Source organism: Pecten maximus, chromosome 1 (assembly GCF_902652985.1).
Source record: "Pecten maximus chromosome 1, xPecMax1.1, whole genome shotgun sequence".
Classification (NCBI taxonomy): domain Eukaryota; kingdom Metazoa; phylum Mollusca; class Bivalvia; order Pectinida; family Pectinidae; genus Pecten; species Pecten maximus.
This window is the reverse complement of record NC_047015.1, coordinates 20,805,865-20,950,043: the sequence shown is the minus strand read 5'-3', so window position 1 is coordinate 20,950,043 and position 144,179 is coordinate 20,805,865. Positions and strand designations below refer to the sequence as shown.

The following is a 144,179-nucleotide window of genomic DNA, read 5'->3' as shown; positions in this document are numbered from 1 at the left end:
CATGAACTGTCAAAAATCAATCAAAATATAAATCCTTCCGTAATTTCCATTAAAACAGAGATACTTTCTGCTGGCTATCTGATGAAGCGGGGTAGCTACCTGACAAAATGTTTCCAATGAAACCTGCGGACTATACGATACTTGTCAAATCTAAGAAAACTTTTTGTGTTTCCTTGGTGTACTATCAGGTGTCGACATTGCTGCCTTTATCCGAAATATAAATTAAACATCCAACAGTGCGTGGACATATCAAGTAAAAATAACTGAACTTATGCTATATCACGTAGCAGATACCCCGCGAGCAATGCACGGAGTGAGCTTTGAATTATAAAATGAAGCAGACAATACAAAGACATATACGGTATCGGATTAGTTTTTTTAGTTGACTGTCTATATAAAGATTTATTTCCAAGATCACGATTCCTGTGAAAGATATCGTCTATCTGAAGAAAAGTGTACAAGATTTTTCAACACTAAAAACACTACCCTATTTTCCATTTTATAGAGCATAACATTACACGGATTTGACACTGATTTACATTGCGGGTATCGTCGATGAAGATGAAAGCGCTTGACCTTCCGCATCACCTGGTCTTTTCTATGTATTTTTATATCTTGCCAAAGCGTAGAACCTGAAATCAAGGATACTACAGACTCGATATTCAAATAGTTGTTCTCATTATCACGTGACAAATGTCGACTGCGGACGGAGAGATTCTCAGGGTTTCGAGAGATGTATGTCGATGAAGCCTTTGAGCAATTTTACATTATAACCACGTTGGTAAATAATCTATTCCATTGTCCGACATGAAGACAGACGTGTTTGATTTCTGTTGTTATATCTAGATGTTCCGTTATCGCCTTTTATCTCGGTTCGGATGTGACCTCGATTTGTACTGTGGGTTTTATAAGTGACGCTTCCTCTCACGGAACACCTGGTCCATTCACTTTGTCTTATTGATATCGTATGAAACATACCAACATATATATTTACTTATATTACAGTTCTGTTACTTTATTACTGTAAATCACTTATATTCCCCGCGGGATATATTTTCGGGTAAATACGCGATGAAATGAGATTTTTCGCGATTATTTCTACAAAAATCAATCTATATACATCATTATACCACCAAACAATAAGACATTATGAAAAGCTTAATTGCATTGGAACCAAGTAATAAAAACTACTGTCGTTGACAGAGCTGTATAGGTTGTTTAGCAACTGTACAGACATAACAAGTTCAGAATGATATTTATAACAGCCTTTGTAGCCGTTAATGGATATCACGTGTACCATTCTCTACAAGTTTCAGCTTACTTTCGCATTGTAGTTAAACACTATTAATTATTGGAAGCATCTGACATGAAACGCCAAAATAAACAATATAAAATGATTGATTATCAAACAGAGTAAATGTAGAGTAAAATCCGAAGGGAATAATAAGGTTTTATTTGTTCAAACTAGAGTTCTTTTCAATGTTTTATTTTCTCGGATTTAACCAAAATTTTGAACCAAATATATTTTCCGTGCATACTACGAAACAAGTATTCAATGTATCTTATAAAAAATAAATAAATATGAATAAATGAAAACTAAGGATAAATTAATCAGAATAGATAAAGCAAGAGATTTCAACCGAAACCCAAATAAAACTTTAGAAAAAAAGTGAATGATATATTTCCCGGAAAAGTGAACGTCTTCTGCATTATCGTGACACCCACCATATCGATATTCTGCAACGCCGCATCTATGTTGCTTTTTTGTGTGTGTTTAACGTCCTATTAACAGCCATGGTCATTTAAGGATGTGCCAGGTTTTGGAGGTGGAGAAAAGCCGGAGTACCCAGAGAAAAACCACCGGCCTATATGTATACAGCCGCATCAATCCTGCCGAGGTGTGACGTATGAATCGGGTTAAGTGACACCGGAACAACTACAGTAAATTATCGGGAATCAATTAGTCTAGTTTCCATTGTATTAAGGAGTTATTCCATGTGTACACTTTTTGGAAGTCAATAATTATATAAAAATAACTATAAATTTGCATATTCTGAACCAATGCAACTCTTCATAAGAGGCATGGACGACAAGTATTCCACTGCTTATCCATAATTCGATTTTCATACCTCTGAGTCATAAAATCTACAGATGATCTTGTACAAATATTTTTATGTGGGAATGGCAACTAGTCAGCTACGGATGTGTTTTTGATGAACTCAACAAAGCGAGTTTTGATGTTTATTTAGATAGCAATTAGTGTGCATATTTGCTTAGGTCCATTAGTATTGGGGTTTTAATATAATGAGGAAACATGAATTACAGGAGACTGATTGTATGTGTCCAACATCAATAACCACGTATATAAGGTAACGCAGGGTAATGGTATAACACTGAGTACGGTGCATAGAGGTGGATAAAAACCGGGCAATCAGCTGAGGTGAGTCTTAAAATCATAAATTCTTAAATACTATAGAACTTAAAATGTTTGACGCGTACACATATTTAGGGTTTTTTGTGATTGATTACAGTCATAAAATATTTTTTTTAGCTTTTTTTTAGGCTAAATGTGCGCTGTGTACAAATATTCACACTTTCGTGACTGATGATAGACGTGAAATAATGAATTCTTAAATGCTATAAAGCTTTAAATGTTTGTCGTGTACAAATATTTAGCTTCGTAGTTGAAAACATTTTGAAATTATTCATTATTAATTATCATATAACTTAAAACGTTCGCTGTGTACAAATATTCAGTATTTGTTTTCTTTTTTGTTCTTGTTTCTTTGTGGTTAATAACAGTCGTGAAATAATGATGTTTTAAAAATGTTATGTCTTACAATATTCGCTGAGTTCAAATATCTATGGTTCGTGAGGAACCTTGAAAATAACCATCACGATGTTATTCAAACGTTTAAGTTTAAACATATTTTATTTGAAATAATTCAAATGGAATTGGACACAAGTTATATAACTTATAAACGTCCTCTTCCATACAATAGTATACAATGGTAAATAATATTAAATAAATATGTGGCAGCTAATTGTAAACAGATGGTATTAATGTACATATCTAATATTATATAAAATAAAACAAAACAAAACATTACTTTATACAGATAGTATACTATAAAGTATTCCCAATATCAACAATAATGCAGAAAATTTCATTTGTATGACAGTATACCTATAGGATATAAATATATTAACTATCAAGGGTTTGAACAAATAATTGTATATAAAAAGCAGTTACCTAAAGTATATAATAAGAAATTTATTTAAAATACTCAGTTGTGGCAGACTGAATACAACTAATAGATTGGATTATGCAAAACGGTTAGTGTTTTTAATATATTCTTGTACAAATAAACGTATACTATCATTATCAGTCTGGTTTAAATTAACAGAACCGTTCAATAGTACATCTAAATCGACGACTACATCATATCTGGATAGTTTTCTGAGAAATATATCACGGCAAAAGTTGTATGAAGTACACTGAAAAAAGTAATGAAATGGGTTTTCTAATGGGTAAGAACAGCTACATGCTGGTGATAAAACTAAATTACACCTGAAAAGGTCTGCATTCAAAGTGCTACAACCGTGACGAAGTCTAGTATGTATTATGTCAAATTTTCTGTTGCCTATAGACAGTTTAGTAACAGGTTTGTCTTTTCCAGTAATAGATTGTTTAAATTTTGGTAATGATTCTATATTTCTGGTAGAGATGTCTAACGAGTTCCACATTCTAATAGTACTAGGTAAAAATGATTTTTCATACAAGACTAATCGACACATGGGTATAATGTAATCTTGACCATTTCTCAAATTGTATCTACTGATTTCGTTTACTCTATTGGTTACGATATCATGTAGATATGAAGGAGCTAAATTTTGTTGTATTTTATAAAACAATAACAACTTTCTCTGTTTCCGTCTGTCTTCAAGTTTTTCCCAACCGGTTTCATTATATTCAAACGTTTGTGCCATGAAACTATCTTAACATGACCATGAAGTATTCACGGATATTTTATCTGATATATTACATGCTTTCATATTTCCTGCATCTCTTGTGGTAGCTAATTAATATTCATTCTATAATACTGTAAACTAGAATACTTATGCGGATATACTGTATTATTTTCACGTTTTCCTCACAGGAAGAATTGCGCCCTATTTACTTTTTTACCAGTACTATTTCTATACCGAAAATGTACCAAATCACCATCACATCAATCTGTTAAAATTTGATCAATCATCCAATTTTAAGTACACTGGAAGTTTTAAAGGCCAACTTAAAAAAATGGTTCATTTTCGTTTTTGAATTCTGATATAAAATACATATAGTAACCATGGTTACAATACTAAGATTAAAGCATCCTGTAAGATTCCAATACTTTCATACTTATAGCTATATACATCCACGCATACATGCATCAACTCATTTGAAAATATAATATCTCATTATGCAATATAAATTGTATATCCGGTTCCTTTGTTCCTGCATTGAGGACGTTATATTACCTCGATTTGGACTATATTTACTTGCTGGATGTCGTTTATTAAGTAGAAAACGCTTACCCTACGGAAACACATGGTCATATTCTCCTTGTACTTTTTCAATGACCTCGTTTGACTGACTTATGCAAGAATAATTATTACACAGGTCGATAGTCTGTTTGTGTTGTATTAGTGGATATGACGCTCACCTCAGTACTAATATAATGTGTAACACTCAACCTGTGTACAAGGATCATGTCTACATAGTTACATGGATACATCTGAAAAGTTCATAATTCCAAAATGCATTAGCGCATTTATGAATGTTTTCAGTTTTCCGTAGAGGACTCTCTTTTTCTACGAATACAACGCGCTATTCGCTAATTTCTAATAATACAAAAATCATTTATAATTCTTTTCATATTACCATTGGGGATTTTTAATTACTTTCTTCTTTCTACAAATCAACGTTTGGTGTGGTTATTGATTAATAGCTAATTTAATGCAATAAATCCTTTTTCAGGTTTCCGTTTCAATAGAAAATATCATTTTCTCCCTACGAATACGTTTCATTAATTGCATGCTTTATGATAATTCAATCGATTGATTGATTGATTTTTCTTTTCAGATTTCTGTTTAGGATTTTGTTTTCGACGAATACAACGCTTGTCGCGATATTCATACATACAACAATACCTGAATAACGGAATAGTTTAACTAGAAAAATATTGATAACAGAAAAGGTGAAAAATGAGAGGAAACGGAGTATTGGTATTGATTTGGATTGTTATCAATTGCAATAACAACATGTTTTGTGTATCAACTTCCGGTACAATGGTGGACTTCAAAAGATTAATGAATGACATGTTTACAAATTACAGCAAGGAAGCTAGACCCGTTGAGAATTTCAATGAAACAGTTGAAATCAAAACATTATTCTGTCCCCTTTCTCTTTTGGACGTGAACGAAGTTTCAGGGACAATTAGCTTGAGCATCATTTTGTGTATGTACTGGAAGGACCCTCAGTTGGTGTGGGTTCCCTCAGATTATGGGGGGATAACTGACACCATGGTAAATTCTTCCATGTTTTGGAAACCGTCGGTTTTTCTAATATCGTCTGCTTCAGATCTTGAGCCGATTGGTTCCGACCGTTTTGACGCAAGAATAACAAGTAGTGGCGATATATCCTGGTGCCCAGGAAGAATGATTACGTCTAGCTGTTCCATCGATATGACGGAGTTCCCAACCGATTCACAAAACTGTTCCGTACTCTTACTACCATGGGGGTACTATAGTGCTGAAATCAAACTCTTACCACTAATGTCAACATTCTATATGAAAATGTATAGCACCAACGGAGAGTGGAGTTTAGACAGGACATTGGCACAGGAATATTTGGAAATGGGCCCTGAATCTTCAATTATCGGTTTTAGTATGATTCTGACACGGAGATCTACATATTTTGTGATATCCATGATCATTCCTATCTATTTACTTTGTTTCCTAAACCCGTTCGTGTTTCTCTTGCCGGCGGCGTCGGGTGAGAGGATTTCCTACACAATCACCATGTTCCTGTCTCTGGCGGTTTATATGACCCTTATCGGTGACAACATGCCGAAAGTATCCGAGACAATAGCGGGTATTTCTTACTTTATCCTGGTATCTATGATTTTCAGTGGTGTAATAATAATTCTAACCATATTTACCCTTCGTTGTGATGCTGTTGTAGAGGTGAACAAATTTCCTACGTGGCTGATTATGCTGTTGAAGAAAAAGAAGGGGATTCGACAACTTAAGGTTGAATGTAAGAATGACAGCAAAAATATAACTACGCCAAACCCAGTGCCGTCACTCGCTCCTGAGAAAATCTGTTCTGTCTTCGAGGAGGACACAAAGGAAGGACAGCCGGGGTCCATAGAAATGCACTACCCCGAAAAGATTGACGTCATGAATTTTATCGATATTGTTCTATTTTGTGTCACCCAAACTATTGCCATTGCAATGATCTTTGGATTTTCGCTTGGGTACTATAAATAGAATACATATATTAACCCAATTTTACTCTTAGGCTTCATATTTTAAAGGGCTGCTGTTTTCGCGGAAATGAATTCAGATATAATGAATAGATTGAATCTAAATCAAAGAGAAAAATCTGGATCATATTGTGATTTGGTCTAAAAATACATTTTTGCATCAAACTGCATCAAACTGCGATTTTCACAGTTTACCTATATAATTATTATGTAGTGTGAAACCAATGCTATGGCATGCAAAAATATATTACTTATTACGAGACACGAAAACCTTTATGAAGGTCGGATAGATATGAGCATCAAACATAATAGTATGCGAGTTATTCTTGCGCCCAAAATAGGCGATCAAATAGGGGGTCTTAAAAATAATAAAGTCGACATTCCGCTGTCTTGAATTTTAATTGGAGATATTGCACTTATTTCGTCGACGAAGTAACTTGTACATGGGGATCTATACTGAACGCTTCACCCATGCGAATGTCACCCAGGTGGTCAAGAGGCACGTTACATACATGGCAACACTTCCCTGCCATGACGTGGGTTTTCCTCCCCTCGATCGCTTCTATCCGGTCCAACAAGGCCGATTATATTATTAATATAAGTGGATTTAACATTTTATATTGCAAATGCCGTATTTCAGGTAAATAAATTTCTTAACCAATGGCCGTAGCTCTGGTTAATATTTTTAATAGACTCCAGATCTAAACAATATAGCGTCCATCCTTCTGATGTCTGAATTTTTTCATTTTTTTTTATTTTTTTTTTCTGTGTTCATCTGTCGAATTTCATTCGTATTTTTAGTGTTGTATCGACTTTCAGGTTAGGAATGTGTGTGCCTGTTATAATTCACTCAAATCTTTATTTCCACAGAAGAATCCAGTTGAAAATTAAATCATGAAACTAAATAATAGATGAATTAAATCATTGTGAAGCACTCCTCATTGTGAATCAGCATAAGAGTTCAGGTCAGTGTGAAGGGGAGGGAATACCATTTATAGTTTATGAAGATAAGTGTCCCAGTATTCTGTCTTGTCTCCAACAAGAGGTCCAAAGGCATAAACGGCACAACTAAAACGACTCACAGTAGGGAGAATGATACTTTAAATACCCACACCACTTTCAGTAAAATATCAATAAGAATCTGCTTTCCATTACGTAGTTTTGGTTAGCAGAAGGTAACTACATGTATACTGCAATTTGCAATTTGAGACCTGTGTCCAAGATGCAAAACTAGCCCGATTTATATAAAGTATGATGACCATTCTCCAAGGATGTTACAGGCTAAATTATGTTTGCACTTCCCCCATTGCTTCAGACCATATTCAGTGGCAATTCAGTCGGACATTAACGAGTAAAGGTTTAATACATCAAAGGGCCAAATGCCCTGAGGAACGTCAGGGTCTGAGGTCATATAATAAGAAATTTAAAATTGGATTTTATAGTCAGACAGCTACATTTGTATCAGATGAAATGTATTAATCTGGTTATTCCTATTCTATATATATATTCAAGAAAATGTGTATAACATATTTATCTGCTGACAACTTTCCAATAGCTGAGTATAGTTCTTTCCCTATTTCTGTAATGCTTGTGGAAGATTATTGATATACTTCTGAATCAGTAAAGCTGCTTGTAAACTTTGGGAAAAAAATCAACTGAAGGACAAATCGGTCTATTAACAGTTACATGTACAACCAGAGATAAAATCCAAGATGTACACAGCCTAAGTTTTTTTTTATTATTTATACTATAATATGTTAATTAGACCTAGCAAACATCTATTTTATGAACCCTAGTAACATCGAAAATGCAAATAGTTTACCTCCGATAGAAAACTGCGGTCGCGCTGTCGGTCACGCTGTCCGACGAGACATATTTAGGCCTACAGTTTTGACAAACAAGACGCCAGTACATCAGTCACGGATCATAATCGTTAGATTCTTTTCAAATAAACAAATATAAATTTTATTTAGTAAAATCCTCATAAAAACGGCAATGTAGTTTGTTACAACTTGCCTTTAATTCCTGTTGATATTTCTTGCGTATTCTAGCGACATACAAATAAATATGAAAATAAGAACGGTCGCTGGTGTAGTTACATAAACATAACCGCCATTTTGGCCGAATAGTGATGATCACGTGATTAGTCACGTGACAGCTGAAGTTATCGTGTGGAATGTTTGGCTGCGGAGCTATTTATAGAATTGCAAACATTTGACTACGTAAACACGGTTGGTTTTAGGCTTGTATGGAATGTTCCTGGATATGAACTCAGGATAAACATATGAGTCTAAGACATGTGGATAGTTTCTCTGTGGACGCATGTAAATTTCCACGGCGATCAAACTGATTTTTTTTTACTTTTGTTTTGAAGGCAGGATTGAAACAGAACTACGTAATCCTACGCCAACAAAATTGCATATACTGGTGTGGAAAATGTTTATATTTATAATCTAAAATAGTCTAGAACATCAGACATTTATATTTTATTTTAAATAAATGCAGTAAACACGGGAACAATTAGTTAAATCGTGTCCGTTTACATTCGAGTGCGCAGGCCCACAAGCCAGGAAGTGAAGAAATTAGCCAATCAGACGGTGCAATCGGAACCCCTCGTCATTTTTCCGAAACTAGACTCGGACCAAAGTAGTAACCATTTTGGACTACTTTCGATCACAGGACACAAAAAATGGCGGCGCCCATGTTTCATTAAACGGCGAGATTCAGCGATCATCATAAATCGACATGATGTGAAAACGGTAGTTAATGGGATGTCAAAAGTTTTCCACATCACGATTGTAGTATTTCGTGATATTTCTCATATTTCGATCATTAGGAAGTCGCTGATTTACCTCCAAGTAAATACTTGTCTAACATTCTCAAATGGTAATGTTTGTTTTGTCAGCGAGTGTTCGAATGTCAAGTAGGGTATTTCTGTTACTCAATATATATAAGTTCTCTAATTTTCTTAAATGGTTTCGACAGATCTCACCCTTGATTCTTTTTATCTTTTAAGATGTATATATATATATTTGTCATGACAGGTCTGATATAATATATGTACATCAATAATGTACAATGTATACATTTGTATATGCCAAGATATCTATAAACATCATCATTCCTGCCATCTCATTATGACAGCCACATTTTTATCAACTGCAAGATTTGGAGAACATTGGATATATGGATATATGGACAGAAGCCCTGGATAAAGGACAGGTTGTAGATTGTATTTACATGGATTACCAGTAGACATTCGATACAGTTCCACACAATAGACTCCTCAATAAACTAAATTCATACAACTTCTCCAACCAAATACTAGTAATCTCTTGGATAGCAAAATTCTTAAAAGGTAGACAACAAAAAGTAACTGTGAATGGTGCAGACTCTGACTGGACCGAAGTCACATCAGGAATTCCTCAAGGCTCAGTGCTAGGATCATTAATGTTTGTCATCTTTGTAAATGACCTCCCTGAAACAGTTCAATCGGATATTTACCTTTTTGCAGACGACACCAAAGTATTCAAAATAATAAAAAGCGAGCACCACAGTGCAGAGCTTCAAAAGGATCTGGACACAATGTGTAAGTGGAGTGATACATGGCTACTTAAGATGCACCCAGACAAATGCAAACATGAGAATAGGCAAGGGAAAAGGAAGAGGACATGATGAACCCGAACCGGACTATCATCTCAACGGGAAATACCTGCAGAAAACCAAACAAGAGAAGAACATAGGAGTAATCATCGACTCCGAGCTTTCGTTTGACGAACATATATCTGAAAAAGTTAAGAAAGCGAACTCTATGTTTGCACTCATCAGAAGGACTTTCCAGTTTATGGACACCAGGTCTTTTATCCCATTATATAAATGTCTGGTAAGATCCCAACTGGACTACGCTAGTCCTGTGTGGGCCCCACTTACAAAAACACATTGACAAGATAGAAGGGGTTCAAAGAAGAACAACCAAGTGTCTCCCGGGAATGAAGGAATTGACCTACAGCGAGAGGCTGGAAAAACTCAAACTACCAACTTTGGCATTCAGAAGAATTAGAGGAGATATGATAGAACTGTACAAAATAATAAGCGAAATATATGATAAAGAATGTTTTAATGGTATCATTTTATGGAAGGATGCTGCTGAACGCAACAGTACCAGAGGACATACCAAAAAAATATTCCCTAGACTCTCCACAAATACGCTAAGAAAAAACTACTTTTCAAACAGAACAGTGTCAATCTGGAATGAATTGCAAGAACAGGTTATATCAGCATTAAATGTAAACTCCTTCAAAAACAAGCTAGACGATCACTGGAAAAACCAAGAACTTTTCTTTAATTACGAAGCATCAATTAAATCATAAACAATGTACAGTAGACCGGACAGAAGTACTATATCAATCTCATGTATTATTTTGAGTCTGGTATAGAGGACCTTTAAAGTCCTGAACCAGAAATAAACTTATCTTATCTTATCTTATCTTATCATATTGATGATTGATGACCACCTTCAAATATGATATTTTTGTAGATATATTTATATGTAAAAACACTGAAATTTAAGACTCATAATTTGGAGGAATTAGCATACCTGAATGTTATGATATTTCAAGTACAATTGTATTTCTTATTGATATACATCCAAATTATCACTAGCATATAAAGACTTCTACAATATCTGAATTACATGTATGCAGGAATGTTTATGTTATAAATGCATATAAATTATAATATGAAATCTAGACAAAAGTAAAATACAGAAAACTTGTAAACACGGCCGAGATAAGTTTTCACGAAAAGTGTGTTCTCCTTTCTCTAACTTGAAAATCATAAAAAAAAGAAGTGACAGCAGATATAGGTCTAGTGTGATTCATATTACACCAGACCCAGAATATCTGTACTGTTCTCCCACAGCTGGATTATGCACTCATACATTATATACAGGGTAATAATCATACCTGCAGTTTGATAAAGTCTATATTTTTTCCAATATTAACAAATCTTTGCCAATATTATATATATATGTATATACTATTATATTATTTTCATCAGCGTTATACAGAACACAACCATGTGTCATCCACAAAGGCAAATGAACCAGGATGTTTTCTTTAGGAAAGTGGTTAGCATGGAGTTTTTTTTTTCTAAAAAGCAAATAAAATTCCTATTGGAACATTATTTCAAATAATATAAAACCCTTTTAAGAATGATGAAATAAAATATGTTTATGTTTATTAGGTATTAAAATACATACCGTATAGCGGGAAATTTTAGCGGGGCTTTAATTTAGCGATTTGGCGGGTCCGTATATAGATCGCCAAAATTTAACCCGTCAAATTTTAACACCGCCAATTAAAAAGACGCGAGAATTTCAATTTTGCCATTAGTTTCCGTTCCAATCGCCATTTATCTTTGATAACTCCCGAGAGTAACGACTGGTGCGTAACGTTGGTTGTTGCCTTGCACCTGTCGGCCAAAATGCCGATAGGTATGAATAGCTATAGCTAGTGAACAACTACTCACGATACATGTATAGCAATACAAGTATGACATATATCAGTTAACCCTGAAGCATATCAATTTGGTATGCTTCTATTAATATATTTTGATAGAGGATAAAGTCTACTAATGGTAAAATCATTATCCGGTTCTCCAAATTTTGTTCTATCATGTATGTCTTCACATATATGTCTCCAGAAATGTGTTTTTTCTTATCTTCTTGTGTTTCTTTTTGTTTAAAGTTCAGGGATTTTATTTTTCTATATGATTACATCCATATACATTGTATATACCAGAAAAACATATTGATGTGATGGTAAATTGCCTCCTTGGCCGTTGAAGGAAAGCTTGGAATAGCCCTTTATGAAAACCTGAACACTGACAAGTCAACTTTTGTTGCTTCGTGCTACAGCTAAAACAAAATGTGTACCAGTGTAAAAAAAAACACCAGCTAAAAGTGACTTGACATTTTAACAGTGACATTGACTGTTGACCCAGTGATAATTATCTCTGGTCAGCTGAACCAAGACTGAATTTTGTTAAAAAAATAAACTTAAATCATTCATTAAAACCTGGAGTAGAAGGTCATTAACTGTTATTGACAGATATCATATGTAATTAAATCACTGATGATATCACATTTCAATCACCTATTTATTTCACTCCACAATCCAAGCGAAATAAATTCTGAAGAAGTTGAATTCTAGTCTTATTTACTTTTAATTAAAATTAAATTGAATTAGAAGATTGTTCCAAACTACTTAAAGATTTCCGTTAATTATTCACCTATAAATAGGATTGATAATGAAACTATCATTATTATTGAGCAGTATCTATACCGAATGAGGTGTTTTCACAACCATCATACTTGGCAATTCAAACCAAATACCCAACTTATGAATTAACTACTGTAACTTTTTTTTACCATTTACTCCATTGTACTTCAAACTTTTCCTTAGCAGTCACTCCTACCAGAAGCAATAGATTGTTGAACTTTATAATAAATGTCCTTTTTTGTGTTGATTACCGAATGAGGTGTTTTCACAACTCAATATATATAAACTCTTTAATCAACACAAAAAAGGACATTTATTATAAAGTTCAACAATCTATTGCTTCTGGTAGGAGTGACTGTTAAGGAAAAGTTTGAAGTACAATGGAGTAAATGGTAAAAAAAAGTTACAGTAGTTAATTCATAAGTTGGGTATTTGGTTTGAATTGCCAAGTATGATTAAACTATTACTATTACAACTATTATTGATATCATTTTTACACTTCACAAGAAGCACCCTTTTGTACTTACTCCCAGCCCTTGACAAAGCCAAACATACTAGTATTTATTTGTCTTTTTTTCCACTACCTTTCCTAACTTCTTCTCTTTTTTCACACTTTCCTGTCCATCTTGACAATTAAGTGAAATATTTATCATAATTAATAAATTAGGAATACCATTTTGATATACAATAGGCAATTCATTAGTTCATATGTGAATGATATCTTGCTATTAAAGGTTGTGGGTCATATTATGTGATGTGGAGGAATGAGGCTGTAAGATCTGCCCCCCCCCCCCCCCCCCCCCTCCATCTTTTTTTGTTTTGGATTGGAAGTTCAATATATGTATGCCATATATGCATGGTAAAAAAATGCTGATGTGTATTTTGATGAATATGCAATGACATGTTGTTTTTATGTCAATAAGTGTATTCAGTTTGTAATGAAAAACAGTGTTAATAAGGCTGAGGATGTTACAATAAGGTATCTTAACAGTATATGTCAGGATAGTACATTCACTTAAGGTATTATTGTATAATAAAAACTTAGCAATACCCATATAAATACGAATTTAAAGAGCAGTGTTGACAGTATAGTATGTGTGTGATTTGGTCACTCGAGACACAGGGACTCGGTTAAAAAAATGATGTGATGCAGTCTAATAGCCGGGATATTCAGAGCTCGAGAAAAAGTGTAACAATGTGGATTTTAGTCGCAGGTTAGCTGGTGATGTACATGGTGTTCTTGAAATATTGGATTTCATTGTCGCACTGGCGTTTTGGGATGTAAATTCTGATAATAGTAAGTAAAGAAACATTGATTTGAAAATCGCGGTATTCGACAGCTGGAAACTTGTGTCCTCCATATGTTTAGATTGAGTCAAATTACGACACTAATGTTCCCCTGTGCTCGATATAGCATACTGCTGCTACAGTCTGTTTTGTGTTGTTAAATAGTGTTAAAATTGAGGTTTATTTTCTGTGACCACTAAAATGGTATCAAGCATGGCATTCGAGATACAGCTAGCGTTAGACCTACTGCGCTACGTAGGTCATGAGCTCGGTGCTATCGGGAGTGTCAGTGTTCTGTCAGATCCTGTTTTCTAAACTGTCTGCATTATACTGGCCTTTTTATTAGCACATAAAGCGGCTATTCCACTTGCAGTGGCGTAGGAAGTCGTCAAAAAGTGGGTGGGGGGGGGGGGGGGGGGGGGGGGGGGGGCAAAATTTTTTTTTAACCTTAAATTTTACGCACTAAACAAATCGTATGCCATCTCCGCAAAATTAGCCAATAATTATCATTTCAACATCCCATGATAATTTTGATAATTTATGTAGTACAAAATAAGTTATTTACGCAAATCAGGATATATCATTTATGGCAAAACATGAATCACCAGGTCCGGCCAGGATTTTCGAAAGGGCGGGGGGTCCAGTAATTTAGTAATAATGCGAGCGCCGTAGGCGCGAGCCGATTTGTTTTTAACGAGGGGTCTGAGGGGCCGCCCAGCGGGTCCTGGGCAGCGCCCTGATAGGGGGTTCAAGGGGGTCTAAGCCCTCCGCGGAAAATGAAATATAGCACATTTCCAATAATTCGGGATCAGGCGCGGATCCAGGAGTTTTCGAAAGGGGGGTCCAGTAATTAAGTGATCATGCGAGCGCCTACGGCGCTAGCCGATTTTTTTCCCCTTTTTGCGAGAGGTCTGGGGGCCGCCAAGCGGGTACCAGGGTGGCAAAGCCCCCCTGCGGATCTGCAATCGAAAGGGGGGGCAGTAATTTAGTGATAAAGCGAGCGCCGTAGGCGCGATCCGATTTTTTTTTTTTTGTATTTCCTCGTACCTATTGGTAAATAGTATCACTCGATTCACGTTAAAACCGCGCATTCTTATTCATGTTGTGTTTCTGTCTTGTTCTCATTATAAACTCAATTAACTTCACAAATTATCATCAACTTATTGAATCTATGTGATGAAGTTAAGCAAAATTTCGTATTAAGATATAAATATTGACTTACCAGGCTAGTGCAGACGACCGACACACAGGTCTGAGGATTGATATACTAGTACAAGATAAAGTTTTTATCGTTGCCTTCAAGAAAACATTATCGGTTCGAAAATATAGTAATACAGATATTTATCGAAATGAATATATAAATTCGTGTTTTTTCCCCTTTTTTAGATTTTCGATGTCAAAAAGTGGGGGGGGCAAAAAGATATGTTTGCCCCCCCACTGTAAAAAGTGGGGGGGGGGGGGGGGGGGGGGGGGGGGCAATTGCCATTACATGATACAGAAGAAAAAGAACGGATATGATTCAAACATTCAGAATAATCAAGGGAATAGACAACCTGGAAAAAGAAGATTTCTTCGAAATAGAGACAAACAGGAGGACTAGAGGACACAAATACAAAAGTATGAAGCCCCAAACCAGACTGAACATCAGAACAAACTCCTTTAGTATAAGAGTAATCAATGACTGGAATAACTTGTCAGAGGAAGTGGTAGAAAGTGAGACAATTAACCAATTCAAAAATAAACTCAACAAGCATTGGAAAGACCTGCTAATAAAATTTCACCCAACTTGTGTTTAAATATCTACAAGCCAGTATATAAAAGGAAAAAGAGGACTGTGAGACAATTTTTACAAATTTAAAGTGATATTTTAGTCGAGGAACCGGTGGAAACTGTACATAAACTTTAAGAGGTGGAGAAATTGTATATAATCATAAAGAAATCCACGGAACCACAACAATGATATATTGATGAAAAACTTTTAATCAAGGACAAGGCGCAACAAAAAGTATTGATGAATTGAAATCTATCAAGGTGGTCAAGAGGTACAGTATTTTTTATAAAGTTATATATATAGGTTTCAGAATCAAGGTTGCTACCTGTGAATTAATGTAAAATTTAAAATCATATATAAAATGTATTTCAAATACGGTATTTGATGACTCAATGATGTAATGTCTAATGTTTAAGAGTGTATTTTATTCTTACGATCATCATACTCATGACACTTATTTTTTTTACTCAAGCATCTACCAGAATTAAATCAGTCTAGCTATTATTAATGTGTATTCTGGGTGAGTTAACTAACATTTCTGATATTTGGCAGACAATAGGACTTTTTAGGGATAATTTTGTTGATATAAGGAACGCATCGCTGTCGATAAAAAAAATAATGGATTTAATAAAAACAATAAGTGAATAACCTGGCTGTAGATGTTACATCAGAGACTTGTATATCACAAGTGATATACAAGTCTCTGGTTACATGTACCGGTACACACATAGTAGTTCTGTAATCTTTACAAATACGGTTGGATCATAAATATAACACAAAACTAAAATGAAAAACATGTCAATAACATTTATATAACGCTTACTCTTCACATATACAGTGAAATACTTAAAAACCGCATGGAATAGACTGTAGCGCAGCCATGTTATTTACCCTATCGACAGCTATAGTTCGCGGTAATTTGGTCATCGTCCGGCGAATCACCTGGACCCATCATTTTCATGTGTATTCATACACTTACCTCCGAGCCTACGTTCGCAGACGAGCTACGTGTGGTTCTTGCGTACTTTCCGGATGTAGGTTTATATCAGACAAAATTTACCCACCAGACTATAACATGCTAGACAACACAGATATCATGGGGATTACAGAAATATATCCAAAGAATTTTAGGTATTTGCCAAACAAAGCTGAATTAAGAATTGAAGGATACAACCTTTTCATAAATGAGAACTCGGGAGATCGACAGAGAGGAGTCGGGCTGTACATAAAGTCAGAACATCATGGAGTAGAAGTAGACATGGGAAGCACATTTAAGGAAAGTATTTGGGTTAAGATAAAACTCTCAAGAAATAATTGTCTATTGGTCGGATGCATATACAGGATTCCAAATTCAGACGAGGAAAACACAAAGGAATTACTGAAACTGTTAGATAAGGTATCGTCAAAGAAGGAATATAGCCACTTATTAATCATGGGAGATTTTAATTTGCCGAAAATAGACTGGAATTCATGGTCACCTGGTAATGACAAACAAAGCGAAAGTTTTGTAGAATGTTTAAGGGACAATTATCTTTGCCAACATACAACAGATTTTACAAGAATAAGAAAAGGAAGCGAGCCAAGTATTTTAGATTTAATATTAACAAATGAAGATGAAATGATCAGAGAAATTAAGTACGACAGCCCAGTAGGAAGTAGTGACCACTTGGTTTTGATCTTCAAATTTCATTGTAATAAAACTCCTTCTGCGAATAAAACCCATCGTCTGAATTACAACAAGGGCGACTTCGAAAGCATGAGAAATGATGTCCCTATAAACTGGAATAGAATACTCAATGGCAGCATAGATAAAATGTATAAATCTTTTACAGAGATTATTGAAGCAAGTGCAAACAAATATATACCAAAGAGAAAGTCTAAATGCCACCCAGTATCTGGAAAACTTAATCCACCCCTGAATAAAGACACTTTGAAATTAATAAACAAAAAGCATAGGACATGGCAAAGATACATGGAAACAAAAAGTGAGAGCAAGTACAAAGAATATGCTAAAGCCAGAAACCAAGTAAAGTGGGAACTTAGGAAATCTAGAAGAGAAACGGAAAAGAGTATAGCGAAGGATATAAAGCAACATCCAAAACGTTTCTGGAAATACGTTAACTCAAAAAGGAAAATTAAAATAGGAATTTCAGACTTAAAGGGACTTAATGGAGATGATCAGCAGATGGCAGTAACAGACAGGGAAAAAGCCGAAGTCCTAGCCATTTTTTTCAGTAGTGTTTTTACAAAGGAACCCCCCGGGGCCCTACCTGAGTTTGAAAACAGGAATCCAAGCTACCATTTTAAAGAAATTGTTTGTAATCAGAATGTCGTGGAAAAATTACTCGGGAACCTAAATGAAAACAAGTCACAGGGACCAGATAGAATGCATCCAAAAATTCTAAAAGAGATCAGATATTCTTAACAAATCATTATCAGAAGGAAAACTACCCCAAGCTTGGAAAGAGGCCAACATAACCGCAATCTACAAAAAAGGATCCAAATCTGACCCGGGTAACTACAGACCTGTAAGCCTGACAAGCGTAATAGTCAACGGAGAATCCTCTAAATCGTACCCGGTAATGAGTGGTATCCTCCAGGGAAGTGTATTTGGCCCAATATTATTTGTTGTATATATCAACGATCTACCAGAAATACCAGTGTCCCAATCGCCGCTCTTTGCTGATGATACCAAATTATACAGACAAATAAGCAATAGCGAGGATGTTAAAATACTCCAGAACGATTTGGATAATCTTCAAAAATGGTTCGACGAATGGCTACTGAAATTCCACCCTAATAAATGTAAAGTTCTTTCGCTTAAAGCAACTCAAAAACGAAAATACTATATGGAAGGATCGGGAGGAGAAAGAATCCAACTGGAACATGTCAAGAACGAAAAGGACATTGGTGTCACCATAGATGAGGATTTAAACTTCAAAACGCACATACAGTTAATTGTCAATAAAGTTAACAGTATAGTTGGACTGATAAGAAGATCTTTTGTGTATCTGGACGAACTCATGTTCAAAATGCTATTTAAAGCTCTAGTTAGACCCCACCTTGAGTATGCTGCAAGTGTTTGGAACCCATCAAAAGTAAAATATATAGAACTCACTGAAAATGTGCAGAGAAGGGCAACAAAACTGATCCCTGGATTTAAAAATATATCGTACCCGGAACGGCTACAACGGTTAAATCTCCCAACGCTACAGCACCGTAGGACCAGAGGAGGTATGATTAACGTTTTTAAGATAGTAAATAACATATACGATAGTAGAATAACAAAAAACTTTTTCCAAATGGACAAGATGAGTAGAACCAGAGGTCACTATAAGAAAATATTCAAAAAGCGATGTCGTCTTGATGGAAGGAAACATTTTTTCAGTTACCGAGTTATTGATTTATGGAATAGCTTGCCACAAATTGTTGTCAATGCTGATTCTGTCATAAAATTTGAAATAATGTTAGATGATCATTGGAAAAATAAACGTTTTTATTCATGAATGTACAGGAACTAATATTAAGCCATTAATTACATAGGAAATATTTATATTATACTATGTATTGATATTGATATGGATATAGAGGCTACAAGCCTGCGTCCATTATTTATGCTAATAAATGCTAATAAATGCTAATAAATAACGGCAGGTGCAAAAGGCATCCTGACGTTAAAAATGGTGTTGGCCAAAACACCGGAAGGTATTTTGAAATTCGGGAATTTGTATGCGCTTGGTTGTTATGCGATCTATATTTTTTGTAGTTAAACGGGTGTCCTCTGTAAGGTAACGTCAGCATATCGCAGTTATCTCCTTTCCAACAGTATTTTTTCGGCATAGTCGTATATTTTTCTTTTGGTCCCGGATATGACGCGACAGGTGGCGTTACTGGTCAAGATGAAGTATGTGATTGGTTAATGTAGCGGTAAATGCAAAATGCAGATATACAGTTAAAAACGAAACAAAATTAAGATTGAATGCAAGCTGAGTAAGTGGATGCATCTAATCAAATGACACATTAATAAAATTATATTCCTGATTCAAATGCAGTCTTATTGTCACCAAAAAATGATTCAAACTGATATAATTTTGTTATCCTTGCTGAAACGCATTTTTTGATTATTTCGTTACTTTATTTCACCATCAGTTTTACATTATAACCACCAGCATTAAAACTATGGCGTTTATCTTTTTTAAAGATATTTCTTGCTTCAATATATATTTGCAATCAAAGTACTGGAAGTACTGTAAACGAACATTATTGTTTAACCCAAAATCAGTAATCTTCTAAGTTTAAAGTTGATAAATTTACTGATATCGGTTTAGGAATTAATTGCAAATAATCTTAAATGTTTGCAGCTGTTCTGATATGATTGTACACATGCATGTTTCTGTAAGGTCCTAATTGAAATTGGAAGTTTGTTGATCTAAGATAGATCTAAGATAGATCTAAGATAGATCTAAGATGGATGAAAATAAAATATGTCTTCTTTCTTTCGGGAATTTAAGGCATCATCAGTTATAATACAGCCAGGACTCTGTGACCTTATTGATGCCGACTTCTAATATGCACTAAATTTAGGCTAGTTCCATCGTTAGTTTGGCATATTTCAACTTAATATGATGAAACACACATAAAGAAATACTGAAAACCAAACCCAGAGCTGCTAATCAAGGCCCGGATTAGGAATGTATCCTATTGAAACTGTACTAAAGCATGTATGGTACTTCAAAACAACAAGAGATCCCAGAGGGATCTTGGCGCCCACCATTGAATGATCTTCATAGGTTCCATGTCAGATTGATCTTTTCTCTACTTTTCCCTTCATTTTACTAATCTGTGCAAATTGAGACATCCCTCCAGTACTTTTCAAACAAGGGAATCCTAGCTATATAAGAAATTTGAGATTTAACAATAATGGCTGTTTGTTTGCAAGGTTGTTTTCAGGACAGACTGGTCCAAAAATGCAATACAAGGGACCAAGGGAAACCTACTTATGAAATTTGAGAAAGATCCATTCAGTACTTTCTCAGAAATAGCGATAACAAACTTCAATTGTCAAAATCCAAGATGGCTGCCTGTCGGCCATGTTGTTTTCTGATTGGTCTCAAAACGCAATATGCATAACTAGGCACCAAGGGAAACCTACATATGAATTTTCAGAAAGATCCATTCAGTACTTTCTCAGAAATATTGATAACAAACTTAAATTGTCAAAATCCAAGATGGCTGCCTGTCGGCCATGTTGTTTTCAGATTGGTCTCAAAACACAATATGCATAACTAGGCACCAATGGAAACTTACATATGCAATTTGAGAAAGATCCCTTAAACACTTTATCAGAAATAGTTATAACAAACTCCAATTGTCAAACTCCAAGATGGCTGCCTGTCGGCCATGTTGTTTTCCGATTGGTCTCAAATCGCAATATGCATAACTAGGCACCAAGGAGAACCTACATATGAAATTTGAGAAAGATCCCTTCAGTACTTTCTCAGAAATAGCGATAACAAACTTCAATTGTCAAAATCCAAGATGGCTGCCTGTCGGCCATGTAGTTTTTCGATTGGTCTCAAAATGCAATATGCATAACTAGGCACCAAGGGGAACCTACATATGAAATTTGAGAAAGATCCCTTCAGTACTTTCTGAGAAATAGCGATAACAAGAATTGTTTACGGACGGAGGGAGGGACGGACGGACCACGGACCACGGACGCAGGGCGATTTGAACAGCCGACCATCTGATGATGGTGGGCTAAAAAACTTGACTCCATTTGTTCTGAAATCATTTGATGTTAATAAATCTTTATATGAGAAGATATACTTCTGGTATAATTACAGTATTGCAAACAATGTGATAACAACCAGATAAAGACTATCTTCATCGAATAATTCAGCAAACAGGAAAAGAAAACTTCAAGCTTCATTTTCAACTTCAAACCTGATCACAAAGATTACAGTCCATTCCATGGGATGACACATTCCCTATTTATTGTCCTTTTTCAATGTTGATCATCCAATCATACTGAACCACACAGTTCAGCAATGTAATTGCACAAATCACACCTTTATGTGGAGAGAACATTTTTGGGGGTGTTATAAGATTCCATAACTGTATGCAAAGTGAAGCATTCCATATCTATAACTATATATATATATATATATACAGTACGTGTATATATTTACACATCAAAATTGGAATGACACAGGAGATTTGCAACTTTAAGTTCACCGTCAGTCATGGGAGGTTTATGTAAAATGTTATATTTACTGGGGTAATTAGTAATTTTGAGAATATATTTATGAAGCTCTATTCTGTACTTTCTACCAGTGCTTAGAAAATGGACACAATTATATGTTCTCCAATGTCAAAATTAATCATATGTAAAATATTAGGGGTTTATTTGACCGAGAAGTATTTAAATTTTTTGTAATCATTCGCCATTTGAGGCCTGATTGCCGTCATAGTTGAATTACCAAAATGGACCTGAAATCAATATTTTTAAAAGAGAATGATCAATGATTTGAATATTTCATAAACATAATTTAATACATCGTTTATTCACTTCATTCAGATCTTCAGACACCAAATAATTTGTGAAGTCATATATAGAAATATATGAACCATTTTGTTATTGATTTATAGTTCACACAAGTAAGCACTAGATGTAAGCAGTAAGTATGTGTACCGCTATCTACTGGCATGACTTTGAGTACAGTAGACTACACTCGCTTTGTGGATATTGACAGGCTAACATATATTTACATACTAATTTAATTTTAGAATTGAAACTGAAATCTTGTAACAGCATGGCACAAATAGTCATCTGAACATTTGTTGTATATTGAAAAAATATTTAAGGTAAATATTAACTCATTTGCTTGATTTCAATTTTCAGTTTATCAATTCATTGATTACTCCGTGTTTGAAGTATGGTGTAGTGAGAATTTCAAGTCTTGATCATGACTTGATGAAAATTCTAAATTAACAAATTATTAAAATGAATTGGAAAAATAACACAAGTTCCACAGCAATATTATATAGAGAATCAATCACAATATATCAGAAGTTATAAAACTACAAATAACAATTAACGGCTGAATATCAAATTAAGTGAATATCACACGTATTTTTGCATTTGTTTTTAGATAATCCGGATTTCCTTTTTCCGGCTTTAATTTTTTTTACGTAGACGTAGTGCATAGTAAACGTAACCATGTAACAGATGATTTTAATCAGATTGACTTAACATGAACTTAACACCGTCTCAGTAGTTCGTCACAATCGAAAATTTGGTCGTGAATTCGGTATTTTGCAAATTATTTCAAAATACTTCCAGGTAAATGAAAAACAAATTCATATGGTCTCTATACACACACCAAAGATTACTATATTGGGTCCATTTTCTCGTAAAAATATCGATTTTGGGTCCACTATCGGCCATTTCGGCAATTCAACTCTTAACGACAATCGGGCCGCGATTCGCAAATGAAAAATTAATTTAAAAATCGGTCAAATAAACCTCTAATATTTTACATATGATACAATTAGGCATTGAGGAACATATATTTGGGTCAAATCTCTGAAAATAATGCCAATTTATATTATAATTGAGCCCCATTTTTCTTCGCGTCGGTATTTCCAAGTCCGCTTCACCTGTGGTCCGTTTCAGTAAATATTCTCGTCTTTGCCGAAATAAAACCAAGCTATATAATTTTTCATTTTAAACATGACAACAACTGCCAACCACACGTATCCAAAAATGTTTTTGTTGATATCATCTGAATATTGCCGTAGTTATCTGTCACTTCGATTGTAAACCCCATGCCAAAGTCATGGAAGAATCGACCAATCAAATTGGTATAACTTTTGATTTCCGTAATCTTGCAGTTACCTCCCTTACAACAGTAAAGACGTTCCAAGTATCGCCTACAACAAGCAATCCCGTGCACATAACAACAAGATATTATCATTTGCATTTCATTTATTGGTCATTTTCGTCAAAGGAAAATGGTATATGGAAATCGATGACAACGTTAACGCTTAGACCAGTCACCCTGACCACAAATACCACTTTATTGTAGACTATACTGATGTTCACCAGTGCTCGAACAGGACCAGTGCTCGAACACTTTGTTTATTTTTGCTTCTCATTTCCTAAATCGTACTTTCCGTCCGTTCTTTCCACATGAGTATTATGGGGTGTAACAGCACTTTCTTACCTCCGGTAGCGATAGCTCTCTATCAAGGACGATAATCCAAATTTGAGCAGACGACAATGGTCATCATCTAGTGTAAAATCAAATATCATCAAACAAACATCGTTTCCAGAAAGGTTAGCATTCATGGAAAAATCTGTATTTTGAAAGAATTATAGCAAAATACATAATTTAAAAGAAAAGTAATGATTCAAATGTAGATCTGACACAGTTTTGAAAAAAATATCAAAATGACGGACGAAGACGGATTCTGAGTTGGGTGCGACAGGTGGTACCACTACGATTGTCTACCGTCACTTGTCCCAACAAAGGTTGACCTTAGCTTGATTGTCGACGAGTACCAATGTTTGTGTACCAGATGTAGACAAGAGGAATAAGTTTTGACATTTCTAGCAATATATAATAGGTATGGGACATCTTTACTCGTCAATGCTACTATGATCTGAATCGGAAGATATGCGCACTGGTCCAAAATGTCAGCTTCCGCTGTGTTCCGATCTATTTTTATCCCATGGGATTAATCTGAACAATATTTTTTTTAAGAAAGGATGTATGTATATTACAATATAACCGACTTTACCACAAAAAACTGAAAACAACCATTTTATAGGGGTGTTCGAGCACTGGTCTGTACTTACGTAAATACCCGCCATTGCACAGGTGTCATGTGACCTGCTGCCAAAAATAAACCAACGTGCAAAAGTTACGGTGATAGGCTTGAAATTACTAACGGTAAGTCTGTCCTGTATAATCAAAATTAAACTTTAACTTTTCATTAGGTATTGGAAATAAAACAACAAAAAACTATGTTTTGTGTTCGAGCACTGGTCGGATGAGTCTTAAGCCTATACAGTTCTTTCTCGCAAACACGTACAGTAACGTATCGTCTCGTATGCCGTTATTGATATATTTATTTCTCTAAATTATATAAATACACACCTAGATGAAAATGATGTAACATTCTAGAATATATATCTTACACATTTAAGTAAATCGCGGACATATTTGCAGACCTATGCTATAATATCAGCCGCTTTGGAATGAACACGGAAGAGCAAAACTTTCTAAACATCCGGAGACGAATGCGCCTGCGCAATAGTTGTTTACATAAATATATTGACCTGGAGTTGTTCGCAAAGTTCAGGTTCATTTAGTCTTCACATTTCGCTAGCGTTATGCATTTCCCAAATCGTATGCATCTTGAAAACATCTACTGAATACATTTCAACATTTTCGGTAAAACTATTATATAAAACGAAAATGTTTTTGCACATAAATTATTTGAAGCGTAAGGCCATGGGGGCAGCCATATTTCATTGAAACAGACAGTAGATGGCGTATTGGTGAATGTGGCTACCAAATATGGTCATATTTCTCAGTCCAGTTCTTGTTGGCAATAACCGAACATTAATGTTCGTTTAAAAATCGATGCAGTTGTAGATACATTGTATTTGCTAGACATTATTCTAATTATTCATTTAAAATATTCCCCGAACTATTTACTTTTCACTACATTATCAGCATAATTTCTTTGCACATCTACTTTGAATGACGTGTCTCTAAGCGAATCATTACCCCTAGTGACAAAAATTACCACCAGAGGTTTCAAATTCCGTGCTTCCGCGGGAGAGAAATTTATACTGAATTTACCTTTTTTCATGTAACTGTACTTTATTTGTAGTCTTGATATTTTTCACAATTGCACATATATTTCAACTACATCATATATGAACCGAACGAAACTGCAAAATAAACTGCAAGAGGAAATATAATGAAAAAGAAAGTGAGAGGTTGTGACGTCACAGCTCGTAGGCGATTGCAATATGACAGGCGTAAACGCCTCCATAAAAATGACTGACTAATGATTGTATCAGAGTATCAGATATTAATCAAACTTATTTGAATGTCACTTTGTATTCGAAATTTTACTGAAGCATTATATATTAGATTGAAATGAAATAGATGGTATCTGGATAAATATTTTGATCAGGACGAAAGTGAATGGCAAAAGAAATCAAAAGAACTTAAGCCTTGAAAAGCAATTTCAGTTAATCAGAAGTCTTTGAACAAATTTGACCTCTGTGAATATGGTTCAAGGTCATTTCTTTATGTAAACTTTGTTAGCTCCATCCTGAGAATCTACCAGCCAAATATCATGATTCTAGGTATTTGTGTTTGTGAGAAGAAATTGTTATAATGTTTGACCCCTGTGACATTGAATTTGGGCCAAGGTAGTTTCTTTTGGCAAATTTCAATTTTCTTTACACCTTTTCTGGTTTCATCGTAATAACCTATCAGGCATATATGCTTCTGGGCCTTTTATTTAACAAGGAGAATTTGTATTAAGACTAACAAATTTGACCATTTTAACCTTAGATATGGGTCAAAGTCATATCTTTTCACCAACTTTGTAGGGCTCCATTCCCAAGAACCTAACAGCCAAATATCCTAATTCTAGCCCTTTTGGTCTGTAAGAAAAATGTATTTCTATATGAAAAGTTGTCAACAGACAGACGGACAATGAATTCTGAACCACAGCATAAGCATGGCCACTTGGCCCTTTGAGCCAGGTGAGCTAAACACAAGGTGATACAACAAAAACACAAAGTGATATTAAGAAAAAACACAAGTCAATGTTTTAACAAAAAATATATTTATTTAGCACCAGTGCCCAATGATTTAAACAAGTAGCTGACCACTGGAATGAACGAACAGTTTTCTCTCAGCGTAGTGGTCTATATTGAAAACAAAATTTCTGAATCTTCATAAAATTTCATGTCTTTCTTTCTTAATTAGAAGTTGATCATTGAACAAAAATATAAACAAACATAATACTAAAATTGTTCTGTCTGAACGAAGTAAAAGAAAAAGGCACCAATTATGATAAAAACATACAAATGAATTTTTTTCTTTGAAGTAAAGCATGGAACACTTGATTTGAAACCAAATACATATCATCATGCACAATAGAGATCAAGAACAATAGAATTATATAAATGTACTTTGGCAGTATTTAGGGGTTAGTTTCCTATATGAACTTTAGCAAAGTGCACCCCCTCCCAAGGGGCAAATGTAAGACCCCAGGGTCATGAAATTCAAAATATTGGTAAAGCAACTTAGGACCCTTCCATGTATTTGATTCTACCTTATTTGGGACTCGAGAAGAAGCTTTTTGAATTTTAGTCAATTTCACTCTTTTTGCTCCGCCCCTAAGCCCCTGGGGGGTTGGGACCATATAATTCACAATTTCGGTTGACCTCTGTCCCTTGAAGCTATCTGCCAAATTTCACTGAATTTGGTTCAGTGGTTTCGGGGGAAGTCAACAATGTAAATTGTTTACAGACAGATAATGCACTATGACAGAGAAAAGGTGATTAGAATAGGTCACTTGTGACTTGAGGCGACCTCAAACTCATTATTTCCACTTTTGCGGGCAATCTAACAGAGCAGGAAATACACCAGAAATTACAGTACTGCAGAATGTTAACAAGGCGTGGTTGTACCTAATTTCATAAACGAGAGCTATGTCCAACTGGAACGACGGCACAATATTAGCCAAATGAAATAGAACAACTATAAAGAAACGTTTACGGAGATATTACTGTAGTGAGACGAAGAATGGACAGTATATAGGATTTTTAGAGAGTCTAAGGGGCAGTATATAAGAGATTTTACTGTAGAGAGACACCTGAAGACAGACAAAGGGATAGTGTATAGAGGTTATACTGTAGAGAGACAATGGGGCAGCATATAGAGGTTTTACTGTAGAGAGACAAAGGGGTAGTGTATAGAGGTTATACTGTAGAGAGACAAAGGGGCAGCATATAGAGGTTTTACTGTAGAGACATTCAAGGGGCAGTATATAAGAGTTTTACTGAAGAGAGACAAAGGGGCAGTGTATAGAGGTTTTACTGTAGAGAGACAAAGGTATTATATAGAGGTTTTACAGCAATATTTGATGTATATTGCCTTTATATTATTTTACATTTCATTTTGTTATCTATAGCTGGTGTTTTTACTATTTTTCAAAAGTACCTTACCCTGGTAGTATCTGTCTTTGTAGATAAAACTTATTTAATCATTCAAAAGTGACTTCATAATTGGGAATTTTTCAGATTTTTTTAGGGGAATGGGTCCTTTTAACGGAACCTGTTTCTATTGCAGGAAAATCCACGGTGTTATATAGAGGTTTTACAATAGTTTGGTTAAACAAGGGGTGTTATATAGAGGTTTTACAGCAATGTGGTAAACAAGGGGTGTTATATAGAGGTTTTACAGCAATGTGGTAAACAAGGGGTGTTATATAGAGGTTTTACAATAGTTTAGTAAACAAGGGGTGTTATTTAGAGGTTTTACAGTAATGTGGTAAACAAGGGGTGTTATATAGAGGTTTTACAGCAATGTGGTAAACAAGGGGTGCTATATAGAGGTTTTACAGCAATGTGGTAAACAAGGGGTGTTATATAGAGGTTTTACAGCAATGTGGTAAACAAGGGGTGTTATATAGAGGTTTTACAGTAGTGTGACATACAAGGGGTGTTATATAGAGGTTTTACAGTAGTGTTAAGTGGTGTTAATTATGAGTTATGCTGATACTTTAAAAATAGAATGGTGTATCTACACTACAGTAATATAACCATTGTTTGCTCAGCATATCACACTTAGTCATCTAACATTAAATGTGTGGCAGAGAATACTCCAAGCCACCAAAAACATAGTAAGCAAAAGTCAATATAATACATTTATAATAAAAGGTATAAAAATTACGATTGTGGTCCCAACTTTCAGCTGTGTCATAATGAACAAATCAAAATGAACTAGGTACAAAAGCTACAGAAATCATGCTAAATATAAAGTCATTCTAAATAAAAGGACAGTCTAGGGCCAACAATTACATTGGTCAAGGTCACTCATCATGGAGTATAAGGTCAATTATTGTCTGTATGATCCAAGGTCAAGTTATTATTGTCTGTATGATCCAAGGTCAATTATTGTCTGTATGATCCAAGGTCAGTCATTGTAAGTATGGTCCAAGGTCAGTTAACATTGTCTTGATGGTCCAAGGTCAGTAATCATTGTTTGGATGGTTCAAAGTTGTTATCATTGTATATGGTATAAACTTGGCCGTTACATGTTTCAAATTACTCACTACCATGATGGGGGACCATGACAACAATGTACAATTGTGGACTTTGACATAATGTTATAAAATGAAACATGTATCAAATGATATCATGAACTAGTAGTATGACAAGCGTTACCCCATATCTATTATATAGTACAGATAGGTCCCGTAATGCACATTAATATGTAAAACATAAAATATAAACATTAAACAAGTATCTTATGTACATTTATAATACACAGAATAACAAGGTTCAGTCTGATATCAAAGTAACAATTCACATGCTAAATCAAAAATGGAATTACAAGCATTCATAATAAAGTTATGGAAATAGTAGAAAGTCAACAAGAATTCTAAATGAAGCAATTTGTTCCAAACAGATAGATTACAGTAAATACAATACTGAATACAACCAAGAGTGTCATCCCATGGATTCAATGGATTATTGAAACCTCTCACAGTTTCAACATTTGGAACATACGTATTAACTTTTTAAACATATTAATGCAGCAACATAGGAAAACTTGAATTTTATTTTCAATAAAGTTCATTAACAAAAGGTCGGAATAGAAAAACAAGAAGCCCATGGGTCTTAGCTGTCACCTGAGTTCTGTACACTAACAGATGATGTTTTGCTTTTCAACTAACATTTAACACATTCGAACCCTGTGACCTTGAAAATAGATCAAGGTAATTCATTTTAACAAACTAAGTAGTCCCTCATCCAAACATGCTGCTGGCCCAATATCATAACCCTGGGCCTCTTGGTTATTGAGAAAAAGTCAAAAATGTAATTTGTTTATAGATGAACGACCCTTGACAACAGCTAGACTTACGATGAGAATAACAGGTTAATTGAGATCTCAGATGACCTAATAAAACCCAAATGTATCCTGTCAAATGGTAGCTATACATATAAAGCTTCAATGAAATCAATCCAAGTTTAGGAGAATTTGCCTGGACAAATATTCTTCAATAAAAGAACAGAGATCAGTTAAAAAGGAGTTCAAATGAATAAAGCTTTGACTGCAGGGTTAGTTATGATATCTATAATGTTTCATCGAAATTGGCCCACATATTAAAAAGTTGTCAAAACTAGATATTCTCGACACAAAAAGACTCACAGTAAAAAGATCAGTGACCTCAGTTGATGCAAGATAATCAGTCCAACATGAAAGCAGATTTTCACATTACCTATGTTCACAGATTAAATAGTGAATCGCCACATGTGAGAGCCCAAAGAATCACCACATATCAGAGTCCAGTGAATCACCACATAGAGCCAAGTGAATCACCACATATCAGAACACAGTGAATCACCACACATCAGAACACAGTGAATCACCACATATCAGAACATAGTGAATCACCACATATCAGAACACAGTGAATCACCGCATATCAGAACCCAGTGAATCACCACATATCAGAACACAGTGAATCACCACGCCTCAGAACATAGTGAATCACCACATATCAGAACATAGTAAATCACCACATATCAGAACACAGCGAATCACCACATATCAGAACCCAGCGAATCACCACATATCAGAACACAGTGAATCACCACATATCAGAACATAGTGAATCACCACATATCAGAACACAGTGAATCACCACATATCAGAACATAGTGAATCACCACATATTAGAACATAGTAAATCACCACATATCAGAACACAGCGAATCACCACATCTCTGAAAACAGCGAATCACCACATATCAGAACATAGTGAATCACCACATATCAGAACACAGTGAATCACCACATATCAGAACACAGTGAATCACCACATATCAGAACACAGTGAATCACCACATATCAGAACACAGTGAATCACCACATATCAGAACACAGCGAATCACCACATCTCTGAAAACAGCGAATCACCACATATCAGAACATAGTGAATCACCACATATCAGAACACAGTGAATCACCACATATCAGAACACAGTGAATCACCACATATCAGAACACAGTGAATCACAACATATCAGAACCCAGTGAATCACCACATATCAGAACATAGTGAATCACCATATCTTAGAACACCGCAAATCACCACATATCAGAATAAAGTGAAACACCACATATCAGAACACAGTGAATCACCACATGTGAGAACCCAGTGAATCACCACATATCAGAACCCAGTAAATCACCACATATCAGAACAAAGTGAATTCATTTTATGAGAATAGCTCCATTCCGTCAATTAAATTTTGTTTATCAAGTAATCAATAACTCTTAACCTTACTTGAGCAAAATAGAAAATGGATACGTGGATTTCTTAATGAACGAACACAAGAGAAATCACTAAAATTTGAAAGTGTATGCTGAGTAAAAGATATAATTTCAGTACACACTCTAAATTGTGGTAGTTTACTACCATGATAGCATTAGAAGAGATCAAAGGTTCAGTGATATGCACAATAAAATATTCTTGGAAAAAATATCTAAATACAAAATATAGACACAGCAATACCATTTCTGGTTTTGTGGTAGGTTTTTTTTTCATTGGTTGAAGACATTGAAGAATTTATGGACCAACATCCAGCTGGTATTTTGTCTTTATAAAAACCTTACACCTATTAAATGTTTAACCTAAATATGGACCCATTCAGGATTTAACAAGAATTATATGTTATCATATATGTCTCGCCTGTCTCGCTTTGTCGGTATAGTAAGTTTTAACCAAACTCAATAATCCACTAACATTTCATTATTTCTCCAAAATCATTCAAAAACTTTCACTTGATAGTATGGAAGTACCCTGTACACATTATAGACATATGTAAATATTGATGAACTGCAAAACAAATACCAAATTCTGCAAAATCACTTATCTCAAAATAACCTAAATATGTCATTTACCCCCAAATTCACTTCAATTTTGCTATAAACTAATTTGTAAACCAAAAGGAGATGCTATCAGGATTTTAAATTAATTTTCTCAAATCTAAGAATTTTAACCCCAAAATACAACAACAAAAATTTAAAATTCACGTCAATCTGAGCGTGTGTTGTGTTGTCCATACTACAATGCATCTATTCCAGGTTGTGTTAAAATAATATTGATACTTTTTGAGAAGCTGACCTAAACAATAAAGTCCTGATTCCAAGCATCCCTAAATTCCATAAATCTAACTCTACCAGGTATACCAAGTTTGGTTAAAGTTGGAATTATCTTTTGAGCAATAGATCTTAATGCAAAAGTGAAAAGTTGATGATGACGCTATCGTAACTGGAAAAAGAGTAACAACCTAGACTCACTTCATGACTTCATCACAGGGGAGACAATAACTTCAAAACACTTCAGGTTTTAGTCTAAATATGGTCCCAATAAGAATATAACAAACTTATTTGATGTTTTAGTCTAAATATGGTCCCAATAAGAATATAACAAACCTACTTGATGTTTGAGTCTAAATATATGGTCCCCATAAGAATATAACAAACCTACTTGATGTTTGAGTCTAAATATGGTCCCAATAAGAATATAACAAACCTACTTGATGTTTTAGTCTAAATATGGTCCCAATAACAATATTATAAAAAAGTTAAACGATAATGGAGCACTGATGACCATATTAATCCTCCCAAAAGTTGTGCGAGGCCATCAGGGCTAGTCATGGAAAACAATAAACTTCAACATGTAATTCATCAAAATAGTGGGAATGATTAACTCCTTCTGTTTTATACAAAATGGTCTAGAAATGTACATCTTCATATAAAAATATACAACACTGTTTGGTCATTTATAACACAGGGAGAGCATATAGCAATATATAGAACACAATTCTAAGAAAGTGTTGGTCCGTTAGGTTCACCATTGTACCCTGAACACTGGCCCAATAAGTGTTAGGTCATAAGGTTCACCATTGTACCCTGAACACTGGCCAAATAAGTGTGGGGTCATATGGTTCACCATTGTACCCTTAACACTGGCCCAATAAGTGAAAGGTCATATGGTTCACCATTGTACCCTGAACAATGGCCCGATAAATATGGGGTCATCAGGTTCACCATTGTACCCTGAACACTGACCCAATAAGTGTGGGGACATAAGGTTCACCATTGTACACTGAAAACTGGCCCAATAAGTGTAGAGGTCATAAGGTTCATCATTGTACCCTTAACACTGGCCCAATAAGTGTGGGGTCATAAGGTTCATCATTGTACCCTTAACACTGGCCCAATAAGTGTGGGGTCATAAGGTTCACCATTGTACCTTGAACACTGTCCCAATAAGTGTGGGGTCATAAGGTTCACCATTGTACCTTGAACACTGTCCCAATAAGTGTAAATGTCATAAGGTTCACCATTGTACCCTGAACACTGGCCCAATAAGTGTAAATGTCATAAGGTTCACCATTGTACCCTTAATACTGGTCCAATAAGTGTTGGGTCATAAGGTTCACCATTGTACACTGAACACAGTCCACCAAGTGTGAGGGGTCATCAGGTACACCATTGTACACTGAACACAGTCCACCAAGTGTGAGGGGTCATCAGGTACATCATTGTACACTGAACACAGTCCACCAAGTGTGAGGGGTCATAAGGTTCACCATTGTACACTGAACACAGTCCACCAAGTGTGAGGGGTCATCAGGTACATCATTGAAACATAACACTGAACAGAAATAAACCTGAGAGAGCATTATAAACTATCAACCATCATTAGCAGGCAATCGAACACATCCTTGTGTATTATAAAGAAAACCTAATTTACAACAACATTGCGATAAGGAGATATCTACATCTTCATTGTCACATTATATGACTGCAATTAGTTCATATTTGAAAAAAAGAACAAAAAGTAGAAAAAGGGAAAGACATAATATGGAGAACATAATGTCAATAACAACAGTAGTATATACATGAGTTAAATTGTTCGAGTATCACAAAAAGCTTATTTTCTGACTGACATTGACACCCTTTCCAACCATGATATTGCAATCCAGAATACAGAACCTGTGTTTTTCCAATTCTAGCTGTTTAGTTAGACTCATAAGGTACGTAACCCATGCATCTCCTGTTCCAGCTGTTTAGTAAGACTCGTAAGGTATATAACCCATGCGTCTCCTGTTCCAGCTGTGTAGTAAAATTTGTAAGGTATATAACCCAGATGTCTCCTGTTCCAGCTGTGTTAGGCGTCTCCTGTTCCAGCTGTGTAGTAAGATTCGTAAGGTATGTAACCCAGATGTCTCCTGTTCCAGCTGTGTAGTAAGACTTATAAGGTATGTAACCAAGGTGTCTCCTGTTCCAGCTGTGTTAGGCGTCTCCTGTTCCAGGTGTGTTAGGTGTCTCCTGATCCAGCTGTGTTAGGCGTCTCCTGTTCCAGGTGTGTTAGGTGTCTCCTGATCCAGCTGTGTTAGGCGTCTCCTGTTCCAGCTGTGTTAGGCGTCTCCTGTTCCAGCTGTGTTAGGTGTCTCCTGATCCAGCTGTGTTAGGTGTCTCCTGTTCCAGCTGTGTTAGGTGTCTCCTGATCCAGCTGTGTTAGGTGTCTCCTGAACCAGCTGTGTTAGGTGTCTCCTGTTCCAGCTGTGTTAGGGTATGTTCTAGACTACCATGGGTTTTCCTGTTCCAGGACGTAGGGTGTCTTCTAGGCTACTGTATGTCCTTTCCTGAGAGTATCACATATATCCGCTGTTGGAAACAGCATGCAGTGGAGGGAGTACAATCTATAACAGACAAACATAATATCTTTTTGTTAGGGTTACCTCCCTTCACTCATAATCTCATTAACAAGAGGCCAAGAGGGCCTGACCCCTCACATGACCAGTTGGCAATGGTCGTGTTGCAGAGAGTAACATGTTAGTGATGTTTCAGGAAATGGTACACAATATCTCTAACAGAGGAAATATGATTCTCTGATGCATTGCTGGAGTCTATCAATGGCACTGGAATACCAAAAATTATCTTTATATTATCTATATTTTTACATTTTTGTCAAATCAAATATAACAATTACATGCAGTGTGAAACATGATGTAACGCATCTTATTGATCCTGTGTAGTATACATAGTGTATATATGGTCACATATTTCATGATATTACCCACTGGCAAAATATTGGGCATATGGGTCTTATGGAAATTAAAAAGAAGACCAATGAAGGTTTTAACATATCTGGCCCCTGTGACTTTGGAAAAAGGTCAAGGTCATTGGTATGAGGAAAGTTTACAGCACTCCATAGCAGGTACCTAGCTACTGGCCAAAGATGAATACCCTGGGTTTAACTTAAGATGAATATTCACAAATAAATAATGAGAAAACTTTAATTTACTCCTGATATATCTCCTGGACAAATACCAGTTATCAGTTGCTTATGGTTGTTGAGAAGAAGTTACATGTTGATGGACTAATGGACAAAAGACAGTATATGTCAACCCATGTGCAATACTTGCCATGTGAGCTAAAAATGAAAACTGACATTTCTTTATTTCAATATGTCTACCATATTTAAATAAATATGCCACATGTTATCAGCAATTCTCTGGTCAGATAAGGAACTAATGCTGACTTCAAGTTATACATCAAAACTAGATAAACAGTCATCCTTAACCCGCTCCAGCTTACCTGGTGGGGTCCTGATTCTTCGAAAACCCATCAATGTGCACAATATTGTTATCCGAGTAGCTGAACGTCAACTGGAACACAAAGTAAAGATGTACTGTGTAAAACTACACTATTAACAGTAATGTATCATACACAAATTAAAGTCATCCATCATATATAGTGTTGTGTGAAATCTCAGTCTCCTCCCTCCCCCATCTGTGTCTGTACCCATCATACAGTGTTGTGTGTAATATCTCTGTCTGTGTCTGTACCCATCATACAGTGTTGTGTGTAATATCTCTGTCTCCTCCCTGTCTGTGTCTGTACCCATCAAACAGTGTTGTGTGTAATATCTCTGTCCTCCCTGTCTGTGTCTGTACCCATCATACAGTGTTGTGTGTAATATCTCTGTCTGTGTCTGTACCTATCATACAGTGTTGTGTGTAATATCTCTGTCCTCCCTGTCTGTGTCTGTACCCATCATACAGTGTTGTGTGTAATATCACTGTCTGTGTCTGTACCCATCATACAGTGTTGTGTATAATATCTCTGTCTGTGTCTGTACCTATTATACAGTGTTGTGTGTAATATCTCTGTCTCCTCCCTGTCTGTGTCTGTACCAATCATACAGTGTTGTGTGTAATATCTCTGTCTCCCCCTGTCTGTGTCTGTACCCATCATACAGTGTTGTGTGTAATATCTCTGTCCTCCCTGTCTGTGTCTGTACCCATCATACAGTGTTGTGTGTAAAATCTCTGTCTGTGTCTGTACCCATCATACAGTGTTGTGTGTAATATCTCCGTCCTCCCTGTCTGTGTCTGTACCCATCATACAGTGTTGTGTGTAATATCTCTGTCTCCCCTGTCTGTGTCTGTACCCATCATACAGTGTTGTGTGTAATATCTCTGTCCTCCCCATCTGTGTCTGTACCCATCATACAGTGTTGTGTGTAATATCTCTGTCTCCCCCCATTTGTGTCTGTACCCATCATACAGTGTTGTGTGTAATATCTCTGTCCTCCCTGTCTGTGTCTGTACCCATCATACAGTGTTGTGTGTAATATCTCTGTCCTCCCCATCTGTGTCTGTACCCATCATACAGTGTTGTGTGTAATATCTCTGTCTCCCCCCATCTGTGTCTGTACCCATCATACAGTGTTGTGTGTAATATCTCTGTCCTCCCTGTCTGTGTCTGTACCCATCATACAGTGTTGTGTGTAATATCTCTGTCTCCCCCCATCTGTGTCTGTACCCATCATACAGTGTTGTGTGTAATATCTCTGTCTGTGTCTGTACCCATCATACAGTGTTGTGTGTAATATCTCTGTCTGTGTCTGTACCCATCATACAGTGTTGTGTGTAATATCTCTGTCTCCTCTCTGCCTGTGTCTGTACCCATCATACAGTGTTGTGTGTAATATCTCTGTCCTCCCTGTCTGTGTCTGTACCCATCATACAGTGTTGTGTGTAATATCTCTGTCTCCCCCTGTCTGTGTCTGTACCCATCATACAGTGTTGTGTGTAATATCTCTGTCTCCTCCCTGTCTGTACCCATCATACAGTGTTGTGTGTAATATCTCTGTCTGTGTCTGTACCCATCATACAGTGTTGTGTGTAATATCTCTGTCCTCCCTGTCTGTGTCTGTACCCATCATACAGTGTTGTGTGTAATATCTCTGTCTCCTCCCTGTCTGTGTCTGTACCCATCATACAGTGTTGTGTGTAATATCTCCGTCTCCTCCCTGTCTGTGTCTGTACCCATCATACAGTGTTGTGTGTAATATCTCTGTCTCCTCCCTGTCTGTGTCTGTACCCATCATACAGTGTTGTTTGTAATATCTCTGTCCTCCTTGTCTGTACCCATCATACAGTGTTGTGTGTAATATCTCCGTCTCCTCCCTGTCTGTGTCTGTACCCATCATACAGTGTTGTGTGTAATATCTCTGTCTCCTCTCTGTCTGTGTCTGTACCCATCATACAGTGTTGTGTGTAATATCTCTGTCTCCCCCTGTCTGTGTCTGTACCCATCATACAGTGTTGTGTGTAATATCTCTGTCCTCCCTGTCTGTGTCTGTACCCATCATACAGTGTTGTGTGTAATATCTCTGTCCTCCCTGTCTGTGTCTGTACCCATCATACAGTGTTGTGTGTAATATCTCTGTCTCCTCTCTGTCTGTGTCTGTACCCATCATACAGTGTTGTGTGTAATATCTCTGTCCTCCCTGTCTGTTTCTGTATCCATCATACAGTGTTGTATGTAATATCTCTGTCTCCTCTCTGTCTGTGTCTGTACCCATCATGCAGTGTTCTGTGTTATATCTCTGTCCTCTCTGTCTATGAGTTAGCTGTATCCCCTGCACTGGTTCTATGTTAGCTGTATCCCCTGCACTGGTTCTGACTTGTTAGAACCTCTCTTTACATTGTAGTTATAATTTGTATTTGCACATAAAAGGAAATAGACATTTATATCAGGGATTACATACTCCTTACTACTATACACCCTTTAACATGATTATCAGTTGTCATTTCCTCAAAGTTCAGTCCAAATTATTCAAATGTTTTCATTGACATCTTATCTTATATTGGCTTTATTTTGATTAACATCAAATCTTTAATCCTTTAACACTAGAGGAAAATAAGGCAAGGTCTGGGTCTGCATTTAATTGAAGAAGTGAACATGTGTTCCCCGTTCAGAAAGTGGACATGTGTTCCCCGTTCAGAAAGTGGACATGTGTTCCCCGTTCAGAAAGTGGACATGTGTTCCCCGTTCAGAAAGTGGACATGTGTTCCTGTTCAGAAAGTGGATATGTGTTCCCTGTTCAGAAAGTGGACATGTGTTCCCCCTTCAGATGTGAAAAGGTATTGGGTCACATGTTCATCCACATAGGTTTCCTCCCATAAAAAGACCAGATATTGACAAAGTTATATTTGTATAACCTCTTGTTAACTACTCAGAATCCTACCTGTTCCTTCAAATTGTGTATCAAAAAGAGAGCCTCCAGGTGGGAGTGGAAACGGTCAATTACAGTCAACTCCTTCTGTAGCAGGTTGTCTGTGGAAATAACACAGTACAGTTAATGAGTATTATGTAATATGTTGACACAGCACACAGTACAGTTAATGAGAATTTTGTAGTATGTTGACACAGCACACAGTACATTTAATGAGAATTTTGTAGTATGTTGACACAGTACACAGTACATTTAATGAGAATTTTGTAGTATGTTGACACAGTACACAGTACATTTAATGAGTATTATGAAATATGTTGACACAGTAGACAGTACATTTAATGAGAATTAAGTTGTATGTTGACACAGCACACAGTACAGTTAATGAGAATTAAGTTGTATGTTGACACAGCACACAGTACAGTTAATGAGAATTTTGTAGTATGCTGAAAGTATAGAGAATATATGTATATACATGTATATAGTCGAGCTTGATAAATTGAAATCCTTCAGGAATGGAAAAATACTTCAAATTAACCAGTTTTCCATATAACTGTGGTTCAACCTGTGGCCAACATATTTCAGTACCGCGTTACATAAGCCAACACAACATTGTATAGTTAATCAACATTTTATTTAGTCAGTTATTACAATAGGTTCAAGATGATCCTATCTTAACAGTTTTTTTTAGAAATAAAGTTAAATTGGATGGTAGAATTCTTCGACTGTTGATTTTTTTTTTTTTTTTACATAAATACAGTTTAAGGTACAACTGGGCTAATTTCCAAGACACTTAATACTGTCTGTAACATAATCTGTCCATTGTGTCGGTGATAGTTGTGTTCTGCCCTGGATATGTCTGTCGAAATCCCCAAGAATGTCCTAGTCATTTGTGATTTTCTCGTGTGAAGTAATTAAATGAGAGTCAATTTCTATGTACAATTTCTATGTACAGTGGACCCTCGATAATCCGGACACCTTTGTTCCCAGCCCAAACTGTCTGGATTATGAGTTTTCCGGAATCCAAATTTTGCCAACTTCGTAAATAAATTTGTGGCCAAAGAGTTATTACCCTTGATTATATACACTTGGAAATGTTTAAATGACACTTCATTAATAATTTGGGATATTTGCATGAATATAAATATTTACATATTTTGTTATGTATTTATGTTTATATTATGATTCTTGTTTGTGTTTACGTTTTTTTCTTTCTAAAATTGCAAAATAAACGATTTTCTAAGAGTGAAAGTTGTTTTATTTTTAAGCTACCCGTTACGGAGCGGCTTCCATATAGCAACAACGATGAAGATAATTATATATGTTTAAACCGACGTTTCTGAATAATACTGTGCAGAATTGTGTTGTGTATTGTATAGTGTGATCAGTATAAAGACATTTTCTCACTGAACTGTTTTATCTTATGAATCAGTCAGTCATGGTGACCTACAAACAACACACATTTGCTACATACCACTACTATATGCACAAATGTACAATCTGATTTTTTAAAAAGTAATTTTACGTAAGATAAAGACCCTGCAGAATGTTAAAATAGCTCAAAGGCTGGTGATAAAAATCGTCCAGATAACTGTGAGAATTTTACTAATGAAGTTACATTCCATTCCCAAAATAGAGTTCCGGATTCGGAATCTGAATTTCCAGACTGGTTAGTACAAATAATGTTATGTAAATCCGTTCCCGAACATTTCCATCTGGATTGTGGGTTTTCCGGACTATCGACATCCAGATTATCACAGATCCACTGTACATATGAAGTAGAAGCCATTATAAATACAGCCGTTTCCCTCGAGGTATACTTGTAAACTAATACAGATTCATGCTCATAACAAACACATTTAAGGATTACAACTCAAAATTTATTTGTATTGTGTAAATGAGAACTCTATTTTTTCCTGTCTATTGATCTTATGCACGTACCATGACGGCCAGTCATTGAGACTAGTCGTGATGATATTCAAATTAAGGGATATATAAACACAAGGGTTTAGCATTGCCAGGGACAATATTTTCCTTTCAAGTAAAGCAATATTTCAAATTAACCGATTTCAAACTAACCGATGAAACAATAAAAAGACAAAGTAGGCATTTTGAGGGGATTTCATTTCACTTCAAATTAAATGATATTTCAATACATATATCCGATTTCAAATTAAGTGGGTTCGAATGTATATTGTTAATGTATGGTATGATGTCCATTTAAAAGCACATTTCTCCCACACAAATGCATCCACATTTAGAGTAAATTTAACATGGTCTATTATTTTAACTGTTACTATTTTTTGTATTGGTCACAATAATGTATGGAGGAATATTTAAGTGCTGCCTAGTAGTATTAACAATGTTATATAAACTTATTGTATAAATATAAAGAAGAACATAAATGATAATTTTGTGATACTAACTGATGATGAATCCTACGGTGCAGTCATCAGGCAAGCGAATCATGTCAGAAGTTGTCATAAATCGCCCTCCACTGAAAACCACAAATAAACTTTTGTCAGGCATGTGTACAAAATTGTGGACAAGCCAATTTTCTTCATATCATCATATATGAACTTACCTTGACCTTGACCATACAGCCTTGACCTTTACCTGCTTATAACTAAGATAGATGTTAGAAACATTTATGTAAAATTAATGAACAAGAGATCCCAGAGGGATCTTGGCGCCCACCATTGAATGATCTTCATAGGTTCCATGTCAGATTGATCTTTTCTCTACTTTTCCCTTCATTTTACTAATCTGTGCAAATTGAGACATCCCTCCAGTACTTTTCAAACAAGGGAATCCTAGCTATATAAGAAATTTGAGATTTCACGATAATGGCTGTTTGTTTGCCAGGTTGTTTTCAGGACAGACTGGTCCAAAAATGCAATACAAGGGACCAAGGGGAACCTACTTATGAAATTTGAGAAAGATCCATTCAGTAATTTGAGAAATAGAGATAACAAACTTCAATTGTCAAAATCCAAGATGGCTGCCTGTCGGCCATGTTGTTTTCCGATTGGTCTCAAATCGCAATATGCATAACTAGGCACCAAGGGGAACATACATATGAAATTTGAGAAAGATCCCTTCAGTACTTTCTCAGAAATAGCGATAACAAACTTCAATTGTCAAAATCCAAGATGGCTGCCTGTCGGCCATGTTATTTTCAGATTGGTCTCAAAATGCAATATGCATAACTAAGCGACAAGGGAAACTTACATATGAAATTTGAGAAAGATCCCTTAAATACTTTCTCAGAAACAGTGATAACAAACTTCAATTGTCAAAATCCAAGATGGCTGCCTGTCGGCAATGTTGTTTTCAGATTGGTCTCAAATTGCAATATGCATAACTAGGCACCAAGGGGAACCTACATATGAAATTTGAGAAAGATCCCTTCAGTACTTTCTCAGAAATAGCGATAACAAACTTCAATTGTCAAAATCCAAGATGGCTGCCTGTCGGCCATGTTGTTTTCGGATTGGTCTCAAAACGCAATATGCATAACTAGGCACCAAGGGGAACCTTCATATGAAATTTGAGAAAGATCCCTTCAGTACTTTCTCAGAAATAGCGATAACAATCTTCAATTGTCAAAATCCAAGATGGCTGCCTGTCGGCCATGTTGTTTTCCGATTGGTCTCAAAACGCAATATGAATAACTAGGCACCAAGAGGAACCTTCATATGAAATTTGAGAAAGATCCCTTCAGTACTTTCTCAGAAATAGCGATAACAAACTTCAATTGTCAAAATCCAAGATGGCTGCCTGTGGGCCATGTTGTTTTCCGATTGGTCTCAAAACGCAATATGCATAACTAGGCACCAAGGGGAACCTTCATATGAAATTTGAGAAAGATCCCTTCAGTACTTTCTCAGAAATAGCGATAACAATCTTCAATTGTCAAAATCCAAGATGGCTGCCTGTCGGCCATGTTGTTTTCCGATTGGTCTCAAAATGCAATATGCATAACTAGGCACCAAGGGGAACCTACATATGAAATTTGAGAAAGATCCCTTCAGTACTTTCTGAGAAATAGCGATAACAAGAATTGTTTACGGACGGAGGGACGGACGGACGACGGACCACGGACGCAGGGCGATTTGAATTATTTAAAAATGGATACATAGTCAGGTAAGCCAGGAACTCAAAATCCAGATGTTCACATTCTTCCTTAAACTATACAATGACAGGTTTGAAGGGATTGAGGTAATTTATACTTGGTAAAGTCTCAAGTCATTAGGCTGATAATATTTGTTAGGAACACCAGGAAAGTCAGGATGTGGCTAATATACATGTATTCTCCATCAAAGGATCCATCAAGATAAAAATCTCTTCAAACAAAGGGAAAGCGTATACCTTGCATGCGGCATCATTTTGAGGGCCAAGCTGCGGCTAATGCAGAACCCAGCTCCACCTGTGGCAAACCAGAAAGCTATTTTCTGCTGTAAACAAAAAATAACACACTGGTAAACTTATCTATTACGACTCATGGGACAAAAGGAGAATATTTGATGTGTTATAAGGCCCTTACACTGGACATACAAAAGGAGAATATTTGATGTGTTATAAGGCCCTTACACTGGACATACAAAAGGAGAATATTTGATGTGTTATAAGGCCCTTACACTGGACATACAAAAGGGTTGATCATGATGATGTATACACACATATATATATTGTGAGGAAAGCCAAGGCCTCTACCATGGACATACATAAGGGTTGATGAGATATATTGTGAGTAAATGAGGCCCCTACAATGGACATACATAAGGGTTGATGAGATATATTGTGAGTAAATGAGGCCCCTACAATGGACATACATAAGGGTTGATGAGATATATTGTGAGTAAATGAGGCCCCTACAATGGACATACATAAGGGTTGATGAGATATATTGTGAGTAAATGAGGCCCCTACAATGGACATACATAAGGGTTGATGAGATATATTGTGAGGGAATCTATGGCCCCTACAATGGACATACATAATGACTCATGACGTACATACATTATGAGGGAGTCTGAGGCCCCTACAATGTATACATAAGGACCGATCATATATATAGTGAGGGAAGCCAAGACCCCAACAATCAACATGTATAAGGACATATGGAGAAATAGACACGATCCTACACACAACGTTGTGAATGCCCTAGATTTGTTCAATACTATATTTTGAGTTTCACAAGAACATAATCAAAATCCAAGGGTTCCACTCAATGCTTATCTACATCTCTGGAATATGACAGAATCAACAGGCTCATGGTAAGCCATTTGATTGGCTCCAGCATAAGGAGATCCATGTCTTAATGGTTATCTGACTATAAAACGCCATGTACTATGGTAAAAAGTTGTGGAATTTGAGAAGAAGTTTAAAATATGCATTGTTTAACAAAAACATGATTGCACAAACATGTTACAAAATGGCCGCTGTGGCTGTTGGCTTTCTGTCCCTAGCATCCCCACCAATTTTCAGCTCTACAACTACAATGGAATTATTGAAGTTTGCAATGTGTTCCGAATTCCACTTGTGGAACTTGAGAAGAAGTTTGAAAGGTATTGTTCAGGAAAACCATGACTGCACAATCATGTTACAAAATGGCAGATGTGGCTGCCATGTCAAAGACTTTACAAGGCTGAAAAATAACAACACTTTGTTTACATTCCTCACAAATTTTCAGCTCAATGGCACAAGTGGAATTGGAGAAGAAGTTTAAAATGTGCTTTTCAAGATGGCTGTCATAGCATTCATCTTGGACCGACCCACAAAATAACAACACTTGGTCAGGACAATCTCAGGATCATTTCAGACAAGCACTTTGAGCTGAATCCCACTGGTTGAACTTGAAGAAGTGAAATATATATTGCTCAAGAACACCATGATTACATAATCAGGTTACAAAATGGCTGCCATGTGGAGCATTTGAGAAGGCTGAAAAATAAGAACACTTTGTCGGCTTCTTTTTCTCACATTTTTTAACACCCTCACCAATCTTAAGCTCAATGCAAAATTATGGTACAAAATGGCCGTGGTGGCTGTGATGTTGAACTTTAAAAGAGGCCGAAAAATAAGAACACTTTGCCAGCTTTCATTCCTTAACATTCTCATTACTTTTCAGCTCAATAGCACCATTGGAAGTTGAGAAGATGTTTAAAATATGTTTTTAAAGATAGCAGACATAGAGGCCATCTTGGATTTCAGACGTTCCCTATCACATTATCACAGGATTTTTCAAGTTTAAGATTAATCTCACTGATAAAGCTCTAGAAGAATGTTGAACTGTGAACATTTTATGTATGTCTGATAGTGGATTCTGCACAACAGACAAAACAAAATGGCTATAGGTCATCCGGTCCCTTTGGGTCAGATAACCTAAAAAGCCAACCAATCACTACACTGGCTTTTTTTCCTTTGAAAATCTACACCTAAATTGAAGCCAGTCAAGCCTAATGTTATGCTGTCGGACTATTTCTTAAATCTTATTCCAAATACATCACTGCTTAACATATTTCCATAGCAGTTTACAACGCTAATCAACCATAGAAATACCATATACAAAAACACTCTGCCCTTGGATTGCTTAGAAGTACTTCATGCAGACAAAACATTAGGCTGTACCTCTGGGTTAGATCTCTTCATAACTTCTATCGGGTGTCGTAGACTTGGGCGACCTAAATACCAGTCATCTGTGTGGTTGTAGGACTGTAGAAGTTTCAATAGGCCTGGCACATTCAGGTAAGTATCATCGTCAAGGTGACAAAACCATCTGTATAAAGAGAATTAATTACAACATTATTAGAGTGGTTTGTGACAAGGGAGATAATAAAAACATTACTGAAGAGTTTGTGACAAGGGAAATAGTCACAACATTACTGGAGTGTTTGTGGCAAGGGAGATAATAAAAACATGACTGGAGTGTGTGTGGCAAGGGAGATAATAACAACACTGGAGAGTTTGTGGCAAGGGAGATAATAAAAACATGACTGGAGTGTGTGTGGCAAGGGAGATAATAAAAACATTACTGGAGTGTATGTGACAAGGGAGATAATAACAACACTGGAGAGTTTGTGGCAAGGAAGATAATTACAACATTACTGGAGTGTATGTGACAAGGGTTTGTATTCGTTTGTTTTGTCCTATTAAAAGCTAACATCTTAGGATCAAAATCAATTTAGTCATGTAGCACTAGTTGTGATTTAAGGAATTACCTCTATTTCCCCTATCAGACCCAGGCGGGTACAGAGTCACCATTTATGCAAAATCTGTTCCTTTCCCTCAAGAATGTTTCTTACCAAATTGGGTTCAAATTCATCAACAACTTTATGACTAGTAGCAATTTAAAGGAATTACCTGTATTTCCCCTATCAAGCTCTGCCCCCTTTGGCCCTTTGGGGGTCGAGTCACAGAGTCACCATTTATGCAAATTCTATTCCCATTACCCCTAGGATGTTTCTGACCAAATTGGGTTCAAATCCATTCATAACTTCATGACAAGTAGCGTTTTAAAGAAATTATGTCTATTTCCCCTATTGGGCCCCGCCCCTTTGGGGTCTGATTCGTCATTAATGCAAAATCTGTTCCCCTTCCTCGAAGGACCTTCGCCCTTCCCCTAAGGAAGGTCCTTTCTGACCAAATTTGGTAAAAAAATCCATTCAGTATTTTAAGACAAGTAGGGATTTAAAGCAAATGTCGACAGACAATGGATGCCGCACCATGGCATAAGCTCACAGGCCCTTTGGGCCAGGTGAGCTTAAATCCTAATTATCTGAATATTTGTCACAAATTAAATTGTTTCCCCTTAAAAGCTTACCGTTTGCCTGTGAACATGAAGAAATCATATTCCACTGCCATCTTACAGCTAAGTGCTATCCTGAAAATTGATAACACAAATAAAAGTGATTATTTATAACACACAGCTTTATACATCGATACTGATCTGGCAAATAAAAGTAACATCAAATATAAAACTGCCCTTCACTAACAGACAATTACGCCTTACCCCTTTTGTGGCCGTTGATTTGGGTCTGAACCCTTCTGTGACCTCGTATTTGGGGATGGCTCCAGCATCCTTATATGAACCCACTTTCATTTATCACACATATAATATATCCCCTAAGCAGTGTTGTCAACAAAGTTTTAAGTCAATAGATACTAACATGTTAAAACAGTGTTAATGATACATTGACCTGACAAGTCTATAAAGTGCATATGGTTTAATTACTCCATGGTTATTTCAACATGTTTAGTCCATTATTCATCATGAGCTTATAACATGTTTGTTACATTGTATATGACCTTATAACATGTTTGTTACATTGTATATGACCTTATAACATGTCTGGTACATTGTACAGACCTTATAACATGTCTGGTACATTGTATATAACCTTATAACATGTCTGGTACATTGTATATAACCTTATAACATGTCTGGTACATTGTATATAACCTTATAACATATCTGGTACATTGTATATGACCTTATAACAGGTCTGGTACATTGTATATGACCTTATAACATGTCTGGTACATTGTATATGACCTTATAACAGGTCTGGTACATTGTATATGACCTTATAACATGTCTGGTACATTGTATATGACCTTATAACAGGTCTGGTACATTGTACAGACCTTATAACATGTCTGGTACATTGTATATAACCTTATAACATGTCTGGTACATTGTACAGACCTTATAACATGTTTGTTACATTGTATATGACCTTATAACATGTTTGGTACATTGTATATGACCTTATAACATGTCTGGTACATTATACAGACCTTATAACATGTCTGGTACATTGTATATGACCTTATAACATGTCTGGTACATTGTACAGACCTTATAACATGTCTGGTACATTGTACAGACCTTATAACAGGTCTGGTACATTGTATATGACCTTATAACAGGTCTGGTACATTGTATTTGACCTTATAACATGTCTGGTACATTGTACAGACCTTATAACATGTCTGGTACATTGTATATGACCTTATAACATGTCTGGTACATTGTATATGACCTTATAACATGTCTGGTACATTGTATATAACCTTATAACAGGTCTGGTACATTGTATATGACCTTATAACATGTCTGGTACATTGTATATAACCTTATAACATGTTTGGTACATTGTATATGACCTTATAACATGTCTGGTACATTGTATATAACCTTATAACATGTCTGGTACATTGTATATAACCTTATAACATGTCTGGTACATTGTATATGACCTTATAACATGTCTGGTACATTGTACAGACCTTATAACATGTCTGGTACATTGTATATGACCTTATAACATGTCTGGTACATTATACAGACCTTATAACATGTCTGGTACATTGTATATGACCTTATAACATGTTTGGTACATTGTATATGACCTTATAACATGTTTGTTACATTGTATATGACCTTATAACATGTCTGGTACATTGTATATAACCTTATAACATGTCTGGTACATTATATATAACCTTATAACATGTTTGTTACATTGTATATGACCTTATAACATGTCTGGTACATTGTATATGACCTTATAACATGTCTGGTACATTGTATTTGACCTTATAACAGGTCTGGTACATTGTATATGACCTTATAACATGTCTGGTACATTGTATATGACCTTATAACATGTCTGGTACATTGTATATAACCTTATAACATGTCTGGTACATTGTATATAACCTTATAACATGTCTGGTACATTGTATATGACCTTATAACATGTCTGGTACATTGTATATGACCTTATAACATGTCTGGTACATTGTATATAACCTTATAACATGTCTGGTACATTGTATATAACCTTATAACATGTTTGGTACATTGTATATAACCTTATAACATGTCTGGTACATTGTATATAACCTTATAACATGTTTGGTACATTGTATATAACCTTATAACATGTCTGGTACATTGTATATAACCTTATAACATGTTTGTTACATTGTATATGACATTACTGTGTTGGTGGGACTTTAAACAATATCTGATCTGGATTACTTACCTATTATGAGTGTTGGAGCAGTTAGTGTTGATAAGGTGGCCATCTGAAATTAAATAAAAAAAGACAGCTGTATAATTAGCATGTAGTTAATGAATCTCTCTTATGATCTGTATCAATGTAGTTATGTATCTCTCTTTTTAAAACATTTATGTACAGCGGTGATTGAATTACACAGGTAGAGTATAACATCATTACTGTGTAGGTAGAGTATAGTGGGGATAGGATTAGACAGGTAGAGTATAGCGGGGATAGGATTAGACAGGTAGAGTATAGCGGGGATAGGATTAGACAGGTAGAGTATAGCGGGGATAGGATTAGACAGGTAGAATATAGCGGGGATAGGATTAGACAGGTAGAGTATAGTGGGGATAGGATTAGACAGGTAGAGTATAGCGGGGATAGGATTAGACAGGTAGAGTATAGTGGGGATAGGATTAGACAGGTAGAATATAGCGGAGATAGGATTAGACAGGTAGAATATAGCGGAGATAGGATTAGACAGGTAGAGTATAGCGGGGATAGGATTAGACAGGTAGAGTATAGTGGGGATAGGATTAGACAGGTAGAGTATAGTGGGGATAGGATTAGACAGGTAGAGTATAGCGGGGATAGGATTAGACAGGTAGAGTATAGCGGGGATAGGATTAGACAGGTAGAGTATAACATCATTACTGTGTATGTACAGCAGTGATAGGATTAGACAGGTAGAGTATAACATCATTACTGTGTATGTACAGCAGTGATAGGATTAGACAGGTAGAGTATAGCGGGGATAGGATTAGACAGGTAGAGTATAGTGGGGATAGGATTAGACAGGTAGAGTATAACATCATTACTGTGTATGTACAGCAGTGATAGGATTAGACAGGTAGAGTATAGCGGGGATAGGATTAGACAGGTAGAGTATAGTGGGGATAGGATTAGACAGGTAGAGTATAGCGGGGATAGGATTAGACAGGTAGAGTATAGCGGGGATAGGATTAGACAGGTAAAGTATAACATCATTACTGTGTAGGTAGAGTATAGTGGGGATAGGATTAGACAGGTAAAGTATAGAGGGGGATAGGATTAGACAGGTAGAGTATAGTGGGGATAGGATTAGACAGGTAGAGTATAGTGGGGATAGGATTAGACAGGTAGAGTATAGTGGGGATAGGATTAGACAGGTAGAGTATAGTGGGGATAGGATTAGACAGGTAGAGTATAACCTCATCACCGTGTATGTACAGCAGGGATGGGATTAGACAGGTAGAGTATAACCTCATCACTGTGTATGTACAGCGGGGATGGGATTCGACATATAGAGTATTATATCATTCTTATGTAAGTTTAAGTACATAAACTATATGTATGCTGACATGTTCTGGTGTATGTGAACTTTACACTGATTTAGGGTGTCCCAGATTGTTGTGTAAACATACAAAAGTAGGACACTTTATCTGTGCATTCTTTCAGCAGTATTATCACTAAGGCAAATGGGCCTGGGAGGAAAATGGGTCTGCATCTCAATAACACAAAGCCTTGCTCTGTTTAAAATTTTATCTGATATATCAAATGACCATGACAGTTTCGCCATGACTTTTAAAAGTGTAATGATCAGGTTACAGCAAACATATTACAACATAATTTTCATAACATATCTAAGTAAATACTTTTATTTAGAGTGAACAGTGAGTTAAATCATTTCCAGAAATAATTAAAAATGATGTAATTTTGCAGTTTTTTTTTGTAAGTTGTTGCTTATATAATTATCTTTCCAAACTTGAATAAAAAAGATCATTGGCCAAGCTTGAAATAAGTTTTGTTCACCCTTTTTTTTCAGTGAGGGAAGGAAGCTTAAGTGTTCATGCAAGGAATTCATTTTCCAATAGCAAATTATCTCCCCTTAGTTTTTGTTTGCTAAATGTGTCGCGCGTGAAATGTGTTTTCCGGTCAAAAATGTCGCTCACGCACTTTCTCCCCCATGAGAATTTTAAAAAGTTGGCAAGTATGTATACAGATATAGAGGATATTTACTGGTACTCCCAGTGATACATCACCAGTGGGACAGAATATCAATATTTCTCTCCAGTATTATACACATAACTCATTTACTATACTGTCACTGTCAAAACCAAATGAGACTCACTGATAGCACATATACAGAGCCATCTTACAAATGTAAATAAACTACACAAAAAAATCCTGGTGGAGCTGATGGGCAGGACCACAGGCCTAAATGGTATTAGTAGTAACCCCTGAAGTCAGGTTTCCAGTGAACCAGTATACTAGTATTCTAATATAGGTCGCTGATATGTCTGTCATCGGGACACTTCTTTGTTTGCTGGGTGCAGGTGAACAGCCAGGGTCATTTCAGGGTGGAGGGCTCTTTTGTAGTAGTTGGTGACTACTTCACTGAACAACACATGGGAGGCCCGTCACATATCATTCATAGCAATTAGGGTATAGTGTCTTGCCCAAGGACACAACCAATGACAGCACAGACAGGTCCATTTTTAGTCTTCATGGGTTGGGAGCATTTGAACCACATACCTCAGATCTTATTTGAGGTTACGTAGCCAGTGCTCTAACCAACTAAGCTACCACGGCCCTGTCACCAGGGCAAGGCTTTGGAATCAAAATAATGAAATGCTTAAACATCATCAATACATTACCAGGGAAGTACTTTATTAGGGTACAAAATTTCTGCTTAACTGTAACTGGTATAAAACATATTCTACCATGTTTGCTATGTAACGCCGGTTTTGATTGGTTTAAAACCATGTATTATTTTCCAATAACCCACGGTCGTGAGTCACAGCTATCACAATTTTAAATATCTAATATTCACCTATTTCATAAAAGGTTACTATAGCCGAGTGGGCTAATGGGTTAGTCTTTCAATATATTTTTATCACGACGCGAGTTCGAATCCTACGGAGGCCCCCCCCCCCCCTTTTTTTTTTTCTTTTCTTTTTTTTCATCCTTTTTTTTTTTAATTTTCAAAATCAATGCCATATGATAGATGCTCTTGATCGTAGTACTGTATTGCCATTAATTTCATCAACAAATAATACAATACTCAAGAACTAAGGTTTTCCCGGGGTTTCTTTGCTGTTTTTCTATTAGAAAGAGGTCGATCTCAAAATGAACAGTACATGGTAGAATAGAAATAATCAACTTTGACTCGTGTATTGTTGCAGGATATACAACTTGGACTCAAGATATTTTGCAATTTTAATTAATAACTCAGGCCTGCGGCCTTCGTTATTAATTTAATTGCAAAATATCCTCGTCCTCGTTGTATATCCTGCAATAATACACGAATCATCGTTAATTATTTCTTAAATATATGAATGTAGTTGGGATAAATATGTAAGAACACTGTAATATAAGGAGTTGGGGAAAAAATAGGTCAATACATGTATATGAGAGGAAGCCAATAAGGATGTAGAGAACCAGTTCCCTGCTGTAGTTGTGCTTGAAATACTACCTACCAGGAACATCCAACTTGTCATCGCCATCTGTGAAGATGTATGTCTGCAACATAAAAAAAAAACACGGTTATCTGATAGCACTGGGTACATAAGGAGGTTATCTGATAGCACTGGGTACATAAGGAGGTTATTTGATAGTGTTGGGTACATAAGGAGGTTATCTGATAATCTTGGGTACATAAGGAGGTTATTTGATAATGTTGGGTACATAAGGAGGTTATCTGATAGTGTTGGGTACACAAGGAGGTTATCTGATAGTGTTGGGTACATAAGGAGGTTATCTGATAGTGTTGGGTACATAAGGAGGTTATATGATAATGTTGGGTACATAAGGAGGTTATCTGATAGTGTTGGGTACATAAGGAGGTTATCTGATAATGTTTGGTACATAAGGAGGTTATCTGATAGTGTTGGGTACATAAGGAGGTTATCTGATAGTGTTGGGTACATGAGGAGGTTATCTGATAATGTTGGGTACATAAGGAGGTTATCTGATAGTGTTGGGTACATAAGGAGGTTATCTGATAGTGTTGGGTACATATATACCACAAAAGCAGGCTATTCAATAGTCATGATATATATACATTGTACTACAAAAGCAGTATCTTTTCACCAATCAATGCTCTTGCACTTAGTGAATTACAGTTTAATAGATAGTAAGGTTGAGGCTGTCCTTTTTAATTGACATACAGATACAGACCTAGACTAGATTCACACTGTGTACAATTATCCTACAGCATCAGCAAATACTGGGGTTTGATACCTGATCTCAGGCTGTGAAACAGGCAGGCCATTCTTTTTCTAATGGTCTTTGGGATTTGAAATTAAGTTAAATATTTAAAAGTTTGTGCTTTAAAAGGTAGGACCTTCTGTATAAGCCTGCAGCATTAAGTAACAGTACATGTAGCTCCCTGTCACAGCCACATCAGTGCTTCTTCTAATGACACATTCTGCCTGATAATGTCTAGGGAACCACCTCTGCCTGAGGCTCAGCGAGGAGTACATGTGCACCTTTCCTCTGACCCCTATAATGAAGTACCAGTATACATTGGAGGCCTACATCTGACCCCTGAATGTCAATACCAGTATACAAAACTACATCTTGGAGTTTTACACCTCAAAATAACATGTACGCTATGTACTGGTAAAGTGTTCTATTGAAATTAACTGCTTGAATTGTATTGTGTATGATGACAATCTATCTTGGTTAGAGAAACACAATGTAACATAATGTGTTTCTCTACAGAGCAGTAATTATACCATAAATCTGAATTGGCGACGAGTGAATGTATGGAATAAAGTACCATTTGGGAATCTAGCTGATATATGAGTAAGGCTGGTAAAGTTAAGGAGAAGAAAATGCAACAGTCAAAGCAAAATGGAAACTAAATTGTCAAACCCAAGGGAGTCACTCTCCAAATAAAGTTATTAGCTTGTCATGGATGATTACAACTCAACTACCTTTACTTCTCCAAATCTACCACTTGTGTACATATATTTGTACTCCTGAGACTCAAATCTTACTCTGCCAGCAGACTTTCCAAACTATAGCAACATACAGTATGTAGAATAATTACAATATTGTCATAAACAATAATTATATATAACAATTGATAGCTTTCTTCGGATGACTTATTTTTCATTCAATGCATTACCATGCAGGTACAGTAAAACTCATTTATAACAATTTAATGGACCTGGAAATTTGATTTGTTGTACCACAGGGGCTTGGCACGATTTTCCAAATGATAGTCTATATCTATATGTATATAGTATACATATATATATGGACTATCATTTGGAAAATCATGCCAAGCCCCTGTGTGTTGTACTATAGTTTGTTCTATAGATAGGATGAATGGAAATAAAAACTGATACAAATTTCTTTATACCTGCATGCCTTTTCTGAACAATGACTACGGCAGCAATACAAAAGTTAACAAACATGTAAATAAACTTCCTTTTATTCACAGAAAATATTCTGTTTACAAACAATCAGTTTTCACTTTTTCTCGAAAATGGACTTTTGTTGAAAACATGTTTCAGTCATTTTATCTACAAATCATTGTGCTGAAAATGACATCAGAGACATCTGATTCAGCCTCGATAAAATGTCGAAGTAGTCCCAAATGTTCATGGACTATGGTTTCTGATAGTACAAGCTGTCGAGATTAAGGAGCCTTCTCCCTCTTCCTCACGATCTTTCGGAATCCTGTTTACTGGTATCTGTAATAGAACTTACAAAATCATCGTTTGATGTATCTTCTGTGACCTTGTCAACACTCTCAAAGCCAGTCATTGACATACTCACTACATCTGCCTTGTTTTTATTTTGCTTCTGATTTACTTCCATTGGGCGCTTTAAGGGTACATTGTCATCCTCCTCCTCCTCAGTTGTTTAGTGAATTAATTGAACAGAGCTTTGTCCAACATCTTGTGGCTTCCTCGTTTTCAGCTAGGTGAGGCTTACCACAAATATTGAGCAATAATATCATCCTTTTTTTATTGAGAATCGTACTTTATATACTAACAGGAATATCATAATTTCTCGCCAATGTCTTGTTCCGATTTTTGATTTTTTTCCATTCTTCTACATCAGACACCATTATACATTTTGTCTACAATGATAATGCTTTGTGCTTTCTCGATGATGAGCCATATATACCTTATTATTTAACTTCACTCATTTAAAGGGATGTACAATCTGACATTGATTAATACTCACTAAATTTATGACACATTTAAACATGTACCACGTATACTTGAGTGTATAACACATAAACAAATCCCTTTGGGGAGCCCCATCTTCACGTCACTCTATAACTTACGGTTGATTGGCGATTCTACTTATGTGAGTGTTCATTTACTAAGAAAGTGATCTGAAGGGAAACAAGAATTAGTTTGTTATGAAAAAAAATTTGTTGATTTTCATTTTATTTTATATTAATATTTGTCTATTTACTGAATTTTGCATTTTTTAACAGAAGGTTTTAAGGATCTGTGTTGTTGCAACAGACTTTCATCCTTTGATAGTATTCAAGGCTTCTGGGAATACTCAGGATTTCTCAAAATGGGTCAATTTAATCTCACACCTACTCGTTTTATAGTATTTTTATGCCCCGCCATACAAGGGTTGAGCATGTAGTGTTGTCCCCCGGCCCGTCTGTCCCATCCCAAAAGTCATCTTGTCCCATCCCATCCCAATTCAATGGCCTTTGCAACTTAATTCTTTGACAGATTTTGTTCAAACTTTATATAAGGTCAAGTATGACTGCACTTAAAACATTCTTGTGTTTCAGGGTTCTAAGGTCAAGGCCAAGGTCAAGGCCAAGCTTAGGTCACACTTGCTCCTCTAATTCAATTTAACCACAAGTTTAGCAACTAAATTCTTTCATAGATTTTGGTCAAACTTTATGTAAAGGTAAAAAGGCAGTAGGGACATAATTATGTCTTACAGACATTTTCTAGTTTAGGATAATTCACTTGATTTGGTGTTTCTAAACTTTCTCATATAACAAGAGGCCCAGAGGACCTGCATTACTCACCTGGATAGATCAGTAATTATGGCAAAATAAACTTATTTAAGTTATACCAGATATGTTTTGCTCCACTTATACAACATTAGATTTTCTTTAACCAGTAATGGTCCAGACCAAATTTCACCTAATAATTCAGTTGTTCAAGACTTAGTAGGGATTTGAAGGATTTACCTCAATTTCCCATATCAGGCTCCACCCTCTAGCCCCAGGGTAGCCACACCATCCATTTTTAGGTTTGATCTCCTTTGCCAAATAATGCTCTGAACCAAATTTCATCAACATCAATTCTGGCATTCAGGACTAGTAGGGTTTTAAAGGATTTACCTCAATTTCCCCTACTGGGCTCAGCCCCAGGGGAGCCACATCCTCTGTTTATGCAATGTTTGATCCCCTTTGCCCAATAATGCTGCAAACCAAATTTCATCAAAATCCATTCTAGCATTCAGGACTAGTAGGGATTTAAAGGATTAACCTCAATTTCCTCTACTATACCATCGATGATGCTTTTAATATCAGAATCTAAAAGCATATTTACACTTAAATATATAGAATTGTACGTATTTATTAATGTGTTTAAAGATAACAATATTGGGCCTCAAAACGCAAAGCTATCTTCCAATATGGCTGAATCACAATTGATCAGCAGTGTTCTTTAATTAGTACTTCTAGGAAAATCACCACAGAGCACGAGCTTTAAAAAGTTCCTCACGAAGATATGAGAATTCTTGTTGTTTTCATACTAATGAGATGTAATATATTGGTGTCTATATTAATATTGAGTGAGGTACATTAGTCAAACACCCCATAACATTAAATTTTGTAATGTGTAAAACTCTCACTTACTGACTACTGCACTTTCATGTGTTAATGTTGTTCATTGTTATCAAATACATGATACATAATATCATTTTCTAATTCATTAACAAAATTGAAATTAAAAAAGAAAAAGAGTTTATGTTAGAACTGTTACATTTGCATTCCATATTTTAAAAACAGTTTATGATTTTAAATCACAATTATCATCATTCACCACTTACATCCTGTTTTTATTTACACATGTTGGTGAAGGTTTACTGATAAATGGTCGCAGTACCACATACAACCTTCTGTTTAACATATATAATTCTAATTTGTTTAGTATCAAAAGGTCGTTAAAGCCATGACTTTTCATCTCTGATTGTCATCATTTTGTTCAATATAAAAAGGTCCTGAGGCACTTTTTTTGGCAATTTCACAGCTTTAAGTGAAAAGGGTGAGGCAAGCATAAAAGATATCTCGAACTGGTACTATAACAGATATAATATGCAAATTTAGTTAAAATTGTTTGGCTGAAAGTAATGTCATTCAGTTTTTTTATTGTATCTTAGAATAATCTTTTTTGGTGGAATGTCACTTACAACCTTTTAATTCTATGACGTTGATATGTCTTACAGACATTTTCTAGTTTTAATAGGATAATTCAATTGATTGGTGCTTCTAAACTCTCTCATAAAACAAGAGGCCAAGAGGGCCTACATTGCTCACCTGGATATTTCAGTAATTATGGCAAAATAAACTAATTCAAGTTATACCAGGTATTTCAAATATTTCCCTACTTTTGAACTGCATCTGCCAACATAATGGTTCAAACTACAGGTGGACCAAATCCTGTTATTCTTGAAAAAGAAGAAATGAGTTTATGTTAGAACTGTTATATTTGCATTCCATATTTTCAAAACAGTTTATGATTTCAGATCACAATTATCATCATGCATTCCTACAAACCACTTACAACCTGTTTTTATTCACACATGTTGGTGAAGGTTTACTGGTAAATGGTGGCAGTACCACATACGACCTTCTGTTTAACATATACTTCTCATTTTTTCAGTATCAAAAGGTCGTAAAAGCCATGACTTTTCATCTCCGATTGTCATCATTTTTGTTCAACATAAAAAGGTCCTGAGGCAGTTTTTTGGAAATTTCACAGCTTTAAATGAAAAGGGTGAGGCAAGAATAAATGATATCTCAAACTGGTACTATAACAGATACAATATGCAAATTTTGTTAAAATTGTTTGGCTGAAAGTAATGTGATTCAGTTTTTTTATTTTATCACAGAATAATTTTTTTTTTTGTGGAATGTCACTTATATTACAACCTTTTAATTCTAATTGACGTTGATATGTCTTACAGACATTTTCTAGTTTAGGATAATTCACTTGATTTGATGCTTCTAAACTTTCTCATAAAACAAGAGGCCAAGAGGGCCTGCATTGCTCACCTGGATATTTCAGTAATTATGGCAAAATGAACTGCATCTGCCAATTAACATAATGGTTCAAATTACAGGTGGACCAAATCCTGTTATTTTCGAAAAAGAAAAAGATTCCTAAAACAATTTTTTTTTTTTGCTATATTATCCTATTGGGCCCCCTTTGCCCCACCCCAACACTTGACAGGGTCACATCCTCCACTTATATATATATACAACATTAGATTTTCTTAACCCACTAATGCTCCAGACCAAATTTCACCAAAATACAGTCAGTTGGTGAAGACTTAAGCCCCAGGGTAGCCACACCCTCCATTTATACAATGTTTGATCTCCTTTACCAAATGATACTCCAAACCAAATTTAATCATAATCCATACAGGCATTCATGATCAGGACTAGCAAGTACTTGAAGGATTTACCTAAATTTTCCCTATTAGGCCCCGACTGGCTGGCTCAGGGCCCATAGGAGCTGCACCTTCCATTTATATACAAAGTTTTATCTCCTTTGCCAAATAATGCTCCAGACCAAATTTCATCAAAATCAATTCTAGCATTAAAGACTAGTAGGGTTTTAAAGGATTTACCTCAATTTCCCCTGTTGGGCCCCACCCCTCAGGCCCTAGGGGAGCCACACCTACCATTTATACAACATTTGATCTCCTTTGCTCAATAATGCTCCAGACCAAATCTCATCAAATTCCATTTTGGCATTGGACTTCTGGAGAATTAAATGATTTACCGTAATTTCCCTTATTTTGCTCAACTCTCCGGACCCAGGGGACCCACACCATCCATATATACAACGTTTGATCTCCATTGCCCCATAAAGATCCAGACATTTCATCAAAATCCATTCAGGCGTTCAGGACTAGTAGGGATTTAAATGAAATGCTGATGGACGCCGGACGGATGACGGACACTGCCCCATTGGTTCTACATAAGTTTAATATTTTCTGTACCTGTCTACAAAAGTTTAATATTTTCTTTCCTCCTTTTCTGTTATATTGACTGTTTGTTTTTCTGACTGAATCTGCGAATGAACAACGAGGGACCAAGAGGACCAGTAAAACAAATTTTGAATAGATCCATGAAATACTTCCTGAGAAACAGCATTATCAAGGTTCAACCATGAAAATTCAAGAATCTTCAAGGCCATGGTTGACCATTTTATTAACTGATCATGATCAGTCTCAAAAACAGGGACTAAGATCCTACATAATTATATAATTTGAGAAATGTCCTTCCATTTCTTCTCAAATAGTTATAACAAACTTCAACCACAAATTTCCAAGATGACTTCTAATAAGCCATCATCTTTTCTTTAGACTCAAAATTCAACATGCACAACTAGGAACTGAAGAGAACTATGATGGAATTTGGAAACCATTCCACAGCATAGTGATAAAACAGACTGATGTTATACGTATACACTATTTGTGGTTATAACAGATATTGGACCAGTAACTATCTCAGACTGATGTTATACACTATTTGTGGTTATAACAGATATTGGACCAGTAACTATCTCAGACTGTGATGTTATACACTATTTGTGGTTATAACAGATATTGGACCAGTATAACTATCTCAGACTGTGATGTTATACACTATTTGTGGTTATAACAGATATTGGACCAGTAACTATATCAGACTGATGTTATACACTATTTGTGGTTATAACAGATATTGGACCAGTAACTTATCTCAGACTGTGATGTTATACACTATTTGTGGTTATAACAGATATTGGACCAGTAACTATCTCAGACTGTGATGTTATACACTATTTGTGGTTATAACAGATATTGGACCAGTAACTATCTCAGACTGTGATGTTATACACTATTTGTGGTTATAACAGATATTGGACCAGTAACTATCTCAGACTGTGATGTTATACACTATTTGTGGTTATAACAGATATTGGACCAGTAACTATCTCAGACTGTGATGTTATACACTATTTGTGGTTATAACAGATATTGGACCAGTAACTATCTCAGACTGTGATGTTATACACTATTTGTGGTTATAACAGATATTGGACCAGTAACTATCTCAGACTGTGATGTTATACACTATTTGTGGTTATAACAGATATTGGACCAGTAACTATCTCAGACTGTGATGTTATACACTATTTGTGGTTATAACAGATATTGGACCAGTAACTATCTCAGACTGTGATGTTATACACTATTTGTGGTTATAACAGATATTGGACCAGTAACTATCTCAGACTGTGATGTTATACACTATTTGTGGTTATAACAGATATTGGACCAGTAACTATCTCAGACTGTGATGTTATACACTATTTGTGGTTATAACAGATATTGGACCAGTAACTATCTCAGACTGTGATGTTATACACTATTTGTGGTTATAACAGATATTGGACCAGTATAACTATCTCAGACTGTGATGTTATACACTATTTGTGGTTATAACAGATATTGGACCAGTAACTATCTCAGACTGATGTTATACACTATTTGTGGTTATATCGGACCAGTAACTATCTCAGACTGATGTTATACACTATTTGTGGTTATATTGGACCAGTAACTATCTCGGACTGTGATGTTATACACTATTTGTGGTTATAACAGATATTGGACCAGTAACTATCTCAGACTGATGTTATACACTATTTGTGGTTATAACAGATATTGGACCAGTATAACTATCTCAGACTGTGATGTTATACACTATTTGTGGTTATAACAGATATTGGACCAGTGACTATCTCAGACTGTGATGCTATACACTATTTGTGGTTATAACAGATATTGGACCAGTAACTATCTCAGACTGTGATGTTATACACTATTTGTGGTTATAACAGATATTGGACCAGTGACTATCTCGGACTGTGATGTTATACACTATTTGTGGTTATAACAGATATTGGACCAGTAACTATCTCAGACTGTGATGTTATACACTATTTGTGGTTATAACAGATATTGGACCAGTAACTATCTCAGACTGTGATGTTATACACTATTTGTGGTTATAACAGATATTGGACCAGTAACTATCTCAGACTGATGTTATACACTATTTGTGGTTATAACAGATATTGGACCAGTAACTATCTCAGACTGTGATGTTATACACTATTTGTGGTTATATTGGACCAGTAACTATCTCGGACTGTGATGTTATACACTATTTGTGGTTATATTGGACCAGTAACTATCTCAGACTGTGATGTTATACACTATTTGTAGTTATAACAGATATTGGACCAGTAACTATCTCAGACTGTGATGTTATACACTATTTGTGGTTATAACAGATATAGGACCAGTAACTATCTCAGACTGATGTTATACACTATTTGTGGTTATAACAGATATTGGACCAGTAACTATCTCAGACTGATGTTATACACTATTTGTGGTTATAACAGATATTGGACCAGTAACTATCTCAGACTGTGATGTTATACACTATTTGTGGTTATATTGGACCAGTAACTATCTCAGACTGATGTTATACACTATTTGTGGTTATAACAGATATTGGACCAGTAACTATCTCAGACTGATGTTATACACTATTTGTGGTTATATTGGACCAGTAACTATATATCTCAGACTGATGTTATACACTATTTGTTGTATATGTATACGTAGCTGCTCTTTGTGGATAGTACCTGTCTCAAGCGGTGGTTTTAAATTGAACCAGTTCCTATCTCTGTCATGCATGTGAAGTGTCTATAGGCCCAAACAAACCTGCCCTTGTTGTAAACTCCTTACTAGGGTCAAAAGATCATAAAACACACACTTCCCTTCCTGATAAGGAGGAAGATGACTTCATATCCCTGGATGCTGGAGATATTATCTAACCCAATGTGTACTCAGTTGATTCATGTAGGTCTTTATAGCAGGGATCATGTTTGCAAATTAAACAGGCCGCTGATTAATATCATAAAAATGTTAAACAGCCTAATAGACAAGATCATAAAATCTCGGTAATAAGATTGACTTCATTGTTTACTACTGGTTATATTTTGGCTATTTCTATGATAAGGGTATTGTGTATCACTACTAATACAGATTCTCTACCAATTGACTATTAAAAGGTAATATCAGAGATCAGTGTCTATTGTATGTATGAGATATGTTTTAGAGACACTTGAGATATTGTATTGTACTTGTGTTCAATTTATTATCAGGATATATATAGGTTATAAACATAGTTGATACAATAGAATGTCAGTTCCATGAATGCAATAGGGAACTTACAGAAAAATAGTTTGTTCTTTAGACTTGTTTTTGCAGTCACATAAAAGATGACAGGTACCTAGATTGATGTACCACATTGAGGTACATTTTTCCACTGTTGTGGACGCATTACGATTTCCTTTGATGGAATGCTATTTCTGATGTTATTTTGTTTTCACCATGTCTAAATGATCTGATTGATTCTGATTTTATCAGTATGATTAGCTATATAACTAAACCATCTGGATGTAATACTTTTACAATGGCATCAGGTTGATAACATAAAAGGGGTGTACTAGAACCACGTACAGGGGAAAGGTTCCCTGTGAAATCTGGGTGGAATTCTTTATTTTTCATTTTCATATTTGGGTAAAACACTGAACATTATATTGGCAGATCAGTGATCATGAGGTAAATAACTTTTTATGCTTTAGTTAGCACACCCGTCTTTCTTGATAAAAGATGGGCTGCATAAAGTCAAATGGCATCATTTCTAAGGGACTGCAGCTCTGATTTCGGTACATACATTCACTTGTATTATTACATCACCAAAAAAAGGACATTAATCTGGCCTCGGTTTACCTGTCACATGTGAGGAGACAGAATTCATTAATCGGTAACATCAAATGACACCTGACCTGTGAGGATTACAGGTAAACTACCCTTGGGCTGTATTTCAGGCCCACCAACTAACACTCTAGAAAAGTCACTAACTGTATATTAATATATATGTCAGGTTGGTTCATGAAATACAATATATCTTCAATATACAGTCAGACAAGGTCACAAATACCGGTATGCTGCCTTCACATTGCAGTTAAATGGCTAAACTATAGAAATACAAGAATTACACATATTCCTGTCCTGTTTTGTCAATATCAAGCATTTTACATGGGTACTCAAGGAAGAGACTAATGAAATTCATTGATTTTCTTGCTAAGTCCAGAAATTTGTAACGTAGAAATGCCGGAAAAAAAGTGTCAGCTATACATCCCAAGATACATGTAACCTATAGGGAACACAATTTGATTTGATGCAATACCAATGTGGGGGTTGGGGTGTGTGGTGTTTTGGGCAAGCCCATGTACGCTTCGAATTTGATGCAGTAAGTTGGATGCTTTAGATTTTATAGTTTGTCAGAAACAGAAACAGCCTACAATAAAAAAAAAATTGTACTATGCAAGAGCTGAACGCATAAACTTAACTTTGATCCCCCCCCCCCCCCAAAGTCCAGAGATTTTAGATTTTTACCCCAAAAATGCAGAAATCCATGAAAATTTTTTGCTGTATATGCAATAGGTCTTACTACATATGCTACATCTGTGATTGTGGTTTTGTTGGTCTAGCTTTGTCAGAAACAGAGCTATTTAAAACCTTAACATTTTTGACACTGCGACACTGATATGTAGGTAACACAATGCAGAGAACCTTGTAACAATATCCAGAACACTTTTAAATTTATTCTTCAATTGTACAATAATTATATAAAGACACACATGGCTTATAGGCAGATTTCTCTAGACTAAGCATGTCACTGACTTTATAATAACTATACCCATAATAAGTATTACATTTCTAATTTTATAACTGGAAATAGTACTTTTAATCATAGTGTCGGTATCTCCATTTAATTAAATCACAACATGCCAAGGCCTTTGTGAAGATTTCCCCCAAAAGCCATTGGTATTTTATCCGTTATGGTAAAGAATTTAGCTTTAAATTGATGGACCAATGGTACCAAGATGATGGTAGCATTTATTTTTAAAGTCCATGCTGGTATTAAATTAATTACTGCCTGTCATTATCAACAAACATCTGATCAAAATGGTGTGGGAAATGGAGTGTATAAAGCCCAAGTAGTTCACAGTGATTAAGTCTTAAGTTTGTATTATTGCTGAAATTCAAGACCTCATATCATAAATACCTGGTAAGGTTGTTTACAGTTGAACACTATTTCAGGAAGATATTAATAATTATTAATAGCAAGAGATCAAATTACACTGTACCAGCATTCAAATCTTTTGAAAGCAGGCAAAAAATACCAAAGTCTGATCACTCCCACTGCTCCGACATGCCAGTAAATGTATAATAACAACCCTTACAGCCATTGTTAAGAGGATTAGATTTGTGGGAAAGGGATGGAAATATCTGCTGTGATACCAGCATTCCATTGCATTGGAATATAAATGGGCTAGGAAAGTTATACGGGATACTACCTGGTGTGCATTTAGCCATTTACTGTTACAAGCATGTACATGTATTTTTTTATTTTCACCAAATCACTGAGAATTTTGACATTTAAAAACTATACACACACATATATATATACATGTACCTGTAGGTCAATTGATTGGTAGTTTTAAAAATATATATATTAAAAATATCAAATTGTAAATTGCAATGATGCGTAACATCTCCAACAGTATGAAATGTGCATATGATATGTAATTATGTATATATATATATACTGTAAATCAATCACTTATTAGGCATTCAAGTCTAACACATAGAATCTTAATATAAAGAGGCAAATATATTCTCCACAAAAGAAGTCTAGTCTGAGAATTTAAAGAATGATAGCTAAAAGGGACATTCTTGATACTAATTAACTAGACTGCTATCAATAGTATCAGATGTATGTATTGTTAATCATTATTTTGTAATACTCACTTTTTTCATTAATAATCAGGGATTTTTTGGGGGTTGAGAAACCAGGACTGTAATAATTGTATCCTTTGACCATGAGGTGAAAGTAACTACGTACATATATACCACCTCAAAATGTTCATATGAAATGAGATGACAAGAAGAGACTCTGAATTATCCACTAGCCTAATTGTAATAGAATTTGGATGGCTTAATTGGAATTTTTGCAGTTTTTCAATATCTAATTATGGTCATAGTCATTGTGATAGTCTTAATTGTTTCATGGTCAACAGAATCAGTTTATAATCATATAATTGCAATACATATACTGTAACATGCATATGTGACTTTTTCAGATTTCGTAACTTTTGTGAAAGGTAAGTAACTGCGGATTTCCACACATGAAATAATAGTTGATGATGCGTTTATGCAAAAATCTGATATTTTATTTTTGAGATTGTGATATTACATTTTTTTTTTAAATAACCTTACTTAACTGTACAGTAAAACTATTTATGTGACTGGTATCTTATGTCTATTTTTCAGAGCTTTTGAAATTAATTTGTATGTGAGTTTTAAATGATAAATATTTCATTATAAACAAAAACTGTTTGCCACTGCCGCATCTTGGGATTTCTGATCATGACCAACCCAAAAAATAACAACACTAATGGATAAAAGAATCTGAGGATCACTTCAGGCAAGTTTGGTCTGAATCTCATTGGTGGAACTTGAGGAGTTTGAAATGTGTTTTTCAAGATGGCGCCCATAGCAGCCTTCTTGGATTTCGTACCGATCAGAAAAATAACACACTTGGTCAGGACCATCTCAGGATTAGATAAGTTTTGGCTGATTGAATCCCACTGGTGGAACTCATAAAGATGTTCAAAATATAAGTATATTTATTGTCTCAAAAATAATAAATATGCAAGTCAATTATTATATCAATTCATTTGATAAGAAAACAAAAATTGAAAGCTGTACATGTGAATACACTATTTTTTAAATTTCTATTATAAAAAGTAGTTTTTACAGAAACATACGAAGATTCCCAAGTGTGTACAGATGTCAAAATCTACCTTAATCTTGATACGTATCCTTTCAAATAGAATCTTGATATACAGGTATATCAGCGAATCAGCTATACAGCGCACTGCTAATAATCAAATATCCTTCTATACTATGGGTGCAATTTGTTGGTGTAAATTACTATGATTAAATATTTTTCTATACTGTGGGTGCCATTTGTTGGTGTTAATTAGTTTTAAATATGATTAAATATTTTTTATACTGTGGGTGAAATTTGATGCATTTTTGTTAGAAACAGTGACACTGTGTATGCTGTCAGTGATATGTAGATGGAGGTGGAGAGTTTATGTGAGCCAGACTCAGGTGTCCCTGAGCTAACCCGAGGCTGCAGGAACGCAGTCATCCTTGATAACGGACTGTTGCTAATCATTTTGCCTCCGGATGATGTCATGACTTGTGTCAAAGAGGTGCATGACACCCTCTCTGACATTATTTTAATTTTGTTGTTTAATCTGGATTTGAATGTGAATCATTGTTTCATTCTACTGAGACAGACATTTAACATTATATTTCAGAGTTCCATTAACTGTAAGCATGGGTACATATTAATTGTCTTCGTTTTTCTAACTCATACCTGACAACACCTAGTATAATGGTCAAGTTCCAGGAAAAACAGATGCATTCATCTTCTAGTGATCAGGGTCGCAGGATGATGACTGGATATATGATTGATTTAATAATCACTTACATCAATAATAATGAATTGACCCAATGAATAAAAATAGATAGCAATTTTTCTTAATTAATCATCAGTAGATTGATAATTTCCTGTGTTCTAGTTAAATGAAATTAATTTCATTGCATATAATACTAATAGAATACAATTAAATTTACACAAAATTAATATGACAACTTATATGATTTATTCATCTTATAGGAAATTTGAATAATCTGTTATCTGAAACCAATGATCAATTATGAATTTGCAACCAATTTCCCATCTCTTCAATTTAAATAACTAAGGAAATGTCATCTGAAGAAAGATGAGATATATTCAAACTATATAGCTTGCCATAATAAATTCATTATCGTTTTATTTTTATTTTTAAAGAACAATTTCCTCAATATATGAATTTTGCTAGCTACCAAATATTAATAAATCCCTCCTCCAATTTATAGAGTTGAGAGTAAAAACTTGAAATGTCGGTATCAAATGTAGTCAATTTTCATTTATTAGGAAAGCTATAGTAATAAATTCTACTTATAGTGTGAATAAAACCTATTCTTATCAAGCCTGTACCCATGAGGACAGCCTGTTTGATTTCATTCTAACTATTTCAAACTGAAATTGTTCTGTTAAGTAGCAACTCAAAGACAACTGGTAATCGATAAACGAGGCTTCCAATTAAACAGACAATGTAGCTGATTCGTGCTGATTGAGATTTTGTTAGGATGTGTCGTGACGTGAGTTACTATTCCTGGTGAGCGTATATAGTCTGACAGTGTTCATTTTATAGATCTATGTCAGTTCAGTTCAAAGATGTTGACATGTCAAATAGCTGTGATCTAATCAGGTCTTGGGAATCAGAATATAGATATTGACTAAAACAAAGTGATTTAGTAGTCATTGTACAAACCTGAACACTCATTCAAAATGACAAGGCAGTGAAGGCTCCATTAATTTTACTATACAAGGTATCATCAGTATCAAAGATAGTTGAAAAAGATCTGCTTTTTTTTTTTTATCTGTCATCCTGAGGTTGATGTGCATCATTTACATCTATTAATCATATTAAGCACATGCAACCAGCCTCAAATCTGCTTGTTGCATCCTTAATAAAGAGATGTATACTGTGATCGTGAGGCTGTCATTGAAATTCTGCAAACTGACATCACCACCTTCTTGACCTGATATTTTATTCTCAGATGTGGGAAACACTTGAATGAGATGTTGCTGATTCTTTAGAATAAATCACCTGTCATAATAAATTAGAGGATAATGCATGGAAAATTTTAATAGCCAATGCATGAATTTCAGTCATCTCACTTAGGTTTTGCTGCAGTAGTTAGGTCTCCAAGCGGAACTGTGTAAATATGCATCAGGATTGAATGATGGGGCCTTTGACAGACTCTTTTACACTGCCATCACACTTGGTAATAGCATATAGACCCACTGACTAATATAATTGACGGGGCAGGCTATATTATAAAAACTAGGAAAGCATTAGCTTTTTCAAAGTATAAAGTAAACAAAAATTGGCTGAATGTCATCCCATGCACAATTAATCCAAAATCCCTTTTTCAAATAAATCAGGTAATTCAAAATCCCTTTTTCAAATTAATGCATAGTTGCAATAACAAAGCTCTGGATGACTGATGATGGTTTTTTTTCCTGTTTTATGGGTGTAGAACGGCCAGTAAAAAAAAACTACTAATAGATTATCTACCTACTGTATTAATTTGTGGATTGTACCCATCCATGGGACAATCTTAGGCAAGTCTGTTGACTATACATTATATGAAACGTTTAGGACTTGGGCCTAATTAATTAACATAAAAACCAGTAGGAAAATTCAATTAGGCATATCTCCATTTCAGCAAGGCACATTAATGTCGATAATTACCTAGCACCCAGATGAGAGTTACAGTGAAAAATTACATTAAACGTGAAGAGTATGTATCACATTCTAATTAATTTGATTATTAACTGACGTATATTAGCCATGGTAATTATACCTAGCAATGTTAACATCGGTATGGCTAGTTAGAATACCTACCTCCTCCCGGGCTTGGGGGATCCACGTATCCAGCAGCAGTTTCAGGCGACGATTATGATATTTTTTGGTCGCTTTGACGGCAATAAAAATGTCATCAATTTCTGTCGTTGAGTTTTTCGATTTCAACCTGGGGAGCACTTTATGAGTTTTCTCCTTTTCATCATCCTTAATAGTTTCTACCGACATAGCATTTCGTTGTTTCCGCGACAATTCAGTGTCCGAATGCTGATCAACAGGTCCCACGACGCCATGTTGTTTCTGTCCAAAACTTTGTCCCTGTGTCTTAAAACTTTTTTCGAAGTTATCATGAAAATATAATATAATCGAAAAGACTGAGATAAACAGACATATCGCGATTTTTACACATTTCCGAAGAGAAATCCTCATAACTTTTAAAGAGTGTCTTCCCAAACATTTGTTATCGAGAGCGCCTACATACCGACACACACTGTCTCCTGTGTTCTCTGTTTGTGAGTAAACGAAGCCAAAACTTTTCACACGGTGGTTTTCTAAAAATAACTACACATTGCTATAGCAGGTCAAATGGGGTCAAGGGTGAAAGTTTCAATTTCCGGAAGTTTTCTGGTTTCCTGAACATGCGCAAAACAAATTTGGTTCACAACATCCGTATATATCACAAGATGGCAAGTGACACTTGGTAAGAACGAAAGAGATACTAAATAATAAGATCCACTTAAACACTCGGCAAATCATTATTACACTACTATTTCGATTGAGTGAATCTGATTGACAGTGACTTGGCATGCTGGGCCTCAGATGTTATCTGGTTAGGCTAGCCTACTGTAGGCCTATATAGTCATACAACATCGTGCCATCGATCACCCAACTGACCTAACATTGAGTGTGAATTATATCGATTGACGTATTCATTTAAGGGTTATTATATATCAGAAGAGGAATATGAGTAAGAAGAACATTTTGTAATGTTTACAATTTACACCTTAAGGCAATATCACAGTACATGTAGAATTTTCTTCTTTAGGAAGGTTCAGAAGAGCCAAAGTAGAGTCATAATATAATTTTAGGCATGGCCTACGTGAGAGCGCAGCAATCCCGGTGCCCATGGAATTCGAGAAACAAGCACACATAATCTAGTGTACTAGAATAGTAAATCCCACGTTACAAAATGAATATATTGCCAACTATCTATATCTGGTTTGTAATAAAGTATATATCAACAAGAATTATGATTTAGATAACTTACTACAAAAACTAATCGTAGAATAAGTCTTAAAATAGACTGATTAAGCGATGACAAGGTGACGGGACAGTAGATCTCGCAGATGAGCAGCAGACGACAACAAAAAAATTCGGAAGTCCTCTTTATTTTATGTGCTATATTTGGTAAACTTGTATGCAACTCGAACGGACCGGAGCTGCACTCGTAAAACACCGGAAATATTTTCGTTGAAAATTATACCGTTACGTTTTGAATATAAAAAATTAAGAACTTGTTCGTGATCAATTTTATTAACAAATTCTAACTAGTGTGAAGTCGAACATTAAATGTTTTTAAAATCTTGATATTTTGTAATCTCCTGAGACCGAGAATGTGACTTTGAATACAGTCTTGCGCAACACTGGATCTTGTCGTGACTTTCTGTTTCCGGTTACTGAGAAAGTTTTTGAACTCTAATATATTGGGGGAAAAGGGGGGGTTTCCGAGACATCTCTACCATTAAGTTCGCTATGCGAACGGGCTTTGCCCGTTCGAGCTGCGCTCTCTATAATTAGTTTTCTCTGGCCTTAGGGCCAGAACGCTATATGAAAACGTTGAATTTGGTGTAAACACAATAAAATCGGCTGTGATATAACTCCTACCTTACATTTATAGCGGGACTGGGTCGATCATCAGTGACCAGGTAGCTAATGTTCGGAGGGTCCTGGGTTCGAACCCCAGACTGGCTGCTACATTTTCTCCTTCTCCTGTTACAAAATTGGCGCCCAACTAAAATACCCACGGTGGTGGTATAAGTGTCTGGTGTGTCTTCGAGGGTGAAGACTTGGGGAAAAAAGGAGGGAGGTGTGTAAGGGGACTGGACTGGGTCGATCATCGGTGACTAGGTAGCTCTATTGGTAGAGCATCTGGCTAGTGTTCAGAGGGTCCTGGGTTCGAACCTTGGTCTGGCTGCTGCATTTTCTCCTTCTCCTGTTACACATTTTTGGATAAATGAGATATTTATTTATCCCAAAACACCAATTTTGTTCCATGTTCTATTCCGTCCTTTAGACCCTCCCAGTGGGCACACAACTTCTGGAGAATGTTGCAGTTACGTCAGAATGCAATGTTGCATTAATTTTGTAGTAATCTTGCAAATGAAAGTTTGCGGAATGTTTTCATACAATGTTCCTACAACGTTACACAGCAACGTTTTATTCACATTGTCTATTTTGGTTTGGTTTATTTTGTTTAATGTCCTATTAACAGCCAGGGTCATTTAAGGACGTGCCAGGTTTGGAGGTGGATGAAAGCTGGAGTACACGGGAAAAAAAAAGTGTCGGGACACCTTAACCACTCGGCCACCATGGGCCCTCAATAATAAATAATTAATAAACTATCTCACAGTGCATGGCAATAGTACCAAAGAAGTGAAAATTATTGAAAAATGTGTTTCTAAATATCTAAATAGCTTGAAATTGAGAGAATGGTTCTACAAATGAAATGGAAACCATATTTTATGGAAAGTCTCAAAAATATTTTAATTAAGTTTTTCTTAAGTAGAACATAGAAGGTAATTACTTGCGGTCTGAGGCCTGCAATTACAATAACTATATAAACTTTTTAATTCTTCTTATATGTCACATTTGCAATTGTAAAAGATGTGAAAATTGAAGGAAATTGTGTTATCCCAATATCAAAATAGCTTGAAATTAAGAGAATGGTTCTACAATATGAAATTCAAACCAGATTTTATGTAAAGTTTCAAAATTCTTGATTTGTTTCTTCAATAGAACATTGAGGAAAATTAACTGTGGTCTTTGGCCAGCAATTTAGAACACGCTTCCTTATGTAAATATTTTCAAAGAAGTCAAAAACATGACCAACTTATTAATTCCTACTAGTCATTAAGTTATGAATGGATATGAACTTAATTTGGTCAGAAACATCCTTGGGAGAAGGGGAATAGATATTGCATAAAAGGTGACTCTGACTCCCATAAAAAAATTGAAAGAACATTACAACACAACAAAATACAAACATGACACACATTTACACACATCATTTGCAAATAGCATTACATCAATAACCACACAGTCATTCATTCATCCAAAAAAAAAAAAGACAATGGTAAAAGTAGTTCTAGATTTAAGTTTTCAACTAAATCTATTGATAGATATAATGTAACTATTGAATTTGGTTAAAATATATTCATTATCATCAAATGATATATATTAGAGCTACCAGATGTAAGTACAGGTGTAATTCCAAATTTGAATATCCAATATAGTTAGGGAATATCATATAAATAGTATCTAAAGGCAGAATAGAGGGGACATCAAAAGAAATAATGATTCACATTTTCAAAAGGTGCACCACAAGAACAAGCTATATATATAGATCTAGGATTAGATGATCATTATATTTATCCCAATTCAAATCACTGCCATTGCTTTGTAATTAACACAATAATACATCAATCATCTATCAATGACTTCTTACTAAACAAACTCATAATACTTAACAAATAAATGTTTCGCCTTAAACCCACTTCTTGGATTAATGCCTGATGAATTGAAACAGGTCCCTTGGGCCTCTTGTTTCACATTGCAATTGACTTTCAGATATATCCCAATCTGATGAATACAAACTTTTATGATGTTGTATGGAATAGGACTAAATGACACCTGTGACCAGATATAGGTTACTTGAATTTGGGGTTCTCAACTCAAAGTTGAGAAAAAGATGAAAGAAGACAAATCCATACATTTTGAGATGCATCAGTCAAGCGGATCAATTATGAAGTGATATGACAGAACCTCTGTGCTATTGGCTGGCTGTGGGTAATAGTCACTACTACTAGTAACATGTAGTTTTGTTTTGAAGACCTGGACAGTTTTGTCTTGCTGTTTATGTTTATTAGCAGTTATGGGTTGATGTTTCCATATACACACTGGACCACATTAATAAAAGTCGTAGGGATCAATATTGCTAGGGTCTAGGATTTTCATGTCACCTACTAGTATTATAAAAGTTTATTAGAATAGAGCCTTTCAGATGTTATATTTAATGCATTTCATAATGGTTTGTCAGGTCAGTGGTAATTTGTACACGTCCACCAAAATAGCAATCCATATTCATTGTATAGACAGTAAAAGTACACATGATAGCTTTTTTGATAATTCCTAATAAGCATTGTTAATCTGTGTCAACAATCTCTAAATTCAATAATGGAACAGGAACCCGTCTCCATTATACATATTGGTTTACCAAAGGTAAAAAAATACTATAGATATAAGGTTTCAAGTCACAAGTTATATCATCTGGTGTCCATATGCATTAGTTTGGGTTATTCTAATTGGTGCTATAAAATTGTCCTTGTGTCAACATGGGTTACTGTAAGCTAGTGGTGACACAATTTACCTAGAGCCAGCCTGGACTACTCCAAGTGGTGCCACAAGATAGATTTAACTTGTGTCAACATGGGTTACTCCAAGTGGTGCCACAAGATAGATTTAACTTGTGTCAACATGGGTTACTCCAAGTGGTGCCACAAGATAGATTTAACTTGTGTCAACATGGGTTACTCCAAGTGGTGCCACAAGATAGATTTAACTTGTGTCAACATGGGTTTCTCTAACTTAATCGGTGCTACAAGATTTACCTAGTGTTAACAACAGTTACTGTAAGTGATGCCACCAGATTTTCTTTGTGTCAACACTGGTTACTCTAAGTGGTGCTACACGATTTGCCTGGTTTCTGCATGTATTTCTCTACATGATGTGTAACATCACTACACAACTGTGTGTCAGTAATGTGTGTAACATCACTACACAACTGTGTGTCAGTAATGTGTGTAACATCACTACACAACTGTGTGTCAGTAATGTGTGTAACATCACTACACAACTGTGTGTCAGTAATGTGTGTAACATCACTACACAACTGTGTGTCAGTAATGTGTGTAATATATCACTACACAACTGTGTGTCAGTAATGTGTGTAATATCACTACACAACTGTGTGTCAGTAATGTGTGTAACATCACTACACAACTGTGTGTCAGTAATGTGTGTAACATCACTACACAACTGTGTGTCAGTAATGTGTGTAACATCACTACACAACTGTGTGTCAGTAATGTATGTAACATCACTACACAACTGGGTGTCAGTAATGTGTGTAATATCACTACACAACTGTGTGTCAGTAATGTGTGTAACATCACTACACAACTGTGTGTCAGTAATGTGTGTAACATCACTATACAAATGTGTGTCAGTAATGTGTGTAACATCACTACACAACTGTGTGTCAGTAATGTGTGTAACATCACTACACAAATGTGTCAGTAATGTGTGTAACATCATGACCACTACACAACTGTGTCAGTAATGTGTGTAACATCACTACACAACTGTGTGTCAGTAATGTGTGTAACATCACTACACAACTGTGTCAGTAATGTGTGTAACATCACTACACAACTGTGTGTCAGTAATGTGTGTAACATCACTACATAACTGTGTGTCAGTAATGTGTGTGTAACATCACTACACAACTGTGTGTCAGTAATGTGTGTAACATCACTACACAACTGTGTGTCAGTAATGTGTGTAACATCACTACACAACTGTGTGTCAGTAATGTGTTTAACATCACTATACAAATGTGTGTCAGTAATGTGTGTAACATCACTACACAACTGTGTGTCAGTAATGTGTGTAACATCACTACACAACTGTGTGTCAGTAATGTGTATGTAACATCACTACATAACTGTGTGTCAGTAATGTGTGTGTAACATCACTACACAACTGTGTGTCAGTAATGTGTGTAACATCACTACACAACTGTGTGTCAGTAATGTGTGTAACATCACTATACAAATGTGTGTCAGTAATGTGTGTAACATCACTACACAAATGTGTGTCAGTAATGTGTGTAACATCACTACACAACTGTGTGTCAGTAATGTGTGTAACATCACTACATAACTGTGTGTCAGTAATGTGTGTGTAACATCACTACACAACTGTGTGTCAGTAATGTGTGTAACATCACTACACAACTGTGTGTCAGTAATGTGTGTAACATCACTACACAACTGTGTGTCAGTAATGTGTTTAACATCACTATACAAATGTGTGTCAGTAATGTGTGTAACATCACTACACAACTGTGTGTCAGTAATGTGTGTAACATCACTACACAAATGTGTGTCAGTAATGTGTGTAACATCAATACACAACTGTGTGTCAGTAATGTGTGTAACATCACTACATAACTGTGTGTCAGTAATGTGTGTAACATCAATACACAACTGTGTGTCAGTAATGTGTGTAACATCACTACACAAATGTGTGTCAGTAATGTGTGTAACATCACTACACAACTGTGTGTCAGTAATGTGTGTAACATCACTACACAAATGTGTGTCAGTAATGTGTGTAACATCAATACACAACTGTGTGTCAGTAATGTGTGTAACATCACTATACAACTGTGTGTCAGTAATGTGTGTAACATCACTACACAACTGTGTGTCAGTAATGTGTGTAACATCACTACACAAATGTGTCAGTAATGTGTGTAACATCACTACACAACTGTGTCAGTAATGTGTGTAACATCACTACACAACTGTGTGTCAGTAATGTGTGTAACATCACTACACAACTGTGTGTCAGTAATGTGTGTAACATCACTACACAACTGTGTGTCAGTAATGTGTGTAACATCACTACACAACTGTGTGTCAGTAATGTGTGTAACATCACTACACAACTGTGTGTCAGTAATGTGTGTAACATCACTACACAACTGTGTGTCAGTAATGTGTGTAACATCACTACACAACTGTGTGTCAGTAATGTGTGTAACATCACTACACAACTGTGTGTCAGTAATGTGTGTAACATCACTACACAACTGTGTGTCAGTAATGTGTGTAACATCACTACATAACTGTGTGTCAGTAATGTATGAAACATCACTACTCACAACTGTGTGTCAGTAATGTGTGTAACATCACTACACAACTGTGTCAGTAATGTGTGTAACATCACTACACAACTGTGTGTCAGTAATGTGTGTAACATCACTACACAACTGTGTGTCAGTAATGTGTGTAACATCACAACACAACTGTGTCAGTAATGTGTGTAACATCACTACACAACTGTGTGTCAGTAATGCGTGTAACATCACTACACAACTGTGTGTCAGTGATGTGTGTAACATCACAATACAACTGTGTGTCAGTAATGTGTGTAACATCACTACACAACTGTGTGTCAGTAATGTGTGTAACATCACTAAAGGGGAAAATAAAGGTGAGAATGGGAAAAATAAATGGGGAGAAGGGGGAAAAAAAAGGGGGTGGTAAAAAAAAGGGGGGAATGTTTTTGGAAAATAACCCAAAAGGGTTGAAGGGAAATTAAAACGGGGGAAAGTGTAAACCATTTGGGGGGTTAGGGGGGTAACCCAAAAAAGGGGAGGGGGTTTAAATTTTAAAAAAGGGGGAAAGGGGGGGAAATTTCCAAAAGGGGGGGAATGGTGAAAAAAAGGGGGGGGGGTTGGAAATTTGTTTATTGTTAAATTACCGTTGTTTAAATTTTTAACCAAAAATTTTGGCGTAAAAGGGGGAAATCCAAAAATTTTATTAGGGGGAACAATTTAAAAAGGGGCGAATGGGGACAATAACAAGGGTTTTAAAAGGGACCCAAAAACAATTGGGTTTAGATGTTTAAATATCACAAATTGGCATCTTTGTTTAACCCATAATAATTTTCAAAAAGAAAAATAAAACTTTTTTTTTTTTTTTTTTTTTTTTTTTTTTTTTTTTTTTTTTTTTTTTTTTTTTTTTTTTTTTTTTTTTTTTTTTTTTTTTTTTTTTTTTTTTTTTTTTTTTTTTTTTTTTTTTTTTTTTTTTTTTTTTTTTTTTTTTTTTTTTTTTTTTTTTTTTTTTTTTTTTTTTTTTTTTTTTTTTTTTTTTTTTTTTTTTTTTTTGGGGGGGGGGGGGGGGGGGGGGGGGGGGGGGGGGGGGGGGGGGGGGGGGGGGGGGGGGGGGGGGGGGGGGGGGGGGGGGGGGGGGGGGGGGGGGGGGGGGGGGATAAACAAAGCGTGTCAAATTTGTTTGTAAACACTTACCTAATGTGTGTACACGATGTGTGTAAAATCACTTACAGCACTGTTGTGTCATAATGTTGTAAATCATATCAACTGTGGTCAGTTTTAAAGTGTGTAACATCACTACACAACTGTGTGTCAGAATGTGTGTACATCACTACACAATGTGTCAGAATGTTTTGTAACACATCCACTACACAACGGTTTCAGTAATGTGTGTAACATACTAGCAACGGTGCCGTGTGTCTCCATTTTTTTTGTTTTTGGGGGGTTTTTTTTTTTTTTGTTTTTTTTTGGGGGTTTTTTCTTTTTTTTTTAGGGGTTTTTTTTAGGGGTTTTTTTTTTTTTTGTTTTTGGGGGGGTTTTTTAAAAAAAAAGTTTTGGTCAATTTAAAAAAACAAATGTGGGTGAAAATTTTTTTTTTTTGTTTAAAATTTTAAAAAAAAAAAGGGGGGGGGGTTTAAGGGGGAAAGGGGGGAAAAAAAAGGGGGATTTTTTTTATAAAAAAAAAAAAAAAAAAAAAAAAAAGGGGGGGGGGGGGGGGGGGGGGGGGTGTAAAATTTTTTTGTTGGGGAAAAAAAACCCCAACTGGGTCAGTAAGGGTAAACTTTTAAAAAAAAGGGTTAAAGGGGGGTTTTTCCCTAAAATGGTTGAAGGGGGAAAATCCTAAAAATGGGGGTAAAATTAATTTGGGGCCCCAAAAGGGGGGGGAAGGGGTGTAAAAACCCCCGGGGGTTTTTTGGGGTTTTAAAATGGGGGTTTTTGGTTGTAAATCCTAAAAGGGTTGAGGTGAACAACAAAATTTTTTGGGGTTAAAATAAAAGGGGGGTAGTAAGGGGTTTTTTTTAAAAAGGGGTTTTGGGTTTTGGGGGAAAACCCCAAAAGGGGGTCAGAAGGGTAAAAAAAAGGGAGAAAGGGGTTTAAAAAACCACAAATTTTTTTCCAAGGGGAGTAAGAACCCCCAAAGGGGAGAATTTTTTAACATCCTAAAGGTTTTTTTTTTAAAAAAAAATTTTAAATTTGTGTAATAAAAACCGGTTGAGGTTAAATTAAAAAGGGTATTTTTTTTTTTGGGGGTTTGGGGGGGGAAAATTCCCTGTGTGTCAGTAATGGTGAACATCATACAGTGTTCAGTAATGTGTGTAACATCACTACAAATTGTGTCAGTAATGTGTGTAATATACACAAGTGTGTCAGTAATGTGTGTAACATCACTACACAACTGTGTGTCAGTAATGTGTGTAACATCATGACCACTACACAACTGTGTCAGTAATGTGTGTAACATCACTACACAACTGTGTCAGTAATGTGTGTAACATCACTACACAACTGTGTCAGTAATGTGTGTAACATCACTACACAACTGTGTGTCAGTAATGTGTGTAACATCATGACCACTACACAACTGTGTCAGTAATGTGTGTAACATCACTACACAACTGTGTCAGTAATGTGTGTAACATCACTACACAACTGTGTGTCAGTAATGTGTGTAACATCATGACCACTACACAACTGTGTCAGTAATGTGTGTAACATCACTATACAACTGGGTGTCAGTAATGTGTGTAACATCACTACACAACTGTGTTAGTAATGTGTGTAACATCACTACACAACTGTGTTAGTAATGTGTGTAACATCACTACACAACTGTGTGTCAGTAATGTGTGTAACCTCACAACACAACTGTGTCAGTAATGTGTGTAACATCACTACACAACTGTGTGTCAGTAATGCGTGTAACATCACTACACAACTGTGTGTCAGTAATGTGTGTAACATCATGACCACTACACAACTGTGTCAGTAATGTGTGTAACATCACTACACAACTGTGTGTCAGTAATGTGTGTAACATCACTACACAAATGTGTGTCAGTAATGTGTGTAACATCACTACACAAATGTGTGTCAGTAATGTGTGTAACATCACTACACAACTGTGTGTCAGTAATGTGTGTAACATCACTATACAACTGTGTGTCAGTAATGTGTGTAACATCACTACACAACTGTGTGTCAGTAATGTGTGTAACATCACTACACAAATGTGTCAGTAATGTGTGTAACATCATGACCACTACACAACTGTGTCAGTAATGTGTGTAACATCACTATACAACTGTGTGTCAGTAATGTGTGTAACATCACTACACAACTGTGTGTCAGTAATGTGTGTAACATCACTACACAAATGTGTGTCAGTAATGTGTGTAACATCACTACACAACTGTGTGTCAGTAATGTGTGTAACATCACTATACAACTGTGTGTCAGTAATGTGTGTAACATCACTACACAACTGTGTGTCAGTAATGTGTGTAACATCACTACACAACTGTGTCAGTAATGTGTGTAACATCACTACACAACTGTGTGTCAGTAATGTGTGTAACATCACTACACAACTGTGTCAGTAATGTGTGTAACATCATGACCACTACACAACTGTGTGTCAGTAATGTGTGTAACATCACTACACAACTGTGTGTCAGTAATGTGTGTAACATCACTACACAACTGTGTGTCAGTAATGTGTGTAACATCACTACACAACTGTGTGTCAGTAATGTGTGTAACATCAATACACAACTGTGTGTCAGTAATGTGTGTAACATCACTACATAACTGTGTATCTGTAATGTGTGTATTAGATATTATAGATAGCTGTGTATCTGTAATGTGTGTAATAGATATTATAGATAGCTGTGTATCTGTAATGTGTGTAATAGATATTATAGATAGCTGTGTATCTGTAATGTGTGTAATAGATATTATAGATAGCTGTGTATCTGTAATGTGTGTAATAGATATTATAGATAGCTGTGTATCTGTAATGTGTGTAATAGATATTATAGATAGCTGTGTATCTGTAATGTGTGTAATAGATATTATAGATAGCTGTGTGTCAGTAATGTGTGTAATATATATTATAGATAGCTGTGTATCTGTAATGTGTGTAATAGATATTATAGATAGCTGTGTATCTGTAATGTGTGTAATATATTATAGATAGCTGTGTATCTGTAATGTGTGTAATAGATATTATAGATAGCTGTGTATCTGTAATGTGTGTAATAGATATTATAGATAGCTGTGTATCTGTGATGTGTGTAATAGATATTATAGATAGCTGTGTGTCAGTAATGTGTGTAATAGATATTATAGATAGCTGTGTGTCAGTAATGTGTGTAATAGATATTATAGATAGCTGTGTGTCAGTAATGTGTGTAATAGATATTATAGATAGCTGTGTGTCAGTAATGTGTGTAATAGATATTATAGATAGCTGTGTGTCAGTAATGTGTGTAATAGATATTATAGATAGCTGTGTGTCTGTAATGTGTGTAATATATATTAATTTCCAGGTTAATTTCCAGGTTGATTGACTCCAGATAGCTGTATGTCAGTAATGTGTGTAATAGATATTATCGTTAATTTTTAGGTTGACTGAGTATGATAGCTGTGCAAGGCTTGGACAAGACCTGATGGTGAAAATCAATGAGAGAAATAAACACAACAGAACCAGTTCTACATACACAAAGGTACAAATCGTTAATTTGCTATGTCCCCTTGTTTTTGTTCTATAGAATTATGGATTTTATGATTAGTAGGAAATAAACAGTTTGTTATAAAAATAACATTTGGTTATAAAAAAAGAACAGTTTATGATAAAGATAATTGAAGTAATATCTGATATGTGGGTAGTTCTGTCACTGGATCAATGTATCTTGCCAGTGTATTGGTACAGAATGAGTGATCATCAACATTAAGGTTATGGTGTCGGGGTTTTTAGGCCACCTGAGCCAAAGATAATGTAACCTTGAGTTGAACGGGTATTTTTTCAATTTCAATACATATGATACACCAGTCCATTTATGTATATCAGAACGCAGGTGACCAATAAGACCCATGGGCCGCTTGTGAAGTGTCCTTCTCAACTGTATATGTACAAGTAACAGAAAAAAATCTGAATGAGAAAAAAAATTTCATATTGAGTAACTGTACACCATTTAATGTGGTACTATCTTAGCAATACTGATATACCATGTACATCTTTGCCCCAATTCTTGAAGCCTGTTTTTAGCTCACCTGGCCCGAAGGGCCGGTGAGCTTATGCCATGGTGCAGCGTCCGTCGTCCGGCGTCCGGCGTCCGGCGTCCGTCAACTTTTTCTTTAAATCGCTACTAGTCATAAAGTATTGAATGGATTTTCACCAAATTTGGTCAGGAACATCCTTGGGGGAAGGGGAACAGAGTTTGTATACAGTTTTACTCTGAACCCCCAGGGGCCTGAGGGGCGGGGCCAAATAGGGGAAATAGGGTTAATCCTTTAAATCGCTACTTGTCATAAAGTTATGAATGAATTTGAACCAAATTTGGTCAGGAACATCCTTGGCAGAAGGTGAACAGAGTTTGTATAAATTTTTACTCTGAACCCCCAGGGGCCTGAGGGGCGGGGCCAAATAGGGGAAATAGGGTTACTCCTTTAAATCGCTACTAGTCATGAAGTTATGAATGAATTTGAACCAAATTTGGTCAGTGACATCCTTGGCAGAAAGGGAACAGAGTTTGTATAAATTTTTACTCTGAACCCCCAGGGGCCTGAGGGGCGGGGCCAAATAGGGGAAATAGGGTTACTCCTTTAAATCGCTACTAGTCATAAAGTTATGAATGAATTTGAACCAAATTTGGTCAGGAACATCCTTGGCAGAAGGGGAACAGAGTTTGTATAAATTTTTCCTCTGAACCCCTAGGGACCTGAGAGGCGGGGCCAAATAGGGGAAATAGGGTTACTCCTTTAAATCGCTACTAGTCATAAAGTTATTAATGAATTTGAACCAAATTTGGTCAGGAACATTCTTGGCAGAAGGTGAACAGCGTTTGTATAAATTTTTACTCTGAACCCCAAGGGGCCTGAGGGGCTGGGCCAAATAGGGGAAATAGGGTTACTCCTTTAAATCGCTACTAGTCATAAAGTTATGAATGAATTTGAACCAAATTCGGTCAGTAACATCCTTGGCAGAAGGGGAACAGAGTTTGTTTAAATTTTTACACTGAACCCCCAGGGGCCTGAGGGGCGGGGCCAAATAGGGGAAATAGGGTTACTCCTTTAAATCGCTACTAGTCATAAAGTTATGAATGAATTTGAACCAAATTCGGTCAGGAACATCCTTGGCAGAAGGGGAACAGAGTTTGCATAAATTTTTCCTCTGAACCCCTAGGGACCTGAGGGGCGGGGCCAAATAGGGGAAATAGGGTTACTCCTTTAAATCGCTACTAGTCATAAAGTTATGAATGAATTTGAACCAAATTTGGTCAGGAACATCCTTGGTAGAAGGGGAACATAGTTTGTATAAATTTTTACTCTTAACCCCTAGGGACCTGAGGGGCGGGGCCAAATAGGGAAATAGGGGTTTATCCTTTAAATCGCTATTATTCATAAAGTTATTAATGGATTTGAACCAAATTTGGTCTGGAATATTCTTAGGGGAAGGGGGAAAGAGAGTTTATATAAATATTGACTCTGACCACCAAGGGGCCTGAAGGGAGGGGCCAAATAGGGGAAATAGAGATTTGAGTTTTAAATGGATTTGAACCCAATTTTGTCAGAAACATCCGTGGTGATGGGGGAACAGATTTTGCATAAATGGTTACTGTGACCCTCAATCCCATAACTATGTATAGTAACGCTGGGCATTAAGAGATAAACACAATTCTTATGTAAACATAGGCCAAAGGGTTTTCCCCACCCTAAGGGACTTAGTTTCTTTAAACACCATTATGTTGTAAAAAATAATCCATATGGTCTTTCAGAGAGTACATTTTTGTATAATGTATTAACAAATTGAACATGAACATTATTTTGACATTTGGTCAAATCCAACCAGGTGAGCGATACAGGCCCCATGGGCCTCTTGTTTACTACAGTTTCTAAATAAGTTCTCCCCTTCAAATTAAAGAGATATTATATACATGTAGTATTTAACTTAGTGCATTCGAAAAAGAATAGTTCTAAATAACTAAGAACTGTTATCTTCATTTAACTGGTCTAGATACTGGTTTAGGTATTGTTAACATGTCCCTAGTGCTACAGGTTGCCATCAAGACAATATTTACTATTAGACTTACAATGACAAATATCTAAACCACAATAAAGAAGAGAAGTATTCTTTGATGTATATTTTTGTAAGGTTCTCTGTTGGAGACTGTCAGGTATTAATACAAGAGGATTACTTAACAGGACTGTTGATTCTCCTATCTCTTATAACTCTCATGTATCATTAAAGTTCACATTTTCTAGTTTTCTTTCAAATTGTTCTAATAACATTTTCCGGTTGTTGATTTAAAAACTATTAAATTTGTTGTGATGAAACTTTTTGAAATATATCTCAATTATCTGTTGTATATATGTTTCTAGCTAACTGCCCAGATACGGGTGTCCATGAAACAGTTCGCCAATGACCTCAACAAGCTGAAGCAGCAACTGATCCGTGCCTCGTCCTCCTACCATATGTATCCTTGCTAAATATATGTGGTGAATAGTCAATTCTACCATGGTAAAGAACCACCACAGCTCTCTACCATGTTAAAGAACCACCACAGCTCAGGGATACTGTAGGATAGCAACCAAGGTAGAACCACTAGACAGGTGTTGGGAACACACTGGTGGGGTCTTTATCACACAGGGAAACAAAGGTAGAATATAAGGCATAAACATATGTTAACAAGAGTTAATGCCCTTTATGTCACCAGTAACTTTGGAAATACATAGACAATGTATTAGTCTTTGCATCGTAACATTATGTTGGTATTGGCATACACTTGTTTATGTACTTCCCAATATGATCCCCAGCAGCTCACACTTTCCTGAAGCACAAGAGAGTAAATATCCCCAAAGCTGCTACTATGACCTGATTGATCAGGATTGTTCACAGATATTTGTGAAAGGAATGTAACAGATTCTTATATCATGTGTCTTGATCAACTTCCTGTTACACCCAAGTACTCATTTCTCATGTTCACATGAGTTATCAAATTTTGGCAAATGTCACTGGTCTGGCATATATACCCTGTAATTACTACATAGAGTACTAATAAGCATATTTGATGAGACTGCTATAGTCAGACTGGTTCATAATTTCGTTGTTGTATATTTTGAAAATGATTAAATTTATCTATTTTCAATGAACAACAATTCTTTCATCAAGCTTATGCCATTGCTTTTGATTTTCTAATTCTTACATAAATCTTTGTATCTGGTGAATATCTCGCATAGAAAAGTTTTATAAGTCTACAAATTCACTGAGAAAGTAAGAACGGCAATGGCAGGGCATTTAGTTTGAAGGTATTTCTGTTAAATTGACTATCTAATCTAAATACCTCCTGAAGAGGTAAGGATGTATACAATGTACCATTGATCTTGACAAAATCAGTACTCAGAGAGAGGTGGAACGTCGCCAAATGATGACTGATAATTTAACAACGAAAGAGAAACAGATTGAACAAGCATTCCGTAATGAGGGAGGAGATACAAGGTAAGGTATGACTGGAAGGTGTCTGTAAAATAGACAAAACTCAAAACAAGCCCAGTTTGTAGGACTTTAAATGTGTACTAGTTCATTACTGCAGTAAAACTTGTAATGTTTTATGGCCCATTGGGATTCATTAAAATTGTATTTTGCTGTATATGAAAATTTTCATGATTTAATCTTGTAATTAATGACTTGTATTGATTATGATGGATACAGGTACTCCCTAATGGGATCAGCAGGAGACACATTTGGAAGTAATGATCCCTGGGGGATGAGGGACGACCCAGATGAGTATCGAGACATGTCCAACAATGATCTCCGTAATCAACAGCAGCAAGTTATTCAAGGTAAACCTACATTATTTTGGTTACTGTGTCACATTTGGAGCTGTCAAAAAATTCGCCATATTTATCGTACAATAAACCCAGGATGGAAATACACAATCTCAGACTCAATATCAGGTGATGGGCTTATTAGCAGTAGATATGGGTTGTTAATGGTGCTAGGCATGGCATTATTGCTGGATATGGTAAAGTAGCTAGAGGTAAAATAGGTTCTCACAGGCAATCAATTAGATTTCGTACCTCCAGGATACCAGAATGTGAGATTTATAGAAAACCAAGTTGACAAAGGCACATTTGTGGAAATATTCCGAAAGTTTCTGAAATACTTCTTGCATAAAATTGTGACAAGAGTTGGATAAAGTATAATATTTACATTTCTTGGTAAAGATGTCGATGATAAAAGTATAATATTTACATTTCTTGGTAAAGATGTCGATGATATATGCATGATAATTATCTCCCTTGTACTGATAAAAGCATAATATTTACATTTCTTGGTAAAGATGTCGATGATATACGCATGATAATTATCTCCCTTGTACTGAGGTATGCCTTATATAAACACATCGTGTTACAAACACACAGAAATGGTAGGACTATTGAAGTTTTACTAAACAGAGTGATTGTCCTGTTTGTTACCTTTATGGTAGGACTATTGAAATTTTACTAAACAGAGTGATTGTCCTGTTTGTTACCTTTATGGTAGGACTATTGAATTTTTTTCTAAAAAGAGCGATCGCCCTGTTTGTTACCTTTTTATTGATTTTGATGTTTTCAGAGCAGGACAGAGGCCTGGATGCCCTATCCAGTGTCCTGTCCCGACAAAAACAGATGGCCATTGACATCGGTGATGAGGTGGATAGCCAGAATGGTCAGTACTCAGCAGTACACTGGGTCTATATTGTGAGATTGATTTTTTTAGTGCACTGGTTAGGAGAAACTGGGGGTTTAATGTTGTCATGAAGGCAGCGGCAGTTGCATCCACTTCATACCCCAAAACTAATAAGATCATAAGCATACACCCCACATCCTTCCAAATAGCTGTAAACATTTATTAGAGGCCTATAAGGAGTGATGTTGCTGCAAAAAAATAGTTCTAAAAATTTTTTTTTAGTTTTGGAAATATTATGAATTTTTTTATGAATTTTTACATATTTTGGATTTAATTATTCATCAAATCTAAGTTGGTTGGGATAACTTTTAGAATTTGAATCAAGTTTGCAAAAATATCTTATGTTTAAGTAAATAACTGAAATTTTTGGTATAAGCTTTTTACCATGGCTGCCACAGGTGAGCTTATAGCAGTCGTTGATTACACTCATTATATTTTTGCCAAAATTCATTTAAATATCTCTTCCCAATATAAATTCTAATCATTGCTGTTTCATATTTGTGAGGTGCATTTGCATTGCCATATCTGTCAAAAATTAAATCTGTCTTATAAACGTGCAGCCAAAATAACAGTATTCTATCATTATATAAATTATAGTAGGGAAATCCCCAAAGAACCAACGTCCATTCAGTGTAGGTTAGGAAAAAGTTTGTCTTCTAGGTCTCAATTCTATAATTAGTATATATCTAAATTGATATAGTAGGTCACTGCTGAAAACCTATTATTTTTTTATATAAGTATTCCTTTCTTCATAAAAAAAGATTGTCTGAAATACATGTCCCATGTCATCATCTGTTTTTATAACACTTATCTATGATGGCTATTGCCCATTGTTCATTATTTTGAACACATGTATATATATACTCACTGTGATGACGTTTAAACTGCATGACTATGACATAAATAAGAAAAGTATCAATAAGTCAGAGGAATTCAGAGAATGTCTCAAGTTACTGGGTTAGATTAGAAATCTGAAATCTTGTGACAGTCATCCTATTTTCTGGTGTAAGACAAGAGGAGATACTTGTAATACTTATATTGAACATCTCGATTTCAGTAGATACTTGTTAAGTTATATGCAATGTATTTTTATTCTGTATCACATTTCAAGAAACAAAATTTCCAATACAATTTTATGAATTCTGTCATTTGTGTTTTTTTAGTCTTGATAGACGATATCACAGATCATACAGACCGGACAGGAGAACGGCTAAAGAAGGAGACCAAACATATCCGTATCGTAGATAGGAAATCCAACGCCTGTTGTAAGTACATGAACATCAGAGTTGTGAGGCAAACAAGCATGATATGTAACATTGATGGATAAATTCACTCTGATAGGATCAAGTAAGGAGACCTTACACTCAGTGTTTATATAAAATTAACTCCATAGTTCATCACAATATTGTACTATGTAAGGGTTATAAAGTATAGTAGAATCACGTTTTATGTTTGTACTTCTGTTTATCGATATCTGTCTGATCTACAGACACGATCTGTATATATGGTAATCCTTTGGTCAGTGCAAACAAAATTAAATAAATATTGATGAACCTTTTGAAATTATGCAAAATAATACTTAAAAAAACAAGTATGAGTTTGGAATATTTGAGTCAATATCGGCAAAAATCTTAGCAAAGTGTAAATCAAGACACAAATATATACCTGGCATATCCAATGTAAGGCAGACGTGTAACAATGACAGCATGAACAATGGCACATTTATAAATGGGTAAAATATAAATTATTGTTAAACTTTCCTTATTTCATGATAATCATGATCATCATATTTTGAAGACCCAAAAGCAGTACACGTTGGATTTGTGACACAAAAGTTATCTCTTGAACCCTTGGACAGATTTATTTACTTGATTGATTTAGATTAAGCTACATGTATATTAGCATAAAATTATGTTAGTCAGTTCTTCAACAAACTTTGAGGGATTATTTGTTTTTGTTTTTGTTTTTTTTTTCAAAAACCATCCAAGTTAGCCACCAGAGCCTCTGATTGGCTAAACATTTTGAACCATAACTTGTCTTCTATTTTGGGCATCAAATGATAATGAGTATAAGTATAAGGCAGGCTCTAAGATGAAATAAAAAATGGCTGACCAGTGGAGGCATTTGATTAGTTGCATCTTGGATGTTCTTTTTTGGACAATTTACAGTCTTCTGAAAATTTGGAATGTAAATATTAATTTTCGTTAACATAAATTGACTATCTGAGGAGTGTCTTGATGTTGTTAAATTTGAACATTTAACAAATTGAAATACAGAAAATACTGGCTCCTGATTGGTGGAAATTTAGGTATTGTCTGATTTTTCTGAAATTTGGTACATAGGGGTTTTATTTTAAAGGGTGCCTAAAGCAATGGCAACAGTTTTGAGTGACTTGGATGCCATGGTAATGAAATAATTTGTCAAAGTTGAGGTGATTGATGATTCTGCCAAAAATTGGTACATAGGGATTTTAGGGATGATGAACATGATGGCAACAGTTTCAAGAAGTTTGGTTGCCATGGTTATGAAATGGAAGCCTCTGATTGGTAAAAAAAATATAGATATTGTTTGATTTTGATGAAATTTGGTATGTAAGTATTTCATGATTCTTCACCTTGTGACTTTAATTTTGTGGTATAAAAAATGGCTGAACCGGTTTGACATCAGTGCTTCAGGCTGCTGGTAACACCATTATCCTCCTGTTGTTGTAGGTTACTGGGTTGTCATTGTGCTGTTGTTCATCGCCATTATTGTTGTGGCAGTTGTACCAAGTAATGGGAAAGCTTGACCACAGCAGTCAAAGGTAGGTTGATGCTTCACAACACACTAATGGGAAACCTTGTCCATGGGAAGTTAATACTTCACAACACACCTATGGGAAAGCCTTGATCACAGCAGTCATAGGTAAGTTTATGTTTCACAATTAACTAAAGGAAAGTCTTGATCATGGCAGTCATAGGTAAGTTTATGTTTCACAATACACTTAAAGAAAGCCTTGATCACAGCAGTCATAGGTAAGTTTATGTTTCACAATTAACTAAAGGAAAGTCTTGATCATGGCAGTCATAGGTAAGTTTATGTTTCACAATTAACTAAAGGAAAGTCTTGATCACGGCAGTCATAGGTAAGTTTATGTTTCAAAATACACTTAAAGAAAGCCTTGATCACGGCAGTCATAGGTAAGTTTATGTTTCACAATTTACTAAAGGAAAGTCTTGATCACGGCAGTCATAGGTAAGTTTATGTTTCACAATTAACTAAAGGAAAGCCTTGATCACGGCAGTCATAGGTAAGTTTATGTTTCACAATACACTTAAAGAAAGCCTTGATCAGGGCAGTCATAGGTAAGTTTATGTTTCACAATACACTTAAGGAAAGCCTTGATCTTCACCATACTACACAAATATATCTTGCCTTAAAACTAAAGAAAAAATCATGTTCAAAATTGCATCAACTCTTTCCCTACCCTTGTCAACTATAGTCAATGGAAAAATATGCTCCCTCTTCCCCGTCGTCGATTAGAGTCCACATAATTCCAAGCTTCCTCTTCCCCTCTGTCGACTACAGGCAAAGCTGGATTATCAAACACAATGACATTTAAAAGGTGTCCAAAACTTTTGAAACAAATGTTTTGGTTGCTAAATCCATGTTAATTTTGTTCAGATTACATTACAGGTATCCAGGGAAACTTACTGACGTGGTTATCAAGTTATTTGACTTAGGTCACAAGTCAAATATATATATATATAGAATAAAGTTGAAATGTCCATGTGACGGTAAATAATAATAAAATAAAAAGCCAAACACAGATCTGCTGTCTCCCTAGTACTTTCGCAGCTACATTCTGCCGCTCTTCAGGGGATATATATATATGGATCATGTTTCCTGGTGACACGTCTTAACATTGATCGTTGAATTTCGGAAGATTTCTCCAGGTTCTCTGTCCCACATAGCATACATTCTACCTGCTGGGGCCCTGCTGCCTTGTCACATGGTTGAGTTCTGTCTTGATTTGTCCCCTAATTGGCTGACATAGGGTATACTCAGCTCTTTCCTGGCTCTCTAAAAATAAAAAACCTATATAATAAGAAAGCTTTTTATTTTATTTAATGAACAATGACGTTGAGTGGGGTAATATTTTGATACAGTGTGTATGCTCAGAGATGTTATTTATATGACTCAAGTATTACAATGATTTGTTGTATGATTAAGTAGAATATTGAATTTGATGTGTATAAGTTGACTTTCTGTATCTTGACATTTTTGTTTCACAGCTAGATTATTATTAGCTCACCTGGTCCGAAGGACCAAGGTGAGCTTATGCCATACCGTGGCGTCCGTCGTCCGTCCGTCTGTCGTCCGTCCGTCAACAATTGACTTATTTGACTCCTTCTTCATAACAGCTGATCAGAATTTAAACAAATTTGGTCAGAAGCATCCGTATGGGTAAGGGGACTCAAAATTGTACAAATGGTGGGGCTGACCCCCTGAGGGCCTCTGGGGCGGGGCCAAAAGGGGTCAATTTGGCGCTATTGATATAAACAACTTCTTCTCTGAAACAAAGCAATGGCTATCGCTCATATTTGCCTGGTAGCATCACTATGGGGTGGGGATTCAAAATTGTACAAATGAGGGGGCTGACCCCCCAGGGGCCTGAGGGGTGGGGCCAAATGTGGTTAATCGGGCTATATTGATATAAACGACTTCTTCTCTGAAACCAAGCAATGGCTATCGCTCATATTTGCCTGGTAGCATCACTATGGGGTGGGGATTCAAAATTGTACAAATGAGGGGGCTGACCCCCCAGGGGCCTGAGGGGCGGGGCCAAAAGGGGTCAATTTGGCGCTATTGATATAAACAATTTCTTCTCTGAAACAAAGCAATGGCTATCGCTCATATTTGCCTGGTAGCATCACTATGGGGTGGGGATTCAAAATTGTACAAATGAGGGGGCTGACCCCCCAGGGGCCTGAGGGGCGGGGCCAAAAGGGGTCAATTTGGCGCTATTGATATAAACAATTTCTTCTCTGAAACAAAGCAATGGCTATCGCTCATATTTGCCTGGTAGCATCACTATGGGGTGGGGATTCAAAATTGTACAAATGAGGGGGCTGACCCCCCAGGGACCTGAGGGGTGGGGCCAAATGTGGTTAATCGGGCTATATTGATATAAACGACTTCTTCTCTGAAACCAAGCAATGGCTATTGCTCATATTTTCTGGTAGCATCACTATGAAGTTGGGATTCACAATTGTACAAATGATGGGGCTGACCCCCCAGGGGCCTGAGGGGCGGGGCCAAATGAACGACTTCTTCTCTGGAACCAAGCAATGGATATCTCTCATATTTGACTGGTAGCATCACCTTGGGGTAGGAATTTGAAATTGTACAAATGACTGGGCTGACCCCCCTGGGGGCTGAGGGGTGGGGCCAAAAAGGGTCAGTTTAGCAGAATTGATATAAACGACTTCTACTCTGAAACTAAGCAATGGATAGCTCTCATATTTCATGAGTAGTATCCTCTTGAGGTAGGGATTCAAAATTGTACAAATGACAGGGTTGACCCCCCTGGGGGCTGAGAGGCGGGGCAAAAAGGTGTCAATTTGGCAACTTTTTCTCTGAAACTGAGCAATGGATATTGCTCATATGTGCCTGGTAGCATCCCTATGGGGTGGGGATTCAAAATTGTACAAATGGTTGGGCTGACCCCCCAGGGGCCTGAGGGGCGGGCCAAAAGTGGTCAATTTGTTTAAACAACTTTTTCTCTGAAACTAAGCAATGGATATCACTCACATTTGTATGGTAGCATGTTTATGGGGTGGGGATTCAAAATTGTACAGATGTTGGGGTTGACCCGGGCTGAGGGGTGGGACCAAAAGGGGTCAATTTGGCTAAATTAATATAAACAACTTATTCTCTGAAACTTAGTAATGGTTTGACTGGTAGCATCCTTTTGGGGTAGGGATTCAAAATTGTACAAATGGTGGGGCTGATCCCCAGGGGGCATGAGGGGCGGGGCCAAAAGTGGTCAATTTGTTTAAACAACTTTTTCTCTGAAACTAAGCAATGGATATCACTCACATTTGTATGGTAGCATGTTTATGGGGTGGGGATTCAAAATTGTACAGATGTTGGGGTTGACCCGGGCCGACAGGGGGCTGAGGGGTGGGGCCAAAAGGGGTCAATTTGGCTAAATTGATATAAACAACTTATTCTCTGAAACTTAGTAATGGTTTGACTGGTAGCATCCTTTTGGGGTAGGGATTCAAAATTGTACAAATGGTGGGGCTGATCCCCAGGGGGCATGAGGGGCGGGGCCAAAAGTGGTCAATTTGTTTTAACAACTTTTTCTCTGAAACTAAGCAATGGATATCACTCACATTTGTATGGTAGCATGTTTATGGGGTGGGGATTCAAAATTGTACAAATGTTGGGGTTGACCCGGGCCGCCAGGGGGCTGAGGGGTGGGGCCAAAAGGGGTCATTTTGGCTAAATTGATATAAACAACTTATTCTCTGAAACTTAGTAATGGTTTGACTGGTAGCATCCTTTTGGGGTAGGGATTCAAAATTGTACAAATGGTGGGGCTGATCCCCAGGGGCATGAGGGGCTGGGCCAAAAATGGTCAATTCGTTTAAACAACTTCCTTTTCTGAAACTAAGCAATGGATATCACTCACATTTGTATGGTAGCATGTTTATGGGGTGGGGATTCAAAATTGTACAGATGTTGGGGTTGACCCGGGCCGCCAGGGGGCTGAGGGGTGGGGCCAAAAGGGGTCAATTTGGCTAAATTGATATAAACAACTTATTCTCTGAAACTTAGTAATGGTTTGACTGGTAGCATCCTTTTGGGGTAGGGATTCAAAATTGTACAAATGGTGGGGCTGATCCCCAGGGGCATGAGGGGCGGGGCCAAAAATGGTCAATTGGTTTAAACAACTTCCTTTTCTGAAACTAAGCAATGGATATCACTCACATTTGTGTGGTAGCATCCCTATGGGGTTACGCCAAAAGTCAATTTCATTTCATGGATTAATGCACTTTTTGGCATTTTTAGGATTAAAAAAAAACCAATGTACATGTACCCATATAAAATGCTTATGATATATATTGACATAGCAATACCAGCGACAAATATACTTAAGCATCATTCTTGTTTAATATCTCATGAAACCAGGTGAGCGGTACAGGCCCTCTGGGCCTCTTGTTATGACAAGTTGTGATGTCACCTAAACAGGTGGACATTTAAATGGCAATTGGCCTAGTTAGGTGTAGTCAATCAACATAAATTATGTTGACATGCTGAGGTCCATTTACGTCTCTGTATTATAGTGATAATCTAATGTTAGTTTGCAATATAACGCATTTATTTTGAATAGTGAAGCGATAATTTTTGTGATAAAACCTATTATTGTCATGTTATTATGCGAAAACAAAAAAAAATGTTCTCTACAAAAATGATCCCAACAAGCTTTCGTAGCTGAGCTTGTGAATCAGTGCTAATTATATGTACCAGTTACTATGGAAATATTTTTTCTTATTTTTGTTGCAGGATGCCTATCTGTTTGTGCTGTATAAGATGAAGACTAACTGAAATATGAGGTGTTATGTTCTTAAGGTGCCTGGGAAATGTTTATGTTTTTGAAATTTCCATCCAATGGGACCATGAAATACTCTGAAACAATTTGTTTTGTTGATCAAGTGAAGGCTGTAAGGAATCAGGAAGGATGAAACAACCAGTCCCAAGCGAAGTGGAAGTCAGTTATATATGTTGAATGTGTGTTGTACTAGAGCATGATTACTGAACGTGATTTTCCTGGTTTGATACCAGATCTTCAAACAATACAATATCATTTGTATACATACCGGAGTGTACATTAAACACATTTCAATGTTTGTTTGCACTTCACTAGGAGGAAGATTCCATCGTTACAAGGAAAAGCATTTCTGGGACAAGAAAAAAACCAAATCATGATTCATACAAATTATTATAGGTCTTATGATATAAAGAAAAGTATGTGGTGAGGAAGAAATTTGATTTTGTAAGAGATTTGTAATTAGATATGTTGAATGTAAATTCTGAGGAAGTTTAATGGTACAGAGAGGTTTAAATCACTTGGTAGCTTTCCCTTTACATACATTCTACAATAGTAACACAACAGGTGGGAACTAGGAGTACAAGATCATGGCATGATTTCATCTGGTGTCAAAACTCTTGCAAAGAAAACAAAGTATAAATATATTAAGAGGAAGTTATCAGGACATTTATAGGTAAGCACAAAACATGTTAAAGTTTATATACTTATATAATTATCCTTCCATTTTATTTATTTAAAACTTATATAATCTGTAAGATTTGAAGTTTGATTTCAGCACCTTCCACTCTCTCACTGTGGTTAATGTACTGACTTATGGTATATCTACTAGATATCATCAAATGCTGCAATATTTGTCCAACAGATCTTATAAATGCCTGTCTGGATCAAAATAGACTGGTAAAATCATATACTTCTCACAGATAAACAAAACTTTAATATAGCCATGACTAAGGTATTTTGATTAAGTAAAATATCCCCTCCATTACAGAAAAGAACATTAGGAATATTACAGACATTGGTATTTGTACACTTTGCCAATATGTGAGATATTTCCATTATAACAACTGTAGACAACTTGTAGTAACGTCCTGTTGACACAATTACAGGAGTTTTTACCTGCTTCCTGTTACCTGGCTTACTTTTGTACTCATTACTCTGGGAGAGGAAGTGGTATTGTGATACAATGATTGGTGCATACAAGTGTTACATTATTGTATATTTTGTATATTGCTGGACATTAAATTATCAGACAATACATTCTGTGTTTGTCTTGAATATGTCTGAACAGAGAAAACTAAAACAGACTGGGAGACACCACTACATACTACAGGATTTTGGGAGGCAACCAGGAAACAATAGAATATAGAATACTTAATACAGGCATAGTAGCTGTTAAATTCTTTGTCACCTCAACAACTCGTTTATGGTAAAAAGTTTAGGCATACAAAACTACAGTGAGACATATAGCAAGCTTGATGTATCTTAAGTGAGAGAAACTAAAACAAAACAAATATATGTATGAAGGCAGAATTAAATGTATCTTGATCTTTGTGAGATAAACATAGGGGTTGGTGTACCTTAAACTTAAGTGAGACAAACATAGGGGTTGGTGTACCTTAAACTTAAGTGAGACAAACATAGGGGTTGGTGTACCTTAAACTTAAGTGAGACAAACATAGGGGTTGGTGTACCTTAAACTTAAGTGAGACAAATATAGGGGTTGGTGTACCTTAAACTTAAGTGAGACAAATATAGGGGTTGGTGTACCTTAAAAATAAGTGAGACAAATATAGGGGTTGGTGTACCTTAAACTTAAGTGAGACAAACATAGGGGTTGGTGTACCTTAAACTTAAGTGAGACAAACAAAGGGGTTGGTGTACCTTAAACTTAAGTGAGACAAATATAGGGGTTGGTGTACCTTAAACTTAAGTGAGACAAATATAGGGGTTGGTGTACCTTAAACTTAAGTGAGACAAACATAGGGGTTGGTGTACCTTAAACTCATTGAGACAAACATAGGGGTTGGTGTACCTTAAACTTAAGTGAGACAAACATAGGGGTTGGTGTACCTTAAACTTAAGTGAGACAAACATAGGGGTTGGTGTACCTTAAACTTAAGTGAGACAAACATAGGGGTTGGTGTACCTTAAACTTAAGTGAGACAAACATAGGGGTTGGTGTACCTTAAACTTAAGTGAGACAAACATAGGGGTTGGTGTACCTTAAACTTAAGTGAGACAAACATAGGGGTTGGTGTACCTTAAACTTAAGTGGGACAAACATAGGGGTTGGTGTACCTTAAACTTAAGTGAGACAAACATAGGGGTTGGTGTACCTTAAACTTAAGTGAGACAAACATAGGGGTTGGTGTACCTTAAACTTAAGTGAGACAAATATAGGGGTTGGTGTACCTTAAACTTAACTGAAAAACAACATCGGGGTTGGTGTATTTAAAATGCAATAAGACAAATACATGACTGTATGAAGACTAAATTAAATGTACCCTTAACTTAAATGAGATAAACATAGGGGTTGATTTACCCGAGACAAACGAAGGGGTTGGTGTACCTAATAAAAATTAAGTGAGACAAACATATGTATAAGGGGGCGGTTAACCTATAACTTAACTGAGAAAAAACATAGGGGTTGGTGTACCTTAAATTTAAGTAAGATCTGGGAGGGGGTTTATGTACATGGTGTACTTAAAACTTCTAATAAAAACTTGCCACATGTTAAGTTACCATAACTACAGTGAGACTGAGACATTAAAGAATTTTGTGTACTGGAAGTTTCGGTGTAACATGTATATTAAAGGTTTGATAAACATAATGTACACGACGTACCTAGAACTTCTGAGAGACAGAAGATTACTGTACTGACACTACAGTGAGACATATAGTCACTGAACCTTCAGTAAGACATTACTGTACTGACACTACAGTGAGACATATAGTCACTGAACCTTCAGTAAGACATTACTGTACTGTCACTACAGTGAGACATATAGTCACTGAACCTTCAGTAAGACATTACTGTACTGACACTACAGTGAGACATATAGTCACTGAACCTTCAGTAAGACATAACTGTACTGACACTACAGTGAGACATATAGTCACTGAACCTTCAGTAAGACATTACTGTACTGACACTACAGTGAGATATATAGTCACTGAACCTTCAGTAAGACATGGGGCAAGTTTTATTAGAAAATAAATCACCTTGATCCATATTGAAATTGACGGGTCAAATTTGTTAAAACATCTGAAAATATTTTTCTTATCTGAAAGGCCTAGAATTGTGACATATTGCTGGTAGGTTCCTTGGATGACACCCAACAATTTGTTTTTTGCACAAATGAATTACTTTCACCCATATTCAAGGTCACAGGGTCAAATTGGTTTTACCTGAAAGCATAGAATCAAGTTTATTTGGCTTAGGTTACTGGGATGCTGTCCTGACACAATTTGCAAAAGGAAATGCCCTTGACTCTTATTCATGGGATCAAAAAACACAAACAAGTTCATTTGAGTAGCTGAAAGGCAGAAAATCATCAAAGAAGTTACTAGATGAGCAATGCAAGCCCATTGTGCCTCTTATTTAAAGTTAAAAAAATATCTTTAAGAGGGACACAGGAATTCCTATATTACAAGATTTTTGGAACAAGGACAAAATTGGGGAGGAGCTTATTACCAAATGTAGGCCTGGTTCCAAGAGTCTTGATAGAAAGGGGAGGGGGCTTATTACGGAATGTAGGCCTGGTTCCAAGAGTCTGGATAGAAAGGGGAGGGGTCTTTATTGCTGGTCAAGTACAGTATAAAGCCTCAGTAGCAGAGAGGTGTGAAGAGAATGACTGGTATGTATGATCTCCCTGACAGGTGAGAACTAGAATGCCTACAAGCTTGTAATATTGTCACACATGGCAGGATGACATCAGAGTGTCCCTTTCATGTAGGTGTCTGTGTAGGTGTAGGTGTTGTCACATCGGACAGGTAAGCAGAGTGTCCTTTCTATGTAGGTGTATTTTTATTCCACTAATTTTCAGGTGAGCTTTTCAATTTGTCTTTTTCCGTGCATGTTTGTTGGTCTTTCAGTCTTTAAACAATTCTTGCTTTGCGGTTTCTAATTTAGTTCTTGTATTTGACAGATTTTTTCTAATATGATACTTGCAGGTTTGATACTTTTATACTTACTTTATACTTCAGCATGCATCCTCAATTTTATTTCCAAATCAGAACAATCCTATTTTGGACTTCCAGGCCAGGGGAAGTTTGGTATCACTATGTAATTATAATTTAAACCTTATTGAATTGCAGGTACAAGATATTTTTCCATATTCAACATAAATGTTTTTCTTGTTACATAGTTGTACAAAATCAGTTCTGATATGAGGAATATCAATGATATTCCTTGGCCACCAGACAGCCAGGTTGGATACCATGGTGAGATTTTGTTGTCACTACCTTACAGAAAGTGTGCTGCTATACAGCGGATATACTGTCACACACATTTATGTTGATATATAATTATACTGTAGCAAGGGAGCAGGTTATAGTGCCGCTAACAGCACCATTTTTACATTATATGCTACAATGTATATTGCAGCTTTCAAATTTATGTGCCAAAATAGTGCTGCAAATTATACAAAAATCACTCATAACAGAAAACAAAATTAATGTGCTGCAATATTTCTGTAATAAAAAAGACGGAGGATCAGGGATATTCTGATGATCCTCTGAACAAGTAGTCAAAAGACAATGTAGTGATGTTTGCTGAATGATGGATAATTGTGAAAGAAACTTTGAGATGAACCAAGAAGGCATTATTTAGTCATGAATGGATGAAGTGAGACATCCTTGGATTTGTTAAGGTATTGCATTTTTATCAATCTATTGCCACAATACATCAGCATTTTTTAAGCTTGCATCACAGGACTATATTTGTAGTTTGAGCTGTCAGGTTCTTGATATTAGTTTGTGTGCAGCTTTTGTGCAGAAAAGTGAGTACAGCAGAAATAATTTTTATACAAAAGCCACAATATAGCAGCTTTTCTGTCAAAAAGAGTGCAGCTTTTGTGCTGTCATCATCTATCTCAGATTGCAAGCAGAGGCCTTAAAGGCAAGTAGGCTTCTGCCATGGTGTGGCATCAGCCATTCCTCCAGTACACTGTATCAACATTTTCCTTCAGACCACTACTTCTCAATAAACAAGAGGCAAGAGATCATATATTGGGCCAGTAGCAAGCTAGTGTAAAGGGCTACCAAGTTTGTTCAAATGAATGACCTTCTTCCAAGGTCACAGGGGTCATATGTGCTAAAATCTTTCAAAACTTCTTCTTGATAGCCAAGAGGCCAAGAGACCTGATATTCAGCTTGTGTCATGCTACGATAAAGGGCTACTAAGCTTGTTCAGATGAACTACCTTGATTTTCCAAGGTCACAGGTGTCAGACGTGTAAAGATCTCTGAATGGCGTCTTCTCCTTTACCAAGAGACCCATGCAGATACCCGATATTAAACTTGTGACATATTTGGATGAAGGACCACATAGTTTGTTCAAAGGATGACCTTGAATTAAATCTATAATGATATCATCAGTCAAATGTGTAAAAAAATCTTTTAACAACTTCTTTCATTAACTGGGTCAGAGGCCCACTGACAGCTGATTTTGAGTCTGTAGCATACTGGGATGAAGTGCTACCAAGTTTGTTCAAATGAATGACCTTGATCTATTTGAATTCAAGTTCAAGGGGTCAAATGTGCTAAAATCTTTAAGAAAAACTTCTCATTAACCAAGAGGCACAAGATACCTGAGAATGGGCCTGTAGCATGCTGGGGTGAAGGGATACCAAGCTTGCTCAAATAAATGTACTTCACACTATATCTTATAAAGTTAACTGTCGAGTATGCTTAAAAAATTAAAATTCTTTAGAATAAATGAGATCCTATAGGAATCTTGGTTCCCACCATTGAATGATCTTTATTGCATGGTTCTATATCACACTGAGTCTTGCTCTATTTTTCCCTTCTTTCTTCTGCTGTATTCCGCTTAATAATCTAATAACAGGAACAAGGGAAACCTTGTAACACATGAAGTTTGAGGAATATCCCTGAGGCACTTTTCAAGAAATATTGATAACCATGATTGTTTACGGACAGATGGATGACAGACAGACCATGGCAGCAGGGCAATTTGAATAGCTGGCCAATCTGCTAGAAAAAAACACTAACATTAATGAATCATTCATCTCTCAAAGTCACCTACATAAACTTAACCAAAAAAATCTCTATTAGCTGATACATGTAGTAGGCGAGCAATTCAGGTCCACTGAGCATCACCTTGTGTGAAGATGTGAAGAAACGATATGTCTACCACCAGCCAGGTGTCCATCAAGGACTGCACATGCTGAGAGTTCATAGGATTATTTCTTGGGATGTATAAGGCAGGTTTTCTCACCATGTACACATTTCTCTTGGGCCCCGATTATATTGAATAAAATGTCCACCACTTGGTTGTCATCATTGATTCAATTTCAAATTTAAATCATTTCATGAGATAAATGTAATATTTTGGTACAACATTATAAAGAAAAATCATAGGTGAAATCGGACCATCTTAATTTGAGATCACCAGGAAAGCCAGTCATTTTCTCCTGACAATATCAATATAAGTTCATCCTGAATCAATAAGGAGGAAGTTGATGGTTTAAGTTCAAAGTCACATATATAAGTGAAGTGAAATATATTTTATCACTAAAATAATAGATATAATTATGTATTGACATTGTAAAACTTTTGTATGCGTTTTGAAGATACCCACGTTTGATTGCATGGCACTGCCCACACTTATCATTCGTTTGTAACCAAACAATATTATGAATAACACCTTTGACCAGTGAATGAGGTATAAAGATTGTCATTAAAATCACAGACTTTCAAATTAATTGGCTATATATGTTCTGCTATATAGCTAGTGACGGATTATAGTATACATCCATAAGGTAATATCGATCTAGGTTCAGCTAGCGATTCAATGAATATCTTGAACCTCTTGCATCCTGTTTTATTGTCGCAAGCGAAACATCTTCTGACACGAGGAAAAAAAGCTTCTGAGAAAGCACACAATGCTTTATGTTTTATCCAGGTGTTCTGTGCATCAGGGGGGACAACTCTTAAATTAAACGCACACTAATGTTGTAGCATCGGAAGCCGGATGACCAAACCGGGAAGTTATTACTTATACATATATAGGTTGTCGTGAGTCACATATGGTTCAATTATACGACCGGACTTTTCCAGAGACACAACACACTATGAATACATGCCTTTTTGTTTCTGCTCTCACTACGTAAACAACAACTAGGCAGTGTTGTCGGAACTACTGATAAAACACCATGGGATCAACCGATCCACAAATCTGCTTTGAAGGACCTTTGGTGAAAGTGACGGTAAGTTATCTCGTGCTCTAGGTCCAACTTTAGCACATAAATTTCCTCGAGATTTCGTGCGTATGTGAGAAACGTAATTTATTACCTACATGTTGATCCATTTCACTACGATTTCGTTCTGAAGTTTATTTTCTAGAATCTATTATGTTCTGCTACTAGATCCGCCCACATCATGTGTAACATTCACCTGTTGATATTGTCACTTTCACAATGTAGGAAGTCATGATCAGGAGTACTAGGCTATAGGTATATCTCTCGATAACGAAGGTGTACTATAGGTACATTGTATATCTCACGATAACGATATAGATATTATTGGTAGCTTACATATCGTGTCAGTCGTGGGGATTTAAGGAAGAAAACACCTTAAAGCTACCTTATTTAATATAAAAGACTACCGGACATGTTTTTGACATCCATGGATTAGGTGGTGACTAGGAGAGCTGAGAGTATGTTGTTGAACACTGACATCATTTGCATATAATTGAAATATTTAAGGTCATACAATGTACTAATAAACATTTGCAATCATGATTCTTCTCAATGAAATCCTTAACAACAGTTTTAATTAACATTTTTCAAGTTTAAAAGTTGTAGCAGATTTTCAGTATGATAAATACTTATCTGTCAGAACTCCCGAGCTCACATAACCAGACAATCGGATGATGTCTGATGTTCTTTTTTTTTGTGGTCTGCAGTTTTAGACATAAGGATCGCCATTATAAGTATTCAAGACCATAATGATCGAGCTCTGATAATTATACTAGCTTCGGATGTAGATCATTGATATCGTACACATTGTAAGTGAAGTTGAAGGACCTATAAGATTTCTCTAAGTTTCATAATTATATGCGATGTCACATATCATTGTTCAGATCCAGCGATTGTACAGTCTCTGCATGTAAAGGTCATTGTGATCTGCCATGGCTATAAGAGATAGGTATAGCCATAATTGTGCTAAACTCATTTGAAAGTCACCAATATGATTTATAGCTGTCATTGGTCAGCCTTTCTGGAAGATCATATTAAGTATTGGGTGCTGGTTTGACATACATTGATTGTAAATCTACATTAGAGGGCTTTAAAAGCTCTCATGGATGCAAGTCTGTATTCTCATTATATCTCTCACGGATGTAACTTTGCACAAGGTCATTGGTATCTCTCATGGATGTAAATCTGTACAAGGTCATCAATATCTCTCATGGATGTAAATCTGTACAAGGTCATCAATATCTCTCTTGGATGTAAATCTGTACAAGGTCATTGATATCTCTCATGGATGTAAATCTGTACAAGGTCATCAATATCTCTCATGGATGTAAATCTGTACAAGGTCATCAACATTTCTTATGGATGTAAATCTGTACAAGGTCATTGGTATCTCTCACGGATGTTGCACAAGGTCATTGGTATCTTTCATGATTGTATTGTTAATATATCTGGCAAAGGTCATTCTTTATTCCTTCTTGGTCATCTCTCTTTGATTGAAGGTCATTGTATGTTGTTGTAACTATTTCGTTAAGGTCATTAAAATCTCCCATTATTGCATATCTTTTTGAAGGTTATTTTGAGCTGCATTTGTTCTAAATCTTAGCTGAAGTCATTGAGATCTTCTGTGACTAAACAGAGCTCCAGACATGTAACCTCAGGTGAGGGGGCCTCAATAGCTTAGTCAGTTAGAGTTCCGGCTATGTAACCTCAGGTGAGGGGGCCTCAATAGCTTAGTCAGTTAGAGTTCCGGCTATGTAACCTCAGGTGAGGGGGCCTCAATAGCTTAGTCAGTTAGAGTTCCGGCTATGTAACCTCAGGTGAGGGGGCCTCAATAGCTTAGTCAGTTAGAGTTCCGGCTATGTAACCTCAGGTGAGGGGGCCTCAATAGCTTAGTCAGTTAGAGTTCCGGCTATGTAACCTCAGGTGAGGAGGCCTCAATAGCTTAGTCAGTTAGAGTTCCGGCTATGTAACCTCAGGTGAGGAGGCCTCAATAGCTTAGTCAGTTAGAGTTCCGGCTATGTAACCTCAGGTGAGGGGGCCTCAATAGCTTAGTCAGTTAGAGTTCCGACTATGTAACCTCAGGTGAGGGGGCCTCAATAAACCCAGCAAACAAACAATTTAGAATAACCTTTATTTAATGTTTAAATACACAATAAAGACAGATGTGAGTCAATTAAAAGTTGTGACATCCCGTTTGAGAGGACGTCGGGGCTTTAGTGTGGCTGACCTATGCATGATAAAGGATGATTTATATTGTCAAGTACTGTGTACATGTGATATTGACAAACACATCATACTTAACACATTATAACTAACAAGTCAAGTTGTCAGCTATTAAATCTTCCTTTTTGTATGACTGTGTTGGGACCTGTATATATTGTCTATAGCCTGTCACAGGGATTGTATTGGGACATTTACTGTACCTATAGTCTATAGCCTTGTCACAGGGATTGTATTGGGACATTTACTGTACCTATAGTCTATAGCCTTGTCACAGGGATTGTATTGGGACATTTACTGTACCTATAGTCTATAGCCTTGTCACAGGGATTGTATTGGGACATTTACTGTACCTATAGTCTATAGCCTGTCACAGGGATTGTATTGGGACATTTACTGTACCTATAGTCTATAGCCTTGTCACAGGGATTGTATTGGGACATTTACTGTAACTATAGTCTATAGCCTGTCACAGGGATTGTATTGGGACATTTACTGTACCTTTAGTCTATAGCCTGTCACAGGGATTGTATTGGGACATTTACAGTACCTATAGTCTATGGCCTTGTCACAGGGATTGTATTGGGACAGGGATTGTATTGGGACATTTACAGTACCTATAGTCTATAGCCTGTCACAAAGATTGTATTGGGACAGGGATTGTGTTGGGACATTAACAGTACCTATAGTCTATAGTCAGTCACAGGGATTGTGTTGGGATATTTACGGTACCTTTAGTCTATAGCCTGTCACAGAGATTATATTGGGACATTTACTGTACCTATAGCCTGTCACAGGGATTGTATTGGGACATTTACTGTACCTATAGCCTTGTCACAGAGATTGTATTGGGACATTTACTGTACCTATAGTCTATAGCCTGTCACAGAGATTATATTGGGACATTTACTGTACCTATAGCCCTGTCACAGGGATTGTATTGGGACATTTACTGTACCTATAGTCTATAGCCTTGTCACAGGGATTGTATTGGGACATTTACTGTACCTATAGTCTATAGCCTGTCACAGGGATTGTATTGGGACATTTACTGTACCTATAGTCTATAGCCTTGTCACAGGGATTGTATTGGGACATTTACTGTAACTATAGTCTATAGCCTGTCACAGGGATTGTATTGGGACATTTACTGTACCTTTAGTCTATAGCCTGTCACAGGGATTGTATTGGGACATTTACAGTACCTATAGTCTATGGCCTTGTCACAGGGATTGTATTGGGACAGGGATTGTATTGGGACATTTACAGTACCTATAGTCTATAGCCTGTCACAAAGATTGTATTGGGACAGGGATTGTGTTGGGACATTAACAGTACCTATAGTCTATAGTCAGTCACAGGGATTGTGTTGGGATATTTACGGTACCTTTAGTCTATAGCCTGTCACAGAGATTATATTGGGACATTTACTGTACCTATAGCCTGTCACAGGGATTGTATTGGGACATTTACTGTACCTATAGTCTATAGCCTGTCACAGGGATTGTATTGGGACATTTACGGTAACTTTAGTCTATAGCCTGTCACAGGGATTGTATTCGGACATTTACGGTACCTTTAGTCTATAGCCTGTCACTGAGATTATATTGGGACATTTACTGTACCTATAGCCTGTCACAGGGATTGTATTGGGACATTTACGGTACCTATAGTCAGTCACAGGGATTGTGTTGGGATATTTGCGGTACCTTTAGTCTATAGCCTGTCACAGAGATTATATTGGGACATTTACTGTACCTATAGCCTGTCACAGGGATTGTATTGGGACATTTACTGTACCTATAGCCTTGTCACAGAGATTGTATTGGGACATTTACTGTACCTATAGTCTATAGCCTGTCACAGGGATTGTATTGGGACATTTACGGTAACTTTAGTCTATAGCCTGTCACAGGGATTGTATTCGGACATTTACGGTACCTTTAGTCTATAGCCTGTCACTGAGATTATATTGGGACATTTACTGTACCTATAGCCTGTCACAGGGATTGTATTGGGACATTTACGGTACCTATAGTCAGTCACAGGGATTGTGTTGGGATATTTGCGGTACCTTTAGTCTATAGCCTGTCACAGAGATTATATTGGGACATTTACTGTACCTATAGCCTGTCACAGGGATTGTATTGGGACATTTACTGTACCTATAGCCTTGTCACAGAGATTGTATTGGGACATTTACTGTACCTATAGTCTATAGCCTGTCACAGAGATTATATTGGGACATTTACTGTACCTATAGCCTGTCACAGGGATTGTATTGGGACATTTACTGTACCTATAGCCTTGTCACAGAGATTGTATTGGGACATTTACTGTACCTATAGCCTGTCAAACACATTGATGAGTAGTAGAATTAGGACAATGATATCTATATCCTGGAGATGTACCTTATGTTATACAGTGTTCACTGATCCCATTACTCAACAGGACATAAACCTGGCACACAAGACAATATCAGTTATGATATATAGGATTTTGGTTGTGTTTTCATTTCATATGAGATTTTAAGAAACGAGTCTTAGAAGTTTTTATTTCTGTGAAAAAAATTACTTTGAGACATGTTCAAAACTTCCATTTTGACAGATTTGATATGGAGGGCTTAATTAAATGGAGACAGCCACTCACAAATTATGCATGATGTCATGTCATTGTCCATATTATGACTTTATTATCAATTTCTGACTGCGCATGCACAGCCAATGAAAAAACATTCTAGGGTAAATATATGTATTATACTAGTGTCATATTATAGTAAGGGTATATATATATTTATCCTGCAACTGCCACCGCATTGTCGGAATACACCCACCGTATATATTTTTGCTGTATACGGCAGTGACGGGAAACAGCTGTATTTTGGAATCCTAGCACGTGCGTCAGTTCGACTGACCTACTTCAAAGTGAAACTACGTTTAAAAGGCGAACATATTTCTGTCATTTTTGACACCGTTTCACTTAAAAATGATTATTTTTGATGATTATTTTATGACTGTTGCAGGATAAATAGAATACATGGTCAGTGTCTTAAAATATAAGCTGTATTTTTGGCTCGGGACAGAAAGACAAAAGTGGCTCGCCAAGGCTCGCCACTTTTGTCTTTCTTTACCCTCGCCAAAATACAGCTTATATTTTAAGACACTGACCATGTATTCTCTATATATATTATAATGGTGACATATTATAGTAAGGGTATATATATATATATATATATATATTATACTAGTGACACATTATAGTAAGGGTATATATATATATATATATATATAGTGACGTATTATAGTAAGGGTATATATATAGCTTAGAAACACAAATGACGAAGGAAGACAACTTTTTGACTCGTGCCCTGACCGGGCCTCGAACTCACGATCTACGGCACCCAATCGCCTAGCCAGAAATATCCGCAGCCTATACCGCTGCGCCACATCGGCGTTCTTAAAAAAGAACGTTACAATGGCACAGTGATGGTCGGCCCGATACCCTGACATGATCATTGTGGAAGTCGTCTATAAGATGATATAGAATACCTGGATCACAATGTATTTACATACATGGATACGAATTGTACATATATTATATATATTTATCTCGGTACAACTGCGACAGGAAATTCAAATCTTTATCTTCGGATCACCAACACATAGTGTATATGATACATTGTGCTAATAAATAGATATAGCTTAGAAACACAAATGACGAAGGGACAACTATTTATCTATACGGCTGACAATTAAATAGCGATATATATATATATACTAGTGAGTATTATAGTAAACGGTAATATATATTTACTAGTGACATTATAGTAGGATATATTATAATTAACTATGAGTATTATATAGGTATATATCTAATATATATATTAGATGGAAAATGTAAAAATAATGGACAGACACATTAAGTATTATTACTATAGGTGGACATCTTAGACAGGGCTATAATTATATTATTAACCTAGGACATTTATCATAGTTATATTAGTATATAAATCATGGTACACTGATAAAGAATCATATTTTATAGGATACCTACTAACTGACAAACGTTATAGTTTGATTAGTGTATTATTTTATTAATATCTTCCATATATTTATACGTCACACGATATAGTAATGGTTTTATCATTATATTATATATATATTATACTAGGACATATTATATAATAGGGTATATAGGTATATTATAATATTATACTAGTGACATTATAGTAAGGGTATATATATATATATTATAACTAGTAACACATTATAGTAAGGGTATATATATATATATTATACTGTAACAATTATAGTAAGGGTAATTATATATATATATTATATAGTGTACTTATTATATAAGGTTAATATTATATTATAGTATTATATAGTGTATATATATATATATATAGGATTATATAAGGTATATATATATATACTAGTGACTTATTATAGTAAGGGTATATACCGGTATATATATATATTATACTAGTGACTTATTATAGTAAGGGTATATACCGGTATATATATATATTATACTAGTAACACATTATAGTAAGGGTATATATATATATATATATTTAATGACTAGTAACAACATTATAGTAAGGGTAATATATTATATATATTATACCTAAGTAACACATTATTAGTAAGGGGTATATATATATATATATATTATACTAGTAACACATTATAGTACAGGGTATATATATATATCATATTATTATACTAGTAACACATTATAGTAAGGGTATATATATATATATATATTATACTAGTAACACATTATAGTAAGGGTATATATATATATATATATATATTATACTAGTAACATATTATAGTAAGGGTATATATATATATATATATATTATACTAGTAACACATTATAGTAAGGGTATATATATATATATATATATTATACTAGTAACACATTATAGTAAGGGTATATATATATATATATATTATACTAGTAACACATTATAGTAAGGGTATATATATATATATATTATACTAGTAACACATTATAGTAAGGGTATATATATATATATATTATAATGGTGACATATTATAGTAAGGGTATATATATATATATATATTATACTAGTGACATATTATAGTAAGGGTATATATATATATATATATTATACTAGTAACACATTATAGTAAGGGTATATATATATATATATTATACTAGTGACATATTATAGTAAGGGTATATATATATATATATATTATACTAGTAACACATTATAGTAAGGGTATATATATATATATTATACTAGTAACACATTATAGTAAGGGTATATATATATATATTATACTAGTAACACATTATAGTAAGGGTATATATATATATATATATTATACTAGTAACACATTATAGTAAGGGTATATATATATATATATATTATACTAGTAACACATTATAGTAAGGGTATATATATATATATTATACTAGTGACGTATTATAGTAAGGGTATATATATATATATATATATATATTATACTAGTAACACATTATAGTAAGGGTATATATATATATATATATTATACTAGTAACACATTATAGTAAGGGTATATATATATATATATATTATACTAGTAACACATTATAGTAAGGGGTATATATATATATATATATTATACTAGTAACACATTATAGTAAGGGTATATATATATATATATTATACTAGTAACACATTATAGTAAGGGTATATATATATATATATATTATACTAGTAACACATTATAGTAAGGGTATATATATATATATATATTATACTAGTAACACATTATAGTAAGGGTATATATATATATATATATTATACTAGTAACACATTATAGTAAGGGTATATATATATATATATATTATACTAGTAACACATTATAGTAAGGGTATATATATATATATATATTATACTAGTAACACATTATAGTAAGGGTATATATATATATATATATTATACTAGTAACACATTATAGTAAGGGTATATATATATATATATTATACTAGTAACACATTATAGTAAGGGTATATATATATATATATATTATACTAGTAACACATTATAGTAAGGGTATATATATATATATATATATATATTATACTAGTAACACATTATAGTAAGGGTATATATATATATATATATATTATACTAGTGACGTATTATAGTAAGGGTATATACCGGTATATATATATATTATACTAGTAACACATAGTAAGGGTATATATATATATATATATATATTATACTAGTAACACATTATAGTAAGGGTATATATATATATATATATATTATACTAGTAACACATTATAGTAAGGGTATATATATATATATATATATATTATACTAGTAACACATTATAGTAAGGGTATATACCGGTATATATATATATTATACTAGTAACACATTATAGTAAGGGTATATACCGGTATATATATATATTATACTAGTAACACATTATAGTAAGGGTATATATATATATATATATATATATTATACTAGTGACGTATTATAGTAAGGGTATATATATATATATATATATATTATACTAGTAACACATTATAGTAAGGGGCATATACTGGATAACAGACCAGTTACATGATAAATATACATTCCATTATTAGAAATAGAGCAAAACATGTGACAAATGACATACACGAAGGTATAAGGGAGTTTGGGGGACTCCTTGGGATTCAGATGCTGACCAGGTGAGGCAGATTAAGACAGTGTAGAGGTGACCATGACTGGTTCAGGAGCAGTTTCTCTCATTTTACATGAACAACTGTAAATCACTTTGATTTCATAAATACTTTATTTCGGGATCATAATTACCTCTTGAATCATATTTGGGAATAAATGATTTTGCAAACGCTGATCTTGAAATAACTTTATTTGCAAATGATGAGCTGTTGGAGTCCAGACTTGCAAGACTCCTATATCAGTTACCAATAGCTAGGCTGCCATCCAGCCCTCCAAACGTGTTGTTTTCATAAAAAGAATTGTAATTGATTTGAAAAAAAAAAAGACAAACAAACAAAGAAACACCCCCAACCCACCCATCCACACCTAAAAAAAAGTCAATTGTGTTTGAGGTAGAAGTAATGTTGTAAATCTTGCAAGACTCATTGGTCGGATGATGTATATATATATATATATTTATACAAAATATTTGTTTTTTCGAACAGGCAAACAGGGTAAGTTGAGTATACCAGATCTGTAATATCTGGAATGAAGATATCTTTAAGATCTATAACATTAACCATAATCCTTACAGGAAAACTAACCATCCTGATTCTGTACGAACCATCTCAGTACAAATACATGTATCTGTATTAGTACTTCAATAACCTCTAAGTACAACAGAACATTATCTATTCTTGCATGGCTATAATAAATCATATGTAATTGACCTTAACTTACTTTATGTGTCCATGAACTTTTTGTTTGCATGGTTTGACATGTGATATTTTATATTGTTAATGTTCTTAAAGATAGGGCAAATGCATGGATATTTATTTAATCATGAATTATATTAATTTATTGGGTATAAACCAAAAACTCAAAAAAATTGTTGAGTACCCAGGTATTAATTTTGAGATTTCTATGAAATTGTGGGTTCTTATTTTGATTTGTGAAATGTAAGAATTGTTTTAATGCATGGTTTCTTAAAATGCTCTTAATTTCATTCAGTACAAAATAGATATTTCTTATAGGAATGTTAAGATACAAGTAGTCATACAAGTAATTTGATTTCATGAAAACTTTCTTGAGTTCTGCCAATGGGATTTAGATGACTAGACACTCAGCAGGCCAAAGTTTCATCAATGCTCCTGAACGTAAAGAAATTCCTGAATTTAAAATTATCCACAGGAAAGCATTATTGCAAATCTTTTTTTTTGGGTGGTCGACTTGAAATCATGATGGTCACCATATGGCTTGAAAAGCACATTATATGCTTCTTAAGTTCTACTTCATTTAATAGTTAGCTCACATGGCCTTTGGGGACCGCATTGGCCTAGGGGTTAAGGTGTTCCAACACTTTATCACTAGCCCTCCACCTCTGGGTTGCGAGTTCGAAACCTACGTGGGGTAGTTGCCAGGAACTGACCACAGGCCGGTGGTTTTTCTCCAGGTACTCTGGCTTTCCTCCACCTCCATACCAGGCACATCCTTAAATGACCCTTGCTGTTAATAGGACGTTTAACAAAACAAACCAAATGGTGTGGCGTCCGTTGTCTGTGTCTCGTCTGTCAACAATTGCTTTAAATAGCTACTTGTCAAAAAGTCCTTAATGGATTTGAACCAAATTTAGTCAGAACAATCCCCCCCCCCCCCCCCCCCCCCCCCCCTTCTACGGGGAAGGGGGGCAGATTTAGTAACTACAACATTTCTACTAGTAACATATTAGGTAACTACAACATTTCTACTTGTAACATTAAGTAACTATAAAATTTCTACTAGTAACATATTAAGTAACTACAACATTTCTACTAGTAACATATTAGGTAACTACAACATTTCTACTAGTAACAGATTAGGTAACTACAACATTCTACTTGTAACATTAAGTAACTATAAAATTTTCTACTAGTAACATATTAGGTAACTACTACATTTCTACTTGTAACATTAAGTAACTACAACATTTCTACTAGTAACATATTAAGTAACTACAACATTTCTACTTGTAACAGATTAGGTAACTACAACATTCTACTTGTAACATTAAGTAACTATAAAATTTTCTACTAGTAACATATTAGGTAACTACAACATTTCTACTAGTAACATATTAAGTAACTACAACATTTCTACTTGTAACAGATTAGGTAACTACTACATTTCTACTTGTAACATTAAGTAACTACAACATTTCTACTAGTAACATATTAAGTAACTACAACATTTCTACTTGTAACAGATTAGGTAACTACAACATTCTACTTGTAACATTAAGTAACTATAAAATTTTCTACTAGTAACATATTAAGTAACTACAACATTTCTACTAGTAACATATTAAGTAACTACAACATTTCTACTTGCAACAGATTAGGTAACTACAGCATTTCTACTAGTAACATATTAAGTAACTACAACATTTCTACTAGTAACAGATTAGGTAACTACTACATTTCTACTTGTAACAGATTAGGTAACTACAACATTCTACTTGTAACATTAAGTAACTATAAAATTTTCTACTAGTAACATATTAGGTAACTACAACATTTCTACTAGTAACATATTAAGTAACTACAACATTTCTACTTGTAACAGATTAGGTAACTACAACATTCTACTTGTAACATTAAGTAACTATAAAATTTTCTACTAGTAACATATTAGGTAACTACAACATTTCTACTAGTAACATATTAAGTAACTACAACATTTCTACTTGTAACAGATTAGGTAACTACAGCATTTCTACTAGTAACATATTAAGTAACTACAACATTTCTACTAGTAACAGATTAGGTAACTACTACATTTCTACTAGTAACATATTAAGTAACTACAACATTTCTACTAGTAACATATTAAGTAACTACAACATTTCTACTAGTAACAGATTAGGTAACTACTACATTTCTACTTGTAACAGATTAGGTAACTACAACATTTCTACTAGTAACATATTAAGTAACTACAACATTTCTACTAGTAACATATTAAGTAACTACAGCATTTCTACTAGTAACATATTAAGTAACTACAACATTTCTACTAGTAACAGATTAGGTAACTACTACATTTCTACTAGTAACATATTAAGTAACTACAACATTTCTACTAGTAACATATTAAGTAACTACAACATTTCTACTAGTAACAGATTAGGTAACTACTACATTTCTACTTGTAACAGATTAGGTAACTACAACATTTCTACTAGTAACATATTAAGTAACTACTACCTTTCTACTAGTAACATATTAAGTAACTACAACATTTCTACTAGTAACAGATTAAGTAACTACTACATTTCTACTAGTAACAGATTAAGTAACTACTACGTTTCTACTAGTAACATATTAAGTAACTACAACATTTCTACTTGTAACAGATTAGGTAACTACAACATTACTACTAGTAACAGATTAGGTGAATATTACATTTTTACTAGTAACATATAAAGTAACTACAACATTACTACTAGTAAAAGATTAGGTGAATATTACATTTCTACTTGTAACATATTAAGTAACTACAACATTTTTACTAGTAAAAGATTAGGTGAATATTACATTTTTACTAGTAACATATTAAGTAACTACAACATTACTACTAGTAAAAGTTTAGGTGAATATTATATTTTCCTTCGAAGTTCTTAACATGTCAGGATGATGTAATGTTACAATATGTCTAAATTTGATTTCCAGAAAAGTAAGAATACTCAGAATCTATGGTGTACACTTGACGGTGAATGTCTGGCTTTCTACAGGAACAAGGTAGGTAGAAAACACCCCTGACCTGTAAAGTACCAGCTCACCCCTTCAACTCCTCAATATATGTCCTGATTAAAGCCTCTATGGTTTCGTGGCATGTAATTAAATTATTACAAAAATATGTTGAATGATAGAATATCCACCCTGTAATGATAGAATATACACCCTGTAATGATAGAATATACACCCTGTAATGATAGAATATACACCCTGTAATGATGATAGAATATACACCCTGTTACATGTATGATAGAATATACACCCTGTAATGATAGAATATACACCCTGTAATGATAGAATATACACCCTGTAATGATAGAATATACACCCTGTAATGATAGAATATACACCCTGTAATGATAGAATATCCACCCTGTAATGATAGAATATCCACCCTGTAATGATAGAATATCCACCCTGTAATGATAGAATATACACCCTGTAATGATAGAATATCCACCCTGTAATGATAGAATATCCACCCTGTAATGATAGAATATCCACCCTGTAATGATGATAGAATATACACCCTGTAATGATAGAATATACACCCTGTAATGATAGAATATATAGCCTGTAATGATAGAATATAACCCTGTAATGATAGAATATACACCCTGTAATGATAGAATATACACCCTGTAATGATAGAATATACACCCTGTAATGATAGAATATACACCCTGTAATGATAGAATATCCACCCTGTAATGATGATAGAATATACACCCTGTAATGATAGAATATCCACCCTGTAATGATAGAATATACACCCTGTAATGATAGAATATACACCCTGTAATGATAGAATATACACCCTGTAATGATAGAATATCCACCCTGTAATGATGATATACTGTGAGAACCTATATAAACAGTAGGGTTGGTTTCCTTTCTAATTTTAGATGTTTATTACATACTTAACTTATGAATTATTAATGTAACTGAGCAGGTTTGACAGAAATTAAATCAAGATCAATGCATTGGGGATTATGAAGTTTAACATGATAGATTTATATCTATAAACAGAAACATAGAGAGGATTTAGTTTTTGTTCATCTTTCCAATGGCACCAAGTTTTAAGTGACAATTCTCTTCTCATTATCTTCCTCTGTTGTTAGTCCATGTAGATTTTCTTGTTCAACTCCTCGTCTGTAGGATTTCAATCAAATCTTGCACAGAGTTTTTCATCATAAATATCCTGGACAGTTGGTTAAAATTTGTTGATCAATTTAAAATCTTATATAGTTGGTATCTGTTTTGTAGTGGTACACAGATTTTCACGGACAATAACTGCTAATTATTCACCCAATGCTCAAAGAATGTTTTGATTTGTAGATATTGTCAAGACTTGTTATTATACAGATCATTTATGGCCCTTAAAACCACTACTAATTTTTGCGTCATTTCCAAACAAGGCAAGAAATACGTTTTTTATTTATTTTTTTATTTCAGAACCCTATTAGTAATACCCCTTCCTCCACACACTTCAGCTCTATGGCTATTCAGACATTCAATTTGACTTTAAACTGTAATTAAGCTGGTATACATATATAGCTGCTTGAATAAAAGTGGTCCTATTTAATAGTTGTGTTGTCGAGCTCTACAACAAGTGTGCAGAAATATGTATTTGTCAAAGCTGTATGAGGTGAAGACCATTGGTGAAGTGTTCTGTTTTTAGGTGTGCATGGATCTGTGTGCTATCATTGTATAAGGCTATGTATTGTATTGTAACAGGATTTGACCGATTGAGATTGTTGTGATATAATATTCCACTCAGTTTAACTTCCTGGTGGGATATGTATAGAATCTACAGACATTCATATACTTACATATGTACTGAATACAGCATGCAGATTGCTAAAATATGTATCTAATTGTCACTCAACCTCGGGTTCTGGATTTTAATACAATATATCTACATGTATATAGTTAGCGCCTAATATAAAGGGGCAATCTCCATAACAATTCGCTGTGTAATCTGATCGGTTTTTCAGGATATTCAGGTGTCACACAGATACATGTCTGTTGTTGTACCAATTAAATAGGTCAACTTCCACACTGGCCCAGAATAGGAAAAAACAGTCACTCCCTAACATCCGATCTAGTATGCCTGCAAAACAATAAATCATGATATTTTTCTGCACCGGAAACATACTGAAAACACAACTACAAGTACTTAATTTCCTTATGAGGGGATGTTCGTGTGGGTATTTTGTTGAGGTAAAATTGGTGTAGAATTTTATGGGGCGCCGTTTTACTATTTATTCCCATTTGGTGATATAATCACCTATTCAAATGAGTGATATCACCTGTTCGAATAGGTGATATCACTTAAGAACTTTTTTAAGTGATATCACCTATTCGAATAGGTGATATCACCAAATCGGGAATAAATAGTAAAAGGGCGCGCCATAGAATTTGGGGGTTGTTCCCATAAAGGGGTGTAACTATCATCATACGTGTCAGATGTTGTTAATCGGGACATTTTCTCACCTGTTTATACCTGGACATCAATATTCCCAAATTACCATATTGATCTAAATAAGCCCAGGAAGTGAACCTTCTTGAAAGTAAGGAAGTGGTCTTATACTACATGACAATATAGATGCATTTGTGGTTATTATTCTTGCCCTTTTTTCTCTCTTTATTGACTCTTCACCCTTTTAAAGAAGAACAAAAAAGTACATGTATACATATATAATGTATTATACTTTTCTGTGGAAAAATAGGAGGAAGGGGAAGGCATGGGGTGTAGATTGCCTCTGGAGCACCCGCTCATTCCTAAATGGAGTTGACCAGATTAACTAAAGTTAGGAAGAGAACGAGGGGGTGGGGGTATTATTTGCAAGAAGGAGCTTATTTGCAACAAAATACTATAGATTTGGGGAATTTGGGACATAATCAGAAAAAATATGAGACAGTATGATGAAAATGCATGACTGTATTTATTGCCCATAGTAAGTATAACATCAGCTTAGGAACTGTCAAATATAAGAGGCCTGTATATAGGTATACTGCCTTGTACCATTACCAATACCTCAGTTCAGGGAGGCTGAACATCATATTAACTGAAAATTCTCTGTAGAACTATACAGGTTAACTGAAAATTCTCTGTAGAACTATACAGTTAACTGAAAATTCTCTGTAGAACTATACAGGTTAACCAACAATTCTCTGAAGAACTATATACAGTTAACTGAAAATTCTCTGTAGAACTATACAGGTTAACCAACAATTCTCTGTAGAACTATACAATTAACTGAAAATTCTCTGTAGAACTATACAGTTAACTGAAAATTCTCTGTAGAACTATACATGTTAAATGGAAATTCTCTGTAGAACTATACATGTTAAGTGGAAATTCTCTGTAGAACTATACAGTTAACCAACAATTTTCTGTAGAACTATACAGTTAACCAACAATTTTCTGTAGAACTATACAATTAACCGAAAATTCTCTGTAGAACTAAACATGTTAACCAAAATTTCTCTGTAGAACTAGACAGGTTAACCAACAATTCTCTGTAGAACTATACAGGTTAACTGAAAATTCTCTGTAGAACTATACAGTTAACCGAAAATTCTCTGTAGAACTTTACAGGTTAACTGAAAATTCTCTGTAGAACTATACAGTTAACCAAAAATTTTCTGTAGAACCTTGCAGGTTAACCGAAAAGTTTTCTATAGAACTATACAGGTTAACCGAAAATTTTCTGAAAACTTTACAGGTTAACTGAAAATTCTCTTTAGAACTATACAGTTAACCGAAAATTCTCTGTAGAACTATACAGGTTAACTGAAAATTCTCTGTAGAACTATACAGGTTAACTGAAAATTCTCTGTAGAACTATACAGGTTAACTGAAAATTCTCTGTAGAACTATACAGGTTAAATGGAAATTCTCTGTAGAACTATACAGTTAACCGAAAATTCTCTGTAGAACTATACAGTTAACCGAAAATTCTCTGTAGAACTATACAGGTTAACTGAAAATTCTCTGTAGAACTATACAGGTTAACTGAAAATTCTCTGTAGAACTATACAGGTTAAATGGAAATTCTCTGTAGAACTATACAGGTTAAATGGAAATTCTCTGTAGAACTATACAGTTAACCGAAAATTCTCTGTAGAACTATACAGTTAACCGAAAATTCTCTGTAGAACTATACAGTTAACCGAAAATTCTCTGTAGAACTATACAGGTTAACTGAAAATTCTCTGTAGAACTATACAGGTTAACTGAAAATTCTCTGTAGAACTATACAGGTTAACTGAAAATTCTCTGTAGAACTATACAGGTTAACTGAAAATTCTCTGTAGAACTATACAGGTTAAATGGAAATTCTCTGTAGAGCTATACAGGTTAAATGGAAATTCTCTGTAGAACTATATAGGTTAAATGGAAATTCTCTGTAGAACTATACAGGTTAACCAACACTTCTCTGTAGAACTATACAGGTTAACCAACAATTCTCTGTAGAACTATACAGGTTAACCAACAATTCTCTGTAGAACTATACAATTAACCGGAAATTCTCTGTAGAACAATATAGTTAACCGAAAATTCTCTGTAGAACAATACAGTTAACCGAAAATTCTCTGTAGAACTATACAGGTTAACCAACAATTCTCTGTAGAACTATACAATTAACCGAAAATTCTCTGTAGAACTATACAATTAACCGAAAATTCTCTGTAGAACTATACATGTTAACCAACAATTCTCTGTAGAACTATACATGTTAACCAACAATTCTCTGTAGAACTATACAGGTTAACCAACAATTCTCTGTAGAACTATACAATTAACCGAAAATTCTTTGTAGAACTATACAGGTTAACTGAAAATTCTCTGTAGAACTATACAGGTTAACTTGTACATAACAATCTCATGTCTTCAAAAATATTTGTTGGAGATACATGTTTAATTTTATTAGAATTGTACAATGATGTTTATCAGACTGTCTATTTCCTTGTTTGTTTACTGTTTTATTGTATGGACATATCCTGATGTGGTGCGTTTTATCTTTTTAGCGTTCATCTTGTATGTTTACCATAGAGATCAAACGAGTTAAGTCTGTTACACCGTTTCTGGATAAAAACCAATTCGAAGTCATCACAGAGAGGAGTTTCCTGTTTGTAAGTAAATCAGTCACCGTTCTAAAATGTTAAACTTTTGATTTCTCCATGTAACTATTGTTTGTAAGTAAATCAGTCACCTTTCTGAAATGTTAAACTTTTGTTTGTAAGTAAACCAGTCACCTTTCTGAAATGTTACACTTTTGTTTGTAAGTAAATCAAGTCACCTTTCTGAAATGTTAAACTTTTGATTTTTCCCTGTAACTGTCCTATGGGTGTTTGTAGTTATTTGTATACTGATTTCTGTATCAACACAAACTGATGTAGAATTTTTACTTACAGTCTGCTGAAACAGCAGAACTCTGTCAGGAATGGATCAGCCACATAGAGGAGGCCAGGCAACAGGATGGTCAGCTTGTCATTACTAGGTCAGTATAGACAACGGTCAGTTTGTCATTACACTAGGTCAATACAATGGTCAGTTTGTCATTACTAGGCCTGTATAGACAATGGTCAGTTTGTCATTACTAGGTCAGTACAGTGGTCACTTTGTCATTACTAGGTTGGTACAGACAATGGTCAGTTTGTCATTACTAAGTTGGTACAGACAATTGTCAGTTGGTCATTACTAAGTTGGTACAGACAATTGTCAGTTGGTCATTACTAAGTCAGTACAGACAATGGTCAGTTTGTCATTAATAAGTCGGTACCGACAGTGGTCAGTTGGTCATTACTAAGTCAGTACAGACAATGGTCAGTTGGTCATTACTAAGTCGGTACAGACAATGGTCAGTTTGTCATTACTAGGTCAGTACAATGATCAATTTGTCATTACAAGGTCTGTTTAGTGGTAAGGTCAATCTAGTACCCAAAGATGTAAGGAGTGGTGTGAGGGTACACTGATGTAAGGTGTGGTGTGAGGGTACTCTGTGATGTAAGGAGAGGTGTCAGGGTGGTGTCAGGGTGGTGTCAGGGTACCCTGTGATGTATGGAGTGGTGTCAGGGTGGTGTCAGGGTACCCTGTGATGTAAGGAGTGGTGTCAGGGTACCCTGTGATGTATGGAGTGGTGTCAGGGTACACTGTGATGTAAGGAGTGGTGTCAGGGTACACTGATGTAAGGTGTGGTGTCAGGGTACACTGTGATGTAAGGAGTGGTGTCAGGGTACCCTGTGATGTAAGGAGTGGTGTCAGGGTACCCTGTGATGTAAGGTGTGGTGTCAGGGTACCCTGTAATGTAAGGAGTGGTGTCAGGGTACCCTGTAATGTAAGGAGTGGTGTCAGGGTACCCTGTAATGTAAGGAGTGGTGTCAGGGTACTCTGTGATGTAAGGTGTGGTGTCAGGGTACACTGTGATGTAAGGTGTGGTGTCAGGGTACCCTGTGATGTAAGGAGTGGTGTCAGGGTACCCTGTGATGTAAGGAGTGGTGTCAGGGTACACTGATGTAAGGAGTGGTGTCAGGGTACCCTGTAATGTAAGGAGTGGTGTCAGGGTACTCTGTGATGTAAGGAGTGGTGTCAGGGTACACTGTGATGTAAGGAGTGGTGTCAGGGTACACTGTGATGTAAGGAGTTGTGTCAGGGTACCCTGTAATGTAAGGAGTGGTGTCAGGGTACCCTGTGGTGTCAGAGTGGTGTCAGGGTACCCTGTAATGTAAGGAGTGGTGTCAGGGTACACTGTGATGTAAGGAGTGGTGTCAGGGTACACTGTGATGTAAGGTGTGGTGTCAGGGTACCCTGTGATGTAAGGAGTGGTGTCAGGGTACACTGTGATGTAAGGAGTGGTGTCAGGGTACTCTGTGATGTATGGAGTGGTGTCGGGGTACACTGTGATGTATGGAGTGGTGTCAGGGTACCCTGTGATGTAAGGAGTGGTGTCAGGGTACCCTGTGATGTAAGGAGTGGTGTCAGGGTACCCTGTGATGTAAGGAGTGGTGTCAGGGTACACTGTAATGTAAGGAGTGGTGTCAGGGTACCCTGTGATGTAAGGAGTGGTGTCAGGGTACCCTGTGATGTAAGGAGTGGTGTCAGGGTACCCTGTGATGTATGGAGAGGTGTCAGGGTACACTGTAATGTAAGGTGTGGTGTCAGGGTACACTGTGATGTATGGAGTGGTGTCAGGGTACCATGTAATGTAAGGAGTGGTGTCAGGGTACTCTGTAATGTAAGGTGTGGTGTCAGGGTACACTGTGATGTATGGAGTGGTGTCAGGGTACCCTGTAATGTAAGGAGAGGTGTCAGGGTACTCTGTGATGTAAGGAGTGGTGTCAGGGTACCCTGTGATGTAAGGAGTGGTGTCAGGGTACCCTGTGATGTATGGAGTGGTGTCAGGGTACCATGTAATGTAAGGAGTGGTGTCAGGGTACCCTGTGATGTAAGGTGTGGTGTCAGGGTACACTGTGATGTATGGAGTGGTGTCAGGGTACCCTGTAATGTAAGGTGTGGTGTCAGGGTACACTGTGATGTAAGGTGTGGTGTCAGGGTACCATGTAATGTATGGAGTGGTGTCAGGGTACACTGTGATGTAAGGAGTGGTGTCAGGGTACCCTGTAATGTAAGGAGTGGTGTCAGGGTACCCTGTGATGTAAGGTGTGGTGTCAGGGTACACTGTGATGTAAGGAGTGGTGTCAGGGTGGTGTCAGGGTACACTGTGATGTAAGGAGTGGTGTCAGGGTACACTGTAATGTAAGGAGTGGTGTCAGGGTACCCTGTAATGTAAGGAGTGGTGTCAGGGTACACTGTGATGTAAGGAGTGGTGTCAGGGTACACTGTGATGTAAGGAGTGGTGTCGGGGTACACTGTGATGTAAGGAGTGGTGTCAGGGTACTCTGTGATGTAAGGAGTGGTGTCCGGGTACCCTGTGATGTAAGGAGTGGTGTCAGGGTACACTGATGTAAGGAGTGGTGTCAGGGTACACTGTGATGTAAGGAGTGGTGTCAGGGTACACTGTGATGTAAGGAGTGGTGTGAGGGTACACTGTGATGTAAGGAGTGGTGTGAGGGTACACTGTGATGTAAGGAGTGGTGTCAGGGTACCCTGTGATGTAAGGTGTGGTGTCAGGGTGGTGTCAGGGTACCCTGTAATGTAAGGAATGGTGTGAGGGTACACTGTGATGTAAGGAGTGGTGTCAGGGTACCATGTAATGTAAGGAGTGGTGTGAGGTACACTGTGATGTAAGGAGTGGTGTCAGGGTACACTGTGATGTAAGGAGTGGTGTCAGGGTACCCTGTAATGTAAGGAGTGGTGTCAGGGTACCCTGTGATGTAAGGTGTGGTGTCAGGGTGGTGTCAGGGTACCCTGTAATGTAAGGAATGGTGTGAGGGTGGTGTCAGGGTACACTGTGATGTAAGGAGTGGTGTCAGGGTACCCTGTGATGTATGGAGTGGTGTCAGGGTGGTGTCAGGGTACACTGTGATGTATGGAGTGGTGTCAGGGTACACTGTGATGTAAGGAGTGGTGTCAGGGTACACTGTGATGTATGGAGTGGTGTCAGGGTACACTGTGATGTATGGAGTGGTGTCAGGGTACCCTGTGATGTATGGAGTGGTGTCAGGGTACACTGTGATGTAAGGAGTGGTGTCAGGGTACACTGTGATGTAAGGAGTGGTGTCAGGGTACCCTGTAATGTAAGGAGTGGTGTCAGGGTACACTGTGATGTAAGGAGTGGTGTCAGGGTACCCTGTAATGTAAGGAGTGGTGTCAGGGTACCCTGTAATGTAAGGAGTGGTGTCAGGGTACCCTGTGATGTAAGGAGTGGTGTCAGGGTACACTGATGTAAGGAGTGGTGTCAGGGTACACTGTGATGTAAGGAGTGGTGTCAGGGTACACTGTGATGTAAGGAGTGGTGTCAGGGTACCCTGTGATGTAAGGAGTGGTGTCAGGGTACACTGTGATGTAAGGAGTGGTGTCAGGGTACCCTGTAATGTAAGGAGTGGTGTCAGGGTACCCTGTGATGTAAGGAGTGGTGTCAGGGTACACTGATGTAAGGAGTGGTGTCAGGGTACACTGTGATGTAAGGAGTGGTGTCAGGGTACACTGTGATGTAAGGAGTGGTGTCAGGGTACCCTGTGATGTATGGAGTGGTGTCAGGGTACACTGTGATGTATGGAGTGGTGTCAGGGTGGTGTCAGGGTACACTGTGATGTATGGAGTGGTGTCAGGGTACACTGTGATGTAAGGAGTGGTGTCAGGGTACACTGTGATGTATGGAGTGGTGTCAGGGTACCCTGTGATGTATGGAGTGGTGTCAGGGTACACTGTGATGTAAGGAGTGGTGTCAGGGTACACTGTGATGTAAGGAGTGGTGTCAGGGTACCCTGTGATGTAAGGAGTGGTGTCAGGGTACACTGTGATGTAAGGAGTGGTGTCAGGGTACACTGTGATGTAAGGTGTGGTGTCAGGGTACACTGTGATGTATGGAGTGGTGTCAGGGTGGTGTCAGGGTACACTGTGATGTAAGGAGTGGTGTCAGGGTACCCTGTAATGTAAGGAGTGGTGTCAGGGTACTCTGTGATGTAAGGAGTGGTGTCAGGGTACACTGTGATATAAGGAGTGGTTTCAGGGTACACTGTGATGTAAGGTGTGGTGCCTGGTTCCATGTGAAGTATGAATGGGAGAGAACCCCTGTTATAGTATTCAGACCCATTTCATCTTCTGTCTAGGTTTGGTTACATTTCTCATCACTTGGTCAAGGTATCTTTTTTTTTGCAAATGTTTTGACCATTAATTTTGTTGTTTATTTTATTTTCAATTATTACTGTATTGATCTATATTTCAATGATTATTGATCTATAAGAGCTTTTATTATTATATTTCAGTCAGAAACAAGAGAATCAGCCAGTGTCACCGAGACGAGGCTCACTTCCACAACATAATGCAGTCAGCAATGCTTTAAAACGCCTGTCTGGTCAATCTGACACATCAGAGAGTGATTCCAGCAACGTAAAGGCAAAGGACACAAAGATAGAGAGAAAGTCTATCACAAAAGATATGATTAATCAATTTTCAGGTGGAGTCACCCGAAAACAAACTGTATCCTCTACTTCCCGCCCATTCCGACCCAACTCAGGAGGAAATGTTAACAATCTCTTGTTACGGTTTTCTTCTGTTGAAAGTGGTAGTCATTCTCCTACATCACCGGTTTCCCCAACTTCATGTGTAAGGCCGTTTTCACCAAAGTCTCTTGACAGGCCAACATCATCCAACATTCCCGAGCAGCCATCAAACAGTTTCCCAGTGCGCCCCTTGTCTGTGGGCCACCAGCCTACCCACCCGCCTACCCACCAACCTACCCACCAGCCTACTACCCACCAGCCTACCCACCCGCCTACCCACCAACCTACCCACCCGCCTACCCACCCGCCTACCCACCAGCCTACTACCCACCAGCCTACCCACCAGCCTACCCACCAGCCTACCCACCCGCCTACCCACCAACCTACCCACCAGCCTACCCACCAGCCTACCCACCAGCCTACCCACCAGCCTACCCACCAGCCTACCCACCAGCCTACCCACCCGCCTACCCACCAGCCTACTACCCACCAGAAAATGACAGGAATAACCACCACAAGTACGGGAACCAAGATAGATCTGTCGGAAGTGTCAAGTGAATCCAGTGTGATAGAATCTAGTCGGAATCGCCAAACTGACTCTGGCTATACCTCCGGCATCTGTAGCAGTCCACCGAAGGAAAATCAACATAATATTGATTTGCACACAGAAAACAGGGCAGTTTGTGAGGAGACTGAAGATAGTCATGAGGAAGGCACAGAGGACCAAGTTGTGCTAAGGTCAAAAGGACTGACTAATGGTGATATTGATCACAATGATGTCATACGTAGGAGGACTAACAAAGAGGAGGATGAGGATGACGACGATGACGAAGATGAAGATGCAGAAGAAAGTGAGCAGGCAGGCCCAAACCTTGAACTCCTTGATGACTTGATGAGTTTGACATTTGAAGAGATAGAAAATCCTCAAAGCTCACCTGTAGATCTGAGTACACTCACCGAACTCAAGGGGTTATTGACTGACCTGCCTCCATCTTTGTTAATGAGGAGAAGTGTTGATATAAACAATCAAGCACCAGTAGAGGAATTGAGACAATTTTTACAAACGGCACAGTGACTGTGATTTAACCCGCCCTACAGTAAATAAGGACGATATTGATCAGCAGTACTTACATGTGTAACTTAGATGTTACAATTGAAGCGATTCAAGTCAGAAGCATGAACATTTTTTGTATAAGATCTGGAAAAACAGCTGTTATTTTAGATGACTTTGCCATATAGATCTATTTATATGTTAGGAAGTGCACTATATACTTGTGGTGTTGGCTGTTGTGGTACATAGTAATGATGTGTAATGATTTTATGTTGCTAACCTGTTGTACTATTACATATGGACCTGAATCATCCGTCATAGGAATCTTTATGTACATGTCCATGTATATATGTTATCTCTATGTTATAAGATTGTTACAGGATTAATGATATTGAAAACAATTCAGGTTAACATTGGATGATGAGCAAGTTTTAACTATACATTGACACACATTTATTTAGAATATACCCTGGTAACAGTTCTTCATGAAGCTAAAACAAATTGAAAGAATGAAAATCAGTTGAAATGCATATTATCAGCAACGGCCATAGTGTCATCGCCAACTTTTCACTTTCAAATTTCATGTGTAGATCAGATGTTCAAAACGTATCAGTCCAACAAAAACCAAGCCTGGTATATACGTAGTTATATCACATAGTGGACATCACAACACACCCTTCATTTTGAAATTATGTTTGCTGAAAATCTGGACTTAAAAGTATTGTGTTCAGCTCCGCCTCAGTTTCTCAAAAGCAAACCAAACCTGGAATATACATGTAGTTGCATTGTGGTATGGACATCTCAACACACCCTTAACACTTCAGATTATGTGAATTTTATTTTCCTGGTGTCTTTTGTGGTTAAAATCCACAGATTTTGATGGATTAATATAATATCTTTTAATCATTGCTTCTTCATTCAATTTAGGAATTAATCAAATTGAAACAAGTTCTGTAATACATCAGATGTATATTTCTCTTCACTCTGAAGAGTGATAATTTTTTGGGCTAAAAATGTCAGATTTAGGTGAATGTGGAGAATAATTGATTTTACAAAATTTGCTATTTCCTTTGCATCACTCTACATCAATCTTTGTATACACATGTCTATAAGATATACTTAGTGCTTAACACTATCAGTCTGTAAATGGTGAGGTTTGTTTGGTTTTTATTGGAAAAGATTACAGAAATTTGAGTAAAGTTTGGAGTTTCAAACTAACTGCTGACACAGCAGGAGAGGCGAGACATATAATTACATGCAATTCTTATCAAAACAATCTATGTTGTTTTTTATAACATTGTTTTTCATACAATGACCCTCTTTTATAAAAAGATGTAGATAAAAAGATGTAGATAAAAAGATGAAATTCATGTATGAGCTTTAGATTTTATTTTGTCTTTCACCTTTTCATAATGTCATCACATTTTTAATTACGATGTCTTAACGATGTCCAGGTGGCTATTAATTTTAATGTCTACATAACGATGTATGTGCCAGTTCTGTTACGTTTATTGCTTCCAGAGTTGAGCAGTCAGTGATACATTATCTCCCTTTGATTAGTGCAGTATCTGTGTAGGGGAGGTAACTCCATTGTAACTGAAAGAAGCTTTGATATTATTGAATATTGATTGTTCACACCCTTAAGTGTAAGTGTTAATATCCTTCAAGAAAAGAGAGGAATATCTGTTTGTAGAGAGTTTAGAAAGTTTCAACAATCGATCAGAGCCACAGTACATGTTATTGCAGAGTAGCAATTAGTCTTCCATAAATGTGAAAGTAGCAAAGAGTTCTTGTGTTAAAACAGTACCAGTAATTGCATGCATGAGAATATAAATGTTTTATGTAGTCTTGTATGTATAATATTTGTGCTTTATATATACATGTATATACATTCTGCAGTATTGTTATTTAGAAAATATTCCAATATTTGATATATACTTCATCTATAGTCAACATTTTTGTTGAAACTTTGGACATGTGTATAGCATATGTAAATAGGATTAGGCTACTTATATTTTCCATAACTATATTTATATACAATATACACTGCAATAATCTGTACATATACTCTGTACACACATTTCTATAGTAGATATTATGTAGCATATATATTTTTTCTTCTTATGAGTTTTTATGTCCACCAGCAGTTTTTAATGCAGTTGATGCTCATATACAATGTAGTTATGAACCATATCTATTTGAGGATGGAAAAGCTGTTTTGAGTTAAATTTAATTATTTACCAAAATAATTTACTTACATGAATGTTTACTTATGTGATAAAAAATAATGAAATTGCAAGCTTCGAACTTTACCAATTAAACCAAATTATATATAATTAGTGGTACATTTGTAATTACTAAAATGTACTGGAAAGAATAAACATCTAGTGGTAAGAATGATAAACCCGTGGTAAGACTGTTAAACCACTGGTAATAGGAAACATTTTGCGGAAATATAAAAAACCTAGTGGAAATAAAAAAAAAACTCTGGTAGGTTAAGCCAAAAGTGGAAGGAATTTCCACTTTGGCGAGCGAATTTCCACTTTTCTAATCCCTAGTGAAGTCTTGCATGAATTATGTGGAGTGGAACCTAGCTTCACACTGTGTGTGGCATAATGTGTTATCAACTGTACACTCTGGTCAATACAATTAAATACCATTGATAATCTAAATTAACCATACAAAGATAAAAATCTGTAAATGAATTCAGTTCCTTACCAATACTGTTGATTGGTATTACAGAACCATCAGGGTCCAGACGTTCAAAAGGTGATTTAACAATTTTAAAATCCTGTTAAAAAATTTGTGGTAAAACAAACTTGACAAAATGTTGACACTTGTCATGCAGTCTCTTCCTTCAAGTCTTTACTGAATACACCTACAACGGCTTTGAAGAAAAGGGGAAAGGAGATTTTCACTGATCAAGTTAGTTAACCTATGGTCAACCCATCCCAAGTAGCAACAGATTTGCAATATATATTCTGTATTCATCTCATACAAACTTTACATGCTTATTGTTTTCATTGTTTAAATTTCTGTGCCTGATGTTTACCTATATACCTGGTAGCTATACTTACATTGTACAAGTTGTTAGATAACTGACTGATCCGTACACGAGGAGGAAAACTGTCTACTTTAATTACTAAGGTGCTGCAATCTTGATAGGGATTTTAATGTCAGCCACAGAACATTGATTATGTTTAGCTCTGTTCTTTCTAAATGAACTTAATTGCATCATTGATTAATTGCTTTTAAAACATTTATCGCTCTGTCACTGATAGAGCTTGAGATCTTTTGAGGTTATCACTATTTGATTTGAAAGCATGAGAATTATTCTACTTACAGTCCTCGGGTTTTGTTTATAATATTGTCAACATTGCTGTTTATAATTGCACATTGTATTTTTTTTTTTTTATATTTGTTTTATTTTTCCAAGGCATATTATACATAGGTACATATATATATTTTACTTCGGAAACATTTACATACTTACTCACTCACTCACTCTACATTCTATCTTTTTGACATTCAAATTAATGTATATTGCATCTATTCACTCAATTGTTCAGCTTTCACACTATATATTCTTCCAAAACCTTTCATATTTAACGTCATGTGGTTTCACCCTCTCACCCTAACAAACATACACACATTGTATTGATAATGTTACAATAAGAATCTTTTATATTAAAACACACTTGGAAATGTATATGTGTAGAACTATATACTAGATTGCCTCTCTATGAGGGCGTTAACCCACCAGTTATAACAGCCGGCTATTACAGTGTATTAACCCACCAGTTATAACAGCCAGCTATTACAGTGTATTAACCCGCCAGTTATAACAGCCGGCTATTACAGTGTATTAACCCGTTAGTTATAACAGCTAGCTATAACAGTGTATTAACCCACCAGGTATTACAGCCGGCTGTTACTGTGTATTAACCCACCAGTTATTACAGTTAGCTAGAACAGTGTATTAACCCACCAGTTATTACAGCTAGCTGTAACAGTGTATTAACCCACCAGAAATTACAGCCAGCTGTTACAGTGTATTAACCCACCAGTTATAATAGCCGGCTATTACAGTGTATTAACCCACCAGTTATAACAGCCGGCTGTTACAGTGTATTAACCCACCAGTTATAACAACCGGCTATTACAGTGTATTAACCCACCAGTTATAACAGTCGGCTATTACAGTATATTAACCCACCGGTTATTACAGCCGATTGTTAACCCACTAGTTATTACAGCTGGCTTTACAGCAGTGTTCGAAAGTAAAGGTGGTCCGATGGCCTGATACTATAGAAAACCTAGTAAGTCTATGTAAAATGTCTATGTGTTGGCCCGGTTGGCTATGAAAAGTTTGAGTCCTGACATACATTACAATTCATGTTAACAACATTCCTATATTTTCTGACAAACCATCATATGAAATCAAGGTGTTTTTTTTACCAAGAACAGTGCATTATTGGCTTTGAGACATCGTTATGCTACTTTTAACAATACGTGTTTACAAAATGGGTCTATCGAAACATGACTTGGGCTAATGTATTTCAATTTTCTGAAGACAAATTGTCTAAGGAATTTTTATATGTACTTTGATGCACTATTACAGGGTGTTAACCCACCAGTTATTACAGCCGGCTATTACAGGGTGTTAACCCACCAGTTATTACAGCCGGCTGTTACAGGGTGTTAACTCACCAGTTATAACAGCCGGCTGTTACAGGGTGTTAACCCACCAGTTATTACAGCAAATTAATATAGAATCTTAACCTGTTCACTCGCCTGTTGGAATACTGTACTACTAAGTTAGTTTGTTGATGTGTTGATTCAATAAATACATAGACAGTTTCTAAGGACTTGTTTGTTATTTATTCATTGGATACATATTAGTTGGAATGTTTAAATGCTTCATTTGTTGCATACAAATATATGCAATTCAACAGGGAAAATATAACAAGCAGATCAGGACATGACCTCTGAACTTTCGATGTACCATCAGACCAATTGATTGATCAAGATTAAAATTTGATGTCTTGATAAAACAATATCTTGTGTAACAACATTCTCACAATACCTTCTTAGCATTATCTACTTGGAGGGACACCAGAGGCAAGAGAACCTGGTCCCCATTTTGTTAAAAGATCTGGTGAAAGCCCCAGTCACACATAAAAATGCATCCCCCCAATAATATAACCTGTTAAAAACACAGAGGTCAAAGAGTAAATGGCAGCTGAAAGACCAGAGTGGATAAAGTACTGTAGGTATTAAGTAATTGAGACCATATTAATAAGATAGGATGGGGTAAATGTCATTCATGTCAGGCTGCCATAGTATCTGCATCTGTTGGGTCAATAGTACCTTGGGGACCCCTCTGCTGGAGGAAGAGGATTTGTTTGGTTAGACAATCACCTCATAGGCTCAGCCATTTCCAGTAATTGGCAGTCTAGCAGATTGGTAAAGTACATGTGCTCTGACCTGCCCAGTTACAGTCTCAAAAACACTATGTGGGTGTAAGGTCCAGGTGCCAGCTCTGAACTGATATTGACTGTCCTGACGGCAGAAAAAACTTCCAAACCTGCAGCTCACAATGTCGCACTCGGATGAGGATCGTAGTATTGAGGAGGGGTCAGCAAAGAAGAATTGGAGATGGATGAAGTCAGAAAATGGGCAGCAGTCCAACATCTGTCCGAAAAAAAACACCTCACTGCTGGATCTAGGGTTCCAGTGCATGGAGGCCTTGGCCCTATTGGAGGCCAATGATCTATCCAACTCCAACATTCTGATTGGCCAGCAGAAGCTTTTGCTTAAAGCTGTGCCTAAGACTCTCCCATTTTCACAAGTTGCCAGACCTGCAAGAATCCCAGTCCAGGCTTCCATGGAAGCCTCCAATGTGGGACATAGTCACTATTTGTCATTTGAGGGGGAACCCACTGGGCTACCCACATGGCACATGTCGACAGGTGAAACATCAGCTGAGCCGACAAATGCAAAACTTGTCCTCAGTTTAGGGTGCAGCCTATCTAGACATTGTCGACTTTGTTAATGTAAGGGGTGCCCAAATATCAAAGGAGGTTCTGGGGTCAGCAGATGGCATGGAAGGGGGCCAGTTAGTTTATAAAGCACTGGTCCATCAAAGCCCAAATTAGAATCTATCTCAGTTCCGCAGTGGTAGGTGGCAAACTTGGCCATCTTGTACAAGTTGGTGCAGAATCAAGCCCTCTCTAGGTAAAGGATGTTTGACCACTTGTCCTACACCACTCAAATTTATCAGCTGTTCTGCTATGAGCAGTCATCAGTCTGGTTTTTTTTATAGGGAATATCGCAGGGTGCAAGCTGAAGACCAGTTTCGATGGGGTACTGATGTACCTCACCTCAAAACAGTATATCTAAGGCCTAGACAACCTAGATTTGTTCCCCCAACTTCCAACAATAAGCAAAAATGGGAAAAAACAAGAGAAACAAATCTGTAGGAAGTACAATACTGCCCCTGGGTGTGACAGGACAAATTGTAAATATGCTCACATTCTTTGAAATCCTATTTCAACTAGCAAAGACAGTAGTCTAAACTTGGTCTGAAGCATCCTTTGTGGAAGGGGAATACATTTATATAGAAATGATGAGGCTGGATTGTCAGGGTCAATTTCTTCAAAATAAAATCCTTTGGGTTCTGTATGACAGGTCTACCTCCACCTAAAGCACCATACTATGGGGGTAAGGGTAAACATTTTATACATTTTGTATAAAATGTGAGTCTACCAACCAAACACCACCACCCACCCCTCCGGCAATAGGCTGTATATGTTCAGGTGTTAGGGGTGGCTTTCATCCCCCTGATGAGTCCAAGTCCTGCCCTTTTAGTGCGGGTTGGAGTCGGACAATACTTCCCTGTAACGGTCAGGATAAGTCATGGACGAGGGTCATACAAACTGGCTGTTCTCTTCGGTCCAATGCTGCTACGTCTGTAACCAAATTTGCATTAACAGAAACTCATTTGGATAATAGAATTTAAATCAACTTGATCTGCAACAATCTTTGGTAACATGAACTTATGGTTAAATGTAAAAACCAAATCTCCGTAGCCATACTCACTTAAGTATCCAAGTGAACGATTCAGGCATATACAGGCCCTCTAGGCCTCATGTCTTTTTAATATAACATTTTTAAGCAAAAATCTTGAAGCACTTGCACTTGCAGATGTTAATGCAGGCCTTTAAAGTCTTGGTTAAACAACCAGAGAATCATGTATTTTGTGTCTTTAATTCATCCATCGGAATAAAATAGAATGGTAACAATCAAGTGTGCATTCATTGTTTTATTTCATTGTCATTTACAATAATAATGTATACACATGTGGTAACTATTAATTTGTATTTATATGTCAATGCGATAAAATTGCAATTGTAATTTCAAACTTAACACAATAATTTGATTACAAACTCGTGAATCTAAATATATTCTCTCTCAAATCGTCTGCAACTCTGCATTTATATGCTTGTTGAATTTCATAGGGGCACCATACAATAGCACCATATTCGATATGTGGTCTTAATGTTGTCTGATCCAAGTACACGAACGATCTGCGAATAAGCCCAAGTATACTATTCGCTTTATTTACTGCTTGTTGAATGTGAGCGGCGAAAGTAAGATCTCCGTCTACTAACACACGATGTATTTTTCCTGTGTTATATTTTCCAGGTCGATCTTCTTCTCACTACATCCTTCCATGTAGTAACTCCTCGTGTTTTTGCCATTGATTGAAAGTACTTAAATTTGCATTTTTGTTGATGGAACTTTAAAAGTGGCTCCATATATCAGACCAAGGTTTTAGCATATTTAGATCTTTTTGTAATAACTTATCATTTTCACATTCGATATTCCTGTATATCTTAGTATCGTCCACAATAAAAATGTTGTAGATGTTGTGTGTTCTGGTAAATCGTTTATATAAATAACAAACAATGTTGGGCCTAAAACACTTCCTTGTGGTATTCCGCTGGTTACTTGGTGTTCTTCTGATACTGCTCCATTAACCACCTCTGCCACCACCCGTTGTTTCAATTACTTAAAAAAACTTTCTATCCGTGATATGACCCGTTCGCTAATACCATAGATTCTAACTTTTCCTATTAGTCGTCCATGTGGGACATTATCGAAGTCCTTCATGAAGTCCATGTAGATCACATCAATCTCTCCTCCTCGATCTAAAGTTTTAGTCCAATCCTCCAGAATCATTAAAAGCAGCAGCACCGTTGACTGTTTTGACATGAACCCAAATTGCCTATAACTAAACATATTATATGTATCCATATAATTTCCATTGCTTACAGGTCGGTAGTTTCCAGGTTCTAATTTCGACCCCCTTTTTAAATATTGCCGTGGTGTTGGCTTCTTTCCATGCTAATGGAACTTTACCAGATTCAAGTGATTTGTTAAAAATAATACTTAGAGGTTTGCATAAGACTTGTTGAAGTTCTTTCAATACTTTTGGGTGCATTTGGTCAGGACTTTTCTAGAATTTTCCTAACGAGTTCCTCACTACATATCGGATCCATACTTTCTGTTGGCCTTGTTTCCATTGTTGGTATATCTGTACATAGATCCTACCTGTAATCTGCACTTTCTATTCGTTCAGTCCAGTTAAGCCCTGGCTCCCACTGGTGGTGGTCTGACTTTGGAAGCAGCTCTAATAGTAAAATTCTTCCTTATTTTAACACAAATTTTTCTATGTTATGAACCAAAAGATTGGATTATTCTCTTTCCCTTTGTGCCTTTGATTTTTCACCGCTACGGCTATATCAATAGTTATCATTAAGACCACCAGTGGCCTAATCTATAATTCTGACCAGTGTGACGTCAGCATGAATGACCCGCACCCGAAAATTTCTCACATATCCCGCCCAATCCGGGAGCTTTCTTGAAATCTTGAGGGTAAAAACACAAATTTCATCACCAGTCTATAATAAATCTGATTGGCTTACGGAGAAAACTAGGTAAGCAACATCTGGAATAATCGTAGAACGAGAGCGTGTGTGTGGGTATGGAAATTATTCTCATTCCACCTCTACCACAAAATGGCACATGGATTGGAACCAAGATTCAAAGTAAGTATACTGTGGTACAACACTAGATCAAGTTTAATATTGAGGTTGATAGAGGCTATACGAGAGAGTTCCTCTATTGTGCACGTGCGATGTCACAAGCATGCGCAGACAATTTCAACCTACTAGATACACTGCCGAATGTATTTATAACTGCATCACACGCTCATGATCACGACACAGATGTTTCGACGTCCTTCGACTTCGGGATCGAAAGTATGGCAATCCAGAATGGATGGACATTTGAGGGGAAGAAGACATTTACGATAGAGCATGTGATTACTGGTATGTCCAATTCCGCGCAAATTTCACTGTTTAATCAAAATCAAATTAAAGTATCAACTGAGATTCTTACGATTTTGATGTTTTTCAGGTACATTTCGTACGCCAGTTTGAGTTTGGTTTGTTTCTGAGACCGCTTAAACAGTAATTTTTGCATTATGATAATATTTAACGACGTATTTTTAGGTTCCACATCGGTTTTTAAGGTTGAGGTGCTCAACTCTGTTTTATCCCTGTAAATGTCGGATTAATGTAAGAAAATGAAGTGTCCACATTAATTCTAACTACATTGGACATGTTTCCGACAGGTTTTTAACGTCTTACTTGAAAGATTGAAGTTGGACATGGAGATTAGATTTTAGAATTTGTTTTTTGCTGTTCATAACATGATTGTCTACATGATATTTATCAATTCTATTTTACGATTTATATACCGTATTTGTTCTTACTATACATTTTATTTACTCTTATGGTATATTTGATTAATTTGTTATCAATTCTGTAATTGGACCTTTTGGTCTGTTGAAATAGAAATAAATAAGAAATAACTCAATAGAAATAGATCACGATGACATCCTCATTGAAATTTTCTGAAGCAGTCTATAGCCTTACCTGTAATTATCTCCTATTGTTCTACCTTTCACACCTAGTCTCACTTGGCCAACAAAATACCTTACCTGTATACCTCAAAATTCAGAATGTTGGCTAAGTGAGAAGACACTGTATTTGTGTGTCCTTGCGTTGCAAAGAAGTACATTCTTGAAAGGTTGTAACAAATGCAAATGTGTACAAATTATTGAAATTATTTACTACAAGTAGCCCTAAAGAATTTTGGGTAAATATATTAAGCTTGCAAATAAGAAAAGATTAGAATTTTACATCAATGAAATAGTTTGTTACATTTTAAGATTTAATTCCACGACTGAACATGTATTCATATGTATATATGAATTTGTGAAATCGACTCAATTGCTAATAAGTTATTAAAATTAGGAAACAAGAGATCCCAGAGGGATCTTGGCGCCCACCATTGAATGATCTTTATAGGTTCCATGTCAGATTGATCTTCTCTCTATTTTCCCCTTCCTCTTACTAATCTGTGTAAATTGAGAAACATCCCTCCAGTGCTTTTTAAACAAGGGAAACTTATATATGAAATTTGAGATTTAGCGATAATTGCTGTCTGTCGACAATGTTTTCAGATTGGTCCAAAAATGCAATACGACAGACCAAGGGGAACTTACATATGAAAATTGAGAAAGATCCCTTCAGTACCTTCTGTAAAATAGCGATAACACACTTCAGTTGTCAAAATACAAGATGGCTGTCTGTTAGCCATGTTGTTATCCGACTGGTCCCAAAATGAAATATGCATAACTAGGGACCAAGGGCAACCTACATATGAAATTTGAGAAAGATCCCTTCCGTACTTTCTCAGAAATAGCGATAGTTATAATGATACTCCATTTAGTTATAATGATACTCTATTTAGCTATAATGATAATCCATTTAGTTATAATGATAATCCATTTATTTATGATGATAATCTATTTAGTTATATAATGATAATCTATTTAGTTATAATCATAACCTATTTAGTTATAATGATATTCCATTTATTTATGATGATAATCTATTTAGTTATAATGATAATTAATCTATTTAGTTATAATGATAATCCATTTATTTATGATGATAATCTATTTAGTTATAATGATAATCTATTTAGTTATAATGATAATCTATATAGTTATAATGATATTCCATTTAGTTATGATGATAATCTGATAATCTATTTAGTTATAATGATAATCTATTTAGTTATAGTGATAATCTATATAGTTATAATGATAATCTATATAGTTATAATGATATTCCATTTAGTTATGATGATAATCTGATAATCCATTTAGTTATAATGATAATCAATTTAGTTATAATGATAATCTATTTAGTTATAATGATAATCCATTTATTTATGATGATAATCTATTTAGTTATGATGATAATCTATTTAGTTATAATGATATAATGATAATCCATTTTAGTTATAATGATAATCTATTTTAGTTATAATGATAATCTATTTAGTTATAATGATAATCCATTTATTTATGATGATCATCTATTTAGACCAGGAAAATAAAAGCGGATGTTAGATGGCCGTATAAACATCTGATTCCTGTAGATCATATTAACATTTACATTATAAAGACATGATTGGAAGACTTTCTTGGTAACTTCCCTATTTTCAATGGAACATTAGATGGTTACACTCCATAATGAAGGGATCCTACTGCCAGTGTCCTATCATGAAAATTTTCATATTAAAGGCACATGTTTTCCTTTAAAATTTGGTGAAGATTAATGACAAATACTCTGTATATGGTTTTACAAATACACCAAGAGTGTAGAAATTAAGTTCTTGGCTGATAGATTATCATGCCATTTCGAAAAAAACTTTTTCACTCTTTGCTGGTCAATAAGAAATTTGATATTCATAAGAATTGAAACAAAATGTTGTCAAATGGATTCAGTTTTGGTACCAATATTGTACATGTATTTCAAACAAGATGCCCAGAAGACCTGTATTGCTCACTTTTGGTTGATTTGACCATACACCAAACAAAATAATGTTCATGTTCAATTTGTTAATAGCTTTACCTTTTGATGCCAAACAGTACTATATATGGGTAGGGATGGGAAACTCAGTGGTTTCAAAAGTACAAGAAGTCGTTTGTAGTAATATTAATTTTATTAAGCCAGATTGTGCTCCCTTTTGCCCCGCCCCTCAGCCATGGTAAGGCATAAGCTCTCCTTGGTCCTTAATTTGGACCAGGTGAGTTAATAATCAAGATCAAATTTTTTAAATTATATACTAACTGTACTTCTGACCCATAATCAATTAATTGTAAAAACTTACTGCTATTTTAAAATTGTTGGGATGCAACTTATTTAGTACAATCTATTTATAGTCACCAAGCTGAAACATGTACTACAAGTCTACATCCAGAAAATCAATATAAATTTCTAAATTTCTGAAAAAGGGTTCCAATTTCTACAAGCTGTCCAAATTTTAGAACCAGACATTTAATTTTCTTTTAATGATGTTATCTACAGTGATATTAATCTACTTACAAATCTATTATATAGTGATTGTATCTATTGACAATTTGTAATCTGACACTATATATGATGACCAGAAGAACTGAGGACAGATAAAATGGTAATTTCTGAAAAAAAAAGTTTATTCAGAAGGGACCTGTATGCTTTTTATGTGCTTCAAATTTGAATATAACTAATTTTAGACATTTTGGATATTATATTATACTTAAAAGATTCATAAAAATTCTCTTGATTCATGACAATTCCCTTTCGGTATACATCTACAAACTGACAGTGGCTATAATTTGACATGCGAGTCTGACATTTCCTCAACTAAATAAATATAATAGATATCAGTTGAAACATTCTTTCTATTTATCTGTATATGCGATTGTTTTATAGTACATGTATTGTATAGATTTATGGATAACAATACAGTTGATGGTAGGAAGTTAGGCTTTTTCTGACTAAAACTGAAAATGAGTTACCTCCCTTGAATCACTTTTTCTCTGATCACACCTAATGGCCATGTTATGTATCTAGTGAGAATATTGGAGTGAATTTTGTTTGTATTTCAGTATATTCTGTGTGTATTTAATTAGTTTAAAAACTCAAACAGCAGTAGTGACTGTTGTATATATTTTGTCACCTTTGAAAAGGAATCAAAAGTGACAAACGCTGTTACGTTACTACATGTACCTGTGTGGTTGTGACTTAAGTAGAGAACTATCTTGTGTATGAACTAAATACACATTGGTAGATATCAACAATGTTAGAGTGGTGTATGGGGAATGCAGAAAGGATTTTACTACTACTGGTTAAAGATCAACCATCAAAATGTACCGTACCAGGAATGGCAGTAGTGAACATATATTATAGTGTCTACAAAAAATTTCATCCTCAAATAACTTATGTGGTGATGGGACTAATAGGTTTTGTTCTACAGGTGGTGCATCTTATAACACTTATATCCTCTAGGTTTTGTTCTTTTGGGTTTTTTTTTATAAATGTAAATAAAGATTTATCACTGAATATATTACATTGTAGTAGCCAAACAAAAAATCACATGATTTTGTAATAAAAGTGTTATTTTATCTTGATTTTATTTTTGAGTAACATTATTATTATTTGTTATAATAAACAAATTACAACCCTGGTTACAGGGTGATATGAAGGTTTATTTACCCTCGGATATCATGGTTCCTTGGGCAAGCCCTCAGGAAATATGATACCTTCGGGTAAAACTTCATATCTTCCCAGTAACCAGGGTGCACATCAGTTGTTAAAATACCGGTATTTTGATTTGTCCCTTATTGAAACCATTGTAACGTGCTTCATGTTACTAAAAAGGGGGTTTTATAAATTAGATTCCACTAATCTATACTAGAACCAAAATTTTGCTACCATTTTTTCTCCCAGTAGCAAGTTTAGTTTTTAGACATTATAAAAATCCTGAATGCCTGTTTTACTCCCTAAGAAGTAATATTTTAATGTGTATGTTTATAGGGATGTTGTATTGCTACATTGGACAAGTCGTGTTGTGAAATGTATCTCCTTATAACAGTAACATTTCCTTTATATTGAAGAAAATGGACATGGATGTTATATAACTGGCTAAATTCATTAAAGTTATTTATAAATAATTCCTATTCTTACCAAGCTTGTTAGACTTGTACTACAACTAAAAATAAACAACCAAACACCAAATTTGAATTAAATATGGCTGTTTTATTAAACAAGGTAAGTTAATAAATGTACATATACACGTATAAAAAATGGTACATATCTAAACATTTTAGATAATCAGTAAATTCCAAATTGTACATCTATAAGACTTGTTTTAGATAAAGAATCGTGTCTAAGATGGGGGTATGAATGCCACACAGATAACCTACCCATGGGTGAATACAACCCACGGGTGAATACAACCCATGGGTAGGTTCTAAAGTTACATACTGTGTTGTCTTTTTTGATTAATTCCAGATGGGCTGCACTTTTAAAATTTATCCTTTTGCTTTATCTGAGAATTTATTTTTTTGGTTCAATTTAAACAATGGTTGAAAAACATATCATCCCTCCAAAATTTCTTTTTTGCATTTTTTTCTTACACTTTCAGGTCTTGGGAAAGAACATATCCCTCCTTTAGACAATTGAATACCTTGATATTTTTCCAGCTGCTGTTTCTGTTGGAATTATTAGATTTTCAAAATATTAACAAAAAATACTCTTAATTCAATTCTAAATGTATGATCCAGAATTGTTTAGTCTCCTTCTGAAATAGAGACCAGGTAAGCAAGTATGGATTCGTCATAGTGCTGTGCTCGTGGTAATCATTGTGCTGTACTCGTGGTAATCATTGTGCTGTACTCGTGGTAATCATTGTGCTGTACTCGTGGTAATCATTGTGCTGTACTCGTGGTAATCATTGTGCTGTACTCGTGGTAATCATTTTGCTGTACTCTTGGTAATCATTGTGCTGTACTCGTGGTAATCATTGTGCTGTACTCGTGGTAATCATTTTGCTGTACTCGTAATCATTTTGCTGTACTCTCGGTAATCATTTTACTGTACTCGTGGTAATCATTGTGCTGTACTCGTGGTAATCATTTTGCTGTACTCGTGGTAATCATTTTACTGTACTCGTAATCATTTTACTGTACTCGTGGTAATCGTTTTGCTGTACTCGTGGTAATCATTTTACTGTACTCGTGGTAATCGTTTTGTTATACTCGTGGTAATCATTTTGCTGTACTCGTAATCATTTTGCTGTACTCGTGGTAATCATTTTGCTGTACTCGTGGTAATCATTTTACTGTACTCGTAATCATTTTGCTGTACTCGTGGTAATCATTTTGCTGTACTCTTGGTAATCATTTTGCTGTACTCGTGGTAATCGTTTTGTGGTACTCGTGTACTCTTGGTAATCATTTTGCTGTACTCTGGGTAATCATTTTGCTGTAAACTGAGTGATCATTTTAATTTTTATATTTACTTTTCGGCTTCATCTAACCACCACCAATAGTAGAAAGGTGACTATGATTTTAACAGTGCTTCTTCTTTGAGAATTCCCATAAAAAGTTAAGTATCTAGGCATGAAAAGTAGGGTCGGTAGGCAACAGGAGACATCTTTTTTATTGTGCCTTAGTTCTTAGTAGATTATTTCCACCATTACTCCCTGATGACACTTAACCTGAGTTTTAGAGACTTGGCCAGCAGGGGATACTTTGTTGTGTAAATTGTACGATTGAAACGGAATTGTAGAATTTCTGCCACTATAGGAAGTAGGTAATTTTAGTCTGTTTAGAACAGATCCATGCACGTTGGCTGAAGGTGTTAAAGTGCGCTTAACTGATCAGTTTTTCTGGTATGAAGTTGATGTTGGCTTTGCTGAACTTGGTCAGGTCCTAGGGAGCTATTAGCCTGACAGTAGATCTATAGTAGAGAGTGGGGAACTTAACCAATGAGGCTGGTATCGCCCGAGTGTATCTAACAGTACAAGCACCCTCTCATCCCATCTGATCTCCTTGTCTACACATCACAGATAACACATGTTTCCTTACACAATTCTGTAATGATATATTATTATTGAAATTCTATTGAATTGAAAATTTAGCAAAAAGATATGCATGCACTACATGGTTTTGATCAACAAAGTAATGATTTTAGAATTCCCAAGTGTTAATGTTGAAGGGATTAGTTTAGATTTTAGAAGCATTACCAGAATGTGATGGACAGATTCTCAGACGATGCTGGAATAGTCTTTTGAGAAGTACTAATGTTGGGAGTAATGCTGGCTGATTTTCATGGCCCTGTCCCCGTGGAGTATCAGTCCTACCTTTGTAATGGTGATCCAGAAGATCCTATCTAGGATGGGAGTTGTGCCATCATAGTCTAAATGTTGATATCCTACTACTCGAGTCATATGTACAGGGCAATGCATTTTATGTCCCGCTAAGAAATACCACAGAGTATTATGTCATTTTTGTCCTGTGACAAAAGTTGAGGTTGTAGTTTGTTTTTGGGCCATAATTTCTTGCCAAGTTATAGAACCTATAGGATTATGATTGTCCAGAACCTTCCTTATATGTCAAAAATTGACAATACATGTAATATTGAGTTGAATTTTGATATAAGTTCCTGACATATTTTGACTTGGCTATTGTTTTGACCTATTTTTTTTTTATATTTAGGGGTGAAAACAATAAACAATCAGCTGATACCATAGTGTAAATATTATCGCAGATCTTATGATGGACATGTTTCATCTGATACACCATTATCATCCTAAATAGAATACTATAAGTGCCATCGGTCAAGTTTCCACAGAAACAATTTCTCGTGAATAATAAAATATTAATTAAGTCTGTAATATATTGATATTGGTACTAATTTCAGATTGTATCATCATGTCTACTATAAGATATCTATATCTCAGACTGTATCATCATGTCTACTATAAGATATCTATATCTCAGACTATATCATCATGTCTACTATAAGATATCTATATCTCAGACTGTATCGTCATGTCTACTATAAGATATCTATATCTCAGACTGTATCATCATGTCTACTATAAGATATCTATATCTCAGATTGTATCATCATGTCTACTATAAGATATCTATATCTCAGACTGTATCATCATGTCTACTATAAGTTATCTATATCTCAGACTGTATCATCATGTCTACTATAAGATATCTATATCTCAGACTGTATCATCATGTCTACTATAAGATATCTATATCTCAGACTGTAACATCATGTCTACTATAAGATATCTATATCTCAGATTGTATCATCATGTCTACTATAAGATATCTATATCTCAGACTGTATCATCATGTCTACTATAAGATATCTATATCTCAGATTGTATCATCATGTCTACTATAAGATATCAGTATATCTCAGACTGTAACATCATGGCTACTATAAGATATCTATATCTCAGATTGTATCATCATGTCTACTATAAGATATCAGTATATCTCAGACTGTATCATCATGTCTACTATAAGATATCTCAGACTGTATCATCATGTCTACTATAAGATATCTATATCTCAGATTGTAACATCATGTCTACTATAAGATATCTATATCTCAGATTGTATCATCATGTCTACTATAAGATATCTATATCTCAGACTGTATCATCATGTCTACTATAAGATATCTATATCTCAGACTGTATCATCATGTCTACTATAAGATATCTATATCTCAGATTGTATCATCATGTCTACTATAAGATATCTATATCTCAGACTGTATCATCATGTCTACTATAAGATATCTATATCTCAGATTGTGTCATCATGTCTACTATAAGATATCTATATCTCAGACTGTATCATCATGTCTACTATAAGATATCTATATCTCAGACTGTATCATCATGTCTACTATAAGATATCTCAGACTGTATCATCATGTCTACTATAAGATATCTATATCTCAGATTGTATCATCATGTCTACTATAAGATATCTATATCTCAGACTGTATCATCATGTCTACTATAAGATATCTATATCTCAGACTGTATCATCATGTCTACTTTAAGATATCTATATCTCAGACTGTATCATCATGTCTACTATAAGATATCTTAGACTGTATCATCATGTCTACTATAAGATATCTATATCTCAGACTGTATCATCATGTCTACTATAAGATATCTCAGACTGTATCATCATGTCTACTATAAGATATCTATATCTCAGACTGTATCATCATGTCTACTATAAGATATCTATATCTCAGACTGTATCATCATGTCTACTATAAGATATCTATATCTCAGACTGTAACATGATGTCTACTATAAGATATCAGTATATCTCAGATTGTATCATCATGTCTACTATAAGATATCTATATCTCAGACTGTATCATCATGTCTACTATAAGATATCTATATCTCAGACTGTATCATCATGTCTACCATAAGATATCTATATCTCAGATTGTATCATCATGTCTACTATAAGATATCTCAGACTGTATCATCATGTCTACTATAAGATATCTATATCTCAGACTGTATCATCATGTCTACTATAAGATATCTATATCTCAGACTGTATCATCATGTCTACTATAAGATATCTATATCTCAGACTGTATCATCATGTCTACTATAAGATATCTCAGATTGTATCATCATGTCTACTATAAGATATCTATATCTCAGACTGTATCATCATGTCTACTATAAGATATCTCGGACTGTATCATCATATCTAGTCTATTCTGTGAGACTGCCTATTTTGATAATGTGAAATAAACTTACTTTATAGAAATAGTGAATGAGTAACATTGACGCGTTTAAAGCCTGTGCAAACCTAGGTATTGTGGTTGCATTCTATGCTTGATGGTTTAAATTTTAAGTTGTTTGTCGCTTATTGACAGAAAAAAGGTATGATCAGTTCAAACATCGGAATGGTAGTTGTTCTGGGCCACAGGGTATTGTCACAAATGTTGTATCATTTAGTCCCTGTGGTTCAGATTGTACTATATGTTCTTTTTGACAATAAAAGTTTAAAATGATTGATTTATTTTTTTTGTAAACAAGGAAAGTAAAATCTATTTTTGAAAGACTTTGTGGCTTTCTTTATGTCTATAGGAACTTACTGAAAAATGGGTTCTAAGATTATTCCAAAATATCTATGTCTTTCATTCCAAAGACACTACAGCATTAATCAATACTGGGTGTTTTTCATTCACATTTGAAATATCTTCTATATCTTTCCAGTGGAACAAATAGCCAAAAAAAGGGAAATGGTTAACACAGAGAGACAGAAGAAAAACCTCAGGAAAAGCTTACTTCCAGACGTGAGTTCAAGCGCTGTAATTGTAAGTCTGGCTATATGTCATCATGATTTAGCTTTTAAGCTGTCGGAAAAAATGTCGCTTACTGCATACATTG

The 144,179-nt window shown here is 35.7% G+C and overlaps 4 protein-coding genes and 1 long non-coding RNA gene across 9 annotated transcripts; 4 read left to right on the top strand and 1 right to left on the bottom strand.

Annotated features, from left to right (window-relative positions):
* The first annotated feature begins 16,947 nt into the window (after positions 1-16,947).
* On the top strand, positions 16,948-18,297 carry LOC117333688. Its single transcript, XM_033893141.1, has one exon. The coding sequence runs from the start codon at positions 16,948-16,950 to the stop codon at positions 18,295-18,297; it is 1,350 nt and encodes a 449-aa protein (XP_033749032.1).
* Positions 18,298-26,733: 8,436 nt separating this feature from the next.
* Positions 26,734-69,235, bottom strand: LOC117327462 (beta-1,3-N-acetylglucosaminyltransferase radical fringe-like). The gene is made up of 10 exons (XM_033884467.1): positions 68,758-69,235; positions 52,276-52,318; positions 48,800-48,842; positions 46,570-46,629; positions 45,378-45,525; positions 43,116-43,201; positions 41,171-41,241; positions 38,757-38,845; positions 35,816-35,886; positions 26,734-34,917 (listed from the first exon to the last, which is right to left on the bottom strand). Exons 1-10 carry the CDS (start codon positions 69,142-69,144, stop codon positions 34,839-34,841), a joined length of 1,077 nt encoding a protein of 358 aa, XP_033740358.1. The 5' UTR covers positions 69,145-69,235; the 3' UTR covers positions 26,734-34,838.
* Positions 48,986-50,207, top strand: LOC117327471. Of its 5 annotated transcripts, none has more exons than XR_004532648.1 (4): positions 48,986-49,031; positions 49,504-49,615; positions 49,668-49,787; positions 49,876-50,207. It is a non-coding gene; the product is annotated as an uncharacterized LOC117327471 (long non-coding RNA). The 5 variants fall into 5 exon arrangements; XR_004532647.1 differs by lacking the exon at positions 48,986-49,031 and adding an exon at positions 49,042-49,181; XR_004532649.1 differs by lacking the exon at positions 48,986-49,031 and adding an exon at positions 49,325-49,391.
* Positions 69,236-69,340: 105 nt separating the features above from the next.
* On the top strand, positions 69,341-94,699 carry LOC117327456 (syntaxin-8-like). Its single transcript, XM_033884455.1, has 9 exons — positions 69,341-69,415; positions 80,520-80,619; positions 83,495-83,589; positions 84,510-84,611; positions 84,825-84,955; positions 85,731-85,823; positions 87,008-87,109; positions 88,556-88,647; positions 93,399-94,699. The coding sequence occupies exons 1-8, from the start codon at positions 69,354-69,356 to the stop codon at positions 88,630-88,632; spliced, it is 762 nt and encodes a 253-aa protein (XP_033740346.1). The 5' UTR covers positions 69,341-69,353; the 3' UTR covers positions 88,633-88,647; positions 93,399-94,699.
* Positions 94,700-100,656: 5,957 nt separating this feature from the next.
* Positions 100,657-124,766, top strand: LOC117333615 (reticulocyte-binding protein 2-like). The gene is made up of 6 exons (XM_033893034.1): positions 100,657-100,891; positions 110,291-110,299; positions 113,492-113,560; positions 118,595-118,699; positions 118,982-119,067; positions 123,455-124,766. The coding sequence occupies exons 1-6, from the start codon at positions 100,838-100,840 to the stop codon at positions 124,764-124,766; spliced, it is 1,635 nt and encodes a 544-aa protein (XP_033748925.1). The 5' UTR covers positions 100,657-100,837.
* The last annotated feature ends 19,413 nt before the right edge of the window (positions 124,767-144,179 follow it).

What these genes read in the sequence shown, in the direction of transcription:
- LOC117327456 (XM_033884455.1), top strand. Translation starts at nt 69,354, where the DNA reads ATGCGCAAAACAAATTTGGTTCACAACATCCGTATATATCACAAGATG. An exon ending in GCCTCGTCCTCCTACCATAT is followed by an intron (nt 83,590 to 84,509) that starts GTATCCTTGCTA and finishes TGACAAAATCAG; the next exon opens with TACTCAGAGAGAGGTGGAAC. An exon ending in TGAGGTGGATAGCCAGAATG is followed by an intron (nt 85,824 to 87,007) that starts GTCAGTACTCAG and finishes GTGTTTTTTTAG; the next exon opens with TCTTGATAGACGATATCACA.
- LOC117333688 (XM_033893141.1), top strand. Translation starts at nt 16,948, where the DNA reads ATGCTAGACAACACAGATATCATGGGGATTACAGAAATATATCCAAAG.
- LOC117333615 (XM_033893034.1), top strand. Translation starts at nt 100,838, where the DNA reads ATGGGATCAACCGATCCACAAATCTGCTTTGAAGGACCTTTGGTGAAA. An exon ending in TGGCTTTCTACAGGAACAAG is followed by an intron (nt 113,561 to 118,594) that starts GTAGGTAGAAAA and finishes TTATCTTTTTAG; the next exon opens with CGTTCATCTTGTATGTTTAC. An exon ending in GGTCAGCTTGTCATTACTAG is followed by an intron (nt 119,068 to 123,454) that starts GTCAGTATAGAC and finishes ATTATATTTCAG; the next exon opens with TCAGAAACAAGAGAATCAGC.
- LOC117327462 (XM_033884467.1), bottom strand. Translation starts at nt 69,144, where the DNA reads ATGAGGATTTCTCTTCGGAAATGTGTAAAAATCGCGATATGTCTGTTT. An exon ending in CACCGTAGGATTCATCATCA is followed by an intron (nt 38,846 to 41,170) that starts GTTAGTATCACA and finishes TTATTTCCACAG; the next exon opens with ACAACCTGCTACAGAAGGAG. An exon ending in TACACAATTTGAAGGAACAG is followed by an intron (nt 35,887 to 38,756) that starts GTAGGATTCTGA and finishes TTTGTGTTCCAG; the next exon opens with TTGACGTTCAGCTACTCGGA.